Genomic DNA, 123,325 nt, shown 5'->3' with positions numbered 1-123,325 from the left:
CGTGGAGATATTGGCTTGAGGGGGCTAAACACCCTTTTCTCATCTGGACTGACCACCGCAACCTGGAGTACATCCGGGCAGCGAGGAGACTGAACCCTCGCCAGGCAAGGTGGGCCATGTTTTTCACTCGTTTAGTTTTTTCCCTTTCCTACAGACCGGGTTCCCAAAACGTGAAGACAGACGCACTGTCCCGACTGTATGACACAGAGGAGCGGCCCATGGATCCCACTCCCATAATCCCGGCATCCTGCCTGGTGGCGCCGGTAGTGTGGGAGCTGGACGCGGACATTGAGCAGGCGTTACGTGCAGAGCCCACTCCCCTCCAGTGTCCCGCTGGGCGTCTGTACGTTCCATCTGCTGTCCATGACCGGTTGATCTATTGGGCTCACATGTCACCCTCCTCTGGTCATCCTGGGATCGGTCGGACGGTGCGTTGTTTGGTTGGGAAGTACTGGTGGCCTACCTTGGCCAAGGACGTGAGGATTTATGTTTCCTCCTGCTCGGTGTGCGCCCAGTGTAAGGCTCCTAGGCACCTGCCCAGAGGGAAGCTACACCCCTTACCCGTTCCACAGCGGCCTTGGTCGTACCTGTCGGTGGATTTTCTTACTGACCTCCCCCCTCACAGGGAAACACCACGATCCTGGTCGTTGTGGATCGGTTCTCTAAGTCCTGCCGTCTCCTCCCTCTGCCCGGTCTCCCTACGGCCCTACAGACTACGGAGGCCTTGTTACGCACGTCTTCCGGCACTACAGGTGCCTGAGGATATAGTGTCTGATCGAGGTCCCCAGTTCACTTCGAGGGTCTGGAAGGCGTTCATGGAACATCTGGGGGTCTCGATCAGCCTTACCTCAGGGTTTCATCCCAGAGAGAGTGAACCAGGATGTGGGCAGGTTTCTGCGGTCGTATTGCCAGGATTGGCCAGGGGAGTGGGCAGCGTTTGTGCCCTGGGCCGAGATGGCTCAGAACTTGCTCCACCACTCCTCCCGACCCGGAACCTGCCCCTCAGCCTGCCCTGTCGGAAGCTGGGTCCGCGGTTTGTGGGGCCATTTAAAGTCCTGAGGAGAGTGAACGAGGTTTGTTATAGGTTACAGCTTCCCCCTGATTACCGTATTAACCCCTCGTTCCATGTGTCTCTCCTCAGGCCGGTGGTGATTGGCCCGCTCCAGGAGTCTGAGGTGCAGGAGGTTCCTCTGCCCCCTCTGGACATTGAGGGGGCCCCGGCGTACTCCATTCGCTCTATACTGGATTCGAGGCGTTGGGCGAGGGGCCTTCAGTACCTCGTGGAGTGGGAGGGGTACGGTACGGAGGAGAGGTGCTGGGTTCCGGTGGAGGACGTGTTGGACCCTTCAATGCTGCGGGAGTTCCACCGTCTCCGTCCGGATCGCCCCGTGCCTCACCCTCCGGGTCTTCCCCGAGGCCAGCGTCGGCGCGCTGCTGGAGCCGCGTGTCAAGGGGGGGTACTGTCACGACTTCCGCCGTAGTCGGGTCCTCTCCTTGTTCGGGCGGTGCTCGTCGGTCGACGTTGCCGGTCTTCTAGCCATCATCAATCCACTTTTCATTTTCCATATGTTTTGTCTTGTTTTTCTTCACACCTGGTTTCAATTCCCTCAATTACTTGTTGTGTATTTAACTCTCTGTTCCCCCCATGTCTTTGTGTGGGATTGTTTATTGTAAGTGCTTGTGCACGTGTTGACTGGTGCGCAACGGGTTTTGTACCCATGTCTTGTTATTTTTATGACGTTGGTTTTGCTATTAAACTGCTCCAGCTATTACCTAGGTCTGCTCTCCTGCGTCTGACTTCCCTGCCACCGGTTATGCACCCCTTACAGGTGTTCGTTTTTGTCCAAGTGGGAAAGGGCAGAGTGGAGTGCAATATAGATTGTGACATCTGTGGATGATGGGGCTCTATGCAAATTGGAGTGGCTCCAGGGTGTCTGGGATGAGGGTGTTGATGTGAGCCATGACCAGGCTTTAAAAGAATTTCATGGCTACAGATGTGAGTGCTACAGGGCGATAGTCATTCAGACAGGTTACCTTTGCGTTCTTGGGCACAGCGACTGGTGGTCTACTTGAAACAGACTGGGTAAGGGAGAGGAGGAAAATGTCACTAAAGACACTTGCCATCTGGTCAGCGTGTGCTCTGAGTACGCGTCCTGGTAATCCGTCTGGCCCTGTGGCTTTGTGAATGAGCCGGTGTAGTAGGATTCGATCTCAATCCTCTATTGAAGCTTTTCCTGTTTGAATATTCGTCAGGGGGCAGAGGGTGTCCCGCACAGGAGGTTGGTGGCACCTTAATTGGGTAGGATGGGCTCGTGGTAATAGCTGGAGTGGAATAGGTGTAATTGTACCAAATACAGCAAAAACATGGTTTCCGTGTGTTACATGCCATTCCATTCACTCCATCCCAGCCATTATTATGAGCCGCCCTCCCCTCAGCAGCCTCCACTGGTGTCCCGCTCTTTGAAAGCGGCAGCTCTAGCCTTTAGCTCAGTGTGGATGTTGGCTGTAATCCATGGCTTCTGGTTGGGATATATACGTACGATCACTGTGGGTACGTCGTTGACGATGCACTTATTAATGAAGCGGTGACTGATGTGGTAAATTCCTCAATGCTTTCAGATGTGTGCCAGAATATATTAGTCTGTACTAGTGAAACAGTCCTGCAGCTTAGCATCTGCTTCATCGGACCACTTCCGTATTGAGCGTGCCACTGGTACTTCCTGTTTGAGTTTTTGCTTGTAAGGTGGAATCAGGAGGATAGAGTTATTGTCAGATTTGCCAAAAGGATGGCGAGGGAGAGCTTTGTATGCGTCTCTGTGTGTGGAGTAAAGGTGATCTAGAGTTTCACCTCTAGTTGCACAGGTGACATGCTGGCAGAAATCAGTTAAAACGGATTTTTGTTTTCCTGCATTAAAATCCCCGGCCACCAAGAGTGCCGCCTCTGGGCGAGGTATTTCCTATTTAGTTATGGCCCTATACAGCTCATTGAGTGTGGTCTTAGTGCCAGCATCGGTTTGTGGCAGTAAATAGACAGCTAAGAAAATTATAGATGAAAACTCTCTTGATAAATATTATGGTCTACAGATTATCATGAGGTATTCTAACGCAGGCGGGCAGAACATTGAGACTTCCTTAATATTAGAGATTGCGAACCAGCTGTTGTTAACAAAGATACACACACCACCACCCTTGAGTTTACCGCTGCCGCTCTGTCCTGCCGATGTAAAACCAGCTTGAATATGATCAATTTACTTGTTCAGCCAAATTTCCGAGAAGCATTGGACATTACAGTTCTTCAGGTCCCATCTTCAGGTCTCCAGTGATTTGTATATTTGCCAATAGAACAGATGGTTGTGGCTGTTTATTTTCTCCTCCGCGTAGTTTCATCAGGGTACCCGCATGTTGGCCTCTATATCGCCGTCTCTTTCTCTTCCACCTGTCGGGATTAGGGCCTGGTCTGGGGTGAGCAGTATGTCCTGTGCCGCCGACTCGTTGAAATATAAATCTTCATACAAATTGAGGTTAGTGATCGCTGTTCTGATGTCCAGAAACTTTTTAAGGTTATAGGAAACGATGGGCGGAAACATTATGTACAAGAAGTGTTAAGATCAGCGCAAACAAAACACACAAAACAGCAGAATTGGTCATGATCCCGTAAAACGGCCTCTATACATTCCAGCGCTATTGAATATCAAAACAATCAACTTCTCATTCAACTACCTTAGATATGTACATAATGAGTCCGTAACAATTGTTCGATATTGTTGACCTATATTTAGATTATCATAAAAGACTAGAATATGGTTAAAATGTAATTACTCCAATGAGACTTATAAACATGTGTTTTGTGACATTTAATTCTAATGTCCCCTTTATTCCGGAAGAGTAGTTACATGAGTTCAGGTCGTCCTTTTTGCAATCTCCTAATAACATTTAAATCACTAAAACAAAGCAGTCTTTGTGTGTGTGTGTGTGTTTGCGTGTGTGTGTGTGTGTTCCATCTGTATGTAAAGTCGCAAATGCCAACTAATTCACTTAACATTCCTGTCTCATGCTGTTTGAAAAATGTGTATTGTGTATCTTTTTATAAGTCTCAAATTGTGCTCTTGGAAGGTGAAGAACATAAAAAAAACACACACTTTAAACTTTTAAGAGCAAACTAACTCCAAAGCTCTTTGGCTTTAGATATTGTCATGGTAACTGAGAGCCAGTCTTGTTCTAAATCTTCCTGGTCATATGAGAACGATTTCTGGATTAAGGGCACACTGGCCAGCCATTACAGCCATAGCAAGGTTATTTTCAATCACAAACAGGTTTTTGTTAAACTGAAGACCACATGCTGTTATTAGCGACTGTTATGAGGCTCACATGAAACGTCTAAAACGTATATTATACAGCAGGTAAGTATCTTCACCAGACATCTGGGAAGGATACCCATCAACATAAATTTGCTTCCAGTGTGTTTCCACTCAGAGGCTTTTATTGATAAAATGTCACATTTACTTAAGTATAAAAGATTGTCAACATAAATAATTACATCAATAAAATATAATGTTCAGCAGGTACAGTACAAAATACAATGTTTTGTCATGCCCAATAGAAGACAAAAAAACACTTAAATAAAATGTACAATTTGTTATAAAAAATACATACTGAGAATTAAATAATACATCAGGTTTTAATTTATATATGTATATAAAAAGACTATATCTTATACTCTTAAAAGATGTCTGCTCAGCTATAATGTCAGTAAAAAGGTTGGAGGTGCTCCAGTAGTTCTTGGTCCTGGAGTTTGAACATCAGAATGTCAGATTTAAGTGCATAGTTTCAGTACTATAAGAGCGACAGTGGTAACATCATCAGAGACAATCCTCATCACTAGGCCTAGACCCCTCAAACTCAACTCTCGACTTTGAAGCAAGTGCCACTGCATTTATTAATTGTTCCCCTCTAATCAAGGATTGATTTAGACCTGGGACACCAGGTGTGTGCAATTAATTATCAGGTAGAACAGAAAAACAGCAGCCTCCAGACCTCATAGGGTAAGAGTTGAGTACCCTGGCTTAGACTGTCATGGGACGTAGCGGGTGAATGGGATTGGGGATGTAGTCTACTACAGGTCTACCCACTGAGTTAGGTTCTAGAATTAACTCACAACTCTGCATATTTATAACACAAGAGTACAGATGTTGAAACTAAAAAGTGCAATAATTTCATACCCATCCAGTCTAAACTCAGGTGAAGCCTATTTAGTAAATAATCTCTCTGGTTTGAACTGTATCACAACTCATCACTAGAGGGCGCTGTGAGACCAAACAAACAGGGATGGATAAAGCGAATGACCTGCCCGAGAAATGCAATTGGAAAAATGTACTTGTAGGTAGTAGTGTAGTAGGGAATGCATCTGAAATGGCACCCTATTCCCTACAAAGGGTGCCATTTGGGATGCAGTTAGGGTGAATTTTGCATGTATTGGCCATTTAGTGTCCAGCACTTTGGGCAGCTCTTCCGTTCTTCTATTCCTCCCTTTTCTCCTCATCTTGCTTTTCTTCTCGATCCTCACCCATTGGTCAATATTCCCGACTTCAGGGTGTGTTGGACTGGGCAGTGCCCTCTCATACATTGTCACAGATCAGGGTGCCCTCTGGGCTTGTGTGTGATGATGTTGACATGCCACTCTCATTCACACACCAGCAGTGACCGCGGTGCATGCCCCGAGACGACCGACACTGCCACACAGATATAAAGCCAATTAGAGATGTGCAGTTTTGTATAGGACACAACAACGACACTCAAACACATACACACAAGCATTTCTGACCAGGTATCGAGTCCAGCCTGCAACTAAAGATTGAGTTGGTCCACTGAACTCCTACTTAGGCAAGGTTACTCATCATCCAAGCATAGTTTGGCGAACCACCTCTGCTATACATGCATAAACTAGTCTGCTTCTAAACCTACCTGTTTCTTTCTGAAGAAACCACGCTTGTCACAGTTGGGCATATAGATATCGCCACGGTCTAACTGGAAGACCATGGGCTCAAGACTTTTAAGTACAGTGTTCAGCAGCTTACGACACGGAGCCTAGAGAGAGACGGAGAGAGAGTGGGTTTTCATTATTAAAACCCCCGCCCCTATCTCAGGTGCATATTTTATTGTCTTTCAATTCTATCGCTTAACACAATCGTTCACACATTTAGAAGTACAACATGTCCTCATTATGAAATGTCTTAAGTAAGAGATTTCACCTTCTCCAGGTCTTCAGTGGGTGTCGGGAGTGTGGCTGGAAAAAAGACATGACAACAGCTTTAGCATAGTAATGGATTGCATTACCACAGTAACTGATTAATGAAATATCTGATTAATGCAGTGGCAGAGACAAACCAGTAGGTAGAGTCACATATCATGTTCACAGATTGGCATTAACAGGTTGTAGAGTAAAATTACCAGCTGCTGGTGATTTGAGGTTAACATGACATAACTGGGATTATTTAAGAGAAGAACATTTCCCACACACAAAACAAATGAATTCCTGGTGGAGTCTGAGCATAGATTTATTTGAATGAAATCCTAAGTCTTGTGGCTGAGTTTGGAGCACTGCATACTGATCTTGGCTCTGTCTCCAATGTAAACTACTGTCAGTGCCAATTGTGTGCTCCATTACGACCAGCTGTATTTCTTACTTCTGATGAAGCTACACATTTTCCACTTCCACAGGCCAATACAATCTCACAATCGGGACCTTTCTTATCACAACAAAGTCATCAGAGCAACATGTATTTATTTGTCTAAGATATACAGCGCTGGTGTCATCTCTATACCCTGACAAGGATAAACTCTGGGCCCTTGTTATACAGCCTATAACTAGGTCAAGTGAACTATCTGCAAAAGCTCAATTTAGCATTGATTTTAGTTACAGTTTACAGTACCCCCTCCTCCATCCCACCAGATGTAACTGAGTGGCGTCTCCCTCTCTGCTGTAGTAGGTGTCTTACCTTTGGGCTGGGGACTCTCAGAAGGGCTGGGTTCACTGGCGTTGCCGCAGACTCCCCTGCCCTGCAGAAGGGCCTGGAGGGGGCTGGGGTCTCCCAGTGGTGGGGCACAGCGGAGTCCTCGGGCACAGCTCAGGGTGTAGACCCCACAGGGCTCCCCCAGGAACAGGACGGTGGTGCTGAGCTCCCCAGACTGTTGCCTCTGGTTGGGGGCTCTAGCCCCCTGTAAGCCCTTACTGGAGGGACTCCTTCCTCTGAGAGGGGGAAGCCGGGAGGCTAGCGTCCACGGGCTGGAGAGGGCAAGCTGGAGGAAGAGCAGGGCCAGAAGGTCAGGGTACAGAAGCATGTTTCCCTCAAGATACACGTGGTCCACCAACAAAAGTTAAGTAATAGTCCAGGAGGTTCCTATTTGTTTCAATGCCAGATAGGGAGTTTCAATGTCAGGTAGGCTGTTGTCTGAGGTTTGTTCTTATTCAGCTCAATTCCAGTTGTTGGTTGGGAGACGCGAGGCAGAGTGGATAGGAATCCCCTCCAGCTACAACAGAGCGATAATGAAGCAGACAGACACCACGGACAGCGGCTTTTAAAGAGCCAAAAGGTGGAGGGAGAGGGAGGGGGAAGGAAGAGTGAGAGAGGAATATTAGTCTCCCCTCTCATTTCCAGATTGCTGAGCACACCCCCACTTCCCCTTGTCTCTGACACACACACCTTTCCTTTACCAGTGCCTGCTGGCGAAATAGGGTTAGCTGTAACCCCATCATGAATGTGTCATTATTGCTGTGTCATATTCAGCATTATTGTTTTTCCACCGGGAATACATTTGATTTATATGTTTTGCAAGTAAGCATTACTGACACATTTAAAATGACAGGCTGGTGATGAGAACATTTGTTTATAGAAAACATATATGTTTGATTAAGTGTCCTTCTGTGTATACAAACTGAGAATAACCCTTGTACATACTTCACCTGTGCTTTGATGGTTATTGATGAAGAAGCCTGATAATGAATTTGGACAGGTTCCAACAGCAATCTTGTTAAACCGTTGCATCAGGCACTGGTCTAAATCCTATTCATTTACTGTACTTTACGACTGAACACCTGAGCTGTTTGAAATGTGGGCTACCGTCTTTGTAACTTTGGAATGTACAGTCAAACACCAAAGGAATTCTAATCAAGGCATTAGTCACTCACATCCAAAGTTTAATGACCCCATTAAATGGAATGTTTGCATTTGCAGTTGCCATGGCTTAGCTTAAAATAACAAATAATGAACACAAAAGAGTAGTTTAATGACTTAAAAGTGCACGTTCAGACTTTGATCAGAGAGACATTGACGGAGAGGGTGCCGGAGTGCCACTTAACATAGGGGACTTTGGCTGACTAAGCCAAACATGATTCATTCTTCCATGACAGGAAATGCATTCCTCTGTGTGTGTGTGTGTGTGTGTGTGTGTGTGTGTGTGTGTGTGTGTGTGTGTGTGTGTGTGTGTCATGATAATGGACTAGTGAAGAATTTTGTAGGAGGACCACCTCTTTAAAAATTACTTATTTTAGGAAAAAACACTGCTGTTTAATGCTGAAGCCACCTGGCAACGAATATGTAAAAGCAAGAAACATTTGCTGTCAGTCCTGTATTCCCAGTTCACGATACGAACTCTGTTCGGTTCAAATGTTTCACAATCAAGATTTATTCTTTATTTTTTTAGCTATGGAAGCCCTCCCTTTCCACACCTAACAATTAGTAACCCACCCCAAAACTCAGGATTCATCCTTCGAAAAAAAGATACGGCTCCGCCCCATAATTAGGCTCCTTTATATTTTTACAGTCATCTCAAATTCTCTCTTGCGCACTCACACACACGTTTCATTTATATATATAAGACAAATGTTCACTGTCAAGTGTAGCCAACTCAATTTAGATAATTATGCTCTCTGAAAAATAGCCTATAGCCTAAAATAAACAGCTACAGTAGAGTACTTTATAGATTGCCGGAAACAAATGTTTTTGGTATCATGATGTCATTAGAACGCGCCATTTGCACTCAGCGGAATTTGTTTTGATGGAGCTGGAGAGCGCGTACGGGAAATTTGTAAACAACAAGGAATTTGGCCACAGATGAAAGGCAGTAACTTAACTATAAGGTGTGCAACTTTTAGTCTGTGTGTGTTTTTATAAATAAACGAGAAGTTACCGGACGTGTGAGAGGATGTCCTGCGTACGGACAGAACTCTTCCTCACTGTGTGTGTGGTTGAGAAGTACTTGATGTGGATAGCTAGCTAACCTACGGCTGCAGTAGCTAACAGTATTTATTTCCCTGCAGGTGTTGGCAGCTGGAGCTAGATAGCTGGCTAGTTCGCTCTAGACTAGTAACATTTGATATGTGTCATAAATTGCTAGCTAACTAGGTATATTGTGTATTAACTAGGTAATACGCCGTACATGACATGTGTTATTATTAGACACCCTCGTACAAGCTACTTCGGGCATTTTATTTTTCAGTTTGATTTCGATCCAACTGAACCAAACAAATGCAAAACCAACATCCTAGTCCATAACTATTCAGCCTGCTATTCATATGCAGCTGCCACTTCAAAAACGTATATGAGAGTAGGGTAGAGGATCAACACCTCAAGGTTCCTGTTTCTGTCCTCAGGTAAGCGATGGACGACATCAACCTCCATTACCGTTTTCTGAACTGGAGACGGAGGATCCGGGAGATTCGCGAGGTGGGGGCTGTACGGTACCGTGAGAGGTTCAAGAGGATGCTGAGAGACGGAGACGTGCTAAGGTGGGGATGAAAACTGTCAAGTGTAGGATGATGAATGAGGGATTGAATTGAATACTTTATTTTCCAGAAGGAATATCAGTTGTGGTAAGTCAGATAAGATCAAGATACATAGTGTATATACCTATAAACAGCAACATTCATACATAAAAATATATAATGACACTAGCCAAAACAGTGTTCCTCTATCCTGGTTCTGGGCAGGGAATGTAAAGAGAAGGAACAGTCAGAGCCTGGTTTCCCAACAATGGCAGAAGATGTAAAATGTGTTTCCAAAAACACCACGCAGAGAGAACGGTCGCTAAGTGCGTTGTTGGAGCATGTGTTGATGCTGATAGTATGGAAAGAAAGGGAGCGCTGCTCTTTGATCAGCTTTATCCATTCAAATCTTACCTTAACATTCACAGTACTGAAAACGGATCAGCTCCTATTACAACTTACAGCTGCCAATATTGAGGCGGCTTATTCTAATGCTTACCCAATAAAAATTCACTAAATCACCGATTTGGCACATCATTGCGCACATGTTAGGCCAGTGATTCCCAACCAGAGGTACTAGGACCCCTGGGGGTACATGAGAAGACTCATGAGACTATAGGCTTACTGGTAAAATGCACATGAGAGGCTACTCTGGGCAGAGCGAAATTCAGTTCGTAGTACAGCATATATATTGAGACAAATATATATATATATATATATGAGAGAGAGAGAAATTACAGACAGTATCCTACAAGTAGCAAAATATAACTCAATTGATTGAACATGAAATGTATTTCATTATGATTGAAATAGGCCTATAGCCTACTATTTATTTTAATGCAGTCATCTTGGTTTCCATTTGAAGCATTTTATACGTCCCTTGTATGTATCATTTGCAAAGACATTGGCAGCTTTTTATTTATTGTCAACTTTGTTCTGAAGTTATCAGCGGTCAAAGAGAGATTGATACACCATGTGATTCTATGTTTAGCGGAGATCTTCTGTGTCTAAAGTGCCGCGGGAAGGCAAAAAAGCATCTAACGACGCACTTAGCTGTTCTACGAGTGGTCTGAGGCAGGCGTTAGATTAAGAGTGTTTTCAAGTGCAAGGTTAATAACGATGGTTTTGGGAATAAGCTCAGAGATTTAACAATGCTCCTACAAAGGTTCTAACGATTAACTTATCCTGAAGATGCTTTTTGGAAACCGGGCCCAGATCAGTCAGTCAGACACAATTTACCCACAATGAATCACGGCCCTAATATTCTCAAACACAGCCACCCTGTGGCCCTGTCCACAGAACCAAGGAATGTAAAGAGAAAGAACAGTCAGATGCGTCATAATATCTCTATCCTTGGTTCTGGGGATCCACAGGCATGGTGGCCTTGTTCGAGAACATCAAATCTGTGATGCAATGTGGGTAAATTGTGACTGACGGTCTGATCTGCAAATAATAATAGGTAGTTATTATTCAAGGTGAATTGTAGATCAGGCAGTCGGTGACTGCAAGGCAGTCGAAGCCAAACAAGCCCACTGTGAGTGAAGTCTTTTGTTGCAGCCAAGTAGTAACACCGGATTCAAGTCCTTGATGAGCTGACTCAGGTGTGTTAGTTTGTACTGGGTCCTAGGCCCGTATCCACAAAGCATCTCATAAAACGTCCTAGGAATCCTGTTAAAACCTATTTTAAGACTTAAAAAACTCCCAGCTCAGAGTAGGTTGATGTTAAGACACTGCTCAGACATACTCTTAGCTAGGAGTAAAATCAACTCATAAAAGTTTATCTCAGCTGGTAATCACGGCAGTTTGAGGTACCGCAAAGGAAAGATAGTGATGACACTTATTGACATTGTTGCAAATTATGGGGAATAACCATTTGCGATGAGCCATCGCCAGCTGTGAATGGGACTGTACATCAAATGTTGAAATGGTAAAACGTTTGCTATAATTTTCACCTGACCTGATCACTTTGCCTTGGCCTACTCTTAATTATTGCCTAATATATATGGCATATATATATTTTTTAACAAATTCTAATGGTTGTTAAAAGCAGAATTTTAACAATATTATCGTTAAATCAACACACTCGCAATCCCGTTTAACAACTCTAAATTGCTTTTGCAAAGTAGGCATCAAGTCACTTGCCGATAATGTTGCATACAACATTGTATACTTTTGAAAGGTCTATCATTTTCATCGAACACAATCAAAGTTAACATAAGCCCTAGTAGCCAGCAGATCCAACACCTTACACTTGCTTACAGCTGCACTACACATTTCTCATCCCTATACATTTCTCATCACAGGTTTGAGGTACGTTTTCCAAGCCATATCTTGCGCCGGCTCTGCAGTTTCTTAATACATTTTCTGGGGTAACTGTAACCAAGCATAAGCTGTCAGATCAGCTAAAGCCCTAGATGCTTTCAATTGGCAAATTTATATGCATGCACAATAGGTTCTATGCGAGCTATTTCTATGCTTCCCATTCTTAAGTTTTGTTTTTGAGTCTTTTACTTTCGGTTTTGTACACCAGCTTCAAACAGCTGAAACAACAATATTTTTGCTTATGGAAAATATATTTCAGAGTGGTTTAGATGGTATAATGGTATACTATCTTATTTTGTCACATAAACTGAAATTAGGCAAACTATTAGATTATTAGCAACCAGGAAATGGCAGAGCGATTTTTGCATAGTGCAACTTTAACAACTGCAATTGCATGTGGTGCAGGAACCACTGACTCACTGCATTTTTCTATTATCAAGACACCTGCTGGTAATTCTTAACTGGTTAGGACAGCTCATGAGGTCTCCTAAATATATTTTGACTAGGAGGGACTAAAGAGGCTTCATGCATAGTTTTCAATTTTTACCCATAATAGTAGGAGTAAAACGTATATTCTCAGCACTTATGACTCATTTTCCACTTGCTTTGTGGATACGGCCCCTAGATTGATTGCTTTTAGACTCATACTTTATTTCACACTGTCCTCCTCTCCTCTCACTGTCTTGGATGACCAGTACCATCCACAAGTTAAAGAACAACTGTATGCTGTGTAGCATACACTTGAATGTTCGTTGCATACTTTCAAATACTTTTGCAAATACAATACGATTAATATAAAGTTATTTCTGAAATTCTTTTACAGTTACCAAGGGAACTCAGATGAGGTTGGCTGCTACGTGGCTCCAAGGCCGTTATCCAAAGGAAACTGCTACTTTGAGGTAGGCTCCAATACAGATTTAGTTAGGTATCCCTGACTCAGGCATTGGTGGTCTTGTAGTTCATTTTGGTCCATTTATTTAACATTACCAAGCTATTAATCAAATTTGACAGACATATTACACAAGTTGTCAAGTCAAGATGTCTCTTGCCTCTATTGTGTTCCCACACTGTTGTACCCTGTTGTTCCCACACTGTTGCCTACTGTAGTATAGGCTAGTCTTTTGACAGGTCAAGAGTCCCGTTCAAGTCAAGAGCATCGTAATTCTGAGCCCATCGCCAGTCGCACCCTGTAGATTAACTGCTGTCTGCCCTCAGAGAACTGCACAGCTGCTAAATTTAGCTGACACATTTAAGTAAAAATAGTTTTCAGACCAACCCAAACTGTTATTTTTGGACCCTTCTTTTTTTTTTAAACAAATGATCTGACAAATGGATCAAACATGGTCGTTTTTCCAGCGTAAAAGTATGCAGTGTGTAACATAACTCCCCAGTTATTCACCAGTACCTTTTTTAATAGGAGTCCCTCCAGACTAAATCATAAAGACAGCAGACTCGTAAAAAAGCATCCTGGGTTTTGGTAAAGCTCAGGAAAGGAGGACTTGGCTGTACATTCTGGGATAGGGAGAGGTCTGGTTCTGGTGTTTAGTGTTGGCTTCCTGAGCCTACTGTATGCTATGCCAGGACAGTGAGTGGGTAAGTAGAGTGATTCCTGAAGGAGTCCTGCTGGTGTCCATATGTGAGTCCCAAATGGCACCCTATTCCCTTTATAATGCACTACTTTTGACCAGTGCCCATAATAGTCCACTATATAGGGGAATAGCGTGCCATTTGGGATGCACACTATGGCATTGGAGGATTGACTGGGCAGACATAATGAGTGTCTGACTGAACGCCCGCGCCTGCTTTAACTTTCATGGAAGGGAAATCATATCCCGCTTTTCATTAACGGACACACCTTAGAGTGAATAAAACACAGCCTTGTTTATGGAAACAGAAGACTGAATCCATGTCATTATTTTTCTTATTGTCTTATCTACTTTTTGACACATGCACTGAAATATTCCCGTTTTCAGGACGATCATTGCCAAAACACAGATTTTATTAATCAATCATGTAACTGCAAGTTACATGGTTCTTATATGAACATGTTTGGTTTTTGAGGCTTAGACCATTTAGCAATGGGCAAGGGGTGCTTTCCCAACCACCTATCAGTCAGTTGTCACCTCAGTCTATCACCAGCACACCTGTGCCCATCTCAGTTGAAGTGTCTTTATGTCCCAAATGGCACCCTATTCCTTTTAGAGTGCACTACTTTTGACTAGGGCCCATAGGTGCCATTTGTGACACAGCCCACACCAGTCTGACTGAGGATTAGGAAGGTCTGAAAGGGATTAAGAATGTGATACAGAGAAACAGACTGCTGCATATTCCAGGGACCATGCTAGTGAGGTCATGGGGAAGAACTTAATGGTTTCCCCTTTTCAGCGCTCTGGATCTGTCAGTGTTCTGATTGCACTCCTTCTACTCAAGCGGCCCTCAGGTATGATGTCATAATTAATTGCTGTCGGTAGGAAAGTGTGTAGTTGCAGGTGCTCGTGAACAGCTGTCTGACTGCCACCCTACAGGGAAATATGAATGAGGACTTTTGAGCATGTTAGGACCTCTTGCTCATGCTATGGTTTTTAAGTGAAGTGGTCTGTGATGTTTTCAGGTGACCATCGTTGACACAGGGGTGAGGGGGATGATTGCTGTTGGCCTGGTGCCTCAGTACTACAAGCTGGATCATCAGCCTGGCTGGCTCCCGCACTCAGTGGCCTACCACGCTGATGATGGCAAGTAAGTTAATTGAATTGAACTTTAATTGATGTTCGACAAATCAGAGTCGCGACGCATGTGGCAAGAACAAGAGTATCACAGACTACAAAGGCAAATCCAGCTGTGTGGTGCCCATCGAAGCCTCCCTACCAGACGGTCTTAACATATTCTACCCTCGATTCGGAAGACTCGCTGCTCCGGATGACCAAGTGCTTTCGCTCTCAGAGGCTGATGTGAGGAAAACTCCCAAAAGAGTGAATACTCACAAAGCTGCCGGCCCAGATGGCATCCCTGGCCGCATCATCAGAGTGTGTGCTGGACACCACCCTCTGTAACTGGATCCTGGACTTCCTCACAGGCAGACCAAAGGCTGTGAGGATTGGCAACAACACCTCCTCTACAATGACTCTTAACAGAGGGGCCCCCCAGTGGTGTGTCCTCAGGCCTCTGTTATACCTGTTCATCCACGACTGTGTGGTTTTGCACGACCCCAACTCCATCATCAAGTTTGCTGACAACACTACGGTTGTAGGCCTGATAACCAACAATGACGAGTCAGCCTATAGGGAGGAGGTAAGTGAACTGGCATTGTGGTGCCAGGACAACAACCTCTCCCTCAATGGCAGCAAAACAAAGGAGCTGATTGTTGGCTTCAGGAAGCAGAGGAGAGAACATGCTCCAATCCACATCAACGGGACTGCAGTAGAGAGAGTTAAGAGGGAGTAGAGAGAGTTAACAGTTAAGTTACTCGGCGTCCACATCACCGAGGACTTGTCATGGACCAACAACACCACCAGTGTTGTCAAGAGGGTGCAACAGCACCTCTACTTCCTAAGGCGGCTGAAGAAATTCGGAATGTCACCCCGGGTCCTCTCCAAATACTAACGCTGCAGCATCGATAGCGTCCTGACCGGTTGCATCACGGCCTGGTATGGGAATTGCATCATCCACGACTGCAAGACCCAGTACATCACTGGGGCCGTGCTCCCACCCACCGTGCTCCCGGGCTCCCAAGTGGCGCAGTGGTCTAAGACACTGCATCTCAGTGCAAGAGGCGTCACTGCAGTACCTGGTTCGAATCCAGGCTGCATCACATCTGATCGTGATTGGGCGTCCCATAGGGCGGCGCACAATTGGCTCAGCGTCGTCCTGGTTAATAAGAATTTGTTCTTAACTGACTTGCCTTAGTTAAATAAATAAAAAAATCCAGGACATCTACCTGAAATGGTGCCTGAGGAAGGCCCGCAGCATCATCAAGGACCCCCCGCCACGAGCTGTTTTTACCCTTACCGTTGGGCAGATGGTATCAGAGCATGAGGTCTGATATCAACAGGCTCAGAGACAGTTTTTATCTACAAGCCATCAGACTGCTGAACACTTGAACTGGACTGACCACCGGCTCTGCTTCTCCGCACCTTAGCAAACATGCACTCACGCACACACCCCCACACACACACACATTCATGCTACACACGCATCACAACTGCAGCTACCAGACTCTTATTATGATTGGTAAATACTGCACAATTTAAACACCTTTCCCCCAACCCCCCTTCCGCAAAACACGTGTAAATATTGGACTATAAATTGTACCTTCCTGTATTATACTAACATGTTTATTCTATTCTACTGAGCCATTTACTTTATGTATTTCTATCTTTTATTATTGTCCCCCATGATGAAATTCGGGAAGGGACTGTGGATCTGTCTTCGTCCGTCCGTTCATTTGTCCGTTAGTCACACGCAATATTTCAGACAGCACTGGGCCGAGTTAGATGAAACCTTGGGGGAATGATGCGTCTTGAAAATGTTTACTGATTGGTCCAAAGGCTAAAGTAATTAACTGAAATGTGTTAGTTACACGCGATATGTCAATTGGCCCAAGTGTGGGTTCTGCATAATTTATGGGGGACAAAATGTTTACTGTTGCCTTGTTTCTTATTTTTATTGCATTGTCGAGAAGGAACCTGCAAGTAAGGAATTCGTTGGACGGTGTATACCATGTGTATCCCGTACATACTCTAAAATCTCCTATTTTTAAAAGTTTTGAATGAAGGTCTACCTCAACATTCTAGCATCAGTTTGCTTTAGAATGCATAGAGATAATTTCAATGGTATGTTCTAGAAGGGAATAGAGAAATAGGCCTAATGTTCCTCAACAGATTTATTTTGAACGCTCCACAGCACCACTTTACGAACATTCAACCTAAGTTGAGAAACACTGCTTGGTAGAGCTGGGCGGCAATATAGACAAAAATCCATATCGCGATAAATTGCTTGAACTGATGCGATAACGATAAATAGAACAATACATTTATAACATTAATGTGCACCACTTTTTTTATCCTTTAAACTACTAATACTATTAGTTATGGTTATAACTATCAATTGTCCCATTAACAATCACACATATTAGCTAACTTATTTCATTTCAAACTTCACATTTCTCTAGTATAGGCTACTTATGGTGATGACAATATCAGCAAAAAGCCTGCGATAAGTGATTGGTATGGTCGGTGTCGATCATTTTTGGTTTATCGTCTCAGTTCTACTACTTTGTCTACTGTTGTGATGCTTAGGGTCATGTATAAAATGCCAGTTGGCAATTATTTTGGCTACCATGGCTAGAAGAAGAGATCTCAGTGACACTGAAAGGTGGGTTCAAAGGAGCATAGGAGGTTTAAAGTGTGTGTGTTTCTGTCTGTCACCAGATCTCAATCCAATTGAACACTAATGGGAGATTCTGGAATGGCGCCTGAGACAGCATTTCCCACTACCATCAACAAAACACAAAATTATGGAATTTCTTGTGGAAGAATGGTGTCAAGTCCCTCCAGTAGAGCATCAGATACTTGTTGAATTCATGCCAAGGCACATTGAAGCTGTTCTGGCGTCTCGTGGTGGGCCAACCCCCTAGACAATTTATGTTGGTGTTTCCTTTTGTAGCCTGCCAGCTGTTGCTCAGCCAACACGCTCACATCTCACCTCTCTGCCATTCAACAGGCTGTACAATGGGAACACTGTTGGACAGCAATTTGGACCCAAATGTAACCGTGGCGATCGTATCGGCTGTGGGATCTACCTAGAGTCGTTGGAGGATGGACGAACAACAGTCCTCTTCACCAAGAACGGAAAAGAAGTAAGCTAAGCTCTTAGTCTTATTCTCTTTCACACACCTGTAGGCCTACAACATACAATCAAGATCTTGCTGTAATTGGAGAAAGATTACCCTACCTTCGTCTGGTATTTATATTTTCTATGATATGTAACACCTCCATATGCCATGAATGCAGATTGGGCCACAGAGATTGAGTCTTAATTTCGTAGTCTTATTTGTGAGACCACGTGTGCAGTCAGGATCAAGGCTTTGGTCTGAGACTGGGTCTAGTACTCAATGGTCCTGGACTGGTCCAGACTCCATCTATCTGTCACCCATCGGACATAGTAACATTGTGTTTGCGTCCAGGTGGGCACGGTCGTGGTCCCAGGGTCTCCAGAGGCACTCTACCCGGCCGTGGGGATGCACTCCTTGGGGGAGGAGGTGCAGCTGGATCTGCAGGCTGAGTGGGGGATGGAGGAGGACGGACTAATGATGGTTGACAGCCACGAGGATGAGTGGGGGCGTCTCCATGACGTCAGGGTCACCGGGACGGTAAGGACCTGGTCTTCCCTGTTGTCTTCTAGGCTACATACTGAATTAATGTTATTCACATGATCTTCTTGTAGTGATTGTTACACCTCATCTTCTCAACATACATATTATGTAAATTGTGTATGACTATGAATAAACAACCTTTGTATGATGAAAGAGAGGGTATGATTACGTTCCAATGTCCATACTAGCATACCACTTAGAATTAGTGTTGTCACGATACCAGAATATTTACTGGTAACAAGGTTTAGTATCACGATACTCGCTACCATCACGGTACCCGATATCATAACGATATCACTTCAAAATGGCACTTGATCCAGACGGATCTTTTGAGTTCAATATCATGACATTTGAAATGTTTGATGTCCATTTTTCAGAGACAGCCATGTATGCATTAATGAATCAATTAGACAATCATGCAATCAATTTGACTTCACTTTTAGCAATCTAACTACAGTGCCTTCAGAAAGTTTTCACACAACCTTTTTCCACATCTGTGAACGACCATCTCGATTCGGTCCTATGTACAGTGGGGGAAAAAAGTATTTGATCCCCTGTTGATTTTGTACGTTTGCCCACTGACAAAGAAAGGATCAGTCTATAATTTTAATGGTAGGTTTATTTGAACAGTGAGAGACAGAATAACAACAAAAATATCCAGAAAAACACGTAAAAAATGTTATAAATTGATTTGCATTTTAATGAGGGAAATAAGTATTTGACCCCCTCTCAATCAGAAAGATTTCTGGCTCCCAGGTGTCTTTTATACAGGTAACGAGTTAAGATTAGGAGCACACTCTTAAAGGGAGTGGTCCTAATCTCATCTTGTTACCTGTATAAAAGACACCTGTCCACAGAAGCAATCAATCAATCAGATTCCAAACTCTCCACCATGGCCAAGACCAAAGAGCTCTCCAAGGATGTCAGGGACAAGATTGTAGACCTACACTAGGCTGGAATGGGCTACAAGACCATCGCCAAGCAGCTTGGTGAGAAGGTAACAACATTTGGTGCGATTATTCGCAAATGGAAGAAACACAAAAGAACTGTCAATATCCCTCGGCCTGGGGCTCCATGCAAGATCTCACCTCGTGGAGTTGCAATGATCATGAGAATGGTGAGGAATCAGCCCAGAACTACACGGGAGGATCTTGTCAATGATCTCAAGGCAGCTGGGACCATAGTCACCAAGAAAACAATTGGTAACACACTACGCTGTGAAGGACTGAAATCCTGCAGCGCCCGCAAGGTCCCCCTGCTCAAGAATACATATACAGGCCCGTCTGAAGTCTGCCAATGAACATCTGAATGACTCAGAGGACAACTGGTGAAAGTGTTGTGGTCAGATGAGACCAAAATGGAGCTCTTTGACATCAACTCAACTCGCCGTGTTTGGAGGAGGAGGAATGCTGTCTATGACCCCAAGAACACCATCTCCACCGTCGAACATGGAGGTGTAAACATTATGCTTTGGGGGTGTTTTTCTGCTAAGGGGACAGGACAACTTCACCGCATCAAAGGGACGATGGACGGGGCCATGTACCGTCAAATCTTGGGTGAGAACCTCCTTCCCTCAGCCAGGGCATTGAAAATGGGTCGTGGATGGGTATTCCAGCATGACAATGACCCAAAACACACGACCAAGGCAACAAAGGAGTGGCTCAAGAAGAAGCACATTCAGGTCCTGGAGTGGCCTAGCCAGTCTCCAGACCTTAAACCCACTTCACTGTACCATTTACATCTTCTGTATCCTGCATCTGACAAATAAACTTTGATTTTATTTCATATAGTGTGTGTTTACCAGAGGCGGTAATGTGAAGAACAACATGACCTGCACCAAAGTCAGATTAGGATATAGGCCAAGGACTAGATAACGTGTATTTTTGCTTCTGCTTTCACCACTTTTAGTCTTGAAATCTTTGGTTGTTTACTACACTGCCTTACTCCGTTTAGCGCATTGCCTCACATATGAATCGTTAAAAAGATGGGTGGGGCTTAAGAGGGTGTGAACGATGCTGAATGGGTGTAGAAGAAGAGCTCTCCAGTAGGTGTACCAAAATATTCAATAGCCATTTTCTCAAAAGTGGGGTTACAAGTTTAGCAACTTTCAAAGCAGAATTACTTTCTCGATGTTCCTCAACTGCAGTGTATGATATACCATTTTCTAGCTCTGAGTCTCTACTTTTATCCAATGTCAAAAACACCATTGAAAATGTTGCTACAGTGGGGGAAAAAAGTATTTGATCCCCTGCTGATTTTGTACGTTTGCCCACTGACAAAGAACGGATCAGTCTATAATTTTAATAGTAGGTTTATTTGAACAGTGAGAGTCAGAATAACAACAAAAAATCCAGAAAAACGCATGTCAAAAATGTTATAAAATTATTTGCATTTTAATGAGGTAAATAAGTATTTGACCCCTCTGCAAAACATGACTTAGTACTTGGTGGCAAAACCCTTGTTGGCAATCACAGAGGTCAGACGTTTCTTGTAGTTGGCCACCAGGTTTGCACACATCTCAGGAGGGATTTTGTCCCACTCCTCTTTGCAGATCTTCTCCAAGTCATTAAGGTTTCGAGGCTGACGTTTGGCAACTCGAACCTTCAGCTCCCTCCACAGATTTTCTATGGGATTAATTGCATAGTAGCAATATCACAAATAGAAAGTGTCCAGATAAATATTGTATAAATATTTTATAAATATTAGTTGTCTAAATTGATGGGTCATAAGAAATGCTATAACCACCTCCCAGCCACATCTAGCTAAGTGGATTGGTCACCATGTACACATGTTCATGAAATACAATAGATGACTGTAATCACCCCCAGACACACCCGGCTAACTTGGTGGGTTATGTAATCATCTGTGGAAGAGTCTTTTGTTTAGACCTGTAGCTAACTAGCTAGCTAGCAAAACAATGAACCTAATGGTGCTTTCAAGACAACTGGGAACTTGGAAAAATACAAGGTCAAATCATGAAGTCAGTGGTCTTTGGGTCGGAAAGTTGGGGCTCCCAAATTGGAATTCCGAGTTGTTTCACCGTTGAAAATAATTTTTCAGTTGGAGCTAGTTTTTTTTCTCCAGTTTCCAGTTTTCTTAAACGCACTGAAGTTGGAAGTCAGTTCCCAGTTGTTTTGAATGTCGCAATAATCCCAAGCCATACCACTAGCAATACAAACTGACTGTCATAGCTGGCCGTCATGCATGAATCTGCAGGTATCTAAAGCTAACCAACTAAGTTCAATGTTAGCTAGCTAACATTAGGCAATAACTAGCAATGATTTCTGAGATACAAATAATATTACTACACAGATCATACACATAAAGTTAACTAGCGAGCCAACCAGCTAATGTTAGCTAACCTCTCTAGGCAGTGGGACGCTTGCGTCTCACCTAGTCAACAGCCAGTGTAATCCCGTGGCGCGATATTCCAATACCTTAGAAATGCTATTACTTCAATTTCTCAAACATATGACTATTTTACCCCATGTTAAAGACAAGGCTCTCGTTAATCTAACCACACTGTCCGATTTCAAAAAGGCTTTACAACGAAAGCAAAACATTAGATTATGTCAGCAGAGTACCCAGCCAGAAATAATCAGACACCCATTTTTCAAGCTAGCATATAATGTCACATAAACCCAAACCACAGCTAAATGCAGCACTAACCTTTGATGATCTTCATCAGATGACAATCCTAGGACATTATGTTATACAATACATGCATGTTTTGTTCAATCAAGTTCATATTTATATCAAAAACCAGCTTTTACATTAGCATGTGACTAGCATGTGACTAGCATTCCCACCGAACACTTCCGGTGAATTTACTAAATTACTCACGATAAACGTTCACAAAAAAAACATAACAATTATTTTAAGAATTATAGATACAGAACTCCTTTATGCACTCGCTATGTCCGATTTTAAAATAGCTTTTCGGTGAAAGCACATTTTGCAATATTCTGAGTAGATAGCCCGGCCATCACAGGCTAGCTATTTTGACACCCACCAAGTGTGGTACTCACCAAACTCCGATTTACTATTAGAAAAGTTTGATTACCTTTGCTGTTCTTCGTCAGAATGCACTCCCAGGACTTCTACTTCAATAACAAATGTTGGTTTGGTTCCAAATAATCCATAGTTATATCCAAATAGCGGCGTTTTGTTCGTGAGTTCAAGACACTATCCGAAGGGTAAAGAAGGGTGACGCGCCCGACGCGTTTCGTGACAAAACATTTCAAAATATTCCATTACCGTACTTCGAAGCATGTCAAACGCTGTTTAAAATCAATTTTTATGCTATTTTTCTCGTAAAAAAGCGATAATATTCCGACCGGGAGTCGTTGTTTTCGTTCAAAGAGAGAGAAAGTAAACATGGTGTCGGCTCGTGCACGCGCCTCCAGTCCAATTGTCCTCAGATCGACCATTATCCAAATGTGCTAATGTTTTTCAGCCATGGCCTGCAAAGCCACCATTCATCGTTCTGGCGCCTTCTGAGAGCCTATGGGAGCATTAGAAAATGTCACGTTATGCCAGAGATCCCCTGTTTTGGTTAGAGATGATCAAGAAGGCCAAGATATAGTCAGAGAGAGCGCTTCCTGTTTGGAATCTTCTCAGGTTTTGGCCTGCCAAATGAGTTCTGTTATACTCACAGACACCATTCAAACCGTTTTAGAAACTTTAGGGTGTTTTCTATCCAAATCAAACAATTATATGCATATTCTAGTTACTGGGCAGGAGTAGTAACCAGATTAAATCGGGTACGTTTTTTATCCGGCCGTGCAAATACTGCCCCCTATCCCCAACAGGATAACCTCTTAGTGACCCCTTCGAGATAGGATCCCGTTAACGGGATCGTTTGACAAAATAGCATGGCGCGAAATTCAGAACATCAAAAATCGAATAATTTCAATTTCTCAAACATATGACTATTTTACACCATTTTAAAGATACACTTCTCCTTAATGTAACCACGTCCGATTTCAAAAAGGCTTTACAGCGAAAGCAAAACATTAGATTATGTTAGGAGAGTACATAGACAAAAATAACCACACAGCCATTTTCCAAGCAAGGAGATATGTCACAAAAACCCAAAACCCAGCTAAATGAAGCACTAACCTTTGACGATCTTCATCAGATGACACTCCTAGGACATCATGTTACACAATACATGTATGTTTTGTTCGATAAAGTTCATATTTATATCCAAAAACAGCATTTTACATTGGTGCGTGATGTTCAGAAGATGTATTCCCACCAAAACGTCCGGTGAATGACCACTACAATTTACAAAAATTCTCATCATAAACGTTGACAAAATACATAACAATTATTTTAAGAATTATAGATACAGTACTCCTTTATGCAACCGCTCTGTCAGATTTTAAAATAGCTTTTCGGCGAAAGCACATTTTTCAATATTCCCGAGTACATAGCTCGCCATCAAAGCAAGCTATACAGACACCCGCCAAGTTCTGGGGTCACCTAAACTCAGAATTAGTATTATAAATATTCTCTTACCTTTGCTGATCTTCGTCAGAATGCACCCCCAGGACTGCTACTTCCACAAGAAATGTTGTTTTTGTTCGAAATAATCCATATTTATGTCCAAATACCTCCGTTTTGTTCGTGCGTACAGAGCACTATCCAAAGGCATAACGCGCGAGCGCAGTACCAGAGACGAAAAGTCAAAATGTTCCATTACCGTTCTTAGAAGCATGTCAAACTTTGTTTAAAATCAATCTTTATGGTATTTTTAACATACAAATGCGATAATATTCCAACCGGACAATAGCGTATTCATTCCAGAAGAAAAATAAGGAAAGGCGCGCTCGCGGGATCACGCATTACCAATCCCTTTGTCACCAGGCAGTCCACTCATTGACTGAGCTACTATTCTCTGCCCGGTTACAGGACAATGATGAAAAAACTTTCTGAAGGCTTTTGGCAGCCAATGGAAGCCATAGGAAGTGCAACGTGACCCCACAGACACTGTAGTTTCGATAGGGATTAGAAAGAAGAACTACAATTCTCAGATCTCCCACTTCCTGGTTGAATTTTTCTCAGGTTTTTGCCTGCCATATGATTTCTGTTATACTCACAGGCACCATTCAAACAGTTTTAGAAACTTCAGAGTGTTTTCTATCCAAATCTACTAATAATATGCATATTCTAGTTTCTGGGCCAGAGTAGTAACCAGTTTAATTTGGGTACGTTTTTCATCCGGCCGTGAAAATACTGCCCCCTATCCCTAAGAGGTTTTATTATAGTGTTTAACATGATTTTTGAATAACTACCTCATCTCTGTACCCCACACAATTATCTGTAAGGTCCCTTAGTCAAGCAGTGAATTTCAAACACAGATTCAACCACAAAGACCAGGGATGTTTTCCAATGCCTAGCAAAGAAGGGCACCTAATGGTAGATGGATAAAAAAAAAGCAGACATTGAATACCCCTTTGAGCATGGTAAAGTTATTAATTAAGCCTTGGATGCTGTATAAATACACCCAGTCACAACAAAGATACAGGCGTCCTTCCTAACTCAGTTGCCGAGAGGAAGGAAACCGCTCAGGGATTTCACCATGACGGCCAATGGTGACTTTAAAACAGAGTTTAATGGCTGTGATAGGAGAAAACTGAGGATGGATCAACAACATTGTAGTTACTCCCTAATACTAATGTAATTGACAGCGTGAAAATAAGTAAGCCTGTACAGAATATAAATATTCCAAAACATGCAACCTGTTTGCAACAAGGCATTAAAGTAATATTGCAAAAAATGTGTCAAAGCAATTACATTTTTGTCCTGAATACAAAGTGTTATATTTGGGGCAAATCCAATACAACATATTACTGAGTACCACTCTCCATATTTTCAAGCATAGTGGTGGCTGCATCATGTTATGGGTATTAGGCTTGGGTGGTATCCAGATTTTCATATTGTCATATGGGATTTACAGTTTTACCGGAATTATAAAATTGGCACAAACTAATAGTGATTCACATTGGACGCTGTTAGCTAAATGCTAATGAGCGAAAATTAACATAAATTACTTGCAAAAACAGGCAAATCCAGCTCATATAGTTTTATAAGCTTAGCTAGTAGCTACCGAATGTCATTTTCTGTGTGTGGATATTTATAAGCGAAAGTGAACGAGAGAAATTGTGCAAATTAACAAAGTTGTCATGTATGCTTTTCTGAAGGAAGAGCAGCATGTGTAGATGGAGCACATGGGAAATGAACAGAGAAATAAAACGTTAGTAGAAAGCGCAGGGGAAAAATGGCAGCTAAACAGATAACTCCTCCAGAGCTCTTTGACTGCTGGCAGAAATCCATTATAAGATATCTGATGGCAAACATTTAGTAGTGAATTGTATATAAGTGTAACTTCATCACCTCATGTGCGCCGCACAACAGAGCCTCACCGATAGATATAGAACGCTATGGACTCACCAGCTCCCGTTGTGCTATTTACAAACAAACACGTGACTGGCGAAATGATGTGACAGGTGAAATGATGTGACAGGTGAAATGAAAAACACAATCTGCTAAGGTATTACACAAGTTGACTGCAGGTAATAACTAAACATTTTGCAACTAATATTCAAATGTATTGGAAAAACTTGAGAGAAAAAAATTGCTTTGACGATGTTGAGAAAACATTTTGTGGCTGTTTTCAAATACCTCGGTATATGGTATATATGTTAACGGAAAGGAAAACAACCAAAAAATAAATCAAACAACTTTTCTGTTAAAAATAAATAAAACAGATCTGATCCCTACAAAGGCTCAAGAGGAACCTTGGAGTGTGGGTCTTCCGGTGCCAAATTTTTCTGCTGCAGCCGCAATAATGTCCAGTTTTTTCAACTTCTTTGAGACTTGTGCTGTACAGTTTATAACTGTGACAATGAACGCAACAAATCCACCTTTTTAACACACAGGGTATCTTTTGTCTGGCAGCAAACATTTACTACAGGCTGTGGTATATCCACCACCATATCTTCACTAGCATCACTTGTATTCTCAATTATTTTAATCGCCTCCACATAGGAGATTAGATTTTAAAATTGTATTTATGCGTATTGGGTCCGGGTGGGAAAGCCCCAGGTCAATTTCGGGAACAGGTCCAACTTTTTGAACCTGTGAAGACCTCTAGGCTAGAGCTAGCAATGAGTAAGTGGAACATGCTCGGTGTTCTCGCGCTATAAGGGGACATCAGCTGCGCTAGCAGACAGACTCGATCCTCTCAATCAGTAAAGATCTGAGACATATACTGTATGATAGAAGTACCAAAAGTTTTTTCAGTATCTAAAAAGTACAGAAGTTTCGGTTTAACTTACAACACTACTTAGAATGCATGCCCAATACATTGCTTTATTTAAGTAGTATGCCATTGTTGATATCGGAAGATTTTCCTTATGTGTTTGTATCTGTCTCTGTTTCAGTCTATGTGTCTCTGTGTGTTTGAGTGTTTATGTCTGTGTTGGTAACTGCTGAGTGGAGACCTGCCTGGTGGTGTTGGCAATGGCATGCTTGCTGGAGGCTGCAGCGTCTCATCTGTCTGGCCCCTCTGGTTCTGTGAAAGCAGCCTTCATACTGTAGCTACACCTGGGATTATGTTAACACACCTGTAGATTACCACAGTCTGTTTAAATAGGAAAACTGAGGTGGGAGGCCTGGAATGCTCGCTGCTTCAGAAGGAACTTTGACATGAGAGCAAGGAGTCTTCCTCTGTTGACTGAACCCTTTACCATGTCCTTCAGAACCAAGAGAAACGTCATGGGTTGTCAAGGTGTGACCTACTTGTTCACATTGTTTCATCATTGTTTTCTTATCGTTGACACAAATAAGTGATTAATGGTGTTTAGTGTGGTTGTTTACTGTTCACTTTGGTTGCCTGGTAACAGCAGGGCTGGAAGTTTTGTGGTTAGGTTGACAGACGGTTAAAGATTTCACTGGAAAACCACAACATTTTCTCATATCATTAGGATGTCTTCCTCATATCATCGGGATGGTTACTTTGCTTTTTGAGAAGAAGTGGCGTGGCTGGCAATAGGTATTTTCCCTTAGCTCATGTAAAGTGATAGTTCACTCCAAAATCACCATGGACTCCACATTTTGAGGTTTGAAAATGTCAGAAAATGCAGAAAATGAACTTTAAGCTCAATGACAAGAATAACAATGTAAAACAAGTCAGTGGAAATCTAATTAGCGTAATAACAAAATAGAGATATCTTCTGCATTGGATGCGTCACAATCCACTGCATCTGCCGATGTCGCACTTCCGCATCTGCGGTGAAAGGTGACAGAGCTACAGCGGTGTCAAAGTATGAGACATCCCGAAAACTGAGATTCTCACAAGACTCATCTGAAGGTCCCCAGTACCAGTTGAAAAAATGAATGGAAGTACAGTTGAAGTCGGAAGTTTACATACACTTAGGTTGGAGTCATTAAATCTCGTTTTTCAACCGCTCCACAAATTTCTTTTTAACAACTATAATTTTGGCAAGTCGGTTAGGACATGTACTTTGTGCATGACACAAGGAATTTTTCCAACAATTGTTTCCAGACAGATTATTTCACTTATAATTCACTGTATCACAATTCCAGTCGGTCAGAAGTTTACATACACTAAGTTGACTGTGCCTTTAAACAGCTTGGAAAATTCAAGACAATTATGTCATGGCTTTAGAAGCTTCTGAAAGGCTAATTGACTTCATTTGAGTCAATTGGAGGTGTACGTGTGGAAGTATTTTAAGGCCTATCTTCAAACTCAGTGTCTCTTTGCTTGACATCATGGGAAAATCAAAATAAATCAGCCAAGACCTCAGAAAAACAATTGTAGACCTCCACAAGTCTGGTTCATCCTTGGGAGCAATTTCCAAAGGTACCACGTTCATCTGTACAAACAATAGTATGCAAGTATAAACACCATGGGACCACGCAGCCGTCATACCGCTCAGGAAGGAGATGCGTTCTGTCTCCTAGAGATGAATGTACTTTGGTGCGAAAAGTACAAATCAATCCCAGACCAACAGGAAAGGACCTTGTGAAGATGCTGGAGGGAACAGGTACAAAAGTATATCCACAGTAAAACAAGTCCTATATCGACATAACCTGAATGGCCGCTCAGCAAGGAAGAAGCCACTGCTCTAAAACCGCCATAAAAAAGGCAGACTACGGTTTGCAACTGCACATGGGGACAAAGATCATACTTTTTGGAGAAATGTCTTCTGGTCTGATGAAACAAAAATATAACTGTTTGGCCATAATTGCCATCGTTATGTTTGGGGGGAAAAGGGGAGGCTTGCAAGCCGAAGAACACCATCCCAACTGTGAAGCACGGGGGTGTTGTGGGTGTTGTGGGTGCTTTGCTGCAGGAGGGACTGGTGCACTTCACAAAATAGATGGCATCATGAGGAAGGACAATTATGTGGATATATATTGAAGCAACATGTCAAGACATCAGTCAGGAAGTTAAAGCTTGATCACAAGTGGGTCTTCCAAATGGACAATGACCCCAAGTATACTTCCAAAGTTGTGGCAGAATGGCTTACAGACAACAAAGTCAAGGTATTGGAGTGTCCATCACAAAGCCCTGACCTCAATCCTATAGAAAGTTAGTGGGCAGAACTGAAAAAGCGTGTGCGAGCAAGGAGGCCTACAAATCTGACTCAGTTACACCAGCTCTGTCAGGAGGAATTGGCCAAAATTCACCCAACTTATTGTGGGAAGCTTGTGGAAGGCTACCCGAAACGTTTGACCCAAGTTAAGCAATTTAAAGGTAATGCTACCAAATACTAATTGAGTTTATGTAAACTTCTGACCCACTGGGAATATGATGAAGGAAATAAAAGCTGAAATAAATCATTCTCGCTACTATTATTTTGATATTTCACATTCTTGAAATAAAGTGGTGATCCTAACTGACCCAAGACAGGGAATTTTTACTAGGATTAAATGTCAGGAATCGTGAAAAACTGAGTTTAAATGTATTTGGCTAAGATGTATGTAAACTTCCGACTTCAACTGTATATAAGGAGATAGTTTAGTACCAAAAATAAGGGGTTAAATACATGTAACAAAATAAATCAAAAAGGTTTCCTGATCTTTCTTATGTCTCTCAGATATAGGACAGACACTTACTTGAGATTTTTTTGGGGGGGACTATCTGTTGTTCCATGTAGTGAATATGTTATTCAATGCATTTGTATGAGCTAATAGCAGTAAGGCCAAATACACATTTTCATCAAATAATACATTTCTAAAAAAAATTTGATACTTCAAGTGGTCTTAAAATTCCAAATTAAATAGCAAAGTTATCCTTGGTATGACCTTAAAACAATTCCATATAGCTTAGTAGAACCCCCACCCCTGGCTTAGACAGGGCTTAGATTGTAATGGGTTAAACAAGACTGATTTCTTTAGCACACTAGTTCAAGGTGAGTCACTCTAATTTGGTGAAACGTATATCAGTTCATTGAATTGGCCTTCCCTAGCCTTTCCTCTCTCTCATTCTCTCTCTACCTCACTCTTTTCCTGCCATGTCGGCCGGTGTTCCAGGAATCAGTAAATCTGACACCAATGGAACAGAGCAGGGGAGCCATTCACTGCAGATTCAGTGTGTTGGTAGAATGGAGGGCTGGAAAAGCTGCCCTCATTCAACATAATCTATTAATAGACAAACTACTCACCTCAGAGAAAAGATCTGAGGATTACCTGTTGACGAACAATAGGGGTTTGCTGTTGTTTTTTTCGCTAAGTTTTACTACAGAGTGAGGAAAATAATGTGGCGGGAAATGCAGGCTATGAGTAAGGCTGTGACGGTCATGGAATTTTGGATGACGGTAATTGGCCAGCCAAATGACCTCGGTCACCGTAATAACCGTTCGAATAGCAAAAATACATTTTTGCCACATTTTCTCCTTTTCTCTGCTCCTGACTGCATGTGCTGCCATAAAAAATCAAATGAAAAGACCCCATTCAAGTCAGTGATGGCGTATTTGGTGGACTGGCAGCCATTGCGAGTGTGCCCATAGGACTAAAGCAGGAAGTAAAAACAAGAAGTGTAACCCTCTGAATTCTGGATTCAACACAACTGACATTACAAGCCACATCAGTTAACATCATTTGAATGAACATTCTACATTTCAGCAAGGAGCAACAAAGTTTCATCATATTGTTAAGAGTCCATGTTACCGCAGAAAAGGGACTCAACCACACGAATGCACGCCGTCCCGTTTTTAGTCAGCTACTCGTAAAAAAATGAATACACAGTACCAGTTAATACTTTGGACACACCTACTCATTCAATGCTTTTTCTTATTTTTTTATATTTTCTACATTGTAGAATAATAGTGAAGACATCAAAACTGAAATAACGCAAATGGAATCATGTAGTAACCAATAAGGGGTTAAACAAATCAAAATCAAAATACATTTAATATATATGATTCTTCAAAGTAGCCACCCTTTGCCTTGATGACAGCTTTGAACACTCTTGGAATTCTCTCAACCAGCTTGGAATTATTTTCCCACAGTCTTGAAGGAGTTCCCACATATACTGAGCACTTGTTGGATGCTTTCCCTTCACTCTGCTGTCCAACTCATCCCAAACCATCTCAATTGGGTTGAGGTCAGGTGATTGTGGAGGCCAGGTCATCTGATTCCGCACTCCATCACTCTCATTCTCGGTCAACAAGCCCTAACACAGCCTGGAAGTGTGTTGGGTCAATGTCCTGTCGAAAGAAAAACGATAGTCCCACTAAGCGCAAACCAGATGGGATGGCGTATTGGTGCAGAATGCTGTGGCAGCCATGCTGGTTAAGTGTGCCTTTTAATTGTAAATAAATCACAGACAGTGTCAACAGCAAGCACCTCCTCCTCCATGCTTCACGGTGGGAACCACACATGCGGAGATCATCAGTTCACCTACTCTGCGTCTCACAAAGACACGACAGTTGTAACCAAAAATCTCAAATTTGGACTCATCAGACGAAAGGACAGATTTCGACCGGTCTAATGTCCATTGCTCGTGTTTCTTGGCCCAAGCAGGTCTCTTCTTGTTGGTGTCCTTTAGAAGTGGTTTCTTTCTAGCAATTCGCCCATGAAGGCCTGATTCACGCAGTCTCCTCAGAACAGTTGATGTTGAGATGTGTCTGTTACTTGAACTCTGTGAAGCATTTCTTTGGGCTGCAATTTCTGAGGCTGGTAACTCTAATGAACTTATCCTCTGTAGCAGAGGTAACTCTGGGTCTTCCATTCCTGTGGCGGTCCTCTTGAGAGCCAGTTTCATCATAGCGTTTGAAGAAACGTTCAAAGTTCTTGAAACTTTCTGGATTGACTGACCTTAATGTCTTAAAGTAATGATGGACTGTCTCTTCTTTTTGCTTATTTGAACTTACCATAATATGGACTTGATCTTTTACCAAATAGGGCCCTCTTCTGTTTACCACCCACCACTACCTTGTCACAACACAATTGATTGGCTCAAACGCATTAAGAAGGAAAGAAATTCCACAAAGGAACTTTTAACAAGGCACGTGTTAATTTAAATAATGGTTGAGAGAATGCCAAGAGTGTGCAAAGCTGTCATCAAGGCAAAGGGTGGCTACATTGAATATTCTCAAATATACAAAATATTTTGATTTGTTTAACACTTTTTATGTTACTACATGATTTCATATGATTTATTTCATCGTTTTGATGTCTTCAGTATTATTCCACAATGTAGAAAGTAGTAAAAGATAAGAAAAACCCTTGAATGAGTAGGTGTGTCCAAACTTTTGACTGGTACTGTATATATACAGTGCATTCGGAAAGTATTCAGACCCCTTGACATTTTCCACATTTTTGTTACGCCATAGCCGTATTCTAACATTGCTTAAATATTTTTTTTTCTCAGCAATCTACACACAATACCCCATAATGACAAAGCAAAAACAGGTTTGAATTGTTTTGTGAAATTCTGACTATTTACTCAGTATTTTGTTGAAGCACCTTTGGCAGCGATTACAGCCTCAAGTCTTCTTGGGTATGACGCTACAAGCTTGGCACACCTGTATTTTGGGATTTTCTCCCCTTCATCTCTACCTCGGCTAACCTGTAACCCCGCACATTAACTCGGTACCGGTACCCCCTGTATATAGCCTCATTATTGTTATTTTATTGTGTTGCAAAAAAACAGTCATTTTTACTTTAGTTTATTTAGTAAATATTTTCTTAACTCTATTTTCTTAAAACTGCATTGTTGGTTAAGGGCTTGTAAGTAAGCATTTCATGGTAAGATGGTATTCCTGTTGTATTCGGCGCATGTGACAAATACAATTTGATTTGATCCTCTCAAGCTCTGTCAGGTTGGATGGGGAGCGTCGCTGCCCAGCTATTTTCAGGTCTCTCCAGAGATGTTCGATCAGGTTCAAGTCCGGGCTCTGTCTGAGCCACTCAAGGACATTCCGAGACTTGTCCCGAAGCCACTCCTGCGTTGTCTTGGCTGTGTGCTTAGGGTCATTGTCCTGTTGGAAGGTGAACCTTCGCCCAAGTCTGAGGTCCTGAGCGCTCTGGAGTAGGTTTTCATCAAGGATCGCTCAGTACTTTGCTCCATTCATCTTTGCCTCAATCCTGACTAGTCTCCCAGTCCCCGCTGCTAAAAAATACCCCCACAGCGTGATGATACCACAACTAGGCTTCACCATAGGGATGGTAGTTCCTCTATACGTGAAGCTTGGCATTCAGGCTAAAATGCTCAATCTTGGTTTCATCGTGGTCTGAGTCCTTTAGGTACCTTTTGACAAACTCCAAGTGGGCTGTCATGTGCTTTTTACTTAGGAGTGGCTTCCGTCTGTCTACTCTTCCATAAAGGCCTGATTGGTGGAGTGCTGCAGAGATGGTTGTCCTTTTGGAAGGTTCTCCCATCTCCACAGAGGATCTCTGGAGCTCTGTCAGAGTGACCTTCGGGATCTTGGTCACCTCCCTGACCAAGGCCCTTCTCCGATTCCTCAGTTTGACCGGGCGGCCAGCTCTAGGAAGAATCTTGGTGGTTCCAAACTTCTTCCATTTAAGAGTGATGGAGGCCACTGTAATGCTGTAGTAATGTTTTGGTTACCCTTCCCCATATCTGTGGCTCAACACAATCCTGTCTCAGAGCTCTATGGACAATTCCTTCGACAACCCATGGCTTGGTTTTTGCTCTGACATGCACTGTCAATTATGGGACCTTATATAGACAGGTGTGTGCCTTTACAAATCATTTCCAATCAATTGAATTTAGCACAGGTGGACTCCAATAAAGTTGTAGAAACATGGAAACAGGATGCATCTGAGCTCAATTTCGAGTCTCATAGCAAAGGGTCTGAATACTTTTGTAAACATTTCTAAAAACCTGTTTTCACTTTGTCATTATGGGGTATTGTGTGTAGATTGATGAGGGTGTTTTATTTTATTTAATCCATTTTAGAATAAGGTCTGAATACTTTCCGAATGCACTGTATATATGGTTATTTACATTTTTTTATGGTTATGATGGTTATTTTATTTTCATGGCTGGCTTCATCCATAACCTTAGGTTACATAGTAATACGGTAATTGTGCCAGCCCTAGCTAAGAGACAGACATGGCAGGAGTCACGTAGTAGGGACAGACACCTGTATAAGTTGGAGCATGTAGCCAGCCTACTGTATATTAACTGTACAGTACTTGAGTGAGTAAGACTGTGTCAGTAATACTGTAAAACCGCTAATGTTTAATGGCGTGAATTTCTGTTGTTTTTGGATGCTGTTGGTATAAGAAAGAAGGGGTGCCATGGGGGTGTGATTTTGGCTTCGGTGGTAATTTTTCATGTCTCATACACACTCAACAGACTACTTCTCTCGGCAGCCCTGTTTCTCCCCTTTTTCTGTCTGTCTGTCTGTCTGTCTGTCTGTCTGTCTGTCTGTCTGTCTCCCCCTCTGTCTTTCTGTCTGTCTCTCTCCCGCTCTCCCTTTCCTGTCTTGGTCTCTCACCCTCTTTAGGTCTCTTTTGTCTTTCGTTCTGATGGAGATTTATGATGGGGGTTGTCTGTCTGGCAGTATCCGTCGTGAGGCAGGCTGTAGGGTTGGTGTCTGACTCAGTAGGGAGACACACCATACCTGCTTTAGCATGGGTAGGGGTGGTTGTGCAGGGTTAGGGCGTGCAGCTGAATGGCCCTGGGACAGGCAAGGCAAACCTGCATACCTCTTTCACTTTTAATTATAACCCACTTCCCCAAATACGCCCCAATACGGCGTCACTAGGGCTGTGACAATACCAGTATTGCAATATTTTTTTTCCATGGCAAAAATGAAAACACGAAGCAGATAAAACTCTGGTCTTTTAAAATCCTGCTGTATGTAAAATATTGTGTGCTATAGCTTGGAAAGTAAATACATGTGACTCTGGATGACATGACAAGAAAATGATGTTTGTTTCCAACATTAGGGCTGTTTTCCTAAAGAAGTCAAATCCGCTTTGTGTTTTGTTTCCTTGCCACAATACTAACACGTATCGCAATAATGGTATTGACCCAGCACTACGTGTCACAGCAACACCACCAAAAACCGTCCGTGCATCCAGTCGCTGTCCCAAACCCCTTATCCACTCGACATTGACCCCGTCAAGGGGCAATCCCAGCCACACCACTCACACACTTCCAAAATGTGGAGACAGCAGCCAAGACCTTTTTTGGCAGGCTAAATCCAAAGCCAGGACAGGAAAAGGGCGATTCCATGCCAGTATAGCCCAAAAACATTTTGGGTAACTCAGATTGTTCTGGCAATTCTCACATAGAAAATTCATTGGGAGGAAGGATGTTTTACATACTTTTTACATTTTGATCACAAACAGTTTTTGAGATAATCATAATAATAATGAAAGTGGCCATTTTAGGCCATTTTTTAATACAGACCCTATGATCCGTGAACAGCACATGATACAGACAACATATTATATCATTATACTCCTTATTGTGTCCTCAAACATATGAAGTATGTATTTCAGAATCTAGACAATTTGTCACATACATAAAAAAATATGAATATCTCAAAAGTACCCTTTTTGATTTGGCCTGTTTTCAGACATATATTTTATATATACTCTTTAAAAATGTTTTTTAAAAGCCTCTAAACCTTGCGTGTGCCAGATTTCCCACAACGGATGGTATTTAACAAATTTGAACTTGACGGGAAAGTGTGAGTATCTCCACGCACGGCTCTCAGACCATGCGTACGCACACCTTGTAGTGGTTGAAGAATGGTATTTCAAGCAAATACTGTTATTTTGTGGAAATTGAGGTGTTTGTTGACGGGATTGATTCATAACAATGGTAATGAAAAATATGCGTTTGCAGTTGTTGAGGAGATCGCATAACTGGGCATGAAGGCCTAATATGTTTTTCATTAGCCTATAATATAAAGCGACATATTGCAAGATGTCTCTCCTTTTCTGACATTATTGGTTCGGCCCGCTGCTAGGCTATACAACAAACCATTCAACCATCCCTCATTTAGCCAGCAGCATACCACCCTGCATCCCACTGCTGGCATGCTTCTGAAGCTAAGTAGGTTTGGTCCTAGTCAGTCCCTGGATGGGAGACAAAATTCTGCTGGAAGTGATGTTAATGGGCCAGTAGAAGGCACCTTTTCCTCTGGTGTAAAAAAAATAAATTATAGCCCAATCCCCCAGAACAGTGATTGGGGACATTGCCCTTTGTAGGGTGGTGTCTTTCAGCTGGGATGTTAAACTGGTGTCCTGACTTGCTGTGGTCACTAAAGATCCCATGACACTTATTGTAAGAGTAGCTCCTGGCTAAATTTCCAATCTGGCCCTCATATTGTCATCTAATCATCCCCAGCTTACAATTGGCTCATTCCTCCTCTCCCCTGTAACTATTCCCCAGGTCGTTGCAGTAAATGACAATGTGTTCTCAGTTAACTTACCTGGTAAAATAAGGGTTAAAGAAAAATCATGCTTGAAAATAATAGACTGGTAGCCTATCATAGTCTACAATCCCAGAGCCTATAACAAGGAAGGATATAAACACAATCTATCGATAAATGTAATATTGAGCGGCCAGTGTTTGACACATATAGGTTCCTGCATGCATGTTCACTACAAAAGATTAAAACATTCTGCCCATACCTCTATAGAAATGTAATAATATTTGCCATTGCTTTTTCCTTATAGAAATGGTAAAGGCCCAGTTCCAATATTTCCAAATCATACAACAAATGATGCTGTTTTTGTCACCATAAAAGGTGAATGGAGGCCGTTTTCAGGCAGGGTTGTAACACTCATTCACTAGCACACACACAAGTAACTGCCATTATAAAGGAACCACCAACATAAAGTGTCTTAATAGGGTGTTGAGCCAGAACAGCTTCAATGCACCTTGGCATATATTCTACAAGTGTCTGGAACTCTTTTGGAGGGATTGCGACACCATTCTGCAATGAGACATTTCATCATTTGGTGTTTTGTTGGTAGTGGTGGAAAATTCTGTCTCAGGCGCTGCTCCAGAATCTCTCATAAGTGTTCAATTGGGTTGAGATCTGGGGATTGAGACGGCCATGGCATATGGTTTACATCTTTTTCATGCTCATCAAACCATTCATTGACAATTTGTGCCCTGTTGATGGGGATATTGTCATCCTATGAAGGGCACAGTCATGGTAGACAAAATAATGGCATATCCAAAATGTTTATACATGACCCTAAGCATGATGGGATGTTAATCGCTTAATTAACTCAGGAACCACACCCTGTGTGGAAACACCTGCTTTCAATATATTTTGTATCCCTCGTTTACTCAAGTGTTTCCATTATTTTGGCAATTACCTCTATATAGTATGGCTCTCATTTATCAATGAAAACATGTGTATATGTTGCGTGCGACAGTTTTATAAATCCCAATCATTTATAAATCCTTGAATCACCATTTACGTCAGAATATTGTGAGAAATGTACACACAATTGATAAATGAGGCCCCAGAAGAGGGAGTTCCCTTTGAATCCATTTTCCCATTCACTGTGTTGGTGGTGCTCATAAAATTGATCATAAAGTGCCGGTCAAATATATTGGCACACTTTCACTTTTCTCAAATAAGTTGATATGTAAAAAAATGTAAAATGTTGGGTCACCACACCATGTCATTGGATTTTCAACATTGCATAATCAATTGTATTTTTGTAAACTTAAGTTAATAATTTGAATTTAGAAAATAAAGACATGGCATGGACAAAATGATTGGCACCCGGAGCAAATACTTTGTTGCACAGCCTTTGGCCAAGATAACTGCCAATAAATGCTTATTGTAGCCATCAATGAGCTCGCTGCACCTTTCTACTGGAAGTTTGGCCCACTTTCCAGCAGCAAACTGCTCTAATCCTTCAATGTTTGAGAGGTGCCCTCCACCAACTGCTGTTTTCAGCTCCCGCCATTGGTTTTGGATGTGATTCAGATCTGCACAATTGGCTGGCCACTCCAGAACAGTCCAGCAGCTTAAGTTTACACAAATTTAATTGGTTTTGCAATGTTGAAAATCCAATAACAAGGTGTGGTGACCAATTATTATTTTATTGTTTCAACTTATTTTAAAATAAGTAGGGAATTATTTAAGAAAAGCACAAATGTGCCAAAATATTTGGACGGCACTGTAACTTCAAAATAGTCAGAGAGCCCACTCTGGAAATGTTACGTACAGTCAGGTCCCAAATTATGAGCAAAAAAAGATGAGCAAAAAATACTGTAAAAATAAATAATACAAATACTGAGCAATTACAGTGCCTTCAGAAAGTATTCACACCCCTTGACTTTTTCCACGTTTTGTTGTGTTATAGCCTGAATTTAAAATGCATTAAATTGAGATTTTTTTGTCACTGGCCTACACACAATACCCCATAATGTCACCGTTTCTTTTTTTCTTTTTACAAATGAATGAAAAATTACAAGTTGAAATGTCTTGAGTCAATAAGTATTCAACCCGATTCTTATGGCAAACCTAAATAAGTTCAGGAGTAAAAATGTGCGTAACAAGTCACATAATACGTTGCATGGACTCTGTTTGCAATAATAGTGTTAAACATGATATTTGAAGGACTATCTCATCTCTGTACCACACACATACAAATTATCTGTAAGGTCCTTTAGTCGAGCAATACATTTAAAACACAGATTCAACCACAAAGACCAGGGAGGTTTTCACCTATTGGTAGATGGGTAAAAATAAAGTCAGTACATTTCTTGTCCTGAATACAAAGTGTTACGTTATGGCACATTTTTTTACATTTACATTTTAGTCATTTAGCAGACGCTCTTATCCAGAGCGACTTACACTAGTGAATGCATTTCATGCATTTAAAAAAAAATATATACTGGCCCCCCATGGGAATCAAACCCACAACCCTGGCGTTGCACATACCATGCTGGCGTTGCAAACACCATGCTCTACCAACTGAGCCACAGGGAAGGCATACCCATAACATTACTCAGTACCATGCTCCATATTTTCAAGCATAGTGGAGGCTGCATCATGTTATGGGTATGCTTGTAATCGTTTGTAAACAAAACTTCCAGGAGGCTGTCAGCTGTTGCGTACTTTAATAGCTCAAGTAGCTAGCTTGCTTGCTCAATTGCAAATCATCATCATAACACTTGCGAATTCAACGTTTTCGGGCGGCAACAATATTTTTGGGGAAGCCTGGCTTCCCTTGGCATTCATAAATACACGGCACTGTTCGGCATGCAACATTAGATCAATGACTGTCAACACAATTACATGCTTAGTTCGACATTGAAGGAGAGGACGTAGTTGTCACAAAATATGAGGTATTTTTGTAAGGTAGAAAGAAATTTGAGCAACAACAAAACTATTTTTGGCCAGACTTTTTGGCTATTGAATTCAATGCTTTGGGTGGCAACAATGTCATACTCTTTTTGTCCAGACAGCATCAGATACATGGGCTACACATACTGAGACAAGGGGTGCTGTTGCGCTCACTCGGATGCTTTCTCCGGTGAGATACATTCAGCCACTTGCGAATTGAAGGATAATTATGATACAGAGAGACGAAAGATACATCATTTTATGTGTTGTTTTATTTGTATGTATTTTAGGGGGGGGGGGGGGCTGGCTTCCCTTGGCATCCATAAATACACACCACTGTTCGGCATGCAAAATTAGATCAATGACTGTCAACACAATTACATGCTTAGTTTGACACTGAAGGTGAGTTGTCTCAAAATATGAGAGGTATTTTCGGAATGTAGAAAGAAAGTAATTTGAGCAACAACAAAACATTTAATCAGCGATTCGTAACGTTTGAATCAATTTCCTAAACGATGCATTCTACATTTGGATCCAGTCCTGTGGTCCGATGCACTTATATCTCAAGCATTTGGATCGTTACGTCCCTAATAACTCACTATTTGGATTTATTTATTTTATACAGTCATTTTTGCTAATCTTTATTAAGGATGTCAATCATTTCGAATGGTAGATTTGTAGTGGAAGAAAGTGCAAAGTAGAAATAGAAATAATGGGGTGCAAAGGAGCAAAATATATAAATAAATAAATAAATAAATACAGTAGGGGAAGAGGTAGTTGTTTGGGCTAAATTATAGATGGGCTATGTACAGGTGCAGTGATCTGTGAGCTGCTCTGATAGCTGGTGCTTAAAGCTAGTGAGGGAGATGTGTTTCCAGTTTCAGAGATTTTTGTAGTTCGTTCCAGTCATTGGCAGCAGAGAACTGGAAGGAGAGACGGCCAAAGGAGGAATTGGCTTTGGGGGTGACCAGAGAGATATACCTGCTGGAGCGTGTGCTACAGGTGGGTGCTGCTATGGTGACCAGTGAGCTGAGATAAGGGGGGACTTTACCTAGCAGGGTCTTGTAGATGACCTGGAACCAGTGGGTTTGGCGATGAGTATGAAGCGAGGGCCAGCCAACAAGAGCGTACAGGTCGCAGTGGTGGGTAGTATATGGGGCTTTGGTGACAAAACGGATGGCACTGTGATAGACTGCATCCAGTTTATTGAGTAGGGTATTGGAGGCTATTTTGTAAATGACATCCCCGAAGTCGAGGATCGGTAGGATGGTCAGTTTTACGAGGGTATGTTTGGCAGCATAAGTGAAGGATGCTTTGTTGCGAAATAGGAAGCCAATTCTAGATTTAACTTTGGATTGGAGATGTTTGATGTGAGTTTGGAAGGAGAGTTTACAGTTTAACCAGACACCTAGGTATTTGTAGTTGTCCACATATTCTAAGTCAGAACCGTCCAGAGTAGTGATGCTGGCAGGTGCAGGCAGCGATCGGTTGCATGCATTTAGTTTTACTTGTATTTAAGAGCAGTTGGAGGCCACGTAAGGAGAGTTGTATGGCATTGAAGCTCGTCTGGAGGGTTGTTAACACAGTGTCCATAGAAGGGCCAGAAGTATACGGATTGGTGTCGTCTGCGTAGAGGTGGATCAGAGAATCACCAGCAGCAAGAGCGACATCATTGATGTATACAGAGAAAAGAGTTGGTCCAAGAATTGAACCCTGTGGCACCCCCATAGAGACTGCCAGAGGCCCGGACAACAGGCCATCCAATTTGACACATTGAACTCTATCAGAGAAGTAGTTGGTGAACCAGGCGAGGCAATAATTTGAGAAACCAAGGCTATTGAGTCTGCCAATGAGGATGTGGTGATTGACAGAGTCGAAAGCCTTGGCCAGGTCAATGAATACGGCAGCACAGTATTGTTTCTTGTCGATGGCGGTTACGATATCGTTTAGGACCTTGAGCGTGGCTGAGGTGCACCCATGACCAGCTCTGAAACCAGATTGCATAGCGGAGAAGGTGCGGTGGGATTCGAAATGGTCGGTAATCTGTTTGTTGACTTGGCTTTCGAAGACCTTAGAAAGGCAGGGTAGGATAGATATAGGTCTGTAGCAGTTTGGGTCAAGAGTTTGGGTCAAGAGAGGGGGATGACCGCAGCTGCTTTCCAATCTTTGGGAATCTCAGACGACACGAAAGAGAGTTTGAACAGGCTAGTAATAGGGGTTGCAACAATTTCGGCAGATAATTTTAGAAAGAAATAGTCCACATTGTCTAGCCCGGCTGATTTGTAGGGGTCCAGATTTTGCAGCTCTTTCAGAACATCAGCTGGCTGGATTTGGGAGAAGGAGAAATGGGGAAGGCTTGGGCGAGTAGCTGTGGGGGGTGCAGTGCTATTGACTGCGGTAGGGGTAGCCAGGTGGAAAGCATGGCCAGCTGTAGAAAAATGCTTATTGAAATTCTCAATTATAGTGGATTTATCGGTGGTGACAGAGTTTCCTATCCTCAGTGCAGTGGGCAGCTGGGAGAAGGTGTTCTTATTCTCCATGGACTTTACAGTGTCCCAGAACTTTTTTGAGTTTGTGTTGCAGGAAGCAAATTTCTGTTTGAAAAAGCTAGCCTTGGCTTTTCTAACTGCCTGTGTATATTGGTTTCTAACTTCCCTGAAAAGTTGCATATCACGGGGGCTGTTTGATATTAATGCAGAACGCCACAGGATGTTTTTGTGTTCGTTAAGGTCAGTTAGTCTGTTCCTGGTTCTAAATTTCTTGAATGGGGCATGCTTATTTAAGATGGTGAGGAAGGCATTTAAAAAAATAACCAAGCATCCTCTACTGACGGGATGAGGTCAGTAACCTTCCAGGATACCCGGGCCAGGTCGATTAGAAAGGCTTGCTCGCTGAAGTGTTTCAGGGAGCGTTTGACAGTGATGAGTGGAGGTCGTTTGACCGCTGACCCATTACGGATGCAGGCAATGAGGCAGTGATCGCTGAGATCTTGGTTAAAAACAGCAGAGGTGTATTTAGAGGGCAAGTTGGTTAGGATGATATCTATGAGGGTGCCTGTGTTTACGGCTTTGGGGTGGTACCTGGTAGGTTCATTGATAATTTGTGTGAGATTGAGGGCATCAAGCTTAGATTGTAGGATGGCTGGGGTGTTAAGCATGTCCCAGTTTAGGTCACCTAGCAGCACGAGCTCTGAAGATAGATGGGGGGCAATCAGTTCCCATATGGTGTCCAGAGCACAGCTGGGCGCAGAGGGTGGTCTATAGCAGGCGGCAACGGTGAGAGACTTGTTTTTAGAGAGGTGGATTTTTAAAAGTAGAAGTTCAAATTGTTTGGGTACAGACCTGGATAGTAGGACAGAACTCTGCAGGCTATCTCTGCAGTAGATTGCAACACCGCCCCCTCTGGCCGTTCTATCTTGTCTGAAAATGTTGTAGTTAGGGATGAAGATTTCAGAGTTTTTGGTGGTCTTCCTAAGCCAGGATTCAGACACAGCTAGGACATCCGTGTTGGCAGAGTGTGCTAAAGCGGTGAATAAAACAAATTTAGGGAGGAGGCTTCTAATGTTAACATGCATGAAACCAAGGCTATTACGGTTACAGAAGTCATCAAAAGAGAGCGCCTGGGGAATTGGAGTGGAGCTAGGCACTGCAGGGCCTGGATTCACCTCTACATCACCAGAGGAACAGAGGAGCAGTAGGATAAGGGTACGGCTAAAAGCTATGAGAATTGGTCGTCTATAACGTCCAGAATAGAGAGTAAAAGGAGGAGGTTTCTGGGGCGATAAAATAGTTTCAAGGTATAATGTACAAAGGTATGGTAGGATGTGAATACAGTGGAGGTAAACCTAGGCATTGAGTGATGATGAGAGAGATATTGTCTCTAGAAACATAATTGAAACCAGGTGATGTCATAGCATGTGTGGGTGGTGGAACTGAAAGGTTGGATAAGGTATAATGAGCAGGGCTACAGGCTCTACAGTGAAATAAACCAATAAACACTAACCAGAACAGTAATGGACAAGGCATATTGACATTAAGGAGAGGCATGCTTAGCCGAGTGATCATAAGGGTCCAGAGAGATTCAGACAGCTAGCCGGGTCATAGGTAGCAAGCTGGCAGAAGATGGAGGGAGGTCTGTTTTAGCCACCTCGTGCATTTCCGTCTGTAGATTAGTGGGGTTCCGTGTGGTAGAGGGGACCAATCCAGTTGGCAAAATAGTTATAGTGGCCCAAGAAAATTGTCTGATAGACCTATTCAGATAGCAGCCGATAAGACAGCTAACGATTAGCGTGCCGCAGATGGGCGTTCAGGTTACGTCGCGACGGAGGGGCCAAGTTGGATAACTACTAACGACGTTAGCCAATAGTCACTCGGATAGCAGCTAGCCAGCTGCAAGATCCAGGTGTAAATGTCCAGAGCTTGCGATAGAAATCCGGGGATATGGAGAGAAAAATAGGTTCGGTATGCTCTAGTCTGAGTCGCGTTGTACAAAACTGGCGATAGCTATTCAAGCTAAGGGATAGCTGATGACCGCCAACCGTGGTTAGCTGAATACTAACGCTAGCTTCTGGCTAGCTACTGGCTAGCTTCTGGCTAGCTTCTGTTGTGGATTTCAGATTTGAGGTGAATAATACTTTTTTAAATTCTTTTATTATTGGAGAGGCGGGTTGTAGGAGAGTGTTTTGAAATTGAGTTTTTAGAAAATATATCTAAAAAGATATGCGAAGAAAATAAGTAAATATATATATATATACACGGGACACGACAAGATGAGGACAAAGGACGTCTGACTGCTATGCCATCTTGGGCATATTTAAGGCTATCCTGGTGTGGAATCACTCTAAAAATGGATCCTGGCATCTGATCTTAAAGCAGGATCTCACACCTCGTGAAATATAGTGGAGACCATGATTCGATTTTTCTGAAAATATTCTAGCCATATTCATGCTAGGGTTGGAACTCTGTGACTGTTTGCAGTGCTTACCTGTGTGACTGTGGGTCTTTGGCTGGATGGCTGCCTATTCTGCATCAAGCCTATGTGTAATGTGTATTGCATATCTGTGTACGTGTTGGCTCCAGCGTAGCAAAGTACTGGGGTTAAGGCTAAAACCTGCCTAGAGCGTTTTAAAACAATTATTGTATTAAGAGGTGTTGACTTACCCGAGGAATGAAGGTGTCGACACAGGGCTGCATGGTTATGTTTTGCTCAGATGATGAAACCGTCTCCCACATAACATTGCTGCTGTGGCAGCCTGCAAAGGTAGGCTAGATGGTGGCTTGACATTAACTTTTTTAGCTACTCGTCCTTTGGACAAGTAGGACCGATTTTGTACTTGTCCGATAAAAAAAAAGGTGTGTAACACCAAGGGCCAAAAAGGTGACTGTAAATTGTGGTGTATGATTCAAGGAACCACTTCACGGCAGGTAACCTAGCGGTTCAGGGTGTTGGGCCAGTAACTGAAAGGTCGCTGGTTCGAATCCCCAAGACAACTATGTGACAAATCTGTGCCCTTGAGCAAGGCACTTAACCCTAATTGCTCCTGTAAGTCACTCTGCTAAATGACTAAAATGTAAAACAATTAGTATTGAATAGAGGAGAATCCCAGCTTTCCAACTGTGTTAGAATTATTTCTCAACACCCAATTTTGAGTGGTTGAGATACGGTTTTACAAACGGAGTATGTAGCATTGGTTTCATCAACTGCGCACCCTTATTAACTGAGGGTCGGCTATTTGCGGTTATACATGAGTGCCGGTGGAAAGTTATTTTAGAACATCGTACAGGACAATACATTAATACATGCTAATAGGTAAACAGTTAACTAGCGAAATAACCTGGCAAACTACACTATGTTTTGGATTGGCAATCTAGTTAGTCTGTTGTAGGCTGTATCATTATATTACCTGCTGCGCAATGTCTCTCTCTCTCCTCTGACAACTGCCCACTCACACTGGCTTTAACTAGGCAAATAACTCAATAATTAGACATTAATATCCAGAAATGTGCACATGCAGCTAGGCTCGCGTTGATAAAAAAAAAAAAACGCATTTCGCAACTGCATGATTGAAAGACCGTTTGTGCCTGTCAATGCAGGCCTACAATAATTATACTCCGATGCTCTCTGCAGATATTGGGAAGACAGTGTGTAACACATCGCATCCAGAGGAAACTGATCAATTTCTGATCAGATTCTGAGCCGAATTGCTTGATTGTGTGATTGTCCATTCGGACAACTTAAATCTACAATCTGCTTGTCCGACAATTTTCTTTATTTGCCCCGGGCAAGCGGACATGCGTTAATGTCGAGTCCTGCCTGCCATCTCTATCTCTTCAGTGTCTCCAACCCCACACCTACCCTCAGGATGAGCTTATTTGCTCTGGTAATGACTGGGTGTTCACTACGGACTGGAGTGATCAGTCAAGCTGACGTGCTAAGAGACATATTTATGGGAACTCCTTAGAAACCTGGACAGGGCAGGTGTTACCAGCACGACATGTACCTACACTCGGGGAAAGAGAGAGAGAGAGAGAGAGAGAGAGAGCATGGAGGACAAGAAAAATCTGATTCCACTCTGCAGAGCCATGGGTAAACTTGCAGCATTTCTTGGTCATTCTCTAATGCTACAGATGCTTCTACCTGTCATGATGCCTATGGCCTCAGGAGGATCTAAAGGATTGTAAACTGCTCTAATCTATGTCATTGTTTAAACAGGAATGTTGTTTTCCATCAAAAAATGTAATCTAAAAGCTGTGCCCGCACCCGTATCAGGTTCATATTGCTTTATTCTTATTTTTATACATGTGTGGTTGGTTCAGTTTAAATGTGCATTGGAATAACTATTGAAATGACACCAAAATGTTAGATAAGCTATTTGCAGTGAGTCATGATTAAAGTTCACCAAGGTCAGCCCTGCCACTGCAGACAAAATGACACAGATAGATAAGTAAACAGCCTTCTCCCTGCACCTGTTGCTGGGGCAGCGAGCTGGTCCAAAAAAGAAGCCCTTTACCTTGCCTTACCGACATCCCTTTACACTCACACACACCCATCATGAGGATCAGAGAGAGAGAGATTTAGGGATATGTCATCACACCCACCGGATCCTGCTGACTGCCACAGGGAGGGCAAGCTACGGTAAATCAGTGACCACACACACTCTATTACTCAGCATCAGGAAGGTGTCATTAGACTGCACCTAGGAGCCCTATTTGGTCTTCAAAGACGCAGGCATGATAGATGGAAAAATAAAAAATTGAAAAAATATAAGATATCACATCCATCAATATTGTATTTTTCTTTTTTATTCAAAGTTCAGGAGGTCAAGGTGAAAGTGGGAGGAATAGGAAGAGAAAAGTGAAAGGCCGAAAGAGAGTTATCTGGTAAGCCGGTAATTGCTCTACAGAGAGGAAAGAGAAAAGGGTGGCGTTGACAGATTGTCGTAAAGTAATAATAATGATAATTATTTTTTCCCTGCGTTTTATTTACAGTGCTTGTCTGCTCTCTTTGCTAGTCAGGGCAGAGGGAAAGGGTCGCACATGGTGTATCCTGGCACAAATCACACACATACCATGTACGTTAATCCTTTTACACCTCACAAGCACAAATGTCACGGCTGTTTTTGTCAAGTTGTTATTTTTCCTCCCTCTTGATGTGAAGTATTTGTTTGAGGTGGGAACCATGGTTCTCTGGCAGACGTAAAGCATGTCTAGAGAGTCGGGTCTACCCATGACTGATTCAGGTCACATTGGAGTAATTATCAGTTATATATGCTGAATGTAGCTAGCGAACGACAAGGAAACTAAGCTATGACAGGATATGAGGTCATGAGGCAGATAGACTACCTTAGTGAATTGTGTTGATATGCCCGGGACCTCAGTGTGACCTCAGATAAACGTTTGTTTATGCTTGTTTTGTGCTCTATCAATGAGATGAGTACCTCAGTCACCTTTGACCTCATAGCTCCTCTGTTTTGTCATCTGGACTGGTAAGTGGTTGTTTTCTTTATGGCCACCACATGTTCGCTAGTCGACCATTTCATTCGTCACATTAGTTTAACCTGCGAACACTTTCCTGGACAATTACAGTACTCTACTTTCTACGCTGATGTGTTCCTGTCAGCCCTACAGATTCTGATCAAGTCACGCCAGAGGGCTCCTGGCCCACAAGTCTGGTTGCAATCAGAGTCTTTCTTATGTTTGACAGGGTTTTACCTGGCGGGCCTTAGTAGCCTTATGCCTGTTCCAGTTGGATTGTCTCAATGATAAATGGTTATAAAAAACACTTTAGGAGGAGTCAAGCGGAACTGTTAAATTGAATAGACAGTCAAAAAGATTCTCATGTCTCTCAACCTCATGACCTGGCCCCTAAAGGCCTTCAAGAGCCTATGGCCCCATCAACTTCTCCTGCTGAAATATTCCTATGTGATAAAATGAAATCCAATGTTATTTGTCACATGCGCCGAATACAGCCGGTGTAGACCTTACAGTGAAATGCTTACCTACAAGCAGTTTTAAGAAAAATAAGTGTGACTTAAAAAATAGAGAAATAAAAAATACAAGTAAAAAAAAATTCAAGAGCAGCAGTAAAATAACAATAGCGAGGCTATATACAGGGGGTACCGGTACATAGTCAATGTGCGGGTGCGCTGGTTAGCTGAGGGTATATGTGTGAGTGTGTCTGTACATGTCTGTCTGATTCTGTGGTTTCATAAGCACCACAGAGAGAAGATCTATTGTTACCTAAATCCTAAACTCGGCCAAGGTACAAATGTTACGCTCACGCTGAAAACTGTTTTGAGGTATTGTCTTCATTATAACTGAGCATAGTTTAAGGTAATTAATACAACTCTATATCCTGGTTGTTTTTCTTTCTTCCTCAGATTAAATGAGAATAAACACATAGATTGCAGACCAATATTTACAAGTGTGTAGTTTTGATGCTGAGCCAAGTGTGTGTTTTTACCTTTCAGCAGGAAAGGGCAGAGGGAAAGGGTCACACACAGTGCATCCTGGTACAAATCACACACACACATACCCATACCTGGGGCGGCAGGTTGGGCCAGTAACCGAAAGGTTTCTAGATCAAATCCCCCGAACTGATAAGGTAAAAATCTGTCGTTCTGTACCTGAACAAGGCAGTTAACCCACTGTCCCTAGGCCATCATTGTAAATAAGAATTTGTTCTTAACTGATGTAGTTAAACAAAGGTTCAATTAAAATATCATAAATTGTCTATTGTTCTTGTCCTGGGGTTTTGTGTGCTGAGAAGAACGTGCTTATTCTCTACATCCCGGGCCCTGTACCATGAATTACGTTAAATGGTACTGAATGTACTTTGTTGAGCTAGTGGGTTTGTGCTATGTTTATTTCAATGAGTTAATTTATTTGTAGATACAGAATTTGCCTTATTGTGATGTGTGATGCCATCCTCCTCCTCAGTTGCTGGAGTACGTGGGTAAAGGGAAGAGCATTGTGGATGTGGGTTTGGCCCAATCCCGTCTACCCCTCAACACACGCTGCCACTACTACGAACTGGAGATCACCGACGCAGGAGAGAAGTGCTACATCGCCCTGGGACTGGCACGCAGGGTACGTATCCTTGTCATAGTTTTATTTATGTCTTTTTTTGGCAGTAAAGAGCAAAAGGGAAGTAAGGAAGAGAAATGGTGTGCTAGAACGGCGGACATCATCTGGATTCGAACCCGTTCCAGAGCACTGGCATACATGTGTGCTCTGAAGGCAGCGGCAGTAACCTCTTGTCATTGTCGTGTGTGTAGGTGGCAAGGAAGTCAGGCGCAGGAGAAACCAACTTGGTATAACTGGAGTTGTTTAATAAATAATAAACAAACACGAACTCCAAAACCAACGTACATGAAAATAACATGGGTAAAAATACCCGTAGCTCACCAATACAAAATACACGAAATCAATAACAAACAAAACAATCTCGGACAAGGACATGAGGGAAAACAGAGGGTTAAATACACAACATGTAATGAATGGGATTGGAAACAGGTGTGTAGGAAAACAAGACATCTCAGATACGCACCAGGTTGTACACACTCTTGAGATCCAATTTAGTGAAGAAGCGCGCCCCGTGCATTAACTCAATCGCCGTGGCGATCAGAGGTAGCGGGTAACTGTACCCCACCGTCATTTTATTGAGACCTCGATAATCAATGCACGGGCGCAGACCTCCATCCTTCTTCTTCACAAAAAAGAAACTCGAGGAGACGGGTGAAATGGAGGGCCGAATGTACCCCTGATGCAGGGATTCAGAGACATATGTCTCCATAGCCGCCATCTCCGCTTGCGACAGGGGATACACGTGACTCCTGGGAAGTGCAGCGTCTGCCAGGAGATTTATCGCACAATCCCCCTGTCGATGGGGTGGTAATTGAGTCGCCTTCTTTTTACAGACGGCGAGAGCCAAATCGGCATATTCAGGGGGAATGCGCACGGTGGAGACCTGGTCTGGACTTTCAACCGTAGTAGCACCAACGGAAACCCCTACACACCTACCTGAGCACTCTCACGACCACCCCGTGAGAGCCCTCTGTGGCCAAGAAAAAGTGGGGTTATGACTAGTTAACCAAGGTAGACCCAGCACCACGGGATACACAGGAGTGTCCATAAGGAAAATACCATTTTTTCCCTTGTGACACCCCTGCGTCACCATACTCAAAGGAGCTGTGGCCTCCCTGATAAACCCTGACCCTAATGGTCGACTATCTAAGGTGTGAACGGGGAAAGGCACATCCACGGGTACAATGGGGATCCCTAAACTATGAGCAAAAGCTTGATCAATGAAATTCCCAGCCGCACCTAAATCTACTAGCGCCTTATGCTGGGAACGTGGAGAAAAATCTGGAAAAGTAACAGACACAAACATAAGTGCAACAGAGGACTCTGGTTGAGAATGGTGCCTACTAACCTGGGGGGACACCAGAGTGCCCTGCCTGTTACCTCGATTCCCAGAGGAACCAACCCGGCACCGACCAGCAGTGTGACCTCTGCGGCCACAGATGGTGCACGAGCGGGAACCCCCTCCAGTCTCCATGTGCACCCCCTCTCCCAGTTCCATGGGTATCGGAGAGGGGGTGAGGGAGGATGGAACCACCAGACCCCGATCTGGACGTCCGCGAGCAGCCAGCAGGTTGTCCAGCTGGATGGACAGATCCACCAGCTGGTCGAAGGTGAGGGTGGTGTCTCTGCAGGCCAGCTCCCGACGGACGTCCTCACTCAGACTACAATGGTAATGGTCGATCAGGGCCCTGTGATTCCATCCCGCCCCGGCTGCCAGGGTCCTAAACTCCAGGGCAAAATCCTGGACGCTCCTCGTCTCCTGCCTCAGATGGTAGAGGCGCTCACCCACCGCTCTGCCCTCGGGTGGATGGTCGAAGACTGCCCGAAAACGGCGGGTGAACTCCTCATAATGGTCCAACGCCGCATCATCTCCTCCACACACAGCACTGGCCCACTCCAGGGCTCTCCCGGTGAGGCACGAGACGAGGGCGAAACTCCTCTCACGGTCAGATGGAACTGGGTGGACCGTGGCCAGGAAAAGGTCTAATTGTAGTAGGAAACCCGGCAGGTGGCAGCACTTCCGTCGTACCCCTGAGGCATCGATAGACGGATGCCACCGAGTTCATGTTGAGAAGGGGCGCTCATGATAGACCCCGGTTGGGCTGGTGGAGGTGCTGGAAGAACTCCCTGTCTCTCCCAGCAGTCCATATTCTGGACAACGCGATCCATGGTGGCGCATAGATGGTGAAGCTTCTCCTCATTCTCCTGGACGCGCTCCTCCACCTCCATGTCCGGGGTACCCTCTCCTGCTGACTTCATATTTTGGTCTGAGATTCTGTCATCGCCGTGTGTGTGTAGGTGGCAAGGAAGTCAGGCGCAGGAGAAACCAACTTGGTATAACTGGAGTTGTTTAATAAATAATAAACAAGCACGAACTCCAAAACCAACGTACATGAAAATAACATGGGTAAAAATACCCGTCGCTCACCAATACAAAAATACACGAAATCAATAACAAACAAAACAATCTCGGACAAGGACATGAGGGAAAACAGAGGGTTAAATACACAACATGTAATGAATGGGATGGAAACAGGTGTGTAGGAAAACAAGACAAAACCAATGGAAAATGAAAAATGGATCAGTGATGGCTAGAAGACTGGTGACGTTGATCGCCGAGCACCACCCGAACAAGGAGGGGCATTGACTTCGGCAGAAGTCGTGACACCGCTAGATCACCTCAGGCTACTTCCTCATACATTATCATCATCATTGTCATCATTCATTGCTATTATCACTAGTCATTATCTCCAGCATAATGAACATCAAGAACACTATTATTATCATCATTATCACCCTACATCCTCATTATCCAGCCTATAATGACTCTATCTGAGTTTGTGAAACATGTTATACTTCCATAGCATTCTACGGTTCTTAATACAGAAATATCTAATTTACATAAGTATTCACACCCCTGAGTCAATACATGTTAAAATCACCTTTGGCAGCGATTACAGCTTTCTGGGTAAATCTAAGAGCTTTGCACACCAGGATTGTACAATATTTATACAAAAACTCTTCAAGCTCTGTCAAGTTGGTTTTTGATCAGTCATTTTCAAGTCTTGCCATACATTTTCAAGTCGATTTAAGTCAAAACTGTAACTAGGCCACTCAAGAACATTCAATGTTTTCTTGGTAAGCAACTCCAGTGTATATTTGGTCTTGTGTTTGAGTTTATTGCCCTGCTGAAAGGTAAATTCATCTCTGTGTCTGGTGGAAAGTAGACTGAACCAGGTTTTCCTCTAGGATTTTGCCTGTGCTTAGTTCCATTCAGTATCTTTTTTATCCTGAAAAACCTCCCCAGTTCTTAACGATTACAAGCATACCCATAACATGATGCAGCCACCACTATGCTTGAAAATATGGATAGTGGTACTGAGTAATGTGTTGTATTGGATTTGCCCCAAACATAACACTTTGTATTCAGGACAAAAAGTGAAATGTTTTGCAACATTATTTGCAGTATTACTTTAGTGCTTGTTGCAAACAGGATCCCTTGGAATATTTTTTGTTCTGTATAGGCTTCCTTTTTTTTACTCTGTCTATTAGGTTAGTGTTTTTTTACTCTGTCTATTAGGTTAGTGTTGTGGAGTACCTACAATGTTGTTGATCCATCGTCAGTTTTCTCCTATAACAGCCATTAAACTCTTAACTGTTTTAAAGTCACCATTGGCTTGGTGAAATCCCTTAGTGGTTTCCTTCCTCTCCAGCAACTGAGTTAGGAAGGACACCTGTATATGTGTAGTGACTGGGTGTACCATCCAAGGCTTAACACCTCCCTGGTCTTTGTGGTTGTGTTTGAAATGTACTGCTCGACTGAGGGACCTTATAGATAATTGTATGTGTGAGGTACAGAGATAAGGTAGTCATTCAAAAAGTCATGTTAGACACTATAATTGCACAGAGTTCATACAATTTATTTATGTGACTTCTCAGGCACATTTTTGCTTCTAAACTTATTTAGGCTTGCCATGAAAAAGGGGTCGAATACTTATTGACATTTCAGCATTTCATTTTTAATTAATGTGTAAACATTTCTAAAACATAATTCCACTTTGACATTATGGGGTATTGTGTGTAGGCCAGTGACACAAAATCTCAATTCAAACAAAATGTGGAGAAAGTCAAGGGGTACTTTCTTAAGGCACCCCCATCCCCCCCCCCAATCTGTTGTACAAATTCTGGATGTGCATTTGAAGATATTTGCAGGCCTCAATCCCAAAGGAATGGGTACTATCTGTAAAGATGGATTTAGGCTAGATGCCAATTAAACCTTAATTTTGGGGTGAAAAGGGGGTAAAAGGAAACTGAGGTAGGCTAATTGTTTAACCAGTCAGCGTCTTTGGTCAAATGCTGCTGTCATGTTGCTTATCTCGTTAGCCCAGCCATGATGATCCTATCCTCTTTCAACTATTTCTCATCCGCTTCAGTACGTACTTCCACCCCATTCCGAGTGATGGATGATGGAAAGGGGAAAAGTGAACAACAAATAAATAATGTGTCATTTGAACCCCTCATTTGGTTTTCCACAGAAAACACAGGCTGTTCCATTTACATGCTAACCCACCGTGCTAACATGACAGCAACAGTGATTGAAGTGGAGTGTGGGAAATGTGCTGTATCGGACCAGGTCTCCACCTCACAAGATTACAGACACTTATCTACCCTTCTCTCTCTTTTTCTTTTTTCTTTCTCTTTTTCTCTGTTCTCTCTAATTATCCATGTATCTCAGCTTTTTTCTTCTTCTGTTACTCAAGGCAAGCATTGTTTATTTCACTATTTCCAACTGAATGACAACTTTCACGGTGTGACAGTTTTCTAACCATGGCTATTTAGCCGCTAGGTAGCTGGGCATTTTTGTCTGTTGAGATGGTTACCACTGAGTAGCACCATAAAAAGCAAAGTATACAGCAAGTGTTTGCGTCCTCTGGGTTAGAAAGATCAAGTTGATAATATCATAGAAAATTATAAAGCTGATATCCTAAATTAATTTATTCGAACCCTTTCCAACGGTGTGTCTCTCTTTATTATTTTATTACAGCGTTTATCTCCATATTGTGGAAATATCATCTGTCAGGCCGTTAAGAGTGGGCTCGTGTAATGACAGTCTGCTCAGCACAGAGACACCTGAACTTGTTATGACATCAGAGATTTAATCAACATGGAATCTTCACATCCTGTTTAATGTAAATTAAAGTCCTCCTACTTCAGATATGTCAGTTATTTGATCAGATAAGAGAACCTGGAAATAAGAGAACCTGGAAATAAGAGAACCTAGATACTGCTGGATCCTTGTGGAACTTTCTTTGGCTACATCTGGAGCTCCCACTCTTGCAACATCATGAAGAGTTTCAAATAGGTCACAGTTCAAATAGGCCTCCCCCTTTTCAGAAAACGAAGGAGAGTAGGGCTGCTCAACAACAAATGTCAGGAATTCCATAATAGGGCTTAAAAAACCACAAATGACTTACTGAGAGGAGAAACGTCAGGATATCTGTGCTTCATCAGAATATGGAACAAAGCCTGAGGGTAAGAAGTAAATCTCAGCCTGTTTTTTTTGAGTGCTCCAACTTCTGTTTATCATGAATTAGTCATTTTGGAAGTTTGTTCCATGTGTGTTGTAAGGATGTGTTGTACCCAGACAATGACAATGACTGTAAATCATCCATTGGGTGTTGCAGCAAAACCATCCTGATGTTACGTTTGGCCATCTCATCTACCTTTGATCAAGTCCATACCATGAGAAATGCCAGAGCAATGTTCATGTGGACGAGGACAAAATAATAGAGCTCTGTGATTTCACTGATTAGTTTTCCTAGGAATTGTTTTCTGGAGCAGTTTGCTGTTCTGGTGGGGCATCTTAAATCTATCAGTCTGCCATTCCTGAGGTTTCAGACTTCTACACCTCCCCCTCCTATCAGGTCCAGTGAGCCATCCTCTCGTCACCGTGTTTATGTGAACCATTGTCTTTCACAGGAAAAAACAAAAGAGGCAGACGTCATCCCCGTTCAGAAACCATTTACATTTTAGTAATTTAGCAGACTTTCTTTTCCAGAGCAACTTGCAGTAATGCATACAGTGCATTCGGAAAGTATTCAGACCCCTTGACTTTTTCCACATTTTGTTACATTACAGCTTTATTCTAAAATTGATTAAATACATTAAAAAATCCTCATCAATCTACACACAAAACCCCATAATGACAATGTGAAAACAGGTTTTTAGACATTTTTGCAAATTTACTAAAAACAGAAATACCTTATTTAAATACAGTAAGTATTCAGACCCTTTGCTATGAGACTTGAAATTGAGCTCAGGTGCATCCTGTTTCCATTGATCATCCTTGAGATGATTCTACAACTTCATTGGAGTCCAGCCGTGGTACATTCAATTGATTGGACATGATTTGGAAAGGCACACACCTGTCTATATAAGGTCCCACAGTTGACAGTGCATGTCAGAGCAAAACCAAGCCAAAGGAATTGTCCGTAGAGCCTCGAGACAGGATTGTGTCGAGACACAGATCTGGGGAAGGGTACTTCCAGAAGGACAACCATCTCTGTATCACTCCACCAATCAGGCCACTCCTTAGTAAAAGGCACATGAAATCACACTTGGAGTTTGCCAAAAGGCACCTAAAGGAGGTGTGATGGTGTGGGGGTGCTTTGCTGGTGTCATTGTCAGTGATTTATTTTGAATTCAATGCACACTTAACCAGCATGGCTACCACAGCATTCTGCAGCGATATGCCATCCCATCTGCTTTGCGCTTAGTGGGACTATCATTTGATTTTCAACAGGACAATGACCCAACACACCTCCAGACTGTGTAAGGGCTATTTGATCAAGAAGGAGAGTGGTGGAGTGCTGAATCAGATTACCTGGCCTCTACAATCACCCGACCTCAACCCAATTGAGATGGGTTGGGATGAGTTGGACTGCAGAGTGAAGGAAAAGCATCCAAGTGCTCAGCATATGTGGGAACTCCTTCAAGACTGTTGGAAATGTATTCCAGGTGAAGCTGGTTGAGAGAATGCCAAGAGTGTGCAAAGCTGTCAAGGCAAATGGTGGCTACTTTGAAGAATCTAAAATATATTTTGATTTGTGTAACTATTTTTTGTTTACCACATGATTCCATATGTGTTATTTCATAGTTTTGATGTCTTCACTATTATTCTACAATTTAGAAAATAGTAAAAACAAATAAAAACCCTTGAATGAGTAGGTGTGTCCAAACTTTTGACTGGTACTGTATTTTTTATAAATTAGCCAACATTTCTAAAAACCTGTTTTTGCTTTGTCGTTATGGAGTACTGTGTGTAGATTGATGAGGGGGAAAAAAACAATTTAATACATTTTAGAATAAGGCTGTAAAGGAAGAAAATGTGGAAAAACTGTACATTTTTTGATATTGGTCCCCTGTAGAAATCGAACCCACAACCCTGGCGTTGCAAGCGCCATTCTTTCTCAACTGAGTCATATGGGACCACTTGTGGTAAAGGCAGATCATTGACAACTTTGACTCCTCTTTTTATTAGAGAATGACAGGATGGTGTGATACGCATTCCTGTGTCACTCTCTCTGTCCCTCTCTGATTTTCTGTGAAAATTCTGTTGATTTGCACTTGAGCAAGGATAAGAGCGTCTGCTAACTAAATGACCAAAAATATATTTTTTTAATCCCTTGATCATAATCTCACTCAATCTTCTCTTCCTCCCATCTCTCCATTTCTCTATCTTTCTCCCCCTCCCTCAACCTTCCATTGCCTCACCTGTCCATCTCCATACGTCTCCACTATCTTACCCTCTCTTTATCAACTGTCCTCTCCCCCCTGTGTCTATCTCTCCATCTCTACCAGTAAAGCCCTTGGCACAACAGCAGCTCTCTTCTCATTCTTCGCAATAAGAGTGAAGCATTAGTCATTACCTAGTGGCTCCACAGTACGTCTTTGTTAGTGTGTGTTACAATGAACAATACCAGCATAGAGGATAGGGCTGTTTGCTCTGGTGTCGCCATCCCCAGGTGAGGTTACCCACTGTGTGTTAAAGATTAGCATCTGCGTGTTTTGAGAAAGCTGTTTTATCAATGGATAGTGGTTGTTAACACTTATAAAAAAAATGGTGTCTTCAGAGTAGCAGTGACTCATCAAAGTGTTTTATGGCTGTAAATCTAGACCCTTTTAATGGCTATTATCTGTATCAAAATATATTGCAGAGATAGAGGTGGAGTAGAGTGGGATGGGGGAAGAACTAGAAAGAATGAAGTGTTTCAACCTAATCTAAATGTTCTTATCGGTCCTGCATGAGGACATCCTTTGTATGGGCTGATGGACAGGGTGCACCCTGGGACTGGGAAAGACTGTGCCCCATTAAGTGTGACTCATCCTCAGATCTTATCAGAAACAACACTTGGCCTCTGTAGGGATTTCTGTTAAATCACCTGGGGGCTCAATGGAGCATTTGCAGGAAACTGAATCAATGAATCACACACACACTATTAATCAGTATCAGGAAGGTGTCATTAGACATACAGTACGCACACCTCGTATGAGGGTTATTCCACCTCAAAAAGCACAAGAAAGAAGATTTCAACACCCACCATCTCAGATTGTTCTGAAATTGTTTCTATAGTTAGTAACAGATATGATTAGCATTCTTGAAACATTTTGTTTACATTTTATTTGATTTCTGAGAAATTAAGCTAATCAATGGCATCCAAATTGTTCATTTTATATATTGGATACAGATAATATTCAATAAATATAGTAACCAAGATCTTATTTGGACCAAACTTCTTCCTACCAATGAATAAAACATAAGGAATCCCCCTAACAATTCAAAATCCACCCACGGAATCCCCACACCCCATGCCAATTCCACCCCAACAAACAGTATATAATATCAGTTCTCTATGTTTGACAAGTAGTATGAAGCTGTGGCTTGGAGTATTGCTTTGCCATACTATGTCATGTATCCCCTATGAATCTGGTGATTTTTTTTCCCCCCAGCTCAGAGAAAATAGTAATTGATCCACTGATCTTACTATACCGCCACACTCTTTTATCCATTTTGCTGGTCTTTTGTGTTTATGAAATAGATCACAACATTTCCTTTGCAACTTGGGCAGAAAACCAATAGATTTGTCTAATTATTGAAAGAACTTGTGGTCATTCTCACAATTCAAGCCAGTCCTCCATTCAAGCAAATCAGTTTGTCTTTCTTTTACGCTTAATCTGTGTCCAGGAAATGGCCCCTTGGGTGTGTTTAGTTTATTATAACAGAATACACCCCTGATCACATGCAAACACAGTTCACTTTCATAGCAGACACATACAAACAGCACGATCCCATTGCTTGTAATTCCTTCTCGCATCTACGTGCTCTCCTTCTCTCTCACCTTTTCTCTTTGCTTGTGGGCTTCAGTGCAGAACACATCAACGAATAAACCTTTCCAAGCCAAACTTCATATCATAACCGCTAACCGCTACACACAGCCTACATCCCAGTCAACATAGCTAATAGAACTAACGGATTAGTAAACCCGCTACAATCATGTAGTACAGTGTACAGTCATCAAGCACTTTAGCACTTACACCGGCGGGTCCTGGTGGCAATAAATTCATTAAACCAAAAGCTGGATTTAAGATGGTGCCGAAGAGGATGGCTGATGTTTTACATGCTCCTAACCAACTGTGCTATTTTGTTAGTGTTTTTGCATTGTTCTTTTTTTACTTATTTTGTACATAATGTTGCTGCTACCGTCTCTTATGACCGAAAATAACTTTTGGACATCAGAACAGTGATTACTCACCTCAAACTGGAAGAAGTTTTTATCTTTAACGAGTCCGACGAGAAGGATATACTGCTTTCCCAGGAACAGGCCCAAATCCCCGTCATTTGCATGAAGAAAAGACTGGAAAAAGTGGCGCAGGTCGGACTGCCTTCTGAGAATCCGTAGGCGAATGAGTAAACTCCCACTGCCATCCGTTCTACTGGCTAACATGCAATCATTGGAAAATAAAATTGATGACCTACGATTGCGATTATCCTACCAACGGGACATTAAGAACTGTAATATCTTATGTTTCACCGAGTCATGGCTGATGAAGACACGGATAATATAGAGCTGGCGGGATTTTTGATGCATCGGCAGAAGCTATGTCCGGTAAGACGAGGGGTGGGGGTGTGTGTCTATTTGTCAATAACAGCTGGGGCGCAATGTCTAATATTAAAGAAGTCTCGAGGTATTGCTCGCCTGAGATAGAGTACCTTATGATAAGCTGGAGACCACACTATCTACCAAGAGAGTTCTCGTTTATATTATTCGTAGTCGTCTATTTACCACCACAGACCAATGCTGGCACTAAGACCGCACTCAACCAACTCTAGGCCATAAGCAAACAAGAAAATGCTCATCCAGAAGCGGCGCTCCTAGTGGCTGGGGACTTTAATGTAGGCAAACTTAAATCAGTTTTACCAAATTTTTACCAGCATTTCACATGTTCAACTAGAGGGAAAAAAACTATAGACCACCTTTACTCAACACACAGAGATGCATACAAAGCTCTCCCCCGACCTTCATTTGGCAAATCTGACCATAATTCTATCCTCCTTACAAGCAAAAACTAAAGCAGGAAGTACCAGTGACTCGTTCAATACGGAAGTAGTCAGATGACGCGGATGCTACGCTACAGGAGTGTTTTGCTAGCACAGACTGGAATAGGTTCCGGGATTCATCCAATGGCATTGAGGAGTACACCATCTCAGTCATCGGCTTCATCAATAAGTGCATCAACGACGTCCCCAACCAGAAGCCATGGATTACAGGCAACATCTGCATCGAGCTAAAGGGTAGAGCTGCCGCTTTCAAGGAGCGGGACACTAATCCAGACGCTTACAAGAAATCCCGCTATACCCTCAGACGAACCATCAAACAAGCAAAACGTCAATACAGGATTACGATTGAATCCTACTACACCGGCTCTGATGCTCGTTGGATGTGGCAGGGCTTGAAAACTATTATGGACTACAAAGGGAAACCCAGATGTGAGCTGCCCAGTGGTCTGCGATGGTAAACTGCCTAAATGATTACGAAGGTAAACTGCCTAAATGATTACTGCCGCGTAGCAGTCACATCGGTAGCCATGAAATGCTTTGAAAGGCTGGTCATGGCTCACATCAATAGCATCCTCCGGGTTACCCTAGAACCACTCAATTCATATACCGCCCCAACAGAGCCACAGATGACGCAATCTCAATCGCACTCCACACTGCCCTTTCCCACCCGGACAAAAGGAGCACCAATGTGAGAAGGACCCTGGGACTAAACACCTTCCTCTGCAACTGGATTCTGGACTTCCTGACGGGCCGCCCCCAGGTGGTAATGGTAGGCAACAACACATCTGCCACGCTGATCCTCAACACTGGGGCCCCTCAGGCGTGTGTACTTAGTCCCCTCCTGTACTCACTGTTCACCCACGACTGCGTGGCCAAACACGACTCCAACACCATCGTTAAGTTTGCTGACAACACAACAGTGGTAGGCCTGATCACCGACAATGATGAGACAGCCTATAGGGAGGAGGTCAGAGAACTGGCAGTGTGGTGCCAGGACAACAACTTCTCCCTCAATGTGATCAAGACAAAGGAGCTGATCATGGACTACAGGAAAAAACAGGCCCCCATTAACAGCAACAGGGCAGTAGTGGAGCAGGTCGAGAATTTTAAGTTCCTTGGTGTCCACATCACCAACAAACTATTATGGTCCAAACACACCAAGACAGTCGTGAAGAGGGCACGACGAAACCTTTTCCCCCTCAGGAGACTGAAAAGATTTGGCATGGGCCCCCAGACCCTCAAACTTCTACTGCTGCACCATCAAGAGCATCCTGACTGGTTGCATCACCGCCTGGTATGGCAACTGCTCGGCATCTGACCGTAAGGCGCTACAGAGGGTAGTGCGTACGGCCCAGTACATCACTGGGGCCAAGCTTCCTGCCATCCAGGACCTCTATACCAGGTGGTGTCAGAGGAAAGCCCATAAAACCGGCAAAGACTACAATCACCCAAGTCATAGACTGTTTTCTAGTCTAGGACCAAAAGGCTCCTTAACAGCTTCTACCCCCAAGCCATAAGACTGCTGAACAATTAATCAAATGGCCACCGGACTATTTACATTGACACCCCTCATTGTTTTGTACACTGCTGCTACTCGCTGTTTATTATCTATGCATAGTCACTTCAACCCTACCTACATGTACAAATTACCTCAACTAACCTGACCCCCGCACACTGACTCGGTACCGGTATTTCCTGTATATAGCCTCGTTATTGTTATTTTATTGTGTTACTTTTTATTATTTCTTACTTTAGTTGATTTGGTAAATATTTTCTTAACTCTTCTTGAACTGCACTGTTGATAAGGGCATGTAAGTAAGCATTTCATGGTAAGGTCTACACTTGTTGTATTCGGCGCATGTGACAAATAATGTGTGATTTTTATTTGATTTTGGTTTGACCTTGACTTGGAAGAGTTCCAATGTTTGATAGCCGTAGTCAGCTAGCTAACATAGCAGCCATCTCTGTTTGAGTAGGCTAAACTAGCTAGCTAGCTAATTAAGTGAAAGTGAAAAAAATACTATGAAATATAGCTAGCTCTCTCTTTTTCTCTCTCCCTCTCTCTTGATTCTCCTTCATTTTTTAAGAAATGTAAACTCAGCAAAAAATAAATAAACGTCCTCTCACTGTCAACTGCATTTATTTTCAGCAAACTTAACATGTGTAAATATTTGTATGAACATAAGATTCAACAACTGAGACATAAACTGAACAAGTTCCACAGAAATGTGACTAACACAAATAGAATAATGTGTCCCTGAACAAAGGGGGGAGGGGTCAAAATCAAAAGTAACAGTCAGTATCTGGTGTGGCCGCCAGCTGCATTAAGTACTGCAGTGCATCTCCACCTCATGGACTGCACCAGATTTGCAAGTTCTTGCTGTGAGATGTTACCCCACTCTTCCACCAAGGCACCTGCAAGTTCCTGGACATTTCTGGGGGGAATGGCCCTAGCCCTCACCATCCGATCCAACAGGTCCCAGACGTGCAAAATGGGATTGGGATTTGGGTTCTTCGCTGGCCATGGCAGAACACTGACATTCCTGTCTTGCAGGAAATCACGCATAGAACGAGCAGTATGGCTGGTGGCATTGTCATGCTAGAGAGTCATGTCAGGATGAGCCTGGAGGAAGGGTACCACATGAGGGAGAAGGATGTCTTCCCTGTAATGCACTGCGTTGAGATTGCCTTCAATGACAACAATCTCAGTCCGATGATGCTGTGACACACCGCCCCAGATCATGACGGACCCTCCACCTCCAAATCGATCCAGCTCCAGAGTACAGGCCTCGGTGTAACGCTCATTCCTTTGACGATAAACGCGAATCCGACCATTGTTACTGGTGATGTCTGGTGAGGACCTGCCTTACAACAGGCCTACAAGCCCTCAGTCCAGCCTCTCTCAGCCTATTGCGGACAGTCTGAGCACTGATGGAGGGATTGTGCGTTCCTGGTGTAACTCGGGCAGTTGTTGTTGCCATCCTGTACCTGTCCCGTAGGTGTGATGTTCGGATGTACCGATCCTGTGCAGGTGTTGTTACACATGGTCTGCCACTGCGAGGACGATCAGCTGTCCGTCCTTTCTCCCAGTAGCGTTGTCTTAGGTGTCTCACAGTACAGACATTGCGATTTATTGCCCTGGCCACATCTGCAGTCCTCATGCCTCCTTGCAGCATGCCTAAGGCACGTCCACGCAGATGAGCAGGGACCCTGGGCATCTTTCTTTTGGTGTTTTTCAGAGTCAGTAGAAAGGCCTCTTTAGTGTTCTAAGTTTTCATAACTGACCTTAATTGCCTACCGTCTGTAAGCTGTTAGTGTCTTAACGACCGTTCCACAGGTGCATGTTCATTAATTGTTTATGGTTCATTGAAAAAGCATTTGAAACAGTGTTTACACTCTTTACCATGAACATCTGTGAAGTTATTTGGATTTGTACAAATGACCTTTGAAAGACAGGGTCCTGGGTTCTTTTTTTGCTGAGTTTATTTGTTCAAAACTGTTCAACTATTGTCTTTATCTCTTTGAGTCAACTACCCACAACGTTTTATGCACTGTAGTGCTAGCTAGCTGTAGCTTATGCTTTCAGTACTATATTAATTCTCTGATCCTTTGATTGGGTAGACAAAATGTCAGTTCAAGAGCTCTGATTTGTATTGAAGTCAAAACACCCAGAGGAGGACGGAAACAAGCTGTCCTCCGGCTACACCATGGTGCTACCCTACAGAATGCTGTTGAGGCTACTGTAGACCTTCATTGCAACAGTGTGTTTTAATCAATTATTTGGTGACGTGAATATATTTAGTATTGTTTTATCAAACATAGCTTTTTTAATGTTTCACTATTTTAATTTTTTATGAAATTCACTGAGGAGGATGGTCCTCCCCTTCCTTCTCTGAGGAGCCTCCACTGGTTGTTGGGCTGGGTTTGGCATGGGTGTGTGGAGGGTCCGTGGGTGGCTTTTTACAATTTTTCCAGGGTTCCTCTTGTTTTACTCATTGGTAGGAAAAAGTTTTGTCCAAATCGGATCTTGGGTAAGATATTTATTTAATATTATCTGAATCCTATCAATTAAAATGCCAATTTTGGGTGCAATCAATTAGCTTAATTTCCCAGAGATAAAATGAAATTTCAACCAAATAATGTTTCAGGAATGCCAGTCTTACCATCTCAGATTGTTCTGAAATTGTTTCTGTAGTTAGAAACAGTTGGGTGTCATGGCTTGCTGAAATGACGATTCATGAGTAAAATGAGACCGACCTCATTGACTTTGTATTGACGTGTTATATTAATTTCACAGAATTATCCCAAAAACAGACACCCTGGCTGGAGCAAGGGTTCCATAGCCTATCATGCAGGTGAGTGTCCTGAGTCATGTAACGTCTGTTTGTCTGTCCTTCTGCAAGTGTTTCTGTATGATGGCTTGATTGGTTGTTTGTTTGAATGCGTCTGTCTCTGTACCTGCTTGCCATACACTAAACATGTGACTACTGTAGTTTAGCATGATTCTAATTATTGGTCAGACAGACTCCTGCCTTGAGACATGTGCACATAAGTCAAACTGTCATAGAAATATCCCATAACCCAAACTGTGACACAAATCTCCCATTGTATGGCTTCTCTAAATCTATCTTATCCTGGTTTATCTCAAGTTATAATTCAGCCCACAGTGTCATAGTAGTATGAAAGCCTTCAGTTTATAGGGAGGAAGCAGTCAACCTCATACTGTATAGAACAGAATGTATCCTTCCCAAACTGTATGAACGGCCTGCGTGGTGTAGCCCTTGGCTAACCTATAGAGGGAGACGGAAAGAAAAAGAGAAGTGGTCAAACTCAATAGTGCACTACTTTTGACCAGAGCCCTATGAAGGGAATAAGGTGCCATGTGGGGCTCAGCCAGAGACTGAGAGAGAAGCTGAGAGAGGAGTTGTTCAAGTCAGCATGAATGGTAGGATACCCCGATCAGTGTGTTTCTCTTATGATAAGCCTGTGTGTTTATCACTGCTTATCTGCCAAAGTGGTGATTAGGTGAAACCCCACCTAGCGATCTCTTCATGTTTCATGTGTTCCATGTCATTGTTTCCATGGGGATACGCCCTTTCTCTTCCTATAATCCACCCTAAGGATGAGACACATTCCCCCTGACCTCTGGTTGATAGTCATCCATTCCACTGGCCAGGGAGGTTGAGATGAGGACAAGTGGAGTTTAAGTACATGTTTTGAGGCCAGGCACACCACCCTAATAAGAATTGTTTTTCTCTTAATCATATCACAATCAAAATTTACCAGTTGAATGTACACACAAATATAATAATTTTTTGTATTCAAATTGTTCTGAAATATTGTATAGCATATGCAAATAAGGTCATATCTCATTAATTATGCACATACTGTATTTGCATATACCACAAATACATGTTTCTTGACACTGGATGAAGTCAGCCTAAATATTTGGGTATAAATTTGGTTAAGAAACTCCATGACGGGACTTACTCAGACAAGATTATGGATAAATACTTTTAAAATCTTTCTATCTGTAAAATACTAAAGACATACGTAAAATGCTTTTTTGGCACATTTTACAAGAACAATTGCTCTATAATCTTTGGAGAACAACATATCAACAATTCCCTTCGAATAATTATGGAGAATATATCTTAGGATAACACACAAACTTTTGTCAATGTGTAAATGCTTCTGAAGTTTTTGTTGGCATGTGGGAAGAGTCTGATTTTCGGGAAATGGCAGTTAAAGACAAGTACACTGAATTTAGCCTACCAATCATCAAACGTCTGTTTTGACCCAAAACCATCTTTTCAAAGTTAGTTACTAAATATAGTCCAGTTTGTAACATTCTCTATGAAATGGGCTTTAAAATTATGTGTGAAATTATGGATGTGTTATACTGATTATACAAAATATTAAAAACACCTACTCTTTCCATGACATAGACTGACCAGGTGAATCCAGTTGAAAGCTATGATCCCTTATTGATTTCACTTGTGAAATCCATTTCAATCAATGTAGATAATTAAAGAAGGATTTTTAAGCCTTGAGACATGGATTGTGTATATGTGCCATTCAGGGTCAAAGGGCAAGACAAAAGATTTAACGGGGTATGGTAGTAGGTGCCAGGCGTACCGGTTTGTGTCAAGAACTGCAACGCTGCTGGGTTTTTCACACTTAACAGTTTCTCATGTGTATCGAGAATGGTCCAAGATCCAAAGGACATCCAGCCAACTTGACACAACTGTGGGAAGCATTGGTGTCAACATGGGCCAGCATCCCTGTGGAACGCTTTCGACACCTTATAGAGTCAATGCCCAATGAATTGAGGCTCTTCTGAGGGTGAAAGGTGTTCCTAATGTTTGGTATACTCAGTGTATGTCCATTTAAAAGTGGTTAAAATTAATGAAATATTGATTACGGTAGTATGATAAACTAACTTGTGGACATTTTTATCTGTACTTTTTTAAAGTACTCATATTAAAGGACAAAAATACCCCAAAAATCTAAATGTATAGGTAGATGCAAAAATGTAATTTTTTCTGCCTGTGGTATCCGGCCTTCAGCACACAGGAGTAGGAGTCTCACTCATTTTCAAATTCTGGATTGGACTCACTTCCTTGTCAATGCAGGAGATTCATAGAAATAGGACTTTTCTTTTTGCCCTGAACTGACTGAATTTGCATGGAAATGCAGAATGACGGCCCACTCGCACACATGCTCTCTCATTTACATACACACACGCTCACCCTTTGCTCATTGATCTCTCATTCCTTCCTCTCTCAGATGATGGGAAGCTTTTCCAGGGTAGTGGTGTGGGCGACGCCTTTGGCCCTCGCTGTTTTGAGGGGGATGTCATGGGCTGTGGCATCATGTTCCCACGGGACTACATCCTGGACAGTGGAGGTGAGTTGAACAATAGGCTGCTGCCATCTTATACCGTAAAAACTCCCCACTCACATTTGCTGCTTTCTTTTATTCTCCAAAGACATTGTTTGTTTCATGGTTGTCTGTCTCATAAGTTATGCCTCCTCATCTCCATGTCTATCAATCTGTCTGTGTCTGTCTGACCATATCGGTGTGGCTCCCTCAGATGACAGTGACGACGGGGATTTGGAGGTCTGGCCCAAGCAGCGGCGTGTCCAGAACGAACTCTACATGAACGATGAAGACGAGGAGGAGGATGGGGAAGAGCAGGAGGGGAGTAAAGTCATGGTGAGAGACGTATCTTTTGTCTACAACAGCAAACCTTCAAACAGGGCCAGGTCATTAGCTCAGTGGGAAGCAGGGGAGAGGAGTTATGACAAATTAGTTATGGGGTTTTAATGTGATACTTGGTTTGATATGGGAGTTGTCAAACAGTAGGCACTGAAGTGGAAATTGCCGATTTGTGTTGCACTCCTGAATTGACTGAAATGAAATGTAGCCCAACCCTGGTGTGAATATTAACTCACTGTCGCCCCCTTGTGTTGTGCCAGGTGTTCTTCACTAGGAATGGGAAGGTGGTGGGCCGTAGGGAGGTGGCAGTGCCAGCAGGAGGGTTCTACCCTACCATCGGCATGATGAGCACCGGGGAGAAAATCAGGGTTGACCTGCACCCCCTCAGCGGCTGAGAAAGGGAGAGGAGGAGAGGGTGAAGAGGGTAGTGACATGATGATAGACCAATCCCAAGTCTGCTGTAGGGGAGTGTTTGGAGTTATCACTCCAGTGCAGTATCCCTCCGCTTCACATCACTCCTGGATCGAGCATGTTGCCTGGGAAGTCCTACCTCGGTTTAGTTTACTCTGGTTGACTCTTAACATAAAATGAAACTCATGCTACTATATGGTAGGAAGGTGGATATTATTCAAAGCTGATATAACAATATAATACTGCATGGGTGCCTCAAGAAAGTGCTTACTGTTATCATGTCAATAGAAAATACTATAAATGGTTCAAAGGGTTGATCGCTGGAACAATCCCAGGTCTTTAAGCAGCAATCAGTCAAATCTTATTAGTTTAACTCTATTTTGAGATTATTAGAGGAATTAATTCAAAATGCTGTAACATAAAACCCGCAGCCAAGAAATGCAACTCTCAGGTATGCCAAAATCCAAATGACTGTAACGACTATGATGCTGTGTTATGTTTATTTTTTCTAAGACTCATGATGCCATATCCTTTTATCAAAAGCACTTTATTCTAGATATAGTGGATTATGATGCACTACTTTTTGTTTAGCATTTCTCTGTTCTTTCTCTTTTGCGTTATTTTATTGGCGAATGACAGGTTAAATGAAATACTTGATCAACAACATTTGTATTTGTTTTGATTCATCTGTAATAACAGAACTGTACTCAAGAAAGCAATGTGCTAATTGATTGCATTTTATGATTTCAAAAGGGAAGACCATGCACTGTACTCACAACTGTTCCTTACAGAGTACCATTTGATTTCATATTAATCACCAGTTAGGTTCATTTAATCTTACAGATCATAGAGGGAAAAAAGTGAGGGAAAAAAGTATTTGATCCCCTGCTGATTTTGTACGTTTGCCCACTGACAAAGAAGTGATCAGTCTATAATTTTAATGGTAGGTTTATTTGAACAGTGAGAGACAGAATAACAACAAAAAAATCCAGAAAAATGCATGTCAAAAATGTTATAAATTGATTTGCATTTTAATGAGGGAAATTAGTATTTGACCCCTCTGCAAAACATGACTTAGTACTTGGTGGCAAAACCCTTGTTGGCAATCACAGAGGTCAGACGTTTCTTGTAGTTGGCCACCAGGTTTGCACACATCTCAGGAGGGATTTTGTCCCACTCCTCTTTGCAGATCTTCTCCAAGTCATTAAGGTTTCGAGGCTGACGTTTGGCAACTCGAACCTTCAGCTCCCTCCACAGATTTTCTATGGGATTAAGGTCTGGAGACTGGCTAGGCCACTCCAGGACCTTAATGTGCTTCTTCTTGAGTCACTCCTTTGTTGCCTTGGCCGTGTGTTTTGGGTCATTGTCATGCTGGAATACCCATCCACGACCCATTTTCAATGCCCTGGCTGAGGGAAGGAGGTTCTCACCCAGGATTTGACAGTACATGGCCCCGTCCATCGTCCCTTTGATGCGGTGAAGTTGTCCTGTCCCCTTAGCAGAAAAACCCCCAAAGCATAATGTTTCCACCTCCATGTTTGACGGTGTTCTTGGGGTCATAGGCAGCATTCCTCCTCCTCCAAACACGGCGAGCTAAGTTGATGCCAAAGAGCTCCATTTTGGTCTCATCTGACCACAACACTTTCACCCAGTTGTCCTCTGAATCATTCCGATGTTCATTGGCAAACTTCCGACGGGCATGTATATGTGCTTTCTTGAGCAGGGGGACCTTGCGGGCGCTGCAGGATTTCAGTCCTTCACGGCGTAGTGTGTTACCAATTGTTTTCTTGGTGACTATGGTCCCAGCTGCCTTGAGATCATTGACAAGATCCTCCCGTGTAATTCTGGGCTGATTCCTCACCGTTCTCATGATCATTGCAACTCCACGAGGTGAGATCTTGCATGGAGCCCCAGGCTGAGGGAGATTGACAATTGTGTTTCTTCCATTTGCGAATAATCGCACCAACTGTTGTCACCTTCTCACCAAGCTGCTTGGCGATGGTCTTGTAGCCCATTCCAGCCTTGTGTAGGTCTACAATCTTGTCCCAGACATCCTTGGAGAGCTCTTTGGTCTTGGCCATGGTGGAGAGTTTGGAATCTGATTGATTGATTGCTTCTGTGGACAGGTGTCTTTTATACAGGTAACAAACTGAGATTAGGAGCACTCCCTTTAAGAGTGTGCTCCTAATCTCAGCTCGTTACCTGTATAAAAGACACCTGGGAGCCAGAAATCTTTCTGATTGAGATGGGGTCAAATACTTATTTCCCTCATTAAAATGCAAATCAATTTATAACATTTTTGACGTACAAAATCAGCAGGGGATCAAATACTTTTTTCCCTCACTGTATGAATGCGTCAACTATAAATTTTGCAATTGAATGCAATGTTTAAATGCCTAACTAAAGATGATAATCTATTTCTATACAACGGCCCGCTTTGTGTGATTTTTATTTTCACTCCATGAGATGGCTGGCTAGTGTTTTCATAACATGTAATTTGGCTAATTGAGCCCGGGACTATGTTAGCTCCTTACTGTGATCATTTTTGACTCATTTAGTTGAAAACAAACAAATATGTAGCTTCTAAGCAAAGAGCAATTTCTCAAGCAAGAATTTTGCTAGGACTGTCGGAGTGGTCTGAGTGAGGAGGGTAAAATTGAAAACTAGCTGTTATTGGTAGAAAGGTTTGGAACTCTGTCTTATTGGTCTATTAATTAATTTACCACCTGATGATGTCACCAGGCAGGCCAAAACTCCATCCCACCAAAACGGGCTGAAATGTCAAGCAGTCTTTTCAAACAGCTCTTACACTGAAAGAGCATTATCATTTTCACAATATTATTCCAACCTGTGTGGAAATATACAGTACCAGTCAAAAGTTTGGACACACCTGCTCATTCAAGTGTTTTTATTTTTTACTATTTTCTACATTGTAGAATAATAGTTAAGACATCAAAACTATGAGAACACATATGGAATCATGTAGTGTCTGAAAAAGTGTTAAATCAAAATATATTTTATATTTGAGATACTTCAAAGTAGCCACCCTTTGCCTTGATGACAGCTTTGCACACTCTTGGCATTCTCTCAACCAGCTTCATGAGGTAGTCACCTTGAATGCATTTCAATTAACAGGTGTGCCTTGATAAAGTTCATTTGTGGAATATCTTTCCTTCTTAATGTGTTTGAGCCAATCAGTTGTGTTGTGACAAGGGAGGGGTGGTATACAGAAGATAGCCCTATTTGGTAAAAGACCAAGTCCATATTATGGCAAGAACAGCTCAAATAAGCAAAGAGAAATGACAGTCCATCATTACTTTAAGACATGGTCAGTCAATCCGGAAAATGTCAAGAACTTTCAACGTTTATTCAAGCGCTATGATGAAACTTGCACTCATGAGGACCGCCACAGGAAAGGAAGACCCAGAGTTACCTCTGCTGCAGAGGATAATTTCATTAGAGTTACTAGCCTCAGAAATTGCAGCTCAAATAAATGCTTCAAAGAGTTCAAGTAAACAGACACATTTCAACATCAACTGTTCAGAGGAGACTGCATGAATCAGGCCTTTATGGTTGAATTGCTGCAAAGAAACCACTACTAAAAGGACACCAATAAGAAGAGACTTGCTTGGGCTAAGAAACACGAGGACATTAGACCGGTGGAAATCTGTCCGTTGAGTCCAAATTTGAGATTTTTGGTTCCAACTGCCGTGTCTGTGAGACGCAGAGTAGGTGAACGGATGATCTCCGCATGTGTAGTTCATGAAGCATGGAGGTGGTGTGATGGTGCTTTGCTGGTGACACCGTCTGATGTATTTAGAATTCAAGGCACACATAACCAGCATGGCTAGAGCAGCATTCTGCAGCAATACGCCATCCCATCTGGTTTGCGCTTAGTGGGACGATCACTTGTTTTTCAACAGGACAATGACCCAACACACCTCCTGGCTGTCTAAGGGCAATTTGACCAAGGAGAGTGATGCATCAGATGACCTGGCCTCCACAATCACACGATCTCAACCCAATTGAGATGGTTTGGGATGAGTTGGAGCGCAGAGTGAAGGAAAAGCAGCCAACAAGTGCTCAGCATACATGGGAACTCATTCAAGAATGTTGGAAAAGCATTCCAGGTGAAGCTGGTTGAGAGAATGCAAAGTGTGCAAAGCTGTCGTCAAGGCAAAGGGTGGCTACTTTGAAGAATATAAAATATATTTAGATTTGTTTAACACTTTTTTGGTAACTACATAATTCCATATGTGTTATTTCATAGTTTGTCTTCACTGTTATTCTACAATGTAGAAAATAATCAAAATAAAGAAAAACTCTTGAATGAGGAGTGTCCAAACTTTTGATTGGTAATGTATATAAAACACAGGATAATCACGTTTTTGACTGCACTGGGCCTTTAAAAAGCTGTACCGTCTACAAGGTCGATTGGATTGAATTCCGGCCTTAGGTCATGTACTGAAACAAGACAACAGATGTATCAATGATAGACCATTTATTATTTATTTCAAACATACTTTGATTTAAAATTCCAAGATATGAAAAATGTTTGGTCCTCCTTAAAGTAAGGTATAAAACATAAGGGTAAGTTTAACAATCTGTGCATTTATCCAAATTCATTATAAAATCGGATGCTTTTAAAACAATTCAAAACAGGCACTGTAACTAAAAACATAAATCCAGGAAGGTAAAGGACCCAAAAACTCAAAGTACACTGTTGGTTTACTCGGCCAAGATCAATTTACCACATTCTTATCACAAGCCTTTTTTGATTCTCAAGTATTATCATAGAGATGAAGCGACTGCTTGTGATCATTTTAGAAAGTCTCTTCTCCTATTATCCATCTGGCAGTGGTATGGACTAGTCCACTCAAGTACCTGTGAAGCAAAGGCTATATAAGCATCTGATTTGCAAATACAAACATGCATATTTATTTCATATTTATTTGAGAGGCTTTCCTGTCAGAAGTCCTTAGTCTTTCTTCATCAACAAAAAACTAAATGTTGACAAAAGATCATTTCCAGTTTAGAGAATGATATAGTCAATGTAATCTTTCCTAGATTATATAAAAGATGTGTCATATATATCGTAACTGTATTCACTTCCAGTTTAAAAAAAAGACACAGACCAGCCTTAACCAGTGTAAAAAAAAACATGGAAAACAGTATTCAATGCTTTCAATCTAATCGGCTACAATCTACCACTCCCTTCTATCAGGCTCCCTCAGAAAACAAAAGAATCAGGCTATTTGGTTTTATGTAGTGTAGTAAGACTGATTTATTGCTAACTTTCCTAGTGTGAATGAAACAAACAAGCAAAATGATCACAGATTACACCCAAGCAAAGAAAAATTCAACAAGTGGGTCCCCATGGTTTTATCCCTGCACTTTTAAAAACTCCCTGGGTTATATATGGTGGACGTGGAGCACTAGGGACAGCATGTGTTGGTGTGCGTATCCAGTCTAAATCCAGCCAGATTAAGAGTGGAGTGTCTGTTCAGACATCATCTTCCTCCTCCTCATCTTCCTCATAGTAGCGGTTCCTCTTGATCATCTCCTCTACGGTGAGCCCCTCGCCCCCCTCCTCCTCACCCTCCCAGAAGCCCACGTCCTGGGAGCTGCGGTTGTGTTTGGGCTGCGGGGACGGAGAGGGAGACGCTGAGATATCCGGAGAGGCACTTTGGCATTTCAGAGAAGCCTCTTCTACTTCTTTTCCTCTCTCCATCGGCTCTTCTCTCTTCTCCTCCTGTGCCGCCGGCAGACTCTCCACCTCCTCCTCGGAGCTGGTCTCTCCATTCACCACACTGCCGCTGGGCGGAGTGGGCTTGCGCTCCTTTTTGCCCTCCTGCCTTTCCTCCTCTCTCTCCCTCTGGGGTTTGGGTTCTGGTTCCCTAGGCATGGAGCGGCTGTCCTCCAGTGACCCCCTCCTATCCAGCAGGGATTTGAGGGGCCGGCGGGGCTCCCGTGGCCCGAGGGCATTGGTGGTGGTGAGGCTGGGGGCCACCGAGAAAGGCCGACTTCGCTCCTTCAGAGACGAGCTCCTCCTCAGGCTCTTCAGCTCGGACCTGTCGTGGCTCAGGGTGGACAATGACACCTCGCCCTCTGGGGGCCACTTGGCTCTCCAGGGCCGGCCCACACCACTACCAGCCTCCAGAATTTGAGAGGTCCCAGCATCGCTGTCAGCAGGAGGGGGCCAGGCAACCCTCAGCTTGCGGGCCTCTGGTATTTTCTCGGCACTGGAGAGTTTCTCAGTGGAGGTGGTGTGGCTGCGTGTCTCCAGAGAGGCAGTCAGGTCCGTCACCTTGGCCAAGTGAGACTCCTCCACCGTGGGGCTGGGCTGCTTGGCTGAGGCTGGATGGGACACCGCCGCCACTCTTTCTGCCTGCTCCTTTGGCTTCTTCTCCACCTCCCGGTCTACTCCCTCTTCCTCCTCCTCTCCCTCGGCACGGGGTGTCCACAGTTCCTTGTGGGGCCGGTGGCCGAAGCCTTCGTCGTAGTTGCCTTTGGCCTTGAACAGCTGGCTGAAGTGGGGCTTGCAGTAGACATTGCCGTGCAGAGAGGCGTAGTTTCCCAGACTGAACAGCAGAGGGCAGCAAAGAACCAGAAAAACATACTTTAGATACATGCAGACACAAGACACCGGTTACTGAAAGCAGTACTGGATTTACTTGACATTTCATACAAATGTACATTCAAAAGTAATGTTCCTCCAATCGATACGGTTTGTGATAAATTTGATTAAAAAAGCATTTTGTTAAGATACTGTATTATGATGCACGATACACAATACTGTTTTTGCATGTTCTTTGTTCTTTCTCCTATGGTTTCTAAATGTTTCGGAATGGGAAATGTGTATAATGTTATTATAGAATGTTATTTGAAGTGTCCCGTGGGGAGCGAGTGTCCCAAGTACCTGAGCTTGGTGTTGCAGTGCAGACAGCGGAAGCAGGAGGTGTGGAAGATCTGGGTGTTCGCCACCAGCCTCTCTAACGGGTACACCGTCTTCAGGCATGCAATGCACGTCTCCCTCACGGGCAGGCAGAACTTCTACACACAGACACTTTAAGAATTTACCTTTCATACACTGCATTGTGTTTGTCAGTAACAAGTCGTGTCGTCAGATTTTATAGCGGTCCTATCGATTTCCTTGATTGAATACATGTTGTACGTGCCATTGTGATGGAGGTTACGGAGGGGACTCACCCTGGCTGCCTTGGGCGGGTCACTGTGGGCTGAGGATGGAGAAGAGGTACTATCCTTAGAGGTAGGTGTGTCCATGCCATCACCTGAAACAGACCAAACACACAACATACCAGTGAGACTACAGGGACTCCATCTTGGCTGCAGAGGAAGACAGTGTCACAGTTGGGCAGAGCAATATTATAATAAAAAAAGGGAGCCTGGCTTTTCACAAAAAAAGTCTTGAGACGAGAGAGACGCCTGGACACAGAGCAGTAACTCAGGGTAATAACCCAGTCGGGGTTCCACCCCTCTCTGCTATTTAACATAGATTACAGAGGACCAATCAGAGGCGAGAGCAGCTGGGTGCGGTTCTCTCCTCAGCATCCCCAGCCGAGAGCTGTGGGGGATGACATCATGGGGGATGACATCATGGGAGATAGGGAAATTAAAGCTGACTCACCATTGGTCTCTGCTACAGCAACTTTTCTGCTGTAGGACTCTAAAGCCAGGCTCTGAGAGAAAAAGAGAGAAAACCTGTCAGCAAATCAAATATACAGTACATAGCTTGTTCACCCATGTACAATTGTACATAAAAATCAATATGAAAGCGTTTACTGCCACTGTGTATGTGTATTCATGTTTTAAAGCAGGATTTTTAGGACACCTGTACGAGTTTATTTACTTACAGCACACCAGCTTTCATTGGTTTACAGTTTTTATCTGTTTAAACGCTGCTCCCCTATCCAATTAACTAATCTTCACACAGTGTATCGTTTATTTCAGACTCACACTGCATGTTCCCTCTCTCGCTACACACCTCAACACCAAATTTCTCAGACGCGCCACACGCACGCTCACAGACACACAGACACACAGACACACAGACACACAGACACACAGACACACAGACACACAGACACACAGACAGACAGACAGACAGACAGACAGACAGACAGACAGACAGACAGACAGACAGACAGACAGACAGACAGACAGGCGCGTAGGTACTGACCACAGCCACACCACTAGGGGGCACATTCTCCTTGAGGCTGCCGTCCTCTCCCTCTGACTGGCTGGCCTGCAGACGAACAGAGGTCGATCAGTAAAAGAACAGTGACAAAATTACGTTTTACAATATACAAAACATATTTTACAAAATATGTGAACTAAAATCTGTCTTTCTTTGACATGAAACTTTTCCCATGTACACTATCCTTACATTAGCCTTGGATGTGGTGAGACCAAAGCTTCTGGACTATTAAACAAGAGTAGAGGATCACTTCTTTCTAAAAAAGGATTTTTAGGTCTGGCGACTGAGTCCACAGTGTCTCTAGCTTCTCCTAAACAAAGGAGACTAAACAATGTAAGGAGAGAGGAGTGTTTAAAAGACAACAGACCAAAATCCCACTATTTTACCATGCCTGCTTTTTATACCGGCTTTCTCGTGTACATCTGAAATGGGTATGGGGTAAAAAAAACTGTCAATTAAAACCCACCTAAAGACCTAGTCATGATTCCTGCATTTTCAGACCCTGTAACCAAAGTACAGGTATTGGATCTGTGTGAATGGTTCTGTTTTTTTTGCAGGTCAACACCTCCCTAATTTGACATCTAAACAGCCCCCATGGTTTAACACTCCCGATCCCTTCCAATTTGCCAGTTACCCACTGGTATGATTAAAAGGGAAAGTGGTAAATAAGGCTGTTTGAAAGGGGGTCATTATTGCCTTATATATTGTTTTTTTACAGATAATATACCACATCTTCTGTACGAAATGGGTATAATAAATACAAACACACACAAACTCACAGTGCGTGGTAGTGGGCCCTTTTTGGTAACGGCTGACTGGTACTTGGCCATTCTTTCCTTCAGGGAGGTGGTCTCCAGAACTCGGTCAGGGGATAACACTGTGGAAAAGCACACACACAGGTTAGCATCTACAAGGTTTCTTGATCCTGATCCCCCACCTTGCTCTGCTGCAATGTTGTCAGAAGTCACTAGCCGACATTAGTTGCTATGAAGAAGAAAAAAAAAGGGGGTAACGATATATAAAAGCTGCCAAAAGTTGACTTGAGTAAATAAAGCTGGTCTTTTTCAGATGAAGCAGTGTGAATTGACACACTGTTCTGCCTCAGTTCAAGCACAGCCGTTATCATGCACCCATTGTGTTCCCATCTGTAACCTTCGTGGCTATTAGAACTGCAGTGGGCACCTCTCTGCATGGGATCCTTTTGTCAGTTTAGTGCCTAGTAGTGATATCAGATACTGTGCCCTCAGAATGTGATTGCACTATGGGTCTAGTGCAAATGTGTGTGTTTGTGTGTCCCTGTGCCCATGTATTACCTCCTATCATCTGGTCCATGTCCTCGGAGGAGCTGCTGTGTAGTCCCGTGCTCACCTGGATGATAACACAGTGGTCAAGGGTCAGGGTTCAGTTTATTACACGACCTCAGACAAGGACTGTCCGATGTCCTCACCGCCACCCCAACAACCACAGTCTCCTCCTGCTTTCTCTACAACTCTCTCTCTCTCTCTCCATGTCTTTGTAGTTAGTCAGCCTCTGCTTTTAATTTTTTTTTTAGCCCATCTCTACACTCAGACAACCCCATCATTGGTCACATTTGACCACCCCCACGACTCATCACAACTTCCCCCTATCACAATGGTTTGGCCCGTCGACATCAAAACCAGTTCCTGCATATCCTTTACATTACAATGAGCCATTGATGGTTGCTTACACAAACCCCTATTCACACTACCACAAACACACCCATTGGGGCTTGTGCCATTTCCCCCGACACCTTGCTCTAGACCTAATCAAATAACAAGCATTCCCATCAGTGATTAATGTCATTTGCCCAGAGAGACTCAAAGCAGTAAGGAACACTTTACTGTTAAACACCAAAACAAAAATCACCAAATATCTACGGTGTCCAGGTTTCAGAAGAAGCTCAAATTGTCTCAAGTTGCTGAAACGTTTCTAACTTGAACAAGATGGTGAATTTACTGCAGTCGGCTAATCTTGGACAGCAGATGCAAAGAAATTCTACAGCTAAATTCAACCAGTCTGTTTTAAAGAAAGCATTAAGCATGATATGTAGTCCATCATGGAAAAGAAACAGATATGACAAGACAAACAACTTCAGACGTATTCCAGCTAAAATACTTCTAACACAACCCAACGGGTCTGTTAACCATGTAACCAACCACATCCTGACTCACCATATGGTAAAGGGAGACACGCACCCCTACACCACACACACACACACACACACACTACTGCAGGGATCATCAACTAGATTCAGCCGCGGGACGATATTCTCTTGGCCGGATGTTCAGGGGGGCCGGAACATAATTACAATTCATTTGTTGACTGCAGGACGCACAAAACAGATATATTTGACTAAAACATAATCATTTCAAACCTTGCTTATATTTGTATAGGATCACACATACAGTAACTCTCTAATATGTGTGAGAATAAAATAAACAGTTGCTCTGTGGGCCAAATTCAGACCGCGGCCTGCCAGTTGGGGAACCCTGCACTACTGTATGTACACATTAGCGTGCGGACACATGTACACAGTGTTAATCCCCTAATAAGCTCAAGAGGCAGAGCCATTGTCAGACAGGACCGTCTGTCCCCCCACCTACTCCACCATGACACAGCCATTTTACTCACCAATACACACACACACACACACACACACACACAACTGAAAACGCATAACAAGTAGGCTGTACACATACTTAACACACTCCCCTCTCACCTTAACCTAGAAAACACTGAAGATGCCCTGTTACAATGCCATAAGAATGTACAGGCTGGGAGAGAGGGCAAGTCACAACAGGGGGGCTAGGGAGAAGGGACACTGTTCAAACACAGACAAAAGGCCCAGCGAGGGATCACGGTTAAACGGATACTTCAGGATTTTGGCAATGACGTCCTTTCTCAACTTCCCCAGAATCAGATGAACTTGTGGATACAATTTATTATTATTTTTTTTTTTTTATTATTATTTTTTTTTTTTTAAATCAGCAGATACTCAGACTTCCAGTCTGCATTAACACTAGTTAGCATCGGCTTGCGAAACTACCTCTAACTTTCTTTATGCTGGACACAGAGACATGGTATCCACGAGTTCATCTGACTCTAGGGAAGTAGATAAAGGGTCTCATTGCTAAAATCCCAAAGTATCCCTTTAACCCCTTAGAGTCGAAGTTACACAACAACAAAAATCCCCATCAAAATCGGTCAGTTTAAGGTAGAGATGTTTTTTTTTTGCATTGGATGCATCTCAATCCTCCACATCTACCTATGTCGCACTTCTGCATCTGCGGTGAAAGGTGACAGAGCTAGAGCGGTGTTTGTCAGACCATGAGACATCCCGAAAATCCGTCTTCTAACAAAAACGTCTGTAGCGTCCGAACGGTTTAACCTAGTACTCTACGGAAAGGGGAGGCTCTCACGATGGTGTTCTCCGTTTTGCTCTACGACCCCCCACACGTGTCACAGGACTCGTCTGAAGATAACCGGTATTGGATTAAAAAAACAAAATGGAAGTAAATTGTTTTGTGCCAACCCCAAGAAAGTGGCTAAATGTGTAAAAAAATAACAAAATATTTGTGTTTTTTTAATGATCTCCTAGATTAACACTTATGATTCATTATTTTCCATTTATGGTTGTGTTATTCAATGCGTTTCCAAAGGCCAAAATCATTAGTATTATTATTTTTTGATACCTAAAAAGGGTACTAAAATTCTAAATAAAATATCTAAAAGATCCATCTTAAAACAACTCCATCTGTCATTTCAGCCTACCCCCCCCCCCCCACCTTAGACTCTACAACAGAATTAACAAACACGAGCGTGTGTGTGTTTATTACAGCCCACTGATGTGTAAACCAGATGGTCAGGCTTAAGCAGTAATCCTGGATACAGATGAGTGGAGGCGGGATCTGGCCAATTAAAACAGACTGGGCCTTCTGGAGTCAGCCATAGCCAAGTCAATAACCTTTTACATTGTACATGCGGATTGAAGCTACAAGGTGACCATAATGTTATGTATTGAAAGGTCATTTCCTAGTTCACTCAAAATATTGCTCATCCAAAATGTTTTAGAAGAGAGTGTGATGTTACGTTAGAGCAGAGGACAGCCATACGGCCTGTAGTTCACTGAGGACAGGTCGAGACAGGACCAACTGATTCCACTGAAAATCAAACTGTGTGCCAACAGCTAAATGTTGGGCTAAATCAACCAAAACAACAGCCAGGCAGAGAGGCATGACTCATTTTAAAGAGATGACAAGCATGTCATCTACACAATTGATCAAACAGGCTAAAGCTCCTACCTTTTTCAAGCGTGAATTGAATATGTAGTCTACACAATGTGCTGTAGTCTCAAACTGTTCTTTGCATGTGCAAATGGTCTGCCTCTAACCAGGTAACTATGGTGACTAGAATCATTCAACAACAAAAAAAACACTAAGCTATGTTTTGAATATTGTGGTAGTAGAGAAGGCTAATGCCAGTGGCAAGCAGCACAGGGTGTAGTGGATTTGGGTGACAGCCAGGTAGTGAAACAGAGCCTTATCTGCCCCCATCTAAACCTTTTATGCCCAGGACCCATTACAGCTCATACAGTTACAACCGAGGGCTATGGAAAAACAGGAGAGACAAGAGAAAAGGTGAAATACAGGGAGTAAAAGAGAACTAGAAACAAGGAGTGTGTGAGAGGTGAGGGAGAGATTATAAAGAGAAAAGAAAGACAGAAAACGAGGCATAGAACTAAGGAGAGGGAAGGAGAGAGCGAGAGAACGTACTGCGAGTCTTTTGATTGGAGAGAGAGAGAGAAAGGAGTTTGTGTTCTGTAGGAGCAGGGTTTGTTGGCCTCTAGTGAATTTGGGGGGGGGGGGGGGGGTTGCATACCACTTCCATGACATCACTGCTGTAAGATGGTATCAGTCCAGAGCAGGCACTGAGCTAAAGCTAAAGCTGTGGCAGGGGGGATACAAGCTGAGGCAAGGCAGGGGGGGACACACTAATGTGTGTGAGTGTGTGTGAGAGCGAGAGATGGAGCATGAGTGTACACCTGGAGACGCAGCTCCTCCACCCACGCGCAGCCCCACCTCCGCTCTGGTCAGCTGAAATGCACTGGCGTAGCGATAAAAGGCTTTTGTGAGCATGTGTAGAGGAAACACACCGAGTAGTGAGCACAGCTCTCAGACCAAGACGAATCCAGGTCGACCTCCTACTGTCTGTCACTCCCCTCTTAAAACCCTGGCAGTAAATTCAGCAGAAGTCCAGAAGCATGGCCATTGTGGCAGGCCTCGTCTGACTGAGAGGACAAAGACTACAACACTACCACTGTTCTCAGACCAGTCTCCCCGAGGAGACACTGGGGGAAGTTCCAACATGTAGAACTAAGTATTGCTAGTGGTCATCATGAACACACTTTACAAAGAGATGAACACCAAGGCGTGGTGGCAAACTCCGTCCAGTCTGAGTCGGACTCCACAGTCTTGCTTTTCCACCTGGACCATGCATCAACACCGGGCTGGCTAAGCTAGCCTACACCAGAGACCACCAGGAATATACAAAGTATTAAGGTGTCAGAGTCACACATTTTTACTAGACGAGAAAACTGAAAAATAGGAGAAGCAGAAGTACACAGAGGAGTGCTGCTGAGAGAAGAGGTGGGGTGGGGGCCATGAGGGGTGAATACCTAACTGAAGAGGTGGGGTGGGGGCCATGAGGGGTGAATACCTAACTGAAGAGGTGGGGTGGGGGCCATGAGGGGTGAATACCTAACTGAAGAGGTGGGGTGGGGGCCATGAGGGGTGAATACCTAACTGAAGAGGTGGGGTGGGGGCCATGAGGGGTGAATACCTAACTGAAGAGGTGGGGTGGGGGCCATGAGGGGTGAATACCTAACTGAAGGAGAATGACAGGACACAGAGTGGGAGAGAAAATTCCTATGGTGAGTCTTTGAAGAGAAAGACGAGGAATGCGGGTACATTCTTGACCCTGGGCTATTATGGCGTGTGTGTGTGTGTGTACACTAAAGAGGAGAAGGTTGTTTAGGAGATGATAAGGGACAGATGGGCAGTGTGGAGAACTGAAACAGAAACCTTCTGAGGGGACAGAAAGAGTGTGACTGAAGGGTTGAGTTAATTAGGCAGTAATGGGACAGAGGGCCGGGTCGTTAATATGGCCACTAATGACACTTCTCTCTGCTAATATTGGAGGAGCCACAGGAGACCCTCCCTCTGAGTGTCTCACTTCTCAACTGGGGGCGTCTTCGTCAAGTCACTGCATGTATGCATGTTTTGAGTTTCTTGGCCTCTAGTATGAGTAGGTAAGCTAGTTTTAGCAAGTATCCTCTGTGTGTGTGTCTGAGTGAATGGGTGTTCTGTCTGTACTTAGTGATGCGCACAGACACACAGTAGTCCTCGGGGTGCCTTTATGAAGTCAGACGGGGCTTGTTGAAAGGCACGAATGCATCAGGTACCAAGGCATGTGACTGCTGGCATGACTACACTCCAAAGGAAGGCACCATGAAACTGTCTGGCTGTGCAACAGACCAGGAGTTCAGCTGCATCCCAGCTGGATATGGGGGGGGGGGGGGGGGGGGGGGCTAACCAATCACACACAGTCAGATGACTGACCTGACCCCACAACCATAATGAGCAGCTATGTTGAGGAAGATGCCAAGAGATGGGGTGAGAGAGAATCCATAGAGCAGAGAGGGGGAGATACTGTGTAGAGCAGTGGCTCCCAACGTTTTCACTCAGGGCTCCCCCTTCCATCATTGAGGAACACTGCCGATGTACTTGTCAATTTCGAAGTTGCACCTTGTGCATTCTACTATTACCCCCCCCCCCCACCCCAGGGGAAACGCCCCACAGTTTGGGAACCACTTTTGTAGAGGGACACATACCCACAGTGCGTGTCTGCCTGAATGAGAACGTTTTTGAGTAAAATGTGTGTGTGTGAGTCTATCAGTCTTACCCTTCTCTTGGCGCATTCTTCCTTCTCAAACATCATCTTCAGGCTGTTGAGAGGCACGCTGGGCTTCTCGACGGGGCTGCAGGGGCTGGGTGGCACCACCTTTCCTTCCACCTGCATCAGCCCTTCCTCCTCCTCTCCCTCACTTGGCCGCTGATCTTTTCTCTCCATCCTTCTCTCCGCTCCTTCCTTGGCTATAGCTGCTAAGGGATACTGGAAGCAGCTGGCGGCTGTGTCTTGACTACCCTGAGTGCCCGGGGATCCCGGGGATTTGGCTGGGGGGCGGTGCTCGGTCGGTGGCACTGGTTTGGGTACGGCTGGGGGGACGAGGCGGGCGCGTGGTGGGCCGGCTGGTAGCAGGGAGGGTTTGTCTTGGCGAGGTGCCGGCTGCTCCCAGCGCTTCTTCAGAACACTCAGGTTCCCTGAACGCAGAGTGGGAGGCAGGCTCTCCACTGACTGACAGGAAGACAAGAGAAGATTTAGAGAATGGTCAACTGGAAGAATGTCTTGAAGTTACTGACTGATGCAACGTCTTGAAATAGGTTACAACGACCGAAAAGTTAACCACCATGTGAACTGTATCGAGGTTAATTGTGTGTAAGAGTAGTCTTGTATGAGAAACTGTAAGAACACCAAAAAAAACAGTACCATTTCTAACAGTTAGAAATAATACAAATAGTCACCGTCTCATTTTTCAACCGTGTGGAATGAAACTATTATCAACAATATAGTCATCACCAGTTGCTTCCAACATTCTACTTCTACCAGTCAACCATGTCCAGTATTATGTCACCCAACGTCAAGCACCCAGACAAACCAAATGAAACAGGGAAAAATATAGGAAAAATCTCAAGTTCATAACTCTGTCAGAGTTTTCTTCCCGAGGCCACAGTGGGAAAAGACTGCGGACGGTGGTAGTTACTGACGTGGAAGGAAAGAGAGATTAGATGAGCAGCTGTTCAACCAGCCACGACAGTGGCTGGCTGAAGTCAGAGCAGGCAACTATCAGCTGCTGCACACTCCACTCCACTCCACAGCGGCACACAAAGTCTTGGCTCAAGATGGAGACAGAGCAGGACTGAACACGGAGATCTCGTTCTCAACCATATTCCATTCTGTGGAAACCTACCTCGCCTTTTCCTGAAAGTACAGGAAGTGTTCTCTGCTCTGCTCAACCGTCCATGAAGCTCCCGACTCGTAAGTTACGGCGAGCTGCTAGATGTCACTATGGGACAACAATACTCCACTATGTGACGCCATTCACTGATCTTCATTAGAAGATATGGAAATGAACGCCCGCTTGTAAAACGGCCTGTTTAATATGAGGACGTTCTGAAAGGTATACGAAACAATACGGCCCTTTGAAAGCAGAACAGAGAACTAATTAACTTTGAGTACCCCATGTAAACTATGTTCCTTTCAAGAAACCACACTGGGCTATGGAACACAGAGCTCAACTCAGTACAAAGTATCTAATCGCACCCCATGAAGAAGAGTAACAATATGTCATCTATATGGTCAAAACGACATCCATGAGACAAGCTCCAATCAGAAGGTAACCATCAACATTCACAACGCCCTAACGAAGAACAAATCCGATTTTTCCCTTCAACGTGATAATGAGGTGGTCAACCATATAGCAGTGGACGTCCATGCAAACTTAACACAGCTATACAAATAAACTGACGACTTCCTACTGTCATCACATTGACCACACTTCAACCAAGCAGCAACTCAGACAAACCTAGCCTGCACATCAAGCCGTGCTTCACCAACAAAATATGTGACAGAAACAAGATGGAAACACACATGGAAAAGGAGGAGAGCAGAATATAGGAGGAACAAACAAAGAGAAAGGAGGAAGAGAAACCCAAAGTTGAGAGAAAAAAAAACTCAAAGACAGTAGAAAAAAAACGAAGATAATTGTTCTCTGTGTGAAAGCAGCTGGAGTACAAGAAGTACGTACAAGAAGTATAAGGAAAAAGGAGCAACAGGCAATGAAAAGTTGGTTCCCTGTTTTTCTAAAAGAAGTGGTGAAACCTGTGAGAGCGAGGCGAGGCGTAGTGGGGAGTCTAGGTTGTAGACAGGGAGAGAGTCCTGTAGCTGGAATCAGTCTGCCGTCCTTCCCTCTGGTCTCTGTGCTGAGTAAGGGTGATCAAGCTCTCCCAGATGTTAGCAGTTAGAAAAACTCTGGAAGTAAGAACCAGCCCACCCCCCATCAAGACCAGGAGAAAGAGCGAGATGGAGGCAGAGGGGGGAAAAAAAAATATCCCAGGAAACCAGAAAGCAGGAAATGATACATTTGGGAAATGTTTAACTCTTCGCTGACTGAGTCTGGGGTTCTTTACTTTTCACTTCTCAAAGTTGATCCCCAAATAAATATTGTAAATATGTGGTTATTTGTGTGTGTGACTCCAGCAGACACATGGCTGAAGTTTCAGAGCCATACTAATGCACTGAAGTCATGGCATCACCTAACATTTACCATGTGTCATGTTACGGAACCTCACGCTGTCAGTGTTGAGATCTGTGATCGCCAATCACATCATGACATTCACATTGCAGACAGTGTTGTACAAAACCAAACTCCCTTTCAGTTATTTATTTTCCTTGAAAACGGGATCATTAAAAGTAAGGCGTCAAATCAACAATGTCACTGCTCCTCCCATTTGACTCTTTTTGTCCTCAAGACACTGCGTGACCTACAACACATGATGTCCCGTTTAACCTATTGAGACATCTCAGCCATTCACCACTACTGAACGAGAATGCGCGTGCGCACACACACACACACACACACACACACACATACACACAACTAGCTTCTACCACCAAGCCATAAGAATGCTGAGCAATTCAGAAAATCACCACCGGACAATTTACATTAACTCCTCCCTTTTGTACACTCGCTGTTTGTTTGTTACCTATGCATAGTCACTTCGCCCCCACCTACATGTACAGACTACCTCAACTAGCCTGTACCCCCGCACACTGGCTCGGTACCGGTGACCCCTGTATATAGCCTCGTTGTTATTCTTAGTGTTACTTTAATTATTACTTTTTATTTTAGTCTACTTGGTAAATATTTTCTCATTGAACTGCACTGTTCGTTAAGGGCTTGTAAAGTCTACACTTATTGTATTCGGCGCATGTGCCAAATAAAATTTGATTTGATTCCTGGTTAGAACACTAAAGGTGACTCAATCTGCCTGACTCAGCAGCAGAAGGGAGGACCTCATGTTGAAAGTTAAGGAGTGGCCATTTATTCCCCTATAAAACTGTCATTAACTTTTGCAGTTAGAGAACATAATAGATGTGATTAAGTAGGAATAATCATACCTGTAATTATATACAGAACCATTACTGATAATGGTCACAGTTGAAGGGGGAATTATACTGAACAAAAATATAAATGCAACATGCACCAATTTCAAAGATTTTACTGAGTTAAAATTCATATAAGGAAATCAGTCAATTGAAATAAATACATTAGGCTCTAATCTGTGGATGTCACATGACTGGGAATACAGATATGCATCTGTTGGTCACAGATACCTTCAAAAAATATATATTAAAAAAAAAAAAAAAATGGATCAGAAAACAAGTCAGTATCTGGTGTGACCACAATTTGCCTCATGCAGCGCGACATCTCCTTCGCATAGAGTTGATCAGGCTGTTGATTGTGGCCTGTGGAATGTTGTTCCACTCCTTCAATGGTTGTGCAAAGTTGCTGGATGTTGGCAGAAACTGGAACACGCTGCCTTACACGTCGATCCAGAGCATCCCAAACATGCTCAATGGGTGACATGTCTGGTGAGTATGCAGGCCATGGAAGAACTGGGGAATGTTCAGCTTTCAGGAATTGTGTACAGATCCTTGCGACATGGGGCTGTGCATTATCATGCTGAAACATGAGGATGAAAATGATGACGAAACATGAGGTGATGGTGGTGAATGAATGGCACGACAATGGGCCTCAGGATCTCGTCACATTATATCTGTGCATTCAAATTGGCAATCTATAAAATGCAATTTTGTTTGTTGTCCGTAGCTTATTCCTGCCCATATCATAACCCCACCATGTGGTACTCTGTTCACAACGTTGACATCAGCAAACCGCTTGCCTACACAACGCCATACACGTGGTCTGCGGTTGTGAGGCCGGTTGGAAGTATTGCCAAATTCTCTAAAACGACATTGGAGGCGGATTATGACATATAAATGAACATAACATTCTCTGGCAACAGCTCTGATGGTCATTCCTGCAGTCAGCATGCCAATTGCACACTCCCTCAAAACTTGAGACATATGTGGCATTGTGTTGTGTGACAAAACGGCACATTTTAGAGTTGCCTTTTATTGTCCCCAGCACAAGGTGCACCTGTGTAATGACCGTGCTGTTTAATCCGTTTCTTGATATTCCAAACCTGACAGGTGGATGGATTATCTTGACAAAGAAGAAATGCTCACTAACAGGGATGTAAACAAATTTGTGCACAAAATTGGAGAGAAATATGCTTTTTGTGCATATGGAAAATTTCTGGGATCTTTTATTTCAGCTCAGGAAACATGGGACCAACACTTTACATGTTCCGTTTATATTTTTGTTCAGTGTAGATTCCACACAATCAATATAATGTTAAGACTGCAGGAGCCTCCTTAGCACTCATTTGTGGACCACCATGTAATCATTCATTATGACACTGCTGCTGGTTAACCTGACCAGGAAAAACTCAGGGACCAAAATAAACCTGAAAAAACTAGTTAAAACTCCTGCCCCCGATTCTCATACCACAACACAGAGGATTGCATCTCAGAAGGCTGAGACCTCTCTTCCTCCTATGACCCAAATTTACAGCCCACCCTTTAGGACTAGTGCTGCCTGTGGGTCCACGCACACACACAGCCTTGTGCTGACTAGACCTTTTTAACTCAGCACAAACAGGAAGACTGGAGGAACAGCATGCACCACACAAAAATACAACCAGTGTGTGTGTGTGTGTTTTCCCCTCACTCTGAATGACCTTAATAAGGACCTTGTGTGTAAACAATGTTTGTCTACAACTACTTGAGCCTCTCCAGAATTCCACAATGTCACGTCACGCAGGGCAACTCCTGTGCTACAATCTAGGTCCAGATTCACTGGCAGCTAGGTACCCAATGATCAAAATACATTCCCCATCGATGAGCCATTGGAAATGTTAGGTAGTTACCTTGTACTCCTGCATGACATCGGCCGATCACTTATTCCCTTGTCCACTTCTCCAGCACTTCTCAACAAACAAAGACAATAACCAACAGAGAAGACAACTATCCCAACAGACAAAGACAACTATCCCAACAGACAAAGACAACTATCCCAACAGAGAAGACAACTATCCCAACAGAGAAGACAACTATCCCAACAGACAAAGACAACTATCCCAACAGACAAAGACAACTATCCCAACAGACAAAGACAACTATCCCAACAGACAAAGACAACTATCCCAACAGACAAAGACAACTATCCCAACAGACAAAGACAACTATCCCAACAGACAAAGACAACTATCCCAACAGACAAAGACAATAACCAACAGACAAAGACAACTATCCCAACAGACAAAGACAATAACCAACAGACAAAGACAACTATCCCAACAGAGGGAATTACTTTGGGATTAGTCGACTGAGTCAGGATTACGGGGCTGACCGCCTGCCCATCACAATAAGTGGCCAGGCAGAACTAGGCATGGAATTGTTTGGTGTGTTCCTCAGACGAGATGAGGATTATAATGGGTGTGTGGGAGGTGGACATTTTCGAAAAGGCTGTCATTTTACCACGTGAATGACAAAATGCTTTATCCCATCTACTCACTGTCAAAAATAAGTAGCCTGAGCAGAGAAGAGAGCACAAAACCACTTAGGCATACAGACGGAGCAGCCTACTGGTCAGACTTAGAAGGCGAGCACACCAGACACCGCTTCTGAGCATATTACTCGCCAATGTCTAATCTCTAGTAAAACAAGGTTGATGAAATTAGGGCACGATTTTCCTTCCAGAGAGACATCAGAGATTTAACATTCTCTGTTTTACGGAAACATGGCTCACTCGGGATACCGTTGTCAGAGTCGGTACAGCCACCCGGTTTCTTCACGCATCGCACCGACAGAAACAAACATCTCTCTGGTAAGGAGGGTGGGGGTGTATGCCTTATGATTAACGACTCCTGGTGTGATCATAACAACATACAGGAACTTAAGTCCTTTTGTTCACCTGACCTAGAATCAAATGCCGACTGCATTATCTACCAAGAGAATTCTCTTTGATTATAGTCTTAGCCGTGTATATTATTAACAAGTGCATCGGTGATGTTGTACCCACTGTGACTATTAAAACCTTCCCTAATCAGAAACCGTGGATTGATGGCAGCATTCGTGCAAAACCGAAAGCGCTTTTAATCATGGCAAGGCAACATGACTGAATACAAACAGTGTAGCTATTCCCTCCGCAAGGCAATCAAACAAGCAAAGCGTCAGTATAGAGACAAAGTAGAGTCGCAATTCATCGGCTCAAACACGAGACGTATGTGGTAGGGTCTACAGACAATCACGGATTACAAAAAGAAAACCAGCTATGTAGCGGACATCGACATCTTGCTCCCAGACAAATTAAAACAACTTCTTTGCCCGCTTTGAGGACAATACAGTGTCACTGACACGGCCCGCTACAAAAGCCTGTGGACTCTCCTTCACCGTGGCCAACGCGAGTAAAACATTTAAACATGTTAACCCTAGCAAGGCTTCCAGCCCAGACGGCATCCCTAGACGCGTCCTCAGGGCATGCGCAGACCAGCTGGCTGGTGTGTTTGCGGACATATTCAATCAATCCCTATCCCAGTCTGCTGTGCCCACATGCTTCAAGATGGTCACCATTGTTCCTGTTCCCCAGAAAGCTAAGGTAACTGAACTAAATAACTATCACCCCGTAGCACTCACTTCTCTCATCATGAAGTGCTTTGAGAGGCTAGTCAAGGATCATATCACCTCCACCCTACCTGATACCCTAGACTCACTCCAATTTGCTTACCGCCCCAATAGGTCCACAGATGCAATCGCCATCACACTGCCCTATCCTATCTGGACAAGAGGAATACCTATGTAAGAATGCTGTTCATTGACTACAGCTCAGCATTTAACACCATAGTACCCTCCAAAGTCGTCATTAAGCTCGAGACCCTGGGTCTCGACCCCGCCCTGTGCAACTGGGTCCTGGACTTTCTGACAGGCCGCCCCCAGGTGGTGAGGGTAGGAAACATCTCCACCCCGCTGATCCTCAACACTGGGGCCCCCCAAGGGTGCGTTCTCAGCCCCCTCCTGTACTCCCTGTTCACCCATGACTGCGTGGCCATGCACGTCTCCAACTCAATCATCAAGTTTGCAGACAACACTACAGTGGTAGGCTTGATTACCAACAACGACGAGTCGGCCTACAGGGAGGAGGTGAGGTGCCTCAGAGTGTGGTGTCAGGAAAATAATCTCTCACTCAACGCCAACAAACCCCCCTGCCTCCACATTGACGGGACAGCAGTGGAGAAGGTGGAAAGTTTTAAGTTCCTCGGCGTACACATCACGGACAAACTGAAATGGTCCACCCACACAGACAGTGTGGTGAAGAAGGCGCAACAGCGCCTCTTCAACCTCAGAAGGCTGAAGAAATTTGGCTTGTCACCTAAAACACTCAAACTTTTACAGATGCACAACCGAGAGCATCCTGTCGGGCTGTATCACCGCCTGGTACGGAAACTGCACCGCCCACAACCGCATGGCTCTCTAGAGGGTAGTGAGGTCTGCACAACGCATCACCGGGGGCAAACTACCTGCCCTCCAGGATACCTACAGCACCCGATGTCACTGCCTGTTCACCCCGCTATCATCCAGAAGGCGAGGTCAGTACAGGTGCATCAAAGCTGGGACCGAGAGACTGAAAAACAGCTTCAATCTCAATGCCATCAGACTGTTACACAGCCATCACTAACAGTGTGGCTGCTGCCAACATACTGACTCAAATCTCTGGCCACTTTAATACATGGATTTAATAAAAGGTATCACTAGTCACTTTAAATAATGCCACTTTAACAATGTCTACATATCCTACATTACTCAACTCATATGTATACACTATTTCAAACCATCTACTGCATCTTGCCTATGCCGCACGGCCATCGCTCATCCATATATTTATATGTACATATTCTTATTCATCCCTTTATATTTGTGTATAAGGTAGTCGTTGTGAATGTGTTAGATTACTTGTTAGATATTACTGCATTGTCAGTTCTAAAAGCACTTGCATTTCGCTACACTCGCATTATCATCTGCTAACCATGTGTATGTGACCAATAAAATTTGATCGGATATAGTTCAATGGTGACAGAGTCAAAGAGTCAGGGACTTGACCGAGAGGGAAGCTTCACAAGCGTATCATTGAACTGGTGACTGTGTCTGAGGTGATGTCACATCCTGTAATTCCATGAGTGGGTCTCCTGTTGGGGAGCTGAATGGAGATACTCACTGCTTTCTTCTTCTCAGCATTGGCCTCCTCAGCAGCTCTCTGGTACCTATGGAACAGAGGAGCAACACTGACCTCTGCTGATCAAGAACAGAGGTGCATGCAGTAAAGTAGACCAAAGCATTACACTGGGAATGGAAGTTTGCACTGATATTAAATCAATAGTATCTGAACATGTTTTGAAGGTCTAAAGAGACCAGGGAAGTGTAAGCAATATAAAAAGAGTTTTGGGCTATTTCTGACACAGATCCGGTTTCCTCTGGATCTGCAGACACTATGCTGCTTTTCGACTGTAACACCAGTGTTACACTGGTTTTATACACCCTTATGTTATACTAGGGAAATTGTGATTCCATAGCTAGGGCTGACAGAGAGGACTTGTTGTTGATTCTGCTCTTCACCTCTGCATAGTCAAAACGGTTGCTTTGTGAGGTGTTAAAGTTCACAGTTAGCCATAGCTATGTAAATGCCAGCTGAAATGTACGAGAGGCACGATAGGTCAGGATTGTTGTAAGGCAACAGCTACTTTACATAGCAACAGAAGAAAATGACCTGTACATGCAAGGTGTATGAGGAAATAGGTCACGGTTGATAGTCAAGTGTAAGTGGTTGTCATTTTGGCTCCCCACTGACACAGACTTGACTGACTGTATGTACATACTGGAGCACCAAAAGGATAAGTGTGATTGGAACAGTATGTACGTAGAGCTGGGCGATATAGAGGATTCCCTACAGATAGATGTGTGTTTGGTATAATGAATTTGGAAGAGAAGTGTCTACGGAAAGTACACTCATACAGACAGAAGTGTCTAGTAGTGAGCTGTGCGTGTCACTCACTTGGAGAAGCGCTCTGCGATGGCGTTGGTCTTGCCTCGCGTGCTGACCAATGAGAGCTCCCTGGCGGTGATCCGTAAAGACTGCGACGCCCACGACTTTCTGTTGAACGAACTTCCGCCTTCCATCTCCGCCTCCTAACACACACACGCTAATTAATGACAGAATCGAAATGTCTACTTAAACATTTTTTTAAACTACATTACCTGTTTTACATGAAATACAAGTCCCATAATTCTCCAACACCCATCTTACAGAAATGACCTAATACAGTGTATAAAACACAGCCTGGATTCAACAACCAACACTGGCACTGTTGGATGACATCATCCAGCTGTTTGTCCATGGCGTGCACAGTGCACTACCTCACTGCTCCATTCATCATGAATCAATCAAACCACGGCATTGACAATACAGGGTGACACCTTAATTGAAGGGTAATGAATAACATGTTAATAACAATGACAACTTGTGTAAGTTGAAACAAACACATTTGTAATTTTGTTTGGGGTGTAATGGCCCAGGAGTTTTCCCATGAAAACATTGCCCTACCAGGTAGCCTACAGCCCATTGATTATTACCAATATAGGCATTTTGTTAGCTTTTATTGCTTTATATAAACTAAAGTTATGCCAGTAAAGTGTTCTCTTTAATGGGTTCATAGTCTATTTCACCCAGATCCCCCAGAATAATAGCAGAGTGTTGACAAACAGGAGGGATTAACGCAGCACTGTCTCTGTACAAAGAGGTACTGTCTATCCCTCAGCTTCCCCAATGGTGAGGTCATTGATCTGTGTGTCAATCACGAGATATCTGTGTGTCCGCCCCCCGAGATATCATCTACAGCACATACCCTCCCCCTGCTGCTATGAGCTCACACATTCAAACATTGCATGGTTACAGGAGCAAGCAGACAAATTCTGCCATCATGATCGAGCGGGAAAGTTCAGACACGACTGTGGGACGGGTACACAACTGAGATTAGCAGCAGTGTTGTCATTGTGCAAATCCGAGCATATCATCATCTGTTCCGAGACAGCCGGGGGGCCTGTTCCGAGACAGCCGGGGGGCCTGTTCCGAGACAGCCGGGGGGCCTGTTCCGAGACAGCCGGGGGGCCTGTTCTGTTCGGAGGAGAAAACCAGCACTCCGACTGCCACTTATCTCAGCCTGATCTTGATAATCAACAATTATAGAGGGCCAGAGTATAACATACACCCACATGCCCAAATGCACACAGGAAATTAGTTACTATAGTTACTGTGCTTTCCGATAGACACGTACACTAACAAAAAAAACGGTCTCATAACACAGCTGATAAGCCAGTAAAATAGTAATTTGTCTGGAAGGGAGGGAATTATGAGAATCGACAAAAGCATTTATCAGTTTATACATGGACCCACCTTTGGTACACTGCATGGTGTGTATTTGTAGTCATTTTCAGATAAATGAATATCAATAGGCTGTCTTGGGCCAGCCGGAAGGGTGTATGGACCATGCCCTTTCATCTGAACGTTTTCATTAAGGTGTGCTTTGCAGGTATTACATCATTACCCGACAAAGAGACTGAATTGAATGTAACATTATCAGAGCAGCTGGTTGTGTGTTGACTCAGACATGACCAAGCACACGTATAAACATAGTAGAGGCAATTCCATGATAACGGAATTACAGACTCAGATTTTTCACTTTATAATGTATACCAAACAAAAAAAACATACATTTCAAAGCTTAAACCATAGAACTCTATGCACAGGTACTAGTTTTAACAATTTCCACTGGCAATTTTACAAAAATACATTTACAGGAAGAACTGTGCAGATAAAGTTCAGTAACAGAATAAAATTGAGGGAGATTTGACCACAATTCTATGACCAAACTTAGCATCTGCACAGTTTTTCCAGTACATTTTTATATTTTTTTTGCTGTGTAAATTATTCAAAGTAGCCACTGTGCATAGAGTTCAACTTTGAAATCAATGATTTTGTTTGGCATACATTTTAAAGTGAAAAATCTGTCTCAGCGTAATTCCATTACCATGGAATTGCTCATAGGCTACACAAGCAAACCAGCACTACGAGTGTGACCATGACGACAACCATAACAATGACCAATTCCAAAAGAATCTCCAACACTTCCTGTCTACAAACCATGGGATCCAGGAAAATAAATATCTAATCCACAGAGAGAGACATCACATGGACTTCTCATAAAGACAGTATTTAGCATGGCCACAGAGACGGTTTAAAACTCGGCCTTGCATCTCTGTCATATTTAACGAGAAAAACGTTTTTTTTTTTTTTTTTTTAAATAGGGCAAAGCTTAAACCTTAGCTTAAGAAGTGCATATTGGTTGAAAGCCTGTGCAACCCTGAGGTATGTGTTCACTGGAAAAGGGATAAAGTGTAATGCGTGTCTGCGTGTCAGAGGCAAAGCATCATATTCATGCGCATCAGCACAGCAGGCCAGATCAGGAAGCCAACAGGCAGAATTCCAGTGGAATTCCTCAAAAATCATCCTCAGCCTTTCCTCCAAGCTGCCTCTCCAAGCTAAGCACAGGGGAAACTACCTCACAGTAGAAACCAAGATGCAGCGATCGAAGAACAAACTGGATGAGCAGGAAATAAACTCAGTCACTCTTGGAGGAGAATGGAAGTTGAATTTAAAACACTTTATTTGGGGTGCTTGTCTATTCAACTTCCATTGTACTCTTATCACCTGCAAGCACAACCATCTCCTGCTGTTGTGCCTTTGAGCAAGTTGCTTAACCCCTCTAACTTCTCCAAGGACGCTGCACTGTGTCTGCCCTCTATCCCATCCAGTGCATGTTTTATATGTCCTTCTGAGGGGTTGGGATAGAACAGACAACAAATTGCCAATGGACATTTGTGCACATTAGACAATAAAAAGGAATCATCTTCCTCTAAGCATACAGAAGTAGTGGAAGTAGCAGCATAGCTGTAGCAGCAGCAGTAAGTGGTTATGGTGGTTGTGATATGTAGAGGAACAGGTAGCCTAACCAAACAGAGACCAGGCTTCCTTTTTATTTGGCATTCGACTTCTTGGAAGCAAACTGCAACAGAACAAGTTTAGTTGATCTGGCCCAGTCTAGTCTACACTCTCACCATATCTGAATAGCACTTGTATGTAGTGATGGGGGATATTATTTCAGATGATATATCATATTGACAATATGGTAATATTATTTTTGGTGCTAGTTCGCTATGCCTGCACCAAAACTCCTGTATTTTTACTTCATAGCACCTTTTTTAAATAGGGAGCCCATTTGTTTTCAGCACTTTTATTTATATGAATGATCAAAACTTGTTTTCTCATGGTTCTCTTGTCCCTCTGCAGCAGACATTTGGTGAGCAATATGTTTGGAACATCGAATCGCAATAAATATCATAGCGCGAGTTCCCTGGCAATTCCCTGCCCCTCCTGTATGGTGAGCAAGTACATTGACAGGAAATGAAATCTTTACTTCAACATACTTGATTGTGACTGTAAACTTGACATGATATGGGGACCGGATGTTCGGAATAACTTTTGAACATAAGTGACATTGGCAGATCCTGCGGACGCGCCTTTCCTGAGGCAATCATTATCGTGTTTCAGTCAACAAGGCCTCTGTGTCAATTTCATTAAAGCACAAAGCGGAACGGCCTTTGAACCTTCACTTTCATCTCATTGCAATGCTGTATCCACAACAAACCCAGCTACGGAACACAACACCGGATCAGTCTGTATTGCGCAATATAGCCATTTTATCATCATCATCATCATCATCAGTGCCTTGAGTGACATGGAGGTACAATCAGTCCTAAGCAGCTCAAATGTAGGAAGGGGTTTATAATTTGCTGCTACCCCCCCAACACAAAAAAAGACATGAAGATAAAACATTTTTTTTATGAAAATATCTTTGCAGCTAAGTAAATGCCAGGGACGTCAATAAGACATATTGAAATAGCACAATGTCAGGATCACATTGACTGCACCAACAGCCAGATCTGGGGCAGGAGGGTATACAGTGACTACAGAAAGTCTACACCCCTTTCAACTTTCACATTTTGCCGCCTTAAAATATACATCTAAAAAGGGATTCAAGTAGATATTTTTCCGACGGATCTACACAACCTACTCCACATTTTGAAAGTGAAAGAAAGTCATAGAACATTGTCCAAATTAAGATTTTTTTTTTATATATAATCATAATTGGATCTGAGTGAGTTAATACAGGTTGAAGCGGTTTTGGCAGCCAATACAGCTGTGAGTCATTTTCATTCTACCAGCTTTACACAACTCCTAGGGCAACATATATCCATTGTTTTTGTTAAAATTGCACAGGCTCAGTAAATTTGGTTGGATGTCATTGATAGACAGCGATATTTCAACCTTTTATCAGATTTTCTTAAACAGATTTAAGTCAGGACTGAGACTAGACCACTCAGGAACACTCAACAGCTCTTGGAAAAACATAAAACTAATCACAGGGTTAGGTTTTCAGAAGACTGGGGTGGATTTTCCTCGAACCTTTCAACTGGGCTTTGCTCCTTTCGTATTTATTTTGATCTTAAACTTCTCAGTCCCTGGTATCCATAACATGATGCTGCCACCACAATACTTGAAAATACAAAAGGGATCAACAACATAGTTTTCACTCCCATATTACTGGCCTGTATGACAAAGTGAAAAGAAACAAGCCCATGTTAAAGATTCCACTCCAAATCATACATTCTGTTTTCAACAAGGCTGTTAAGTAATACTGCAAAGACAACACAACAAATAAACACACTTTTTGGACTAAATTAAAAACTACAGGGTTGGGTCAAACCCCAAAGTAAAACCTTCTCTATTTTCAAAGTATTGTGGTGGCAGCATCATGTTATGGGTATACTTGTCAAAAATCTAATTGAATCCCTTTTTAGATCATTTAAGGGGTGTAGAATTTCTATTGGCACTGTAGCCTTGTGACAAACTCGATTTGCTTGTTACTCTGCAATTTGATTTGCAGGTAATGACACTATGTAATTAAACTGAACCATAGCAAAACAAGTACCATGCAGTTTAAAAGCTACTTGAAGTCCGTCTCTAAAACAGACTTTGAAAAAAGAAAACAAATCAATAAAACAAGTCAATTCTGCCTGGCTCTGAACAAAGAATCATTAAACACAAAATAATTCAAGCTAAACTAGCAGATTGAATCAGAAAGTGAAACACAGGCCTCTCCCTCATAGCTGACTTGGCACCCCTCAGCTCATGGGACTGATCAGGCGTCACCCGTGTTTAGACAATAGGTAGGGAAAAGTCACATCCATGACATGGATACTGTTGGACTAGCCTTACTACAGTAACACTGGGAGTTATGGTCAATACTCTCAGTGAGAACAGAGGTAATGATTTTTGAAACGCTATACACACACACAGTTACAAAAACAATAGCACAAGGGGAGCGGTAACTTCATTTCTCCCCAAAGAGTTCAAGTTAACCGTGACACACCTTAAACGTACCTTTTTGAATGGATTATTTTTCTGTTCTCTTCTCGATATAAAGTTATTGTCTGACCTATATTCTTTTATAGCACTCCAGTTTCGGTCCAGCCTTTACTTTAAGCACTTCCGGTGAGTCCCACTCCCCTGGTGAAACCTTGCGACACCCGACACAGTGTGTATGTGCATGTCTCTAGTGTGTAAGAGTGTAAGGGGCGGAGTGAGGAGAAAGGTGTCATGAGAGTGGAGGAAGCAGGTCACATGATTTCCTGTGCCAATGACCTTAGAGATTGAATTCCACCTGCCAGGTACATAGGGTATGTATCTTCAGCAGAATTTCTAGGAAATAGTCTATACAACTGCTCTACAGTTAAGTGTTTTACAACCTGGTGAAAAACTCAAGGTGGCACAGGTGGGTGGTTGTGGCAAAGGACAGCTGGAGGAGAGAGGTGAAGAGAAAGGAGGAGGAGGGACAGAGGGGAGAGGAGACGAACAGAGCGAGAAGCTCAGGTTTCTCTGCCCTGTTTGAAAGGTTGAAGCGCGTGGTTGGGCCTGCGTGGTGCTGCGGCAGGGAGAGAAAACCCTGGCTCTCAATACACTCAACACATTGCGACCTCACAGGCCCTGTCTAACCAGTACCGATCCTTGCCTCACACCTGGAGGTGTGCACTCACACACAGTCGCGCACACACAGCTTTGTCTGCACCAAGACTTCAAAAACCATAACATTTTACACATTTTTCACTAGAGCATTTAAGTCATTTTACATTTAAGTCAGTTTACCTATATCAATTTCTGTAGCAATTCATTGGCTTGGCACAGAAATTGACAACTGAATCAAAACGTTGTCCATTTCTGTCTGTGTCTCATTAATAAAATCGACTTTAGGAGCATGTCAGAGTTGAGAAAATGTACAGTTTGTCATGGTTTTGTTTCTGCCCAGCATCTGAACCAGTGGGATCTGGGTAGCATATTTTCTATTTTATTTACACAGGAAAGTCCCCTAGTTGGCACTGTGAAAACGGCTGACCAACCAAAATGATCTGACATGGGTAGCATCATCTACGCATTCCACCGAGTCATCTTCCCTGGGACATCGCCACCTGCCTCCTCTGTAGGCTATCCTTTTCTATTCGCAGAGAGAGAGGAGGATGAAAAGGCCACATGGTTTGGCAGCGTTTTCTAAGTCTCAGCTGTGCAACTTCCAAGACGGACAGAGAACTGCATAAATAGCGCCGTTAAAGAAGTATAGAGCTGCATTCAAATGGCTTGTTCAAATGGCTACACGGTGCGGTTAAGGTACAAAGCTGGACAGTCGGCATTGTGTGACGACTGCTGGCACTGAGGTGAATACCAAAGTAGACTACTCATTTCTCCAGGGACAGCCACTGAATACCCAGCTCGTAATACTCAGCAGGAGCTTGAATAGAAGATATCCTGGTTATCAGGCCAACAACGAGTAACCTACTTTGAGTAGCCCAAGTCACCAAAATGGCTGTGGTGGAATCAGCTGAGTTTTAAAGTAATAGTTCACTCCAAAATCCCCATTTGTTCAGATGTTTTCAAAAGTGGTCTAATGTCAAGATGAGTCCATGTCTCACATGCCATCTGTTGTGCAGATCTAACTATATTCTTCAACCCCATAGGAAAGAAAGCCTAAGCACCATTTAAAATGATTAAATTAGATGGTGTATATCTTTCCCCTTCATTTGGGTTTGTGATAGCTGGATCTACACAACAGATGGGGTTGTGGGTAGGACACTTATTTTGAAAATGCTCCACTTTTGAGTTTTGAAAATATTTACAAACTTTGGAATCATTTTGTATCTGGTCATGTAGGCCTACTTATAAAAAGTGTCATAAGCAGGAAGACATCTTCCTTGGTAGATTATTATAACAATAAGCAAGTAGCCTATAAGCCTTCTGTATTATCAAAATTAAAGCATTGTGTCTGCCTCCAGTCCTCCATACCCTGGAATAGGTTGGCCAACTGCCATAACATCCCATACAACCTCCACCACCAGTAATACCGGTGCAAAATTGGAAGTACCTGTCAAATTGGCAACATTAATCAGCAAACATTTGACTTAGCCTTGGCTAGAGCAAATTCACCATGTGCACACTCACACCACAGCCAAAACTAGCATACTAAAACGCACACATTAAAGCTAGAAATTAACATAGCATTATAATAACTGTATATATCAACACAAGTTTATAACAAAACTCCTGTAACTTTGCTTTGGCCTTACGTTTATGATGTTGCCTACCGCAGTTCCCCCGACAGTCCCACAGGTGTACAATAGAAAGAGAGACGTTGGTTTGAGTCGATTAGTCTCCTTAGTGTCTGAGATTTTAATTACATTGTTAAACGAACATACTTGACTTGTTTTAATCTCTTGCTGCTAAACCAGATACGTTTTATACAGCTAATGTAAATGGCTTTGGTTAATTACACTCACAGCAATGAGTTTTTCGTCTTCGTGCGCTCCTCAAAGTATGTGCATCTCACGGGGCGGGACAAATCTGTCACCAAGTCTAGAGTTCTTTTCCATCTCTTAAAGTTGCAGTTCGCAGGGAATAATCATAAAATACTTTTATTCTTCTTCCAAAAAAATGTCTTCGCTCAACATCACAGACATACACTGAGTGTATAAAACATTAAGGACACCTTCGTGACCCCCTCCCCTACCCGCCTCTGCCCCTTAGAACAACCTCAATTCGTCGGGGCATGTAATCTGCTGGCACATGAAGTTGGCTGGATGTCCTTTGGGTGGTGGACCATTCTTGATACACACGGGAAACTGTTGAGCATGAAGAACACAGCAGCGTTGCAATTCTTGATACAAACCGGTGTGCCTGGCACCTACTAGCATATCCTGTTCAAAGGCACTTAAATATTTTGTCTTGCCCTTTCATCCTCTGAATGGCACACATACACAATGTCTCAATTGTCTCAAGGCTTAGACATCTTTCTTTAACCTGTCTCCTCCCCTTCATCTACACTGATTGAAGTGCATTTAACAAGTGACATCAATAAGGGATCATAGCTTTCACCAGGATTCACCTGGTCAGTCTATGACATGGAAAGACAAAAAGTTCTACAGCTGCACCATCGAGAGCATCCTGACAGATTGCCTCACTGCCTGGTATGGCAACTGCTCGGCCTCCGACCGCAAGGCACTACAGAGGGTAGTGCGTACAACCCAGTACATCACTGGGGCCAAGCTTCCTGCCATCCAGGACCTCTATAACAGGCGGTGTCAGAAGAAGGCCCTAAAAATTGTCAAAGACTCCAGCCACCCTAGTTATAGACTGTTCTCTCTGCTACTGCACGTCAAGCGGTACCGGAGTGCCAAGTCTAGGTCCAAAAGGCTTCTTAACAACTTCTACCCCCAAGCCATAAGACTGCTAAACAGCTAATCAAATAATGGCTACTCAGACTACTTGCATTGTCCCACCCCTTTTACACTGCTGCTACTTTCTATTCATTATCTATGCATAGTCACTTTAACTCTACCTGCATGTACATATTACCCCAATTACCTCGACTAACCTGTGCCCCTGCACGTTGACTCTGTACCAGTACCCCCTGTATATAGCCTCGGTACTGTTATTTTACTGCTGCTCTTTAATAATTTGTTATTTTTATGTTTTACTTAACACTTATTTTTCTTTAAAACGGCATTGATGGTTAAGGGCTTGTAAGTAAGTCTTTCACTGTAAGCTCTACACCTGTTGTATTCAGTGCATGTGACAAATACAAATACAATTGTATTTTATTTAATTTTATTTGAAAGAGCAGGTGTCCTGAATGTTTTGTACACTCAGTGTATATCTAGTAGTGAGTCTACACTACAGATGTAGAAAAGATTTCCATCTGCATCCCCCGAGCCTTGCAATGAGGGTGTTATTTTATGCTGGCCCTTGTTGAACCGGGTAATGGCCCGTCACGTCACTGAGCGAAAGCCGGGAGGGAGGAGCACCTTCTCAAATCCAACAGTAATCTCAATTCAAATCAAATTTCATTTGTCACATGCGTCCTAAACAACATGTGTAAGGGTCTCGCGAGTGGCACGGTGGTCTAAGGCACTGCATCGCAGTGCTGGCTGTGCCACTAGAGATTCTGGGTTCAAGTCCAGGCTCTGTCGCAGCCGGCCACGACCGGGAGACCCATGGGGCGGCGCACAATTGGCCCAGCGTTGTCTGGGTTAGGGGAGTGTTTGGCCGGCATGGATGTCCGTGACACATCGTGCACTAGCGGCTCCTGTAGCGGGCCGGCGCAGTGCATGCTGACACGGTCGCCAGGGGTACAGTGTTTCCTCCGACATATTGGTGCAGCTGACTTCCGGGTTAGGTGGGCATTGTGTCAAGAATCAGTACGGCTTGGTTGGGTTGTGTTTCAGGAGGACGCATGGCTCTCGACCTTCGCCTCTCCCGAGTTGCAGCGATGGGACAAGACTGTAACTACCAATTGGATACCACAAAATTGAGGAAGCAGGTGTCGACAAACAGTGACATGCTTACTTACGGGCCCTTCCCTACAATGCAGAGAGAAAGAAAATATAGAAATAATAGAAAAGTAATATCATGTAATAATAAATACACAATGAGTAATGATAACATGGCTATATACATGGGGTGTCAGTACCGAGTCGATGTGTAGGGGTACGAGGTAATTGAGGTAGATGTATACATATAGCTAGGAATAAAGTGACTAGGCAACAGGATAGATTAAAAAAACAGTAGCAGCAACGTATGTGATGAGTCAAAAAAAGTTAGTGCGAAAAGATGCAATGTAGATAGTTATTTGGTTAACTATTTAACTAACTGTTTAGCAGTATTTTGGCTTAGGAATAGAAGTTGTGAGGGTTGCAGACTTGGTGCATCGGTACCGCTTGCTGTGCGGTAGCAGAGAGAACAGTCTAATAGTCCACTGCAGCCACTTCGATGTGAAAGGGAGGGTGCTCAGACCTCCGTTTCCGGTAGTCCACAATCAGCTCCTTTGTCTTGCTGACGTTGAGGGAGAAGTTGTTGTCCTGGCACCACACTGCCAGGTCTCTGACCTCCTCCCTGTAGGCTGTCTCATTGTCGTCGGTGATCAGGCCTCCCACCATCGTGTCGTCAGCAAACTTAATGATGGTGTTGGAGTCGTGAGCGGCCACACAGTCATGGGTGAACAGGGAGTACAGGAGGGGACTAAGCCTGCACCCCTGAGGGGCCCCAGTGTTGAGGGTCAGCATGGCGGATATGTTGTTGCCTACCCTCACCACCTAGGGGTGACCAGTCAGGAAGTCCAGGATCCAGTTGCAGAGGGAGGTGTTCAGTCCCAGGGTCTCAAAGTCTTAATCACATCGGCTACAGATAGTGTGAACACACAATTGTCCAGAACTGCTGGTGTTCTCATGCATGGTTCAGTGTTGCTTGCCTCAAAGCGAGCATAGAAGACGTTTAGCTCGTCTGGTAGGCTCATGTCGCTGGGCAATTCACGGCTGGGTTTCCTTTTGTAATCCGTGATATTTTGCAAGCCCTGCCACATGCGTTGAGTGTCAGAGCCAGCGTTGTAGGATTCAATCTTTTGTCTGTTTGATGGCCGTCAGAGGTCGTAGCGGGACTTCTTATAAGCATCCGGATTAGTGTCCCACTCCTTGAAAGTGGCAGCTCTAGCCTTTAGCATGCTGCAGATGTTGACTGTAATCTATGGCTTCTGGCTGGGATATGTAGAGTTGAAGTCGAAAGTTTATATACACCTGAGCCAAATACATTTAAACTCAGTTTTTCACAATACCTGACATTTAATCCAAGTAAAAATGTCTTTCTCTAAAGTCAGTTAGGATCACCTCTTTATTTTAAGAATGTGAAATGTCAGAATAATAGTAGAGAAAATTATTTATTTCAGCTATTATTTCTTTCATCACATTCCCAGTGGGTCAGAAGTTTACATACACTAAATTAGTATTTGGTAGCATTGCCTTTAAATTGTTTAACTTGGGTCAAACATTTTGGATAACCTTCCACAAGCTTCCCACAATAAGTTGGGTGAATTGTGGCCCATACCTACCTGAAAGAGCTGGTGTAATGGAGTCAGGTTTGTAGGCCTCCTTGCTCGCACACACTTTTTCAGTTCTGCCCACAAATCTTCTATATGATTGAGGTCAAGGCTTTATGATGGCCACTCTAATACCTTGACTTTGTTGTCCTTAAGCCATTTTGCCACAACTTTGGAAGTATGCTTGGGGTCATTGTGCATTTGGAAGACCCATTTGCGACCAAGCTTTAACTTCCTGACTGATGTTTGAGATGTTGCTTCAATATATCCACATAATTGTCCTTCCTCATGATGCCATCTATTTTGTGAAGTGCACCAGTCCCTTCTGCAGCAAAGCACCCCCACAACATGATGCTGCCACCCCCGTACTTCACGGTTGGGATGGTATTCTTCGGCTTGCAAGCCTCCCCTTTTCCCTCCAAACATAACGATGGTCATTATGGCCAAACAGTTCTATTTTTGTTTCATCAGACCAGAAGACATTTCTCCAAAAAGTACGATCTTTGTCCCCATGTGAAGTTGCAAACCGTAGTCTGGCTTTTTTATGGCAGTTTTGGACCAGTGGCTTGTGCCTTGCTGAGCAGCCTTTCAGGTTATGTTGATATAGGACTTGTTTTACTGTGGATAAAGATACTTTTGTACCTGTTTCCTCCAGCATCTTCACAAGGTCCTTTGCTGTTGTTCTGGGATTGATTTGCACTTTTGGCACCAAAATACATTCTTCTCTAGGAGACAGAACGCGTGTCCTTCCTGAGCGGTATGATGGCTGCGTGGTTCCATGGTGTTTATACTTGCATACTATTGTTTGTACAGATGAACGTGGTACCATCAGGTGTTTGGAAATTGCTCCCTAGGATGAACCAGACTTGTGGAGGTCTACAAATGTTTTTCTGGGGTCTTAGCTGATTTCTTTTGATTTTCCCATGATGTCAAGCAAAGGGGCACTGAGTTTGAAGGTAGGCCTTGAAATACATCCACAGGTACACCTCCAATTGACTCAAATTATGTCAATCAGCCTATCAGAAGCTTCTATAGCCATGACATCATTTTCTGGAATTTTCCAAGCTGTTTAAAGGCACAGTCGACTTAGTCTATGTAAACTTCTGACCCACTGGAATTGTGATACAGTGAAAAAATCTGTCTGTAAACAATTGTTGGAAAAATGACTTGTGTCATGCACAAAGTAGATGTCCTAACAGACTTGCCAGAACTATAGTTTGTTAACAAGACATTTGTGGAGTGGTTGAAAAACAAGTTTTAATGACTCCAACCTAAGTGTATGTAAACTTCCGACTTCAACTGTAGGTTCAGTCAGGTTTCAGTTTCTCTACATTAATATCAGTAGCCCTATACAACTCTTTGAGCGTGGTCTTAGTGCCAGCATCGGTTTGTGGTGGTAAATAGACAGCTATGAAAAATATAGATGAAAACTCTCTATAGTTAAAAATCCGAGCTGCTCTGTCAGGTTGTCAACAAGGCAGAATGGTTAATTGTCCAGAAACATTTCTTTCCATAAAAGAATTGTTAGAATTTTCAAACTAGTTTTTGTTGGAAAGGCAGATAAAGCATTTTTAGCAAAAACAATCACTTTTCCATGGGAACATACAGAATCCTACTAATTACTACATGATTAGTTATGTTACTTTTGTTTTGATTTTGCCGTTGGACAGTCATGCTTCCTTGTGTAACAGTTTAGCTTCCGTCCCTCTCCTCACCCCTACCTGGGCTCAAACCAGGGTCCTTCTGCACACATCCACAACTGACACCCACGAAGCATCGTTACCCGCCGCGATGGGGGAACAAGGGGAACAACTACTTCAAGGTCTCAGGGCGATTGACGTCACCAATTAATAATGGAAAAATTTATGAAATCAATTCATCACTAGCCACTTTATATATACTGCTCAAAAAAATAAAGGGAACACTTAAACAACACAATGTAACTCCAAGTCAATCACATTTCTGTGAAATCAAACTGTCCACTTAGGAAGCAACACTGATTGACAATAAATTTCACATGCTGTTGTGCAAATCGAATAGACAACAGGTGGAAATTATAGGCAATTAGCAAGACACCCCCAATAAAGGAGTGGTTCTGCAGGTGGTAACCACAGACCACTTCTCAGTTCCTATGCTTCCTGGCTGATGTTTTGGTCACTTTTGAATGCTGGCGGTGCTTTCACTCTAGTGGTAGCATGAGACGGAGTCTACAACCCACACAAGTGGCTCAGGTAGTGCAGCTCATCCAGGATGGCGCAAGCTGTGGAAAGAAGGTTTGCTGTGTCTGTCAGCGTAGTGTCCAGAGCATGGAGGCGCTACCAGGAGACAGGCCAGTACATCAGGAGACGTGGAGGAGGCCATAGGAGGGCAACAACCCAGCAGCAGGATCGCTACCTCCGCCTTTGTGCAAGGAGGAGCACTGCCAGAGCCCTGCAAAATGACCTCCAGCAGGCCACAAATGTGCATGTGTCTGCTCAAACGGTCAGAAACAGACTCCATGAGGGTGGTATGAGGGCCCGACGTCCACAGGTGGGGGTTGTGCTTACAGCCCAGCACCGTGCATGACGTTTGGCATTTGCCAGAGAACACCAAGATTGGCAAATTTGCCACTGGCGCCCTGTGCTCTTCACAGATGAAAGCAGGTTCACACTGAGCACTTGTGACAGACGTGACAGAGTCTGGAGACACCGTGGAGAACGTTCTGCTGCCTGCAACATCCTCCAGCATGACCGGTTTGGCGGTGGGTCAGTCATGGTGTAGGGTGGCATTTCTTTGGGGGGCCGCACAGCCCTCCATGTGCTCGCCAGAGGTAGCCTGACTGCCATTAGGTACCGAGATGAGATCCTCAGACCCCTTGTGAGACCATATGCTGGTGCGGTTGGCCCTGGGTTCCTCCTAATGCAAGACAATGCTAGACCTCATGTGGCTGGAGTGTGTCAGCAGTTCCTGCAAGAGGAAGGCATTGATGCTATGGACTGGCCCGCCCGTTCCCCAGACCTGAATCCAATTGAGCACATCTGGGACATCATGTCTCGCTCCATCCACCGACTCCACGTTGCACCACAGACTGTCCAGGAGTTGGCGGATGCTTTAGTCCAGGTCTGGGAGGAGATCCCTCAGGAGACCATCCGCCACCTCATCAGGAGCATGCCCAGGCGTTGTAGGGAGGTCATACAGGCACGTGGAGGCCACACACACTACTGAGCCTCATTTTGACTTGTTTAAGGACATTACATCCAAGTTGGATCAGCCTGTAGTGTGGTTTTCCACTTTCATTTTGAGTGTGACTCCAAATCCAGACCTCCATGGGTTGATAAATTGGATTTCCATTGATTATTTTTGTGTGATTTTGTTGTCAGCACATTCAACTATGTAAAGAAAAAAGTATTTAATACGATTATTTCATTCATTCAGATCTAGGATGTGTTATTTTAGTGTTCCCTTTATTTTTTTGAGCAGTGTATATAATGTTTACTTACCCTACATTACTCATCTCATATGTATATACTGTATGCTATACCATCTACTGCATCTTGATGTAATTAAATGTATCACTAGCCACTTTAAACAATGCCACTTTATATAATGTTTTCATACCCTACATTACTCATCTCATATGTATATACTGTACTCTTTACCATCTACTGCATCTTGCCATCTTGATGTAATGTATCACTAGCTACTTTAAACAATGCCACTTTATATAATGTTTTCATACCCTACATTACTCATCTCATATGTATATACTGTACTCTATACCATCTACTGCATCTTGCCATCTTGATGTATTGTATCACTAGCCACTTTAAACAATGCCGCTTTATGTTTTCATACCCTACATTACTCATCTCATATGTATATACTGTAGCTTATACCATCTACTGCATCTTGCCTATGCTGTTCGGCCATCACTCATTTATATATTTTTATGTACATATCCATATTCATTTCTTTACACTTGTGTTTTGTATAAGGTAGCTGTTGTGAAATTGTTAGGTTATATTACTTGTTAGATATTAGTTCATGGTCAAAACTAGAAGCGCAAGCATATCGCCACACTTGTATATGTGACAAATAAATTTTATTTGATTATAAGCGCGCACCTCGCTAACTAGCTAGCCATTTCACATCGGTTACACTTGCCCGTCCAACATTGCCTCATCTCCCACTTCTTCTAATGTGCCCAATGCTCCTCCTTCTTTTTTCCCTGCCCCACTACAAAGTTTTTCCCTGCAGGCAGTCACTGAGTCCAAGGTGCTAAAGGAGTTCCTTAAACTTGATCCCAAAAAAACATCTGGGTCAGACGGTTTAGACCCTTTCTTTTTGGTCCCGTGTGGCTCAGTTGGTAGAGCATGGTGTTTGCAACACCAGGGTTGTGGGTTCGTTTCCCACGGGGGACCAGTACGGGGGGAAAAATGTATGAAATGTATGCATTCACTACTGTAAGTCGCTCTGGATAAGAGCGTCTGCTAAATGACTAAAATGTAAATGTAAATGTTTTTTAAGGTTGCTGCCCCTATAATCGCCAAGCCTATCTCTGACCTTTTTAACCTGTCTCTCCTCTCTGGGGAGGTTCCCATTGCTTGGAAGGCAGCCACGTGTAGTCCTTTATTTAAAGGGGAAGATCAAGCTGATCCTAACTGTTATGGACATATTTCTATTTGGCCCCGTTTATCAAAAGTGTTGGAAAAACTTGACAATAATCAACTGACTGGCTTTCTTGATGTCTATAGTATTTTATCTGATATGCAATCTGGTTTCTGCTCAGGTTATGGATGTGTCACTGCAACCTTAAAGGTCCTCAATGATGTCCCCATTGCCCTTGATTCTGTGCTGCTATTTTTATTGACTTGGCCAAAGCTTTTGATATGGTAGACCATTCCATTCTTGTGGGCCAGTTAAGGAGTATTGGTGTCTCTGAGGGGTCTTTGGCCTGGTTTGCTAACTACCTCTCTCAGAGTGCAGTGTATGAAGTCAGAACATCTGCTGTCTCAGCCACTGCCTGTCACCAAGGGTGTACCCCAAGGCTCGATCCTAGGCCCCACACTCTTCTCGATTTCGAGAGCAGCCGCACTGCTTCTTGACACAATGCCCGCTTAACCCGGAAGCCAGCTGCACGAATGTGTCGGAGGAAACACCTTACAGCTGGTGACCGTGTCAGCGTGCATGCGTCTGGCCCTCCACAGGAGTCACTAGAGCGCGATGGGACAAGGACATCCCGGCTGGCCAAACCCTCCCCTAACCCGGACGACACTTGGCAAATTGTGCGACATCCCATTGGTCTCCCAGTCGCGGCTGGCTGCAGCAGAGCCTGGACTCAAACCAGGATCTCTAGTGGCACAGCTAGCACTGCGATGCAGTGCCTTAGACCACTGTGCCACTCGAGAGGCCCTCTTCTCAATTTACATCAACAACATAGCTCAAGAAGTAGGGAGCTCTATCATCCATTTATATACAGATGATACAGTCTTATACTCAACTGGCCCCACCATGGATTTTGTGTTAAACGCTCCACAACAAAGCTTTCATAGTGTCCAACAAGCTTTCTCTGCCCTGTTCTGAACACCTCCAAAACAAAGGTCATGTGGTTTGGTAAGAAGAATGCCCCCCTCTGAGGGTTTAGAGCTTGAGGTATTCACCTCATACAAGTACTTGGGAGAATGGCTAGATGGTACACTGTCCTTCTCTCAGCACATATCAAAGCTGCAGGCTAAAGTTAAATCTAGACTTGGTTTCCTCTATCGTAATCACTCCTCTTTCACCCCAGCTGCCAAACTAACCATGATTCAGATGACCATCCGACCCATGCTAGATTATGGAGACGTAATTTATAGATCGGCAGGTAAGGGTGCTCTCGAGCGGCTAGATGTTCTTTGCCATTCGGCCATCAGATTTGCCACCAATGCTCCTTATAAGACAAATCACTGCACTCTACTCTTCTGTAAGCTGGTCATCTCTGTATACCCGTCGCAAGCCCCACTGGTTGTTGCTTATTTATAAAACCCTCTTAGGCCTCACTCCCCCACATCTGAGATATCTACTGCAGCCCTCTTCCTCCACATACAACACCCGTTCTGCTAGTCACATTCTGTTAAAGGTCCCCAAAGCACACACATCCCTGGGTCGCTCGTCTTTTCAGTTCGCTGCAGCTAGCGACTGGAACGAGATGCAACAAACACTCAAACTGGACAGTTTTATCAGAATCTCTTCATTCAAAGACTCAAACATGGACACACTTACTGACAGTTGTGGCTGCTTTGCATGATGTATTGTTGTCTCTACCTTCTTGCCCTTGGTGCTGTTGTCTGTGCCCAACAATATTTGTAAACTGTTTTGTGCTGCTACCATGTTGTGCTGCTGCCATGTTGTTTTGCTACCATGTTGTTGTCTTCATGTTGTGTTGCTACCATGCTGTGTTGTCATGTGTTGCTGCCATGCTATGTTGTCGTCTTAGGTCTATCTTTATGTAGTGTTGTTGTCTCTCTTGTCGTGATGTGTGTCTTGTCCTATATTTGTATTTAATTTATTTTATTTTTAATCCCAGCCCCCATCCCCGCAGGAGGCCTTTTGTTCGTTTGGTAGGCCATCATTGTAAATAAGAATTTGTTCTTAACTGACTTGCCTAAAGGTTCAATAGAAAAATTCAAAAACAGAGAGGGTCACCTGGTTCACGCCTGAGAGGCAGCCTGATTCCAAATCAAATGCAATCAACTTTCAGCCAGTGCAAAACACACCTACACGGGTGCCCGTGCGAGATTAATCGAACCACCTCAATCACAAGCTATCAGGTGAAAAGGATCTTGGAAAGGTTCTTAGTACCACCTAGTGGTGAGAACTTAAAGGGATAGTTCATCCAAATGACACATTGGTTTCCTTACCCTGTAATGAGTAATGGACAAGGTATGGCAGCAATTCATGCTTTGGTTTAGTTTCCCTGGCACTGTTTCCACATGCTAACGTTTTAGCAAATGCTGCACAAATCCCATTCAAGTCATGGGACTGATATTAGCATTTTTCTCACATCATGTCCAAATCATCCAAAAGTATCTAAAATGTATTGATGACCTCAAAAAAGTAAGTTATTGATGATTTGAAAAATGCTAATATCATTCCCATGACTTGAATGGGATTTGTGCCACATTTGCTAAAACTTTAGCATTTGGAAACAGCACCAGGGAAACAGACCAAAACATGAATTGCTGTCATACCTTGCCCATAGACTGCTTACACGAAAGGAAACAATGTAATTTTGTAATTTGGGTGAACTATCCATTTAATAAAGACAATAAAGCTTGGCAGTTAGAAAGCTTGACAGAGATATTTATTTAAACATTTTTCAGACAAACAGAGAAATAAACAAACACGCTTCGAAAGAGTAAAATTAATAATACATTATAAAATGAGAATAAAAAATAAATAAATAGAAAGAAAGACAAACCAAATTGTATCCCATCTTTGATGATGTAGTAGGCTATGGCAGTAGGCTATAGTAAAACAATTACTACAATTCAAATAGGCCTATAATTTGAACTCTAACCCTTCAAAAACAAAGTGTCGTACAGACAAACACACGATCTTAGTAAAAACGGATGCTTAAGCTACTGTAGGAGTAGGCTATCCCTATTAGGCCAATGTAGTATAACAATGACTACTTTTAAAATAGGCCTATACTTTGAACAACATAACAGTTGCAATACAATATGTCATAGACATAGATATATACCCCAATTCAGCAAAACATCTGATGCTTAAGCTACGGGAATATGTTGCAATATATTTTTTTACAAATATATGTAATCTACCTCTCGCCTACCTAGGTTTAATTTAAAACATCTAATACTGTTGAAGTATTTTCATTCGAATACTTTAAAACTTTATTCACATTTCTGAGTACTTCAGCTCACTACTGTAAAGTTGAGACACAAATTCTACGAGAGGCTACTTGTGAATTGCACTCAACACTATTTTCCAAACCATTCCTTAATTGTACTGGACAGAAAACCTGAAGAATGGAAGGGGAATGCATCTTTACCCTCTTTTCCATACTAGATACCTTAAAAGTGGTCAAGCCACTGTTTGGAAGGCATATGCCATTGCAAGGCATAACAAAAACAAAAAAAATGCATAAAAAAGGCAATACTCCTGTTTGTCTTAGGAAGCAGGACTAAAATACTTTCCCACACCCATACACGCTTGATAAACACAGATTGGAGATAAACATGTATGTAAAACTCGTATAAAACAGTATACAATTTCCACATGCAATTGGCCCTTGATGTCTTAAGATAATAGAATAGGAAGTAATACAATTAATTAAAAAAAAGTGGACATCTCTACACTGCCAGATATAAAATCTTATTTTTTGGGGTTCGAGCTCAGGCTCTGTCGCAGCCGGCCGTGACTGGGAGGCCCATGGGGCGGCGCACAATTGTGTTTCGGAGGACGCATGGCTCTCGACCTTCGCCTCTCCCGAGTCCGTACGGGAGTTGTAGTGATGAGACAAGACTGTAACTACTAACAATGGGATACCACGAAATTGGGGAGAAAAAGGGGGTAAAAAAAATTATAAAATAAAAATCTTATTTTTTGAAGTGATATGCTGTTGGTGTGTTTACCCAGCTTCTTGTATGAGGGTGTTTAATGTTGTTGACAGAGGAGTTCTATCATTTTGCTTTTGTAAAATAAAAATAAATACCTAAAAGGTGTGAAGCACCAAAGTACAGGCTGGAAGAGAGAGACCTCAGGTAACAAAAGTATCTGTGTGCTAATTCAGATTATCTTTGCTATCCCAAGGGTGTTTTGTTTTTTCCAAAGTTGCTCGGAATCCTGGCTCCAACTTCCAGCTTCGTTCATGTGACATCACACACTCTGCGGCAGCTTTTGGTGTGCTCCTGCGAGAGGAAACATGCAGTACTGCTTTTAAGTAATTTATTTTGAGTGAGATAATGTGCCAAATAAAACAACACAATTGTGGCATCCCATGCAATGTATAGATTGTTGCCTTTTGATGTCCGGACAGGGGGGTGCCTCACCTGAGAACCTATGAGTGCTGCAGTAATTGCCTGATAAGGTAAAATAGTCCAACTATATATATTATACTTTAAATGCGGTTAAATAAGCTCTTTACCTTTTTTGTACCACTTTTTGTGCAAGCAAATCAAGGCCATGGACAGGATCGTGATAATGAAAACAAGGACCACAAGGGTCACGATGACACTACAGAAAGACAGGCACACAAAAAGACAGCGAGTTAGCTAAGCATTTTTGGAATCACTTTATTTTAAGGTACACACACACACACACACACACACACACACACACAAATGTGTTGTTTATAAGTGTGCATATACAGTGCCTTCGGAAAGTATTCAGACCCATTGACTTTTTACACATTTTGTTAGGTTACAGCCTTATTCTAAAATGTATTAAATTGTTTTCTTCCCTCATCAATCTACACACAATACCCCATAATGACAAAGCAAAAAGTTTTTTTGTGTGTTTTTTTATTTTATTTTTTGCATTTTTGCTAATTTATTACAAATAAAAAACTGAAATATCACATTTACATACAGTAAGTATTCAGACCCTTTACTCAGTACTTTGTTGAAGCACGAATACAGCCTCGAGTCTTCTTGGGTATGACACTACAAGCTTGGCACACCTGTAATTGGGGAGTTTCTCCCATTCTTCTCTGCAGATCCTCTCAAGCTCTGCCAGGTTGGATGAGGGGAGTTGCTGCACAGCTATTTTCAGGTCTCTCCAGAGATGTTTGATTGGGTTCAAGTCTGGGCTCTGGCAGGGCCACTCAAGGACATTCAGAGACTTGTCCCAAAGCCACACCTGTGTTGTCTTGGCTGTGTGCTTAGGGTCGTTGTCCTGTTGAAAACTGAACCTTCACCCCAGTCTGAGGTCCTGAGCACTCTGGAGCAGGTTTTCATCAAGGATCTCTCTGTACTTCGCTCCGTTCATCTTTGTCTCGATCCTGACTAGTATCCCAGTCCCTGCCGCTGAAAAACATCACCACAGCATGATGCTGTCACAACCATAATTCACCGTAGGGATGGTGCCAGGTTTCCTCCAGACGTGATGCTTGGCATTCAGGTCAAAGAGTTCAATCTTAGTTTCATCAGACCAGATAATCTTGTTTCTCATGGTCTGATAGTCTTTAGGTGCCTTTTGGCTACCTCTAAGTGGGCTGTCATGTGCCTTTTACTGAGGAGTGGCTTCCGTCTGGTCACTTTACCAAAAAGGCCTTATCGGTGGAATGCTGCAGAGATGGTTGGGTTGTCCTTCTCAAAGGTTCTCCCATCTCCACAGAGGAACTCTAGAGCTCTGTCAGAGTGACCATCGGGTTCTTGGACATCTCCCTGACCAAGGCCCTTCTCCCTGATTGCTCAGTTTGGCCGGGCGGCCAGTTCTAGGAAGAGTCTCGGTGGTTCCAAACTTCTTCCATTTAAGAATGATTTCCAGTGTGTTATTGGTGACCTTCAATGCTGCAGAAATGTTTTGGTTCCCTTCCCCAGATCTTTGCCTCGACACAATCCTGTTTCGGAGCTCTATGGACAATTCCTTCGACCTCATGGCTTGGTTTTTGCTCTGACATGCACCGTTTGCCTTCCCAAATCATGTCTAATCTATTGAATTTACCACAGGTGGACTCCAATCAAGTTGTAGAACCATCTCAAGGATGATCAATGGATACAGAATGCACCTCAGCTCAATTTCGAGTCTCATAGCAAAGGGTCTGAATACTTATGTAAATAAGGTATCTGTTTTATTTTTTATTTTTTTTAATACATTTGCAAGAATTTCTAAAAACCTGTTTTCCCTTTGTCATTATGGGGTATTGTGTCTAGATTGCTGAGGATTTTTTGTTATTTAATCCAGTTTAGAATAAAGCTGCAACATACATTTTTGGGGAAAAAGTCAATGGGTCTGAATATCATGTCTTATTAGCCATAAATTAGGCCTTACTCCAGTGATTTGTTATTCAAACAATATAATGTAGTTATGTATTACTGACCATCCTTAATAACCTTATTGTTAGCCATAATAAAGATAAAGAAGCAAGTTACATAACAAACAGATTCTTAGTAAGCGGTCTCAGTGTGGGTGTACCTTAAAATGTGTTCTCTATTCTAAAGTGTGACCACATTTTTACTTGCAGTTAACTTTCTCCAGAAATGACCTCATTGGACAGAAAGGGGCACACCTCCCCACATATATGCAATACAGCCACATTTCAAGTCGCAATTTCATGTAAACTATTAGCAACTAATTGATCAGAGGCATGCAGTCTTACATTGCTGTAGATCTCATGCACCTAACAGAATCCAATGGAGTTGAATCTGAAAAAAAAGACAGTGTGGATCAAAACATGACCAATAAACATAGAATGGGGCAGCTTTCAGACATGACGTGAAATCTCTCAGTAGTACACGTGGGCAATGAATGCAATTTGTGGGCACACAAACCAAGTGTTGCATAATACAGAAGGAGTCGGGACTCGGGACAAGAATGGAATTTGTACTGTATTTCTAGTCATATCACATACAATCTCAGACCACACATGTTGACAACCGGTCTTGTTTACTCAGTAACCATAGCAATTTTAGGCAACTGAAAGCAAACAACAGAACTGCAAAGTCTGGTACAATATTAAACTGGAAATTGCATTTCCGTGTCCTTGTGGCTGTAGATAGGAAAGACATTTAAAAATGTATTATTTTCAAATACAACCGCATAATCACCGAATGCATAATTACCCAATGATTCATGTTTCTGGCAATCACCCATTGAGGTCATGTTGTATCCATCCTTGCAGCCACACACCGTGTCTGAGAAGGTTGAGCAGGAACTAAAAGTAATCTTGCCTTTACCTGCCATGGGTCAAACAGACATATAGACACACTTAACAACAGATTGACCAGTCTGCAAGCACATAAGGAAGTGACCTACTGGCATGAATCAACTCCTAAGTCTGGGTTGTAGCAAACAAAGAATGAATGGAAATAAAAAAACGTCAAGTAATCTGTATTATCCAGCTCTTCAGTACTGTGTCAGATATATACGTACATTTTAGATTTTTTTTCAAGTCACATCTGTTGGGCATGCCAGTAAGAATACCAGTTAATTTTCTCCATCAAGTTATACATTCGGCAAAATAATAATCTTACTTCAATATTTTACAGATTGTGTGTTTTTTACCTTTACAGTCACTGCATAGAATACAGCTAGGTCCTGTCCAACCCCCATCCAGCTGGCTGCAGTTTTTGACGGTAAATCGTCCTAAATGAGAGGACACGTCATGAATAACCATAAACATGAGAAGGACTGTGAAGAACAAAACAGATTGAAATGATGATTGAAACATAAAACCATAATTTATAGGACAATAAAGCTTAGATGAAATGTACCTAGAGGACAGGATGGGCAGTGCTGTCCAATGCAGAGATTTACATATGCTATGGCCAGCAGAGAACGCAAGAGAATCTAGAAAGGGGAAGACAGTGTTAACCCAGTGGCTTTAGTAACAGGCAGCAGAAGAGGTGTGTGCCTGGCTACAGGTAGCTGTACTGCACTGTCAGCAACATGCAGCATTGTAAAATATAGAGGGGCATCTTTAGGCAATTAACATATTTGGAACTAGGACCTAGGCGTAGGGCCCTCACAATTGGCTGATAACCTACTGCAACTACTGCATGTGCACTATTAGCCTTATAGTATAAAACTGGTAATACTAATCCAGCCTACTGTTTTACTAATTCCTACACTATATTTTATAGACCTGTAATTACATGGTTTTTGATTGGTCAATGAATTGAATGTAACAAAACATGGGAGGAACAAATGAAATACAACAATGATTAAAATAAACAGAAGGATAGGGCAGAGGGAAATGTAACTGAACATCATTTTATAGACTGTGTAACAATGTAGGCTATAGTTTGAAGAATATGCCATATTCTTCAAACTATAGCCTACATTGTTACACAGTCTTGACAACAGAAACATCAACAATATTACAAAATGCAGCCCTAGATCTTGGATTATGATAGGATAAGACACTTAATTGTATACATAAGTTAAAAATGATCAAAAATCTATGTATGACCATTGAACAGCAGGACTGTGGCTTTATTTTGGTTTGTTATGTGCAGCAGAATGCAGGCTATAATATGGTTTGGTTTGTTCTGAGCAGCAGATAGGCTATAATAAATTCGATAATCAATTATGTAGGTTTTGGATGCACTTACATTTCTGAAGAACGACATTATTCCGTTGACGTTAAAGGCGATTCAAATGATTTGCATCTGTATTGTCCAAATAACTGTATCTCTCTGTAGCCAAAGCGAAGAAGTCCGATATGTTCAGTCTTGACGCGCAGAAGTTATATGAGCTCAGACTTGCTCAGATATGAGGAAGTAGTTCGAACCAAACCCAGAGATTGAACCTCATTGGCCAATTTGAGGGAGAAACGACACACGTGGTTTTGTTCATGGCAATGACATGTGCGTGTATTTATAGTTGCATAGCGCTATTATGTTTATTGTTACACCATTGCTTATTAAGTGTGATTCAATTATGCTTGTAAAAACTTGCCACATTAGTCGAGACTCCTACAAATTCTAACCCACTTTTATTTCTTATGAATACTTTTTCACAACTTATACTTGTGACACATTAGGCTATACCTGTTTTTGGACCGTTTTGAATACATTTTTGGGACTTCAACTACTGCAATACTACTCATTTTGCCCAAGAAAAAATATTTCACAGTGAAGGCCAACAAATCATATAATCCTTTAGTATGGATAGGTTTGTACAATGCAATCAAGACATTTGAAACGCTAAAATAGTTTCGTTTCACTGTTTGGAGGGAGCCATGTAAACAAACTGCTTGAAATGCAGTTCTACACAACATCCGGAAAAAATGTTGTGGCCATGGCAACCACTGTCGTTATAATCAGGGTGCGCTATCACCATCTGCTTACACCCAGAACCATATGCCTACACCTAGTTGGAATGTGTTGCGCAAGACATTGGGGGCGTTCTAGCATTATGGGTATAAACATTTTCTGACTTTCAGCTACATTTTGACTGCATGACCTTTACAACAATTATGTGTTTAAAGATCATGAACTTTCAACTGCAGTCGACTGGGAATTTCAGCAGTTGCTCCTCACTAAATGCAACTTGAAGTCGGAACCAAAGCATTATGGGAGAAAAACTTTTTTTCTGTTTATTATGATTGTTTTTTATGGTTGATTTTGCCACCTATCTTTGGTTATTATCAATGCATGTTTACTCTTTTAGGTGGATGACTATTTAGAGCATATTATATACATCTTCATCCTTACATCCTTATGATTTAATTACATAGGCCTACCTACATGTGAACCAAATGTTTAACATAAATAAATAAAATATCCTACTTGAGACTATATAGCTAATGCATTTATCTATGTTACTGTAATGTTGTGTCCCATGTTATAGCCTACAATTTGTCTTGTCTGTAATGTTGTTGTCACCAAACACATTGTTGTCGTTTGTCTATTAAGTGTGAATAAAATGTAATACATATTGTAGGCTACACAAGGGTTATTTTAGGGGATTTCTAGTAGGTTACTGAGAAATGCATGAGGAGGCAAGCAACACACTACTGAAGCTGTACTCGGGAGCGTTAATGAGATCAATTGGGTGATATCACACAGACTGTGTCATTAAGCACAAACTAGTCTTTGAAGTTGTTGAGATATACCAAAATCCACTACTCTCTGGTTCTACATATGAGCACTTAGGACTCATGGCTGTCATAATACCAGCGTAGCTAAACAAAGTGGAGCAGTGCCTCAAAGGACCTTTAACCAAAGAACAGCTGCTGAGCGCATATTATGACGTTTTCGAAGATCCCGTGGACTCTGTGCTTCATACTGGACACAAGTTGCACAAAGGAATGTGCCTGTAGCCTTGAAGACATGAGTGAAAGCCCAACTGGAGAAATTTGAATGTGATGGACATATCACCCCAGTCACTGACACGACGCCCGAATAAGCAACATGGTCGTAGTTGCCAAGACAGAAAATATCAGATTATGCATGAATCCAAAACCCCTTAACAAAGCACTGAAAATGTCTACTTTATGGCAACATTAGAGGATATGTTGTAAACACTGCCTAAATCACGCATATTTATGCTGGTGGATGCCAGGGATGCCTTTCTCAAGTGTGAACTTGATAACGACAGCAGCAGGATGACGATGGTCTGGATGCCATGGGGGAGGATGAGATGGCTGAAACGTCCCTTTGGGTTGTCCGTGGCCCCTGATATTTTTGAACTGCTAGGGCACCTCAGAGGCATGGAGCCGATTGCAGATGATATTCTTGTTGTTGGATGCGGGGACTCTGATGAAGAGGCGGAGTGTGACCACGAGAACAATCTGCACGGAATGATGGACCGGTGCAGGGAGGTGAGACTCAGGCTCAGTGTGCAAAAGCTGCAGTTCAAGCTGTAAGTAGTTAAGTTTCATGGACACTTACTATCCTCCGAGGGACTGAGAATAGACCCAGAGAAGACCATGCCCACTTATGCCGAGGCAGTACAGCATTTCATTGGATTTATGACACACCTGGCCAACCTGTCTGAGGTGTGTGAGCCACTTCGCCATCTCCTGGACAGTGTGTGGCACTGGCTGCCTAAACATGAGCAAGCTGTACAGAAAATAAAGTGTCTGGTGTCTGTCACGCCTGTTCTGAGGTGCAATGACGTCTCGAAACCGGTCGCTGTGCAGAGTGACGCACGCAAGAATGGATTGTGCTGCCTAATGCAACAGGGTCAGCCCATGGCGTTTGCTTTGCTTTATTTGCTTGCCAGAAATTTCATAATTATCTGTATGGCAGAGAGTTTTTTTATTTTTTATTTTTTATATAAGGGGTGGATCAGCTTAATATTGCAGAAAGATTGTTGCTTCCATCAATGTAATTGTCTGCATCCTTTCCAATCCCCCACATATTTTTGGGGTAAATATATATATCCATATACATACACATATGCATACATATACACATATATACATACACATACCTATATAGACATACATACTTTTTTTAGAATATACCTTTATTATTCCCCGCAAACCCTACCACCCTTCCCCCAAATGGAGTAAATTAATAAACAATAACACTTAGGCTTCTACCTTCAGTTTATACATCTTATACACATTTTACAGACAATCTATTTTACAATAGTTATATTTTGTTTGTTTATATTTGTAACTGTGCTATTTCACAAAATGTCTGAACCTATATACATTTTACAGACCCTGTATGTTTTACATTGGTTATCTTGTTATTAGTCCCATCCTTCAGCTCAATTCAACCCCTCCCATCTATCTCTCAACACCATCCATTTTGGATTTCTATTTGCCAACTGTGCTGTGATGCTTGACAAAAGTACTGAACCTTTCTATTCTCATAGCTTCTTCAGATTGAACATTTAAAATATATTTTTTTAATAAAATAATTATTATATTATTGATTGACTATGGCTTTTCAAATCACCCAGTATTGCTATCTGCAGCATTAGTTCTAGGCAAATATTGCAATTCTTCAGCCATTCCTGGACCTGTGACCAAAAACGAGCTACATATGGACAATACCAAAATAAATGATCTAATGACTCTGCCTCCGCACAGCAAAATCTGCAGAGCTGGGAAGATTGAATCCCCCATATATATAACATTCTATTGGTTGCAAGAATTTTGTATATTAATTTAAATTGAAAAATTAGAAGTTTTAAATCCGGCGTTGTTGTCCATGTGCCATGGAATGGGTACATCGAAAATCTCTTCCCAACTATTTTGCAATTTATTTGGCACAGCTGTCAGTTTTTTGGTCCTTAAATTAAATTGGTAAATGTTTTTATTTATCACACTTTTCTTTAACCATTTATGTTCTTTAATACAGGGCCGACATACAAATTCCTTACTTTTTTGTATGGCAGAGAGTTAATAACAGCTGAGACAGATCATAAGTCGCTGATTGCAATCTTCAAGAAGCCCCTCCTCTGTGGCCCTAAGCGTCTCCAAGGCATGTTAATGCAGCTGCAAAACTAAACTCAGCAAAAAAAGAAACGTCCTCTCACTGTCAACTGTGTTAATTTTCAGAAAACTTAAGATGTGAAAATATTTGTATGAACATAAGATTTAACAACAGAGACATAAACTGAACAAGTTCCATAGACATATGACTAACAGAAATGGAATAATATGTCCCTGAAGAAAGGGGAGGTCAAAAGTAACAGTCAGTATCTGGTGTGGCCACCAGCTGCATTAAGTGCTGCAGTGCATTTCCTCCTCATGGACTGCACTAGATTTGCCAGTTCTTGCTGTGAGATGTTACCCCACTCTTCCACCAAGGCACCTGCAAGTTTCTGGGGGGAATGGCCCTAGCCCTCACCATCCGATCCAACAGGTCCCAGACGTGCTCAATGGGATTGAGATCCGGGCTCTTCAATGGCCATGGCAGAACACTGACATTCCTGTCTTGCAGGAAATCACGCACAGAACGAGCAGTATGGCTGGTGGCATTGTCATGCTGGAGGGTCATGTCAGAATGAGCCTGCAGGAAGGGTACCACATGAGAGAAGAGGATGTCTTCCCTGTAACGCACAGCGTTGAGATTGCCTGCAATGACAACAAGCTCAGTCCGATGATGCTGTGACACACCGCCTCAGACCATGACGGACCCTCCACCTCCAAATCGATCCCGCTCCAGAGTACAGGCCTCAGTGTAACGCTCATTCCTCCGACGATAAACGTGAATCTGACCATCACCCCCGGTGAGACAAAACTCGTCAGTGAAGAGGACTTTTTGCCAGTCCTGTCTGGTCCAGCGACAGTGGGTTTGTGCCCATAGGCAACGTTGTTGCCGGTGATGTCTGGTGAGGACTTGCCTTACAACAGGCCTACAAGCCCTCAGTCCAGCCTCTCTCAGCCTATTGCGGACAGTCTGACCACTGATGGAGGGAGTGTGCGTTCCTGGACAGTTGCTGTTGCCATCCTGTACCTGTCCCGCAGGTGTGATGTTCGGATGTACCGATCCTGTGTAGGTGTTGTTACACGTGGTCTGCCACTGCGCGGACGATCAGTTGTCCATCCTGTCTCCCTGTAGCTCTCTCTTAGGCATCTCACAGTACGGACATTGCAATTTATTGCCCTGGCCACATCTGCAGTCCTCATGCCTCCTTGCAGCAAGGCACATTCACGCAGATGAGCAGGAAACCTGGGCATCTTTCTTTTGGTGTTTTTCAGAGTCAGTAGAAAGGCCTCTTTACCTGTTTGGGAAAGGCATGCCGCTAACGGGACACCTCGACAACATCCGGGGAAATTGCAGAGCGCCAAATTCAAATTAAATTACTATAAATATTTAACTTTCATAAAATCACAAGTGTAATACATCAAAATAATGCTTAACTTCTTGTTAATCCAGCCGCCATGTCAGATTTCAAAAAGACTTTACGGCGAAAGCAAACCATGCGATTATCTGAGGACAGTGCCCCGCATACAAACACATGAAAAACATATTTCAACTAGGCAGGTGCAACACGAAAGTCAGAAATAGCGATATAAAAAATGCCTTACCTTTGATGATCTTCTTCTGTTGGCACTTCAAAAGGTCCCAGTTACATCACAAATGGTCCTTTTGTTCGATAATGTCCTTCTTTATATCCATAAAAACTCAGTTTAGCTGGCGCACTTCAGTCAATAATCCATCCAGTTTCCCTCCATCAAAATGCATACAAAATGAATCCCAAAGGTTACTAATAAACTTTACCAAACAAGTCAAACAATGTTTATAATCAAACCTTAGGTATCCTAATACGCAAATAAACGATCCAATTTAAGACGGAGAATAGTATGTTCATTACCGGAGATAAATAAGAAAGAACGCGCTTTCATCCGTGTGCTTGGAAACACTACAGCCAAAATGGGAGCCACCTATAAAAACTACAATTTCTGGGTCATTTTTCCAAAAACCAGCCTGAAACTCTTTCTAAAGACTGTTGACATTTAGTGGAAGCCCTAGGAACTGCAATCTGGGAGGACTTGGCCTAATAATTAAAGTACTAGCCATTGAAAATAGTGGTAAACTGAGAATTTTTTTGGGGGGGATGGTTTGTCCTCGGAGTTTTGCCTGCCATATCAGTTCTGTTATACTCACAAACTCATTATATGCATATCCTAGCTTCTGGGCCTGACTAACAGGCAGTTTACTTTGGGCACGCTTTTCATCCAGATGTCAAAATACTGCCCCCTATCCCAAAGAAGCTTTAGTGTCCTAAGTTTTCATAACTGTGACCTTAATTGCCTACCATCTGTAAGCTGTTAGTGTCTTAACCGTTCCACAGGTGCATGTTCATTAATTGTTCATGGTTCATTGAACAAGCATGGGAAACAGTGTTTAAACCCTTTACAATGAAGATCTGTGAAGTTATTTGGATTTTTACACATTATCTTTGAAAGACAGGGTCCTGAAAAAGGGACGCTTCTTTTTTTGCTGAGTTTACAATTTGGGTGTCATCTACAAGCCTGGGCTGGAAATGAACATCAGTGACGCTCTGAGCAGAGCAACAACACAAGGCAGGAGGACAGATGCACCATACACATGGCACACAGTGTGCAATGTAGAGATTGAGCATGCTGTGTTCACACACATTTACCAGACACAGCATCTCAATGTTACAAACCACATGTTCTGTCAGATTTTACAGTACACTGAGGTCGATGAAGACTTACAGGACTTAAAGTCAGTTGTTCTCTAAGGATGGCCAGCTGTGAAAGAGGACACCTCTCTGAGAGTAAGAGATTATTGGTTATTTCGTGAAGGACAAGGTGCTGTACAGAAGTGTAACGGCTGTCGGGAGAGAGAGTAGACCAAGGCGCAGCGGAGTTAGTGTTCATCATGATTTTAATTTACTAAAGAACACTACACAAAACAAGAAAACAGTCCTGTCAGGTGCAAAACACTCAACAGAAACAATTACCCACAAAACCCCAACGGAAAAACAGGCATTTATGTG

The 123,325-nt window shown here is 42.9% G+C and overlaps 3 protein-coding genes and 1 long non-coding RNA gene across 7 annotated transcripts; 1 reads left to right on the top strand and 3 right to left on the bottom strand.

Moving 5' to 3' along the window:
- Positions 1–3,428: 3,428 nt before the first annotated feature.
- LOC115207946 (SPRY domain-containing protein 3) lies at positions 3,429–67,841 on the top strand. 2 transcript variants are annotated; one of them, XM_029775590.1, is made up of 11 exons: positions 3,429–3,521; positions 9,650–9,784; positions 12,906–12,981; positions 14,694–14,818; positions 17,801–17,936; positions 18,264–18,449; positions 48,730–48,879; positions 63,792–63,849; positions 66,284–66,403; positions 66,591–66,712; positions 66,976–67,110. In XM_029775590.1, exons 2-11 carry the CDS (start codon positions 9,657–9,659, stop codon positions 67,108–67,110), a joined length of 1,236 nt encoding a protein of 411 aa, XP_029631450.1. In that variant the 5' UTR covers positions 3,429–3,521; positions 9,650–9,656. The 2 variants fall into 2 exon arrangements, with proteins under 2 accessions (XP_029631450.1, XP_029631449.1); XM_029775589.1 differs by lacking the exon at positions 3,429–3,521 and adding an exon at positions 8,887–9,136 and having other exon boundaries at positions 66,976–67,841.
- Positions 4,446–7,589, bottom strand: LOC115207947 (insulin-like growth factor-binding protein 3). The gene is made up of 4 exons (XM_029775591.1): positions 6,996–7,589; positions 6,249–6,283; positions 5,962–6,084; positions 4,446–5,729 (listed from the first exon to the last, which is right to left on the bottom strand). Exons 1-4 carry the CDS (start codon positions 7,336–7,338, stop codon positions 5,616–5,618), a joined length of 615 nt encoding a protein of 204 aa, XP_029631451.1. The 5' UTR covers positions 7,339–7,589; the 3' UTR covers positions 4,446–5,615.
- Positions 67,842–71,610: 3,769 nt separating the features above from the next.
- LOC115207944 (LIM domain and actin-binding protein 1) lies at positions 71,611–99,749 on the bottom strand. 3 transcript variants are annotated; one of them, XM_029775588.1, is made up of 11 exons: positions 99,660–99,749; positions 91,714–91,847; positions 90,880–90,925; positions 82,326–82,778; positions 76,658–76,712; positions 76,124–76,221; positions 75,327–75,392; positions 74,775–74,826; positions 74,336–74,418; positions 74,046–74,179; positions 71,611–73,707 (listed from the first exon to the last, which is right to left on the bottom strand). In XM_029775588.1, the coding sequence occupies exons 2-11, from the start codon at positions 91,836–91,838 to the stop codon at positions 72,630–72,632; spliced, it is 2,190 nt and encodes a 729-aa protein (XP_029631448.1). In that variant the 5' UTR covers positions 91,839–91,847; positions 99,660–99,749; the 3' UTR covers positions 71,611–72,629. The 3 variants fall into 3 exon arrangements, with proteins under 3 accessions (XP_029631448.1, XP_029631446.1, XP_029631447.1); XM_029775586.1 differs by having other exon boundaries at positions 99,450–99,718; XM_029775587.1 differs by lacking the exon at positions 99,660–99,749 and adding an exon at positions 97,219–97,421.
- Positions 80,489–81,914, bottom strand: LOC115207945 (uncharacterized). The gene is made up of 2 exons (XR_003881081.1): positions 81,245–81,914; positions 80,489–81,162 (listed from the first exon to the last, which is right to left on the bottom strand). It is a non-coding gene; the product is annotated as an uncharacterized LOC115207945 (long non-coding RNA).
- Positions 99,750–123,325: the final 23,576 nt, after the last annotated feature.

Source organism: Salmo trutta, chromosome 14 (assembly GCF_901001165.1).
Source record: "Salmo trutta chromosome 14, fSalTru1.1, whole genome shotgun sequence".
NCBI classification, from domain to species: domain Eukaryota; kingdom Metazoa; phylum Chordata; class Actinopteri; order Salmoniformes; family Salmonidae; genus Salmo; species Salmo trutta.
Note: the sequence above shows the minus strand (reverse complement) of the source record. Positions and strands in the feature narration are given on the sequence as shown.

Excerpts from the sequence above, each read along its gene's own strand:
- LOC115207947 (XM_029775591.1), bottom strand. The coding sequence starts at position 7,338 with ATGCTTCTGTACCCTGACCTTCTGGCCCTGCTCTTCCTCCAGCTTGCC. Across the intron at positions 6,284-6,995 it reads TGAGAGTCCCCAGCCCAAAG|CCACACTCCCGACACCCACT; the intron begins GTAAGACACCTA and ends TCTTTTTTCCAG. Across the intron at positions 6,085-6,248 it reads CCACTGAAGACCTGGAGAAG|GCTCCGTGTCGTAAGCTGCT; the intron begins GTGAAATCTCTT and ends GTCTCTCTCTAG.
- LOC115207944 (XM_029775588.1), bottom strand. The coding sequence starts at position 91,838 with ATGGAAGGCGGAAGTTCGTTCAACAGAAAGTCGTGGGCGTCGCAGTCT. Across the intron at positions 74,827-75,326 it reads CCCCTAGTGGTGTGGCTGTG|AGCCTGGCTTTAGAGTCCTA; the intron begins GTCAGTACCTAC and ends TTTTTCTCTCAG. Across the intron at positions 74,180-74,335 it reads ACCCGCCCAAGGCAGCCAGG|AAGTTCTGCCTGCCCGTGAG; the intron begins GTGAGTCCCCTC and ends GTCTGTGTGTAG.
- LOC115207946 (XM_029775589.1), top strand. The coding sequence starts at position 9,657 with ATGGACGACATCAACCTCCATTACCGTTTTCTGAACTGGAGACGGAGG. Across the intron at positions 12,982-14,693 it reads AAGGAAACTGCTACTTTGAG|GTGACCATCGTTGACACAGG; the intron begins GTAGGCTCCAAT and ends TGATGTTTTCAG. Across the intron at positions 66,713-66,975 it reads AGGAGGGGAGTAAAGTCATG|GTGTTCTTCACTAGGAATGG; the intron begins GTGAGAGACGTA and ends GTGTTGTGCCAG.